This window comes from Lissotriton helveticus, chromosome 7, assembly GCF_964261635.1.
Source record: "Lissotriton helveticus chromosome 7, aLisHel1.1, whole genome shotgun sequence".
In the NCBI taxonomy this organism is placed as follows: Eukaryota; Metazoa; Chordata; class Amphibia; order Caudata; family Salamandridae; genus Lissotriton; species Lissotriton helveticus.
The window spans coordinates 1543740059-1543884237 of record NC_136068.1 but is presented as its reverse complement, the minus strand read 5'-3'; positions in this window follow the sequence as shown (position 1 = coordinate 1543884237).

Below are 144179 nucleotides of genomic sequence, written 5' to 3'. Positions count from 1 at the left end.
TGTGAAAAGTTGGCATCCGGTTCCATTTGTATTTGTGATGATAGTAAATATCATCAAAGAGGGGATTGATGAAGCAAGATTTCGCACATTACGCGACTTGCTGAAATCAAGAACCTCGATTCATGTATAACTCTGTAATCCAATTGTACGTTTTACTAATTTCCTTTATTTTTACTATATACATGTATCCTAGGGATGCTTGCCTATGTGTTTTACTAATACAATTAATTTGTGTCTTTAACATGGCCGCCGTTTTAGAATATTGCTTCTGCGCATGTGTTAGTCACACTCACGAGACGTGACGTAGTTGTGATTTTGGAGGGAAAGGGTGCGCATGCGTAATAGCCACAAGATGGCTGCTTGTGTAATAATATGATGAAGCTTGTGCAGATGCTCTCGTGTTATTGTGTATTGCACTAAAACATAACTGCATAGTATATTTTTATAGTGATAAATCATAAGTACACAATCATGTTATGTAGTTTATTCATTTATTTCTATGTTTTAATTTGTTTCCGCTTACTTTTCATGTACCGTGATAACTGGGGGGTCTGAGTGAGCCGAGAGCCATTTGGAAGGTCCTTCTGCGCATGTCGCGCAGCCAGAGAAAATGTCCTTGAACAGTGGAACTCAGCCAGCTGGCAGAGACGGTCAAGATGCTCCTGAGAAACTGGCCTGCGACCCAGCAGGACGGAGTTGTCTGTGCCCGAATTGAAACATTTGTTAATAATCCATTGTATTCCACTGACTTGTCTCATGAGAACCCCAAATTCACTAGGCGGATCCTTAGAATGCAAATATGAGCTTGAAGTAGTCTGTTCTGATTGCTGTGTTAACCTAGCCTACTTTGGGACCAATCGAAATTGGGAATTCTGACACTTTGCAACATTGGGGGGTGGTACACTGACCCGAAAACAGTATATCTAGCCTAGGTTTAGCTATAGAATTTGTCCGACTTGTCTGAATAGCTGACCTGTCACTGACCCAACGCACTCAATAGGTGACTGAATTTACAGAGCGCTGCGGAGCACTCTGTCCGAAATTGACCATAGACTTTAAAGGTTTTACTAAACCTTAAGTGCTGGCGGAGCACTTTGCTGAGGAGTTCGCTGGCCCAATCGGGGTTCTGACTGATAGCTGCAGAGAGGGTGGAGCGCAGGCGTTGCTTCCAAACTGCGGGTGCTGGTCGTGCCTTGGTGGTCCTGTCCTGATCCTAATCTGGGTTTCCTGTCCTGTCCTGGGGTGTCCACTCTGCACCTGCTGTCCCATTGATGACTGCTATTCCTTGGGGTATTTCCTGTCCTTGACTGATCCGTGGCCAGGGTTGGTTTTCACACCATTCTAGGTAAATATATAGATAGGGCTGAGAACTCTATACTGCACCTTTCTATTTTCTGTCTTTGCTTCAATAAAGACATACCTTTGCAAATGTTATATTTTCCATGCTTTTCCGCAGTCTACCATATGAAAACCTATTGCCTTTTATGTTATGTTATGTTATGTTATGTTATGTGATTTTTATTTGGCGCACAGATGCTCCAGCTAAGGAGCGTCCTGGCGCCCGACAAGGCAGCTACACAACACAACTAAACTATAAGCAACACAAACATACAACTAAGGGAATAAAAACGTTTTCAACGCGCGACGAAAGGAAAGCAAAGCGCTCATAGCGCGAATTGCCGGGGGTAAGGAGTTCCACAGGGTAGCTGCACGCACTCGAAATGAGCGTCCACCGGCCCTACTTCGCTTGAAGCGCGGCACAACGGCCAATTCGAGGTCTGCCGATCTTAGGAGTCGTGCTGGGATGTAATTGGCCAGGAGGGTCGTAAGGATCATTGCCGGGGTCCCCTTCAAGATCTTATAGGCGACGCAGAGGACCTTAAACTGGATCCGCTGGGCCACCGGAAGCCAATGCAGCGCCCGTATGGTGCTGGAGGTAGGACAGAATCTTGGAAGGCCTACCACCGCTCTCGCTGCGGCGTTCTGGATCCTCTGTAAGCGCCCGATCTCTGCCACATTTAAACCGGCCAGCAAGGAACTCGCATAATCCAGCCTGGAGATGACAGTAGCTTGGATCATGAGTTGCCTGGTGGGGGCATCGAAGAACTTTAGCACAGGACGTAGCCCACGCAAGATGCCGAAGCAGCATGCAGCCGTGCGTTTAGTGTGGCATGCAAACGTAAGGGAGGGGTCCAGCCAGACCCCGAGGTTCTTAAGCTCGGCGACTGGGATGGGAGCAGGACCCAGCTCCCCCGGCCACCATCTCTCTCCCCACAGTTCCGGCTGTCTACCAAATACCATGACCTCGGTCTTACTAGCGTTTAGCTGAAGACAATTAGACGTCATCCAGCTCGCGACCGCCCTCAGTCCTTGTTGAAACCTGGAAGCGTCGACTTCGGCATCCCCGCTGATCGTGACCGCTAGCTGGGTGTCATCGGCATATGACACCATGGTCATACCCCATTGTTTGACAACCTCAGCTAGCGGCCTTACGTAAAGATTAAACAGCGTAGGGCTCAGCGAGGAGCCTTGGGGGACGCCCAGGTTCAACGGATGGAATTTGGACTGAAAGGGCGGGACGGGCACGCTAAAGGCCCGGTTGGTTAAGAACGACCGGAACCACTCGAGAGCAGTGCCGGTAACACCAGCCTCCTCTAGGCGCAGCAGAAGGATAGGGTGCGAGACGGTGTCAAAGGCAGCGCTTAGATCTAATAGCACAAGCGCTGCCGTTTGTCCCGCGTCAAGCACGGAGCGAAGGTGCTCCACCATATAAAGCAGAGCCGTCTCCGTGCTATGACCTGCCCTAAACCCATTCTGCGTAGCGTCGAGAATATCTGCTCGACAAAGATGTTCCGAGAGAACAGCATTTACGTGTGCCTCCATCACTTTAGCCGGCCATGGCAAGAGTGAAATAGGCCGATAGCTCTCTGGCTTGCTCCCGTCCAGGCTCGGTTTCTTAAGAATAGGACGAACCATGGCTCGCTTCCACTTCAATGGAACTTCGCCAGATGTTAATGACAAATTGACCAAGGAGCAGAGCGGTGAGATGTCATGTACCGCTAAGTCCTTGAACACTTCAGGGCAAAGTGGATCCTCTGGGGACCCAGACTTCACTCTGCGGGCCAAAGTGCCTAGGCTATCAGGAGTTAGCAAAGGTAGAGAATGTAGTCCCTCAGATGGTGGTGGCTTAAAAGGTGGATTCGCCGAGGGAACGACCGAAGGGAAGGCTCGATAGATGGCATTCACCTTTTCCAAGAAAAACTCTGCCAACTTTTCACAGTGCTCCACAGAGCTCTGATGAGATGTTGTGACTTTTTTGGCAGTGAGGTCTTTCAGTACCTTAAAGATAGCCTTTGCCGGGTTCGAGCTATTCCTGAATTGTGTCGCATAAAAAGCGGCACGCATTCTACATACCGCCCGATGGTACAGCTTCACCGTTGACAGATAAAGGGCTTTCTTTGAGCTGGAGTAGGCTTTACGCCACGCCCGCTCTGCGCGCCTACAAGAAACCTTCAGAGCCCGCAGTGAGTCGTCGTACCAGGGGCTGGCCTTGCCAGTTCTAGTTTTGCAAGTTACCACGGGAATAAGGGTGTCCAGGGCCCTCGATACCCAGTCGCTAAACCTGTCATATACCTGATCCGGCGGGCCCGAGACGTCAAACGGGTCAGCCGATAAGAGATGGAAGAACTCATCCAGCTTGAGTTTGTTCCAGCGTCGTCTTGGAACAGAACACACCACTGGCTTAGGTAGACTGGCCACAATCGGGCAGTGGATCTGTATCAGATAATGATCAGTCCATGCCAGGGGTGTGTAGCTGGTGACGCAGGCTTCCGTAAGATTGGTGAAGAACGGATCAAGGGTGTGACCCCCTGAGTGTGTAGGCTGCGTCACCAACTGATTCAGCTGTAGCGCCTCAAGGTCCGCCAGGAAACTGGATACTGAGGGGCTACTGGAGTTGTCGAAGTGCAGATTTAAGTCTCCAATGATGGTAAAATTGGAGCACCCCGTAGCCAGATTGCTAATAGCGTCAGGTAGCGCTGCTCTAAAGGCCACTTCACTCCCCGGGGGCCGATAGATCACTAGTCCCGACAGGGTGAAGTTAGATGTGATGGCGACCTTAAACAGGGCGCTTTCGCACCCCGGGATTTTTTGCCCATGCCATGTACAGGAATAACAGGATTTGACAGCAAGAGCTATTCCACCGCCTCTTGAGGTCCGATTCAAGGTGAATACCGAGTATTTCGGCGGGAAGGCCAGATTGACAATGGCCGTGTCAGCATCCTGCAGCCAGGTCTCTGTTACACAGAATAGGTCAGGCAGCTCCCCGCCTAGCAGATCGCTAATGTCGAGGTGATGCTTGACAAGCGACCTAGCATTAAGATTCCAAATACAGATACTAGGCAACGGGCTAGGGGGCGGACGTGAGGCGTCCCTGCAGCTCCTGCTTACGGGGGCGGACAGCGAAAAGCATCCGCATCCACACGAAAACGGGCCGCATAAGGGGTCCACCCTAGATGTTGTACAGGTCGTCCAAGACCTCTCAATGGCAACCAGACTGTCTCTGGTGTAGCACCGCATGATGATAAATAGTACGGCCAGGAGGGGGGCCAGAGTCCAGCCACGTCCAGCGCGTCCTGTCGCGGACGGGCGCAGACGGGCAGGACTCTGGCACGACTCCGGCCACGCGAGGACGCGCCCGCTCCGCGATCCCGCTACGGAAGGGAGGAGCATTTAGTAGGCGTCCACTCACCCACACATGCGCAGTAAGCGCTGGCAAAATGAAACTCCTCAGCCCCACACAAATATGGCGCCCACCCCGGGAACCAAGCCCGCCAAGCGGCGGAGGGGGGCACAATTTACGGTGCGTGTAAGAGGGCAAGTTTTAACTACCCCACAGACTGCGCGCACACCAACCAGTTCGCAGCTAGAAGAATGCTCTAAAAACGAGGTAAAAACACGCAGCGCGCCTCTGCAGCACAGCGCTCGCTACCTTGTTCTCATAGTATGTTTCTATGTTACCTTACCTTTTAGAGCACAATTCTTCCCGTACTGTTTATGAATTAGATGTGTTTTATATTTCTCTCCTGAAAACTACAGTTGATGATATAACGTTAGAATTATAGTGGTTTCTACTTTTTACCCTTTCTATAGGTGTATATGTTTCTAAATTCTCTCTCATGAAGTACGTCCCAATAGCATAATTTTAGTACATGCAATAAGCTTGCTCATTTATAGATGTCCATTCTTGAGTTTCTGTTAAAGTCATCTTAGCGTGTTCCCTGTCACTCTAGTTATAAATTTAATGATTGCCCTTACACTTTTCTTGTATGGTTACGTGCTTTTTGTTATCTTGATTATTGATTGCCTTTTAACTGTAAGCCTAATACTCGCAGATGCTGATTTCTAGATAAAACCTTTAAAACTTCTCAGTTGTCCGTGGTCATTTTATGAAAATCAAAGTTTATGAAGTTGGGTTTGTATTTTGATTGCCTTTCTTTTACAGCTAGCTCCCTGATCTATTGTGGTCATAGGTACCCGTAACGGTTGATTGGTAAGTCGGGTACACTAGAATAAAATAGAGGAATTCAGGGTTGCTGATGGTAGAATGGTGAGGTCGCCTGATTAATGTATATGGTGAATTGAAATTTATGGGCCCGAAAACTATATGGTGAAATTATTGGTCAGGTGACCCCCGATCTCTATCACTGGTACATGGAGGTAATTATTGACATACATGGGCACCTAATGCACATTTCAAATTAAATGGGGTCAACTCCTGGGAAGTGTCCATCTTCATTGACTTGGGACACATTTAAAGTACTTCAATACTCAAAAAGTGCAATTTGAGAAGCAGTGTTTTTGAGCAAGGTTATTTGAAAACATTTCTTTAATATACACTATTTGACTCACTTATTGTACACAGACAATGAATCATACAATTGTGTAACTCAATATATAGGAAATGTTAAATAGACCATGAAGGGTTGCAAGGTGTAGAAGTCAAATGTCCTCCATATTGGTTGGCATCATATGTTATGAGTGCTTGATCTGGAAAAACACAGATAAGAATTCAAACATAACGCAATGGTTGGGGTTATCTACACTAAAGAGACTTTATTACTACCCAAAGAAACCTTTTTTTGAGCAATATCAGAATAAAGAAAGATTGATAAAAATGCAATACGTTTCTATACCCATGCTTTGCAATTTGCATGCAATGTTTAAAAGTGACAAAATAATGAAGCAATACTATCACAAACGTCACAGCATCATGCTGCATACTGTGTCTTTTCTTGCCCCAAAATGTAGTAAACCCTGGCACAAAATATGTGCCTCTGCTCCTAAATAATTCCAATGGCCCTGATTAGAACTTATGAGCTGCAAGTAACAGAGAGACCTCTAAGTAGTAACCTACTGACTTTTCTACACAAAATACAAAACTGAGATCTGTAACGTTGTGGTTTGCAGCAGCCACATTAACCTCCTATGCTAACTTATGATCTAAAACTGACTAGACAAACACAGATCTCTCTAGCAAGTATATGCTCTAATAAACTGGCAATTTGCTGGGTAAATTAATTAATTAAAGTAGAACCGGCCAGGCTAACGTGAAAATCTCCACAACACCTGACATGGCCTCCCAGGGAGGAGTTTCAGCTTTTGTGCACTCCCCCACCTCCTTCCACTATGACCTAAACGGTGAAAGCCTGGTGGAGGAGGAGTCAGGTGGAAGGCGACTGACACTGCTTCACTTCTGAGCAGATCTGACCCGAGTGTGACCGGGGTGAGAGCGGATAACTAGGTGAGACTGGCCAAACGGCGACAGCAACACCTGCCTTTTCACACACCTCCCTCCCCCGGACACCATGGCCTCAGCGTGGCTGCTGGCGGAGGAGGCTTGGGAGAAAAGACTGCTTCTGGAGTCAGGTCCAGCCTCATTGGGACCCAGGTAGCCTCCCAACGATGATGCTGCAAGCTCACCGAATCGCTGTCCCCACTTCTAAGCATAGCATTATGGGGCTTATTTACAAGCCCCTCTTGCGGCCAGTACGTCACTTTTTCCCATGTTAAAAGTGATGCAGCAGCAGTGCAAGGTGCTTGTAAATAAGCCCCTATGTGTCTCTAGCCCATGTACCCATGCCAGCCCCATATGACAGTGACCTGGCCATGGGAGCATGGCTCGCCGGGAGGACAATAGGACACATTGTGAGCAGTTGACAGAGGCTTCAAATAAACAGCCTTTAGTTGGCACTTAAGCACCAGCCGATCAGCTGATCAGTCGATCAGCCTATCAGCGACTGCCCACTTTGCCAATCCGACCCAGGATAGGCAAACAGATAGTGGATAACAATGTATGCATCTTGTAACTTCCTACCAGGGGATTTGAGAAGTTTGAGCCCCTTATTCCAAAACTAATGGAACAACAGCAACTCCCTGCATGCCAGGCTCATCATCATCAAACCCACCTGCATCACCTTCATGGTCATCTGAAAGGGCACTCCTACTTGCCTGGCCAAGAATCTTATCACCTCAGATGAACAGCGGTTTATCAGGAGCCAGGACACTACCTAATTGGAGATGGAGAAATGCAAGCCAGAAATGATCAAAAAGACATCAGACCTCTTCCGTCTTTGCACACAGGATCCGGAACAACATCCCCATCAACATCAGAATTCAGAAAGAAACCGAAGGTACTTATTTTCCAGGAGTACTACCACACCACACAAAAGCAGCCTACTTCTTACCTATCTCATTGTAAATGATCTGGAGCCATATCTCTGAGGTTCACTCCCTGTTCAGCCCTCCATTGCTCTCCAGCTAGGACTGTGCTATATAAATGCTACATATATATATATATATATATATATATATATATATACAATTCATGCAAAAGGCAGCTGCCTTCCATGCTTTCTACAGCCATGATACAGCAGTGTCGGCTTTTCCACTAAGGTGAAGGAGCGTCGCCAGAATAAAAGTAAATATAGTAACAAGAAGTTATTATCATTTTATTTTGCTTTGCGGGACTCAAGCCAGGTCAGGCGGGGTGGGGCTGGGCTTGCCGCCGTAAGAGGGAACAGGGGTGGTTTGCACTTTCTTCCTAAGTGCGTATGACGGCTTAGCTGGCTCTCTGGGACCGACCAAACATTCATGCGCACTTGGCATGTTCTCCACTGGGCTGTGTTGCACAGCCCAGTGGAGAACATGCCCAGCCTCCCAGATACTACCTGAGCAGCGAAACAGGTCGCTCATGATTGGCTGAGAGAGTCCGGGAGCCTGGGTGCTTTCAGTGGCAGAGAGCGAGGACAGAGTAGAGACGTGCGGTGGCGGCAAAGAAGGTAGAGAGAGGGTAAGCTGGGGCGAGAGGGAGGGCTTGATGCAGATGGTTAATCTGTGGGTGTTCTTTCTCAGAAGCATCCATTCAATTATTTATTTATTTATTTAATTGCAGAGTTTTATAAAGCGCTGGCTAGACACTGAGGTATCAGAGACCTTTACGTGAAGATCAGCGAGTTACAAGTTACAAAAAAATTTACTTTAGTTACAGGAGCCAAGTATAACATAGGAGAACAAAACAGTGATTAAACAATAACATGAGCTATTAGCGCCAAGCATATTCAAGACACACGACCAATGGGGTAAGGAAGGTAGAGGGGGGAAAGGTAAAAAGGGGTAAGGAATGTATATCAAGTCCGGCAGACCGGCAAGGGAGAAAGTACTTCAGGGGGACAAAACAGTTAAAGTGAAAGAACAAACAGATGGGCTGGGGACAGACAATCCAAAAACATTCACTGTAACAGTGAAAGTATAGGAAGCGAGGGGTGTTGGAGACCTAAAAGGGGGGGTGGGGAGGGTGTTGATTAGAGGAAAAAGGTCAGTTAGAAGAACAAAGGAGCAGACCAGCAGAAATGATGATCTGTTGAAAGCGCCAAGGTCACAGGAGCCGATAGTAATTATCTCGAAATGGCGGGATATACAAAAATCCAATGCAAAAACCATAAGGTAACTGACTCTATGGATCCAAGCACGGCAAGAAGGTGGAGGCAGTCACAGGATCACGGAGGGAGGAGGCGGGGGGAGGGAAGGAAACACAGTGGAAAGATGAGGAAAAACTATGTCCAATGTCCAGCTGGGTAGGTGATAGCCAAGGGGTTGAAACCAGAGCCAATCTCCTCTATAGCTGCCTAAACAGCTCCACCGGGCATCGGCCATGCTAACTCGGGTGTCGCGGTCAGTACAACATTTGTGGTTTCCACCCCGGGGACATCATCACAGTTCCATCGGCTGCATCAGTCCTGGTGTTACTGGGAAGCGCTTCCTGCTTTCACCCCAAGAGAGCCAAGTTTAAGTCTGTCAAGGTGGACATCAAGGAATGTGGACAAAAGGATGCTGCGAGGAAATACTGTGTACAGCTAGAGATGCAATGTAGCACCAATCACCTGTAACCTAAAAAACTGATTAACCCTCCAATACTAATTTAGGCCACAAGGTGGTGCTCAAGGTTTGAGACAGGAGCCCACTAACTCTTCTGCATGAAACAGAGCAGTGGAGGACGAAAGGGAGAGAGAGAGAAGATGTTGGTCAGTTAGGGGGGGGATAGAAATAAATGGATTAGGAAGCAGAAAGGCTGCAGAGTGAAGGATTAAACAGGGAGCAAAGATAGGCGAAGCATTTATAGGCTGGGGAACATGTCCAGGAAGACAGAGCCAGTTAGATAAAAAACATTCTAGTAGCAAGTAATCAACAGAAGCGGCCATTTTGAGTAAGGGCACAAAAGTATGTGATGAAATGGCGGGCGCTGGACCGGTCGTCAGGAAATCCAGAGGAGCAAGAAAAAAACGAATGGGTGCCAATGCAATCAGGCAAAGACAGAGTCCATCCGGCTGTGTGTAGCGAAGAGCCATGGCCTCAGCTCATCGATGATGGGAAACCTCCTTTGATAAGAGCTCTGCTGTTGTGGCCCCTCTTCCCCCACACTCCAGTGAGGCAGCCCCCACGGATCTATGTTGGTCTGACCGGCTGTAGAGTGATTATGCCCCATTGACTTGGAGTTCACACTGCAAGAGCAGGTTTTAAATGAATCTCTAAATTGGAGGGGGAATGTCCAGATTACTTTGTGGCAACCTCCATTATTTAAAGTCTATTTCCAGACCTCAAGAATGAGGTATCATCCTCCCATTGTGAGGCACTGGCAAGCACACAAACAGAATACAATTTTATAAATTAACACTTCACCATTTTTTCCAAGAAAGAGGATGTGGCAAGCTGAACTGGTGTCCAGCAAAATAAATCAAATGGGTGACAGGATGATGGATAGATGTGAGGTGGATGACAAGTACTTAGGGATGCACCCATTCTAACAACCTGGCATCCTCAGAGAGGTGAGTTACAGGGGCTCACATTGAAACCTGAGGCCATTGGCCTATGGCTACCTAAAGCAGCAGTACACATTTAAACCCAGAGGCAAAGGAGAAAAATAAACATTAGATTATAGAAACCAACTCTTTACCCCATACACCTCAAAGTCGACAGGGCCAGAAAAAGAACAAGGAATATAGGCAAAGTGTGTGCCTCATGATATAATTCTTGCCAGAGGCTTGGGGTAAAATAAGCAAGTTCTTTCTCACAAAAATTAGATAAACTACACGGAACACTTTCTAACAGGAGTGGTGGGCGCGAAACATATCACTGTAATAAGGGAGCACTGGTGAAACCAATAGGTCTTGGATCTAAAAGGCCAAGCTAAAGCTGTGCCAATGCATTTTTACTTGTCATTCACCAGCAAATGCCTGGCAAGCAATCTTAAAATAGGTTTTCTTTTAAAGACATTCCTTTCAAAGATGGCCGCTGATGCGTACACATGAACATATGATTAGCTGGCATTTTCCACTTTCTGGGGATTCACGAATATCCTCAGGAGAATGAATGGAAATCTACATATATCATAGTTTTCCACACAAAGTGCCCTGACATTTTGGAGCCTGCGGCCCCTTGAAATTTTGATGTTTTCCCTTCAGGAATAATTTAATCTGTTTCCTATCTGGAAAACACCATGCAAACCGGGATAATTAACAACCTGAAGTGTTTGTGGGTGCTTAACCGCATGCGCGCTAGCGGTTTTCCCGCTGCGTGCTGCGTTTTAAAAAAAACGCGTTACATGACGAGCTCAGCTCGTCATCAGCGTAGGAGCGTCGTCGCTCATGACGAGCTGAGCTCGTCATGAGCGCGGAAGGGGTTAAAAAAGCTTGTGGCCATGGCCATTTCACGTCCTTTCCCACCACTGACCATTATCTTATTATGAAAACGCGTTTGCAGTGTGTCAGATTCACAAAGAAAGTAAGACATTTTTTCTTCTAGAGTTTCTCCTATGCCTGGGGCAAATTTAAATTTTTCGTGAATTCATAAAAAATATAGGGGTACATATGGGAGACTGCAACTTTCACAGCTTTTGAGTACTCTCTTTGGCATCCTTTACACATTTTAAAAATACAGCAAGTGTATATTTAAGACAGCATAAATTTGACGTACCAGTGCCTTTGCATTGTTTAACCTTCATTTTTGTTTCCTCAACAAGAAAATATTTATCCCCATGGAAAAACGCCTACTATACTACATCCCTCCAATTTGTGAGATATTTTCTTCTACTTCATGCCCTGAAAACTGAATTTACTCCTGATTTTTTAATAGGAGTAAATTGGCATCTGTTTTCAGGGAGGAAAACCATCTGCAAAAATGTTTGTGAAGACCTACACACCACCTTCACCACCTGTTGCACGTGTCTTCTTGCTAAATGCTCACAACCTCTCCTTTGAGGACATTTCGGGGCACATTTTGCTATTATTTCATGCAACGCCGCTCAGCAAGGAAACTTGCTGCACTGCGTTTCTTGAATGGGAAAGAGCAAGAATGCTCCCTATTTACTTGCACACTGAGTGCGGCCTAGCGCCTAGCGCCAACGTAGGCACTCTTGCACTATAGTGGCAAGGTATACCTTCCTGCACAAAAACAATCCTAAGAGGAATATTTCTATTTCTAACATTGAAAGAGGAAATAACAGGGAGAAATAAAGATATTTCTCCTTGTTGTGCCTCTGTCGAGTAGGTTCACCATTTTGGTGCAAACCCTGGTTTACAAGACTTGGTAAAACTAAATTTCTTATCAAACTAGATGGATGGATACATGGGAATGCCCATGCTCTACCCACGTAATGTATACCCGACGAACAGTAATGCAAGGTAGTGCTATGAGCTGTGTTGGTTACTTTATATTTACTAAACCATGAAAAACCACACAACGTGGCTTTGCCTGCCTCACTAAATGCCAAAAATGATTGTGCATCAGGGGTGTGCCACAAAAGTGATGCAACCCAGATGAAAAATCATAGCAAATTTGAGCCTTCATCCCCAATACATTTACACTACACTAGTGTAATCAATTTACATGTGCAAGTTCAACAATTGTAAATCATAGACTTACAATTGTATCCTTAAATGACGCTGTTTGTCCATGTAAGGTTCACATGGGCAACTGAAGACCTGCGTGAATAGGGGCTAAATTGTGTTTAGGTGTGCAAAAATAGCTGTGAAATCCGTGCAAAATTGTATGCGATGAAAGAGGAAGCCAAGAACACTAGCCCAGCCTCCCCACTTGAGCGCAACGTGTGATTCTGTCCAAATAACTTCACAAACCTCCCCATGACACATTCTCATTACCTGGCAATGACTATAGCGCTTAGTAAAATAATGGCAGCGCTATCAAGCTCAATGGAAACATATCTGGACATCAAACTTTTCATTACTCTACGATAGTGCCAAAGAACCCTGGTTGCAGACAAGACGGAATTTGTTTTGTAACTAGCAATTGCTTAAATTCCTGGGGCGCTGCCTCATTTTCCACGAAAAAACAATAATGAATTATTTAGAGATTATTAAGATATCTCCGGCAGTCAGTACATCAACAGTTTACATTCTTTTGGCAGTGTAAGAATCCCACATACCTATATAAAGGTCCAAGATGGCTATATTTTCTGCCTGGGATCCAAGCACCTCTGCATGGGACAATGAAAAAGTGAAAGTAACACAAGGTTGAGAGACAGAAATGTAAATACAAGCCACAAATCTTGTATTCATTAGACGAACAATTAAAATATAAGCCTCTCTCTTATTTACTGACAACCTGCGGTGACCTTTTCATGACACCCTAGAGCACTGTAATAACATGAAACTTGTTAACGATTCTGTTATGGTTATAACAAACAGATAAATTAGCAGCTTGGCAGGTATTAAAGTGCAAAGGTGTCATCATTGTGGAAAGTCCCTTTCGTTTATCTATGGACGAATACTGACATCTACTGGCAAAAGAAAATTAACAGCACCCATAAAGGTGCCCCCCTTGTCTTTTTAGCACTACTAGTGCTTGCTTACTGTTTTTTCGGTCTCACCTATGCAGCACGCATGCGTTGCTTAGGAAAAAGACCTTTAGCAATGGATTCAGTTTTGCAGTCAAAAACGTGCTCGCATTGCATTGCTTTGAATGGCAACGTGTGCACGTTTAGCGATTCCCTTGCGGGAGCGAGCTTTCAAACCATCTGTTTGTAATTAACAGATGGTTCCAGCTCCGTCCCGCAAGGGAAACAGGCGCAGGCCCCCTCCTCTCTCCCCTCCCCCTGCTGCCAGCGTGAGGCGCTGGCTTGTTATACTAGTAGCCATGCCTCTAAATATTGGGTACATTCTACCGAATTACAATTCGCAGGTATCTCTTTAAGAATTTGGACGTGCCTCTTGCACGCCGAAAACACCTTACGTTTTTAATTAGACTAGTGCAGTTTTGCGGGAAAAGTTACACAAACAAGGACGCGGACCATGGCGGTCTGAACTTTGATGCGGCGTGGTGAGTAGTAACTCGGGCACTTCTGATCGCTCTGTACGTGGAAGTGGGGTCCGGGGAGACCCGTGTTTTTTACCCTACTGGCCTCAACATTGTGGTTTCACCCAAACTGTGATTGCGTGGATTAGCTCGGGCTCGGGTGATTGTACTTAAAGACTTGGACTTAGAGACACGCACATTGCATCTTAATAGACATTTGTTCCATGGACCCAAACATTGTGGCTCTTTCCAACTTAAACTGTATGACTTGGCTCGGGCCAGTGGTGGTTATACTTAGAGTCACGCATATTGCATATCCATAAATATTTGCTCTATAGGCGCCAACAGTGTGGCTACTCTTAAATTATGATTACGTGGATTGGCTCAGGTTACTGGAGATTATACTTAGAGGTACAAGCACCGTATATTGATAGATATTAGCGAACGCCACTCCGGCTTCCCTTTTATTTGAGAAACGTGCGCAGTTTTTTAAATTAATTTTTTTAAATAAAGCACCTTATTTGGAATGGGCAGAGGTTGCCAAATCTACCAGGCGAGTGCACACACTAGTATACAACACTCTGGGCATTCTTCTAGAGTGTCGTGCAAGTATGTCCGATACTATTTAATACTGTAAGGGACATAACATAAAGAATTTTTAATGCACAAAATTGAGAGATACACCTTTTTTTAAATTTGTACTATTCTAGTTTCATGCTGCCTCGGATTCGATATGTTTTATACTATCAGTTCATCAGTGAAGTTCGAGTGTTAAACAGTATGTGTTGCAACTGCTGTGGAACGCTGTATAATTGCAGTGCATTGTCTTTGGTGACGTGTTGATGGGTCTTATTATTATAGGGTGTGCCTCAGCAAGAGTAGAATACCTGCATATGCCCATCATATAAGACTTCTATTTAGCTCCAGAGTAAAATGGAGATTCGATGTGAAAATAATACGTTCGCGTCTCGTGTGGTTACCCAGACAGGTTCTCCGTAGCTGCTTCTATTTCCGTGACGTGTACTGCTATTACCCAGGTTATCACTGAGTGAGGGGAAAGCTGTAAACTAACTTGATCCAAGGGTGTTGAAGCAGGCTGGACCTCTGCTATGCACAATGTCGTCAGCAAATATTAGCCTTGGCATGCAAATGGGCAAATTACATAGGGCTGAGGTCGATGAACTGTGTACCATTGAGTTGGGTAACAATAAACATCTGTTATTCAGCTGCAAGATGCCCCTGGGTGAACGTGTGCTTTACAAATGCACGATATGTTATGTGTGTGCGCACACACCACACAGGTGTGTAGAATGTATAAAGCTATTTATTGCTATTGCTTAGTGTGGTATTAGCCAGAACTGGTGAGATACGAAGGATCGAGAGGCCCACGAAGTCCCTCTGCACTAAACACTGCTGATCAGTAGTGAGTCACTCCCTACTCATGTGAGGTTCTGTCATAATGTTTGTTCACATGTAGCAGTTCCAAACTAAGGAGCCAGGGCGCAAGGAGTTAAACCCGTCAAGCTATAATCACATCGAAGTTGCCTTATGAAAATGTGCCCAGTTGGTTTGGTCTGCAGTCATTGTAACATGCAGTTTATGAGCGAGGAAGCAATGTTTCCTTACATTAATGTAGCTGCCCTATGGCAATAACATCAGATTTGACTTTTTCATTGCAGTAATAGAAGTATGCATGTGTGTTTGTTTGTACACTTCTTCCAAATAAGATGTTTTCATTGGCTGTCATGTATTCTCCCTATGGTGATATAAAGATATGTGTGTATTGTGTAGCTGCAGTCAGTAACGTGCACTGACATCTGTAAACATCACCTCCTCAAAGCTCACATCACTAGTACTGGGGATTAGGACACCACTTCTGAGGCAACCGATCGCAAGATACTGGTCCTAAGCGATCTATTATATATTGTTTAGCCTGGAGGTGTCATCTTTCATTTCAGAATAAATCAGTCAGTGTCCTGACACTTGATACATTGTACAAGTGCTTGCTATATTTCTCATATTTCTTTTGCGCTCTTGACCTTTTGAATAATTTAGGTTTTTTTTTCATTTTCTTATTCATAGATTTGTATTTCAATACATTACTCTCTGAATTCAACTTAAGGTAAAGGAAATAAGTAGACCTGAAATTAATCTACTTTACCTTCCTCGTGGTCGATTTTACAATTCGATTTGTAGAAATTTCCAGACTCCTGAGAATATTTTGTACATAAAATCCCAAGTGCTTTTTAGGTCTCGCCTACAGGTACCTTATGCGGGATGTTGTTGGAGACCAGTTGTCTCTCATATATTAGGGCTTTGGGTCTGCCCTTGCCCTCGATTCGATGGCTCTCTTGTGTACCTCATGTTCTTGTTCTTATGCAATGGATTGCCTCCCTATTTTGTGTTTGTCCTGCCTCTGGCACATTTCTTGTTTCCTGTGTGCTTATTGAATGATCTGTGTCCTTACACAGCTTGAATAGAGGGAACTACTATTTTCATGTGTATTCTTGTTCACTCCCTTGTGTGCTGCCGCCCTCCTCACAGCCCTTAATCTACGTCCCCCCCAACAGCCATTCCATTACTTCAGGATAAAAAAGAATGCACCCGCTTCTCCATAGCTCCTTGCCCCACCCATCGGCGCTCTCGCCAATGGCAGCATTGATTTCCTCCCCTCCATCCCGATACTTTGTTGTTCCTCTGTATTTCCAAGTTGCATTCTTTTTTACAGTTTTTTTTGAGAGCCTGGACGTTGCAGTTTGCTTCTGGGCCTCTCTTTTCGCAATAGGTGCTTTTCTGCAAATTTTGCTAATTTTATCTCTCAACAGCCTCTTCTGTGCATATTTACCTAATATTTTTCCATCAACTTCTAATGATAAAAAAAACCCAAGTAGTGTCTAGATCATCCCAAAATGTAGCTATTATAATTCCCAAATCTAAAGCAAGTGGGAGACTGTTCGCGCTAAAGCCAGCAGACACCACAGTAGTACAACGTTTCATCTAAGCACCATAATACCTTGTACCGTTGGCATGACTCATTCACGGCACTCTAACACCCAACAGCAGCACACATTAGATGGAATGCGTCAGCTGACTCTAGTTCTGCCTTTAGTCAGTTAGTCAGTAGTCCACCACAGCCAGTGCTTAATTTGTAAAGAAATGAGTGCCAGGGCTTTTGTCAGGAGGCATCTGCAGCTTGCACCACCCATTGCCCCGGTCAGCGCTGCCAGAGATATTACAAACACACCTACGAAGTGTGGCACTTCAGAATAACACATAAGGTCCTAAAAGCGAGACCTATTGGCTTTGCCAATGCATGTTTCTCTTTTTGAGCACCAGTTTTCGAGAGCTTGGTAAAAAGAATCCTATGGAAAGCACCACGTAAACAAGCATTTACAATGCAATAGGTCTCGGGTTAATTAAGTTTGAGCTATTGGCATTGCTAAATATTGCAACACCAACTGCAACAAAAGTCTATAAATTGTAGGCCAAAAAAATGTGTATTTATTTTTGTAGCAATGATGGTATGCTGCGCTTTAGATGAATATGTTTAAAAGTAAAGTGTGCCATACTGCGATTGCTACAATAGGTAATTGTGGATGCGTTAACAAATGATGTGTGCACTGATGGCTGGTGGTGTGTGTGCCTGTAGAAATTGTGCTCTGATGGCTGGTGGTGTGTGTGCCTGTAGAAATTGTGCACTGATGGGTGGTGGTGTGTGTGTCTGTAGAAATTGTGCACTAATGGCTGGTGGTGTGTGTGCCTGGTGGAAGTGTGCACTGCCGGCTGGTGGTGTGTGTGCCTTGTGAAAGCGTGCACTGACGGCTGGTGGGTTGTGTGCCTGGTGAAAGAGTGCACTGATGGGTGGTGGTGTGTGTGTGTGCCTGGCAAAAGCATGCACTGATGGCTGGTGGTGTGTGTGTGCCTGGTGAAAGTGTGCACTGACGTCTGGTGGTGTGTGCCTGGTGGAAGCGTGCACTGACGTCTGGTGGTGTTTGTGCCCGGTGACAGCGTGCACTGATGGCTGGTGGTGTTTGTGCCCGGTGAAAACATGCACTGACAACTGGTGGTGTGTATGTCTGGTGAAAGCGTGCAGTGACGGATAGTGGTGTGTGCCTGGTGAAAGTGTGCACTGATGGCTGGAGGAGTGTGCCTGCTGAAAACGTGCACCGCCTACAGCACCACTCAACCCCCAACGCCTACATCATCACTCAATCCCCAACGTGTACAGCACCGCTCAACTCCCCGCGCCTACAGCACCGCCCAATCCCCACCATGTACAGCACCACTCAACCTGCAACGCCTACATCACCACTCAACCCGCAATGCCTACAGCACCACTCAATCCCCACCACGCCTACATCACCACTCAACCTGCAAAGCCTACATCACCACTCAACCCGCAACACCTACAGCACCTCTCAATCCACACCGTGTACAGCACCACTCAACCCGCAACGCCTACAGCACCACTCAATCCGCAACGCGTACAGCAGCACTCAATCCGCAACGCGTACAGCAGCACTCAACCCGCAACGCCTACATCACCACTCAACCCGCAACGCCTACATCACCACTCAACCCGCAACGCCTACAGCACCACTCAAGCCCCACAGCGTACAGCACCATTCAATATGCAACGCCTACAGCACCACTCAACCTGCAACGCCTACATCACCACTCAACCTGCAACGCCTACATCACCACTATTATTATTATTATTATTCTGAGTTTAGTATAGCGCCTGGTTACCTATAGGCATCCCAGCGCTTACCAGAACATAACACTACTAGAGAATGAAGGGATTAAACAGAAAACAAAAAAGTTTTTAAAAGTTTTCGAAACCGAAGAAGGCTAGCTTCCGAGCGCAGTTGTAGGGGCAACGAGTTCCACAAAGAGGCCACATTTATTGAAAACCTTCTGCCACCCGTTCTTGCCTTTTTCACCCTGCCAACCTGAAGGAGATGTTGATGGTCAGAGCGAAGAGAGCGAGGGGCCTTGTAAGGCTGGACCATCTCCTCCAGAATAGGTGGGCCTACCCCGTGCAGAACTTTGTGAGCGATACAAAGTGACTTGAATTTCACCCTGTCCCTCACAGGGAGCCAGTGCAGTGCCCTCAACGCCGGGCGAGCAGATTGACGCCTGGAGAGACCCGTCAAAAGCCTGGCCGCCGCGTTCTGCACTTGCTGCAGTTTATTCAGGGTAGATTCGGGTGCACCCAGGAATAACGCATTGCTGAAGTCCAGCCGCGAGATGATAAGTCAACCCGCAACGCCTACAGCACCACTTAACCCCCAACGCCTACAGCACCACTCAATCCCCACCTCTTAGAGCACCACTCAACCCGCAACGCCTACAGCACCACTCAACCCGCAACGCCTACAGCACCACTCAACCCGCAACGCCTACAGCACCACTCAACCCGCAATGCCTACAGCACCACTCAACACGCAACGCCTACAGCACCACTCAACCCGCAACGCCTACAGCACCACTCAATCCCCACCACGTACAGCGCCACTCAATCCGCAACGCCTACATCACCACTCAATCCGCAACGCCTACATCACCATTCACCATTCACCTCCTGCACAGGGACATCTTTCGCCCCGGCACCGACTATCCCCACGCTGCTTCTAATGGAAGACAACTGGGGCATTCAGCTCCTGTCAGTGCCACTCATGGTTCATCAGATAACCTCCGGCTGCTCAAGTGCAGGTGTAAAGATCCGCCTTCAAAACGGGCCCCTGGAGGACAAGGGCTCGGAAGTGCTTACAGCTCTGAACATATCGCTGGACAATGACATCACGTGTGCATGCACACGCACTAACACGCACGCACACATAGTGCGCCAGCTGATATAATAAACTTCCGTAAGTGAGCGAGAGGTGGTGTCCTATAGCACTGTCCTCGGGCACGCCGTCTCTTTGACTGATTGTTCCGCGTTGTTTGTAATTCCCTGTGCCTAAAAAATTGAGTTCCATTATCCTGATCTCGGGGAAAGCGCTGTGAAGTTCTAGAGCCATATTCGCGCTGTATAAAACTGCAAAAAAAAGTTTAAATTAGATCTTTATGACAGCCCTCTGATAAGGAAAAAACCCGGATTGTGTTTTTTCTGTAAAACATTATCTTAGTTTGCGCCTTTCACCACTGAATCGTTAAAGTGCATGAGTTGAATATGAACACGCACTGACTTAAGGAGATATGATCAGTTGGAGAACGGCATGAGTGTCAATGAATGATACTCTGTGGCAGTCCGCCAATCGTCTTCTGCAGTTCCCAGCATTTTGAAAGTATGCAGTGCAGTTTTTTATGTTTGGGGATTTAAACAAACATATGTATGGAGGGATGATAGTATTCACGGCCGGGACTACTCATAGTGACTTCCGTTTTCGAGTAGCGCCTCTTGCTGCAGTTTGCGCTTTCAGACTCTACTATACAATCAAAAACGTGTTCAAAAAATGCCCTTTTAAAATGCATGTTTTTTTTAACCAGGAAACGTGAATCCATACTTTGATAGTTTGCAGTCGTAATGTTATATGATTCTGTTGATGAAGAATTTCAAGCACAATTAACTGGACCTTGGGATGTTGCGTGGTGTTCGTTCGTAGTGTGTGTTTTTTAAGAAATCCCCAGTTTGTTTCCTGCCTTGAAATCCTCTCGGTGGACTCTGTGGCCTTATAAAAGTACACCAAAGTTAGAACAAGCTCTTCTAGCTAGAATGTATACTTTCCAATACACAGTGCGAACGGTGCTGGCAAGGATGAAGGTGCGGATTGTTCTGAGACGCTGCGAACCGTGCCGGCAAGGATGAAGGTGCGGATTGTTCCGAGACGCTGCGAACCGTGCCGGCAAGGATGAAGGTGCGGATTGTTCCGAGACGCTGCGAACCGTGCCGGCAAGGATGAAGGTGCGGATTGTTCCGAGACGCTGCGAACCGTGCCGGCAAGGATGAAGGTGCGGATTGTTCCGAGACGCTGCGAACCGTGCCGGCAAGGATGAAGGTGCGGATTGTTCTGTGATAAGATACGCGGAACTAATATTCGTTTGTGACAAAATGTATCATCACAGCGAATCAGTATTCTAACACTTGACACTTATCAACGTTCATTAACTGCGAATACATGTCAGCAAAGACAATCATAACAAAAGAAAGTATGCAATTAGCAACGTCTGAAAGGGAGGCGAATTCGAAAGTTGCAGCAGAAACATGAAAAAACAAGATTTCTCCGAACAGGGGCCCAACATATGTCTGGCCCGGGGTCCCAAAAATTCTCAAGAGAACACTGGCGGGAGTGTCCCTATACTTTGGGTAAATATGGCCATTGTGAGTGTTGGGGACTGAAGTGGCGTTTTCAGCCCACAGGGGCCCTATGCTCACCAAGACTAGCCAAAGTGGCACAGAGGGGCGTGTGTTGCAAACGGGGTGTGGAATTGGTTTTGTGTTTATCGACTTACTGGGGCCTGTGGGGGAGGTAGCTGACGTGAAGCTATCCTCTGAAATGGGCACGAGGCAGGTCAGAGGGATAGAAGGTTTTTTAGGTGGTGCAGGTTTGAGGTTTTTATTTTGTCAGAAGACAGGCCCACTTTGAGGGTCAATGGCTGTTTTGCAACCCGCAGAAAGAAGCAAAGGACCCTAGGGGCGGTGTTTATAGCCAGCTATGCCCGGAGGACCGAGGCTGGATGTCCCATATTTAGAGGTGTGGCGTAGGTTCCTACCTGCCAACAGATTACGAGATTTGTGAGCTAAAAACCGGGTGGCGGCCCGAGATATTCTGCAAACGGCCCACGATCCCTATCCGTTGAATAATGCGGGCTAATCAATAAAGTGTCAGTGAGGGCACATATCATAGGGGTAGCAGGCAAGGCAGCGGGTTTGATTTTGTATTTGTCGGCAGATTTAGGGTCTTTGAGGTTAAACAGGCGTTCTGCAGCCCGCTGATGTTCTGCAGCGCATCCCCTGCCGGTTCTGTAATGCGTATTGCACGTGAAGTATTAGCTGAGGAAATAGATCGGTGGAGAGAATGGGGTTTTATGGAGGTGTGGGGGGATTCTGTGTTTTACGGCAGATTGGGAGACTTTTGGAAAATAGCCAGTTTCCATCCAGCCTCTTGGTACTCAGACGTGAAGGGTGTGAGTACCAGCCGTCGGTTGTTCAGGAGTGGGAAAGCAGATCCTGCGTTTATCTGCAAGTTGATATTACAGCCATTTTGCAGCTGCAGCTTCCTCCGGAGCAATATTCTCTGTGTGTGATATGCGAGCTCCCCCCACGCTCTCTAGAATTCTGGGGTGTCTCGGATGGCTGGGGAGGCGGCGTTAGCCAGGAGGGGGGTTAAGGCGCCAAATGTACAGCACTGTGTGTCAGACGTGGAGCAGAGCCACCACCGCCATCTTGTGCAGTACAGAGAGGGACGGGTGGGTGCGGGGAGAGAGAAGGGCAAGCTGGGTGCAAGGAAAGAGGGGGCGAAACGAAAGGTAACATAAGCCAAACAACGAGGGCAGTTGAGGAGTGTGGGCAACAGAGAGAGATGGGTAGGTGCTCGGGGCACGTGAAAGTAGAGAGGAAACGAGAAATCTGGATGGAGAGAAAAAGGGGGCAGGGCGAAAACAACGGGCGGAGGACTCGGCGACTTCTTGCTGCAGCGGTCGGGGCAAAATGCCAGAACAAAAGCACCGCCATTTTCGCGATTCGGGGGCGTGTTTATAGCAGTTGAGTGACAGATGATGTCACGGCTAAAAAACTGCCAAAAAACGCCCCCGAATCGCAAAAAGACGGGGCTTGAACCGAGTGACGCCCCTCTCCTCCAATGGCTGGCCAGGATTTACGAGGCCATCCAATGGAGAAGAGGGGCGAGTTCAAGCCCCCATACTGCCAAAACATAAAATCTCTGACTCCACCCACTTCGTGGGACGCTAGTCCGAGACCTAAAAAGGGGAAAGAAGCAGCCCAAGAGCAGTTTTCAGCTACTTGACCCTCGCAGAAATAAATAACCAAATGAAAATGTAATAAAAGTGGGAACGAGGGAATACAAAGAAAACGCCCGTGCAGTCTGGTGGGACGTTGATCTCAGAAAACGTATATACTCCCACAGAGTGCTGATAGATACAAAATAAGCATTGGCAAAGCAAATAGGTCTCGCCTTTTGGCTTTGCCAGTGCTAACTTACTGACTATGCCAGTGCTGCTGACAACACTATTCAGCATTGGCAAAAATAATAAAAGACAATTATGTATTTGTATGCCTGTGTCATGAAGCTACGGGGCCCCCAGCATGATGACACATACATGCACATTTGTTGCCATGTGGTGACCATTTATTTTGAGTGAATTATTCGAAGGTATCAAACCCTTTGGTGCTAAAAATAAAAATAATGATAAAAAGGTACTTGAAAGTGTGTTTTCGGAAAGGAATGGCCTGTTAGGAAGTTGTAGCTTTTGGCCCTCCTAAAAACATGTTTTTAAATATGTGAGAGACTGTGGAGCCACTAGAGAGGCATGGAGGAGCTGGAAGTTGGAGCGGAGCAAGTACATGCCAGTGATGTGTGCAGTGTTGAGTTGGGAACCAATAGAGTTTTTTTTTATTTAAAAAAAAAAAAAAAAACAGGAAGGGGTGGAGAGAACCTTGAAAGCACATGGGGATGGGAGGGTTAAGTGGGAAGCAGCATACGGAAGGGAGAAGGCAAGAAAAACATTTGCACTCTCATAGAGTGATCAAAGCAAAAGAAAGTAACATACACTTACAGAGGTGCTTATAGAATGAAGCCTGTCAGAGGAACATCAGCAAATCTTTTTTTTGTGTGCAATTTTGTATAGCTGGAACTTGACCTGAAGTTATTGGAGTACTATAAATAAGCACCAGTTATATTACATAAGGTCACAGCTATGTTCTTTTTAAGGCACAGGAAGATTACATGATGGGTCAAGAATCACAAGATGTTAAGACAACGCTATAACTCGAAACTCGTTCTGTAGTTCCAACGTCCACAGTCTAGCCGTAGTGTCACATCCCATCCCGGTATAGCGTGTGTAAGAGTGCGAGAGTACACGTTTAAACAAGACCAAATGTACACATGCTGAAACTAGTTTAGAAAAATGCTATAAATACCGACAGCAAAGGCTGCCTTTTTTCTGGACTATATCAAAAAGATGCATTTCCCTTGAACAGTCACACACGTCTGAGTTTAGCTGTAGCTGCTTGTCGGGTAATGTTGCCCCCTGACTCATGGTCCAGTAAGAAACTGTTTTTTTTTTTTTATTATATGTGCTACATCCGGTGGGAAGGAAAGGAATCATGGTAGGATTGGATAACGGGAAGATAAAAAAGAACTGTAAAGCGGCCACTGCAGGCTGCTTCATAGGGCTTAACTTTCCCCTCAGGCGAGTGGGAGGGGGAGAAGGAATGGAGCCTGGAAACTGGGAGGGGGAAGAAACAGGTACAGGAGTATCTGAGGGAGGGAGGAATAAACCCGAAAGGGGGTGGTGGAAAAAATGTGGACGGGAGGGCTTATGGGAGGGGAGAAGAAGCATAGGATGAGGAGAAACATGTGGGTACAAGTTAAAAATAAAAAGTCCGGGGCAGATTTACAAGTCCCTTGCAACACTTTTACGTCGCGTCACTTTTATGACGCAGCGGCGTTGTAAATAATGAGCCACGTTGCAACACATTTACAACAAAACGCATCTATGGAGATGTGTCATGCATCTGTCCAACCTTGCACCATGGTGCTCCGCATTGTAAATGCGACGCATCCATGGTGGCATAAGGCTTTTTTACGTGATGCAAGTTAACTGATGCATTTATGCTAATATGCAGAGATGTGTCAGTTCTTGTAATTCTGCCCCTCAGTATGTCTCAGCAATCTATTGGCACTGTTAATGTTGTTGGGACAGTGCGGGCCATTTATATGATGGCTTACATCCCCACATGAAGAACATACATGTGGCAGGATAAACAAGTAATGAATAATAATAATAATGAATAACTGGCCTTCAGAGAAGCAGCGGAGCACGAGATCTGTAGTAAACAAGCACATATGCAGTCCTACCCCGCTCCTTTCCCAGCCGAGGAAAGAATTTTAAGCAACGAGTACAATACGAGGCCTAAGGTTTGCTATGTTTCTTCATTTTGCCTCATAATAATTTAAACACCTTTTCGTGTGGTTACCATATTAGTTTATTTTCAAAAAGTGAATGAGCCGTTACTTAAAATTAGCAGCCCCTGTCAACTGTAGCTTCAGCTGTTTGTTCATTGCTTCAAAAGCTCCTTCCTGCCAAGAACAGGGATGCTGAATGTGCGTCAATAGAAAGGATAGAAGGAACAATATCTGCTGTTTTGAAAAGTGGTTAGCCTTTGAAGTCACTTTACAAGGTCCACTTTTTTCCAGCGCCATTTAACGTGACATGATAGGAACAACGTTGCTTATAATGGCGTTCTCAGAGCAAGTAAGGTGAAAAACCAAGCTTCGACCTCAAGAGACATTACATCCTGGAAGAATTATAAAAGAACAGCTATAAATGAAGACATAAAATCCATATCTTCACCTATTTCCTTAATTGTCATAGGCCTGCAGTCCGCCTTTTATGTAAAGGCAAATAATTCCACTCTGTAGAAGAGGTGTGGCGCCACGGCCAGGGCGACTGACGCTGGAATCTGGGGACTGTAGTGTCCTAGCTGACACTGTTAAGGGTTAACAATGTAAGCCTACACTAACCCACGTACCACTGGTGTCCATGTGTCGCAGTTCTTCTACCATGTGGGCCTAGGGCCCCACACTATTACAATGGCGACGAGGCGGAGCCGGTGCCCATGCGTGCACCAGCATTAACGTTGGGGGGAAAAAGAAGGGGAATGCTGCTCGTGCCATGAGCAAACCCCCCCCCACCAGCAAGTGATCTTCGGCGAGAGGCCCGTGGGGCGTGTGCCGTGCCCAGGGCCGAGCAATCGGAGAAGAAGCGGACCGGGCAGTGCCCACCTACACCGGCCGCAACTGTGCACCAAGCGGACCGTGCGGTGCCCACCCGCAGCGGCCACGAATGCCCCGGTGAAGAGAGCTGACCGGGCGGAGCCCACTCGCCGCGGCCGCAAGAGGAGCATTGGCCCATCGGCCGGAGGTGAGCTGTGAATAGCCCCGGGGGGCCGCGCATGCCAGGAGCGACCCCCCTCATGTAAGCGCACGAAGCGGAGCCCACCCGCAGGACATGGCGCCTTGCCGACAATAAACTTGGTATGACGCAGTGCCATCGGAGCCTACCCGCGGCCTGCCAGAGGCGACCCCCGTGTGGAACATTGACGCGGTGCCCACCCGCTTGGTAAAGCGCCCTGCTGGGCGTATAAGGGGGCCGCAAATAAACTTTAGTTTCAGCAGTGCCAGCGGAGCCCACCCGCGGCCTGCCTGCAGCGTCTGCTGTCCCTCGCCGTGCCGCGTGTGTGAGGAGAGGCGGCCGCGACGAGGGTAAAAGACTGTAAAACAAAGCAGCGCCGGCGGAGCCCACCCGCGGCCTGCCTGGAGCGCTCCCCGCCCGGTGCAGCGTATGAAGCGGGAAAGTGAAAGCAAGCCAGCATCTACAACGTGATGGCGCCCCGCCGAGCGCAATGCAGCCGGAGGGAAGTACGCGAGAGAAGCTGAGCGGAGCCTACCCGCTATAGTGAGACACTCTGCCCTGCCCACCCCACGAGACTGTCACGAGCTGCCGGGCGCCTATACCAGAGAGCGTCAGGCAGGGAGGGAGGACGCAGAAAATGTAAAAAAAAATTAAAAATCACCGCCGGCGATCAGCAAGGTGCCCCATCTCCGGTGTCCCAGGCAGCAGAATGACTGCAAGTTGGCCTGCCATGTGCTATGACGCACCCCTCCCCAAGCAGCGTGTGCCTGAAGTGACTGCTGAGGCCCGGGGGAGGAGAGAAAAGTGCACGGTATGGCCATAGTACAAAATTACCCCGCAGCATAAAGCGACAATGTGCCCCACCTTCTGGATTCCCTGCAAAGATTGCAAACGCCGCCAACACTGGAGGAGGCCTGCAGATCCAGCGGTGCAAGCTGCATACTACCCCAACGTGAAGAAGGAAAAGAAATGGGACTTACCTGTGGCCAGCAATGACTCCAGCCCCCTCCTGTCCTGCAAACCTGGGACTCCAAGCACAAAGGAAGGAAGCACAAACAGGAAAGAAAGCCACTGCTGAAGAAAAGCAGCCTACACTGCCATCTAGTGACAAAATGCAGTAATCACAGCCTTGAAGGGATTCAACCACCAAACAAGCACAAGTAAAGACAAGGGAAAGCCTACAAGGGAAAACAAGCCTGCAGCGACGCGGATCAAGACGGAGACCCAACACCGCGGCAGAAGTGACGCCTGTGGCCACAGGTGCTCACCGCAATCGCAGAAGACAACCTCACGCTGGACGTCGAGGGAGAGTCAGAAACGTCTACCGCAAGCAGCAAGATCCAAAGGCAACCGACTGGAAGAGCGCAAGTGTACCCCGGACGCGGACAGTACAGGACAGCGCCTGAAAGTAAGGAAGCCACACCCAAAGCACCAGAAGACGTGCGAGGCAAGTACCCAAGTGTGAAGAAGAAAAGTGCGACACGCAAGTGGAAAAGCGACAACGCCAAAGAATCAATTGAACGGCAAGGAACAAAGCTACACTGAAGATGTATCACGACGGTACCAAGTGAAGCAAGAACGTGCCACTACACTGCACACTGACGTGCACCGGAAGAGTAACGCAAAGTTACCCCGCAGCCAAAAGGAGGCGAAACAACCAAGCAAGGTGAACGCCCCAAGAAGCTAAAGAGCCTCACCGGAAGCGAGCACGAGAAGTGCATCCACTGGAGAAGGTCCATGGAGAGGTGAAGCTAACCCTCCAGAAAAGCAGAGCACACGAAGAGCGCAGGAGAAACTGCGCCAACGCAAAAGCACTGCAGCAGAACCAATAGCGATCCCAACGGTCGCGGATAGCGAGAAGACTCACGAAGAGGAAGCTGTCCACCCCATCTGGTAGAAAAGATCGCCCAAGAAAAGGATGATCCGACAAGCCAGAGGGGCACCCAAACAAAAGCCGATCACCCAAAATGATCGCTAGAAAAGAAAGAAGAAATTCTGCCAAGTCAGGATGAATATGTCCTGCCAGAAGACGTCCGTGAACTGGGAGATCAGAAGACCCGGAGAGACGGACGCAACACCAAGAGTACCTAGAAGTAATCAGAGAGAAGATCATAATGACCGGTCCAGTCACCGAAGAGTGAAGAGAAGACAGTGTCCTAAAGACAGGACAGGACCCGACGGAAACAAGCGGAGTGCACGCTGCTTGAAGAAGCCTGGTCAGCAAGACAAAGGAAGAAAGGTGACCGCACTGTGTCGTGAAAAGGAGAAGAGTGGCATGATGCCATGAAGAAGAGAACTGAAGAAGTCATGTGGCACGACGCCATCATCAACAACTTCTGGAAAAGGTGAAGAGAGGTGTAACAAGTCCACACACCTACAAGAAGAAGAAGAGGTGACACACTACAACATCGTGTACAGTGACCCGCACGTCCTGGAGAACACTGATAGCACCAAGAACAGAACAGGCACATATTCACAAGACCCCGACGACCCGTGGACGGTAGGAGAGCACAGGCCGGACCATTGGCAACACCCACCTTTGGGATTGAGCGGAAGTCTGGAAGTTGAGGGAGCTCAGATGTCCTGAACAAGGAGAACTGACCAATCCACACCAGCCTGTGGAGATCCAAGGGGCAAAGGCCTCAGGGACACCGGTGGCAGAGGGTCCCAACACGAGAGATGAGTCCATCGCCGTCTAACCTGCACGTCCCAGGAAGATGAGGAACTTGTGCGCAAAGGCAAGAGTCAACAACTACCCTTCAGGTGGAGCTACGGACTTTGCGAGGTAGTACCCCCATCGACTCCTCCATTCACACGCAGACTGTGGAGTTGGAGCAACGCTGTGGAATAATACCCGGCCCAGTGGAAACCTGGCAAAAGGGCCTCCGGTGATATCTCGTGGCAGGAGAACACCCGCGAGAGGGGCGTCCTAGTGAGAAGAATGTCCTTCGAACACTCCACCCTTTGATAAAGTAAAGCCAAGCTGCCTACAGTGAAGAAACCGACGGACCAGCTGAAGACAACCCCATCCAAGTCTAACTTCTGGTCATCCTGTTTGACGTCATCCTCAAAAGTAAGATCTCCGTGGACTGACCACCACACGTCCACGGCGCAAGCAAAGAAGAACACGCCCACCGAGACCCAGGACGTCGCGCCAAGAAGAAATAAAGTCTCAGCAGCAATTTCCATCACCGTCATCAAGCAAGCAGCTGAAGAGACTCACTGTAAATTTGTAATTACTGTATATTTATGTACTTCCTCCCATAGGCTCGGACTTTTGCCTTTCCTTAATTTTTTATTAAAGTTTGGGAGGAATGTAGTGTCCTAGCTGACACTGTTAAGGGTTAACAATGTAAGCCTACACTAACCCACGTACCACTGGTGTCCATGTGTCGCAGTTCTTCTACCATGTGGGCCTAGGGCCCCACACTATTACAGGGACCACGGTTCGATCCCCGGCTCCGGCGGCAGGTTAGCCCAGCACCATGTGACTCTGGGCAATAGCTCGCTTAATCTTCCCGAAGGCCCCCCAGCGCCTAGAGACCCTTACGGGTGATTGTGCGCTTTACAAATGTGGACTTTACTTTACTTTGTAGCCCGCTCAGACCTCCTGGTACAGTGCACTTACATACAGTTTCCCATGATCCCGCATGTTTCATTACAAAAAGGTAAATCACATAAGTGCCCATAACTATATCATTGGCAAACTCAATTAGGCCTATGCATATGATATGTTTCAATTAATGGAAACGATAGCCTAAATATTTCAAGAAAAAAATATGTTTTGGGAGTTTGGCAATATCGGGGTGGGCAGGTGACTTTATCTACTATCACGCAAAATGCGTGTTAACAATTAACTTGGCAATGTTATGTGTTTCTGTTAAATCCAGAATTTTCTTCTCGTTCATAAGGTTGAGCTCCGAACGTCTGTCTTTTATATGCATCACACCAGTTTTGAATCCTCAGCTGCGAGTGACAGTTACTTCATCAAAGCCAATGATGTAGAGTTTCGAGACTTTTTTCTCCAGATCCATAAATATCCCTTCCTTAAAATAAACCTAAAAATAATTCATAACGAATATTCTGTTTCTATGTAAGCTAATAAATGCATCACAATTCAGCCCTTTGTTTCTTTTAGCACCCGTGTATTCCGACTGCTCCCACTAGATGGTGCTGTGTGCAGGTTTCTCTTCAGGAGCCTTCCGTGAACCTGATACAGTACACTCAGTAAGAAAAGTACAACCAACATCAGGAGGCAAATAACATTATCTGAAATCAGGTGCTATAAATCATGAAAATGAATTTCCCAATTGTGCTACAAAGAACATGCAAACATATTTCACAGCGTGGGCACGAGCAGACATGTTCAGGAAGGCAACCGAAATCGGGAGCAGAAAAGATAAATACGGCGAGCCGTATATAAAGAAAGCAGCGCGCACAACAGGAAACTGAAAGTGCGGGGTAAAAAAAAAAGCATTTGACACCCTAATTGAAAAAAACAATGAGGAGGGGCCATCACTCAGTTAGAGTGTGATGGCCAAACAAAAGGTTCTCCGAGTGAAATCACCAGAGACGGAAAGAAGCACTCAAAAAGGAGAGCATTTACACAAATGCACCAATAACAAGGCAGCACAGATAGCATCCAATAGCAAGCGGTGGGTTTGCCAAACCCCACAGAACAGATATAATGGGTCGATCGAACCTCGACCTAAAAAGAGTGCAATCAAGGCTGCAGAGGATTAAGGAAAATATTCTAATCAGAACACTGAAACTGAAATATTCCTGGTGGAACAAACACAAGAATAGGAAAGAAAACCACTGAATCAAGAGCATACACCTGAGATTGACAACAAAGTCAACCGATGATGAGCAAGGGGGTGTCCCAAAGCCCTATTCAGTATATTGTATGTATTGGAAACAATAGGTCTGCCAATAGATAGCTGAAGCTGTCTATAGCCGAGACCAATAAAGGTCTGAGGTTGTCACAAAGGAGTATTTATAGTGCCAGAACAAATATAGTGATGGAGCCTGGGGGACACATTTATGTTTTTTTTGCCGAGGGGAGCGCAACAGGCCTTGCTTCTGCAGTGCCCTACGGCAAAAGAAAAGGGCAGGAATGCGCACAATGGGCTGCCGTGCACCAATTCAGGCCCCTTTGCACCATGGTACAAGGGTGCCTACGTTGTGGGATGATTATTTTTGTGCAGGAGGGGAAACCTTCCTGCACAAAAACAATCACAAAAACCATGGATGTTGCTGGGAACACCCACAGCAACACCCATGCGACACCCCTTTCATGCAGTTTTCTGCGTGAAAGCGGCACATACTTATAAGGCCATGAAAAGTCATGAAACATGGCTGTACGTGGCCATATAACTATGGCAATGGCACATTGTGCTACCAGAACATCAAAAAAGTGACGTTCCAGCGGTGCAAAAGTGCCAGTAGGCCCTCATAAATGAGGCCCTTAGTTGAGTGCATGATGCTCCACAGATCAGTAGAATGGCATAGCTTCCAGGTTTCCCAGGTAGGTGCATTGACTAGCTGCTCCAATACACATTTTTCTCTACATTATGTGAGTTTTAGTCTTGGATTTATAATAGGATATACAAGACTACAAGTCAAAGAATGCAAAGCAAAATCCTGGCCTGTAGCAGCTAATCATACATGGACCAGGGCAGTTTTGCAGAATTGATTGAATGGGTGAGCTACGTAAACTAGGAGTGACTGATCAATGTCTATGTTTATTCATTTGGTTGACTTCAGAAACCTAAGCTCTGGTTTTCCAGGATATGACCTCAGTAACTTGTTTTGCTGTCAGAGAAAATTCTGTATCCTCAGGCCTCGGAAAAGTCTAGATAGACAACTGCAGTGTAGTCTCATTGGAGCAGGAAAGAATTGTCTGTCAGGGGATTCCCTCGATTAACAACAAATGCTATGCTAAGTATACTAAAGGCAAAACCAGAAAACATTAAGATCATGTCTTTCACCACTTTGTGAAAAACACCCATTTCTCTCCATGGCAAGGTCCACATTATGTAAAATTCCTCAATAAAATGAATGCAATACAATTCTGAAATTGCTATCAGGAAGACATTACGTTGTGCAATAAACCAGTTTATTCTGGAGGCAGTGATTAACTCAGTTTGTGGTGAGTGCATTTAGCTAATTTCTGTTGCTCTCTAGCTTGACATAACTCTTTCGCAATGCATTCCTGATCAATAAAATGGCAGCCGCAACTTTCTGTTCAGGTTCTGTCCACCCAATCAGAGCATTGCCGTTGGTGCATTCATTCATGATTAATCGCGAAACTGTTGCAAAATATCCGCAACAAGAAATATCACTATAATTTTTGGCTTCAATTTTTCAAAAATTACTGAACAAATTTACACTAAATAGACAAAATACACTCCTTGAACCAGCATCTACCTCCCTGCCAAATTTGGTGTAAGTCCGTTCTGCTGTTGGGCTGTAGGCGTGGCTTAAAGTTCCTATGGGAATTAACATTACAAAGGCCCCTTATTTCGCACCTCAAATTCCCAGTCCCCACTTCAGGGATCACCCCCAAACTTTCCATGACACCGAGAACCTACATTGACACTTTTTTGGGTAAATTTCACGAAGATTGGTCAAACAACACCACAGTTATAGGCAAGTCAAAAAATGCTTTTCCTATGAAAAGTAGGTCATAACTATAACTACCTACTGGCGACCACCAGTAGGTAATTAATATGTATATATATATATGCCAAACGGAATCCCACAAAGCTTTCACAATGCGAGAAAACAGGCCCTGTGTATATAATATATATATATGGGGCGTTTTAAGTTGAGGAATTAATTCCTCTTCAATCCTGAGGTTCCCTTGGGACCAACTAGCCCACCAGGTACCTCCAGTAAGCACCACGTAGCTGCGTTGCAGAGTGTTGGTAAAAGGGGCGTGGCCTCTGAACACCTCTCTGCCACGCATCTCTCTGAGGCATACTGGAGGTACCTAGTGGGCTAGTTGGTCCCCAGGGACCCTCAGGATTGAGGAGGAATTAATTCTCCAACCTAAAACGTGCCACAGGGCGTGTTTGCAGACATGTCACCTCAGGCCAAGCCCCCTTCCTTCACCATTGTGCAAACGTGCCCCGTGGTGAGCTGTAAGTTGGGGAATTAATTCTCTTTCAATACTTAGGGTCCCTGAGGGCCAACTAGCCCAACAGGTATCTCCAGTATGCGCCAGGGAGCTGTGTTGCAGACAGGTGTTCAGAGGCCACGCCCCTTTTTACACCTCTCGGCAACGCAGCTCTGTGGCGCTTACTGGAGGTACCTAGTGGGCTAGTTTGACCCTAGGGACCCTTAGGATTCAAGGGTACTTAATCTCTCAACTTAGAACGGCCACAGGGCGCGTTTACACAGTGGTGAAGGGAGGGGACGGGGCCTGAGGTGACGTGTGCAAACAGGCCCTGTGGCGCGTTTTAAGTTGGGGAAATAATTCCCCTTCAATCCTGAGAGACCCTGGGGGCTAACTAGCCCACCAGGTGCTTCCAGTAAGCGCCACTGCGCTGCAGAGAGGTGGTGCAGGCCGTGCCTATTTTTACACCTCTCTGCAATGGCGCTTACTGGACGTAACTAGTGGGCTAATTTGCCCCTAGGGACCCTCAGGATTTAGGGGACTTAATCTCCCAACTTTAAACGGCCACAGAGCGTGTTTAGACAGTGGGGAATGGAGGGGACGGGACCTGAGGTGACGTGTGCAAACTCGCCCTATGGCGCATTTTAAGTTGGTGAAATAATTCCCTTTCAATCCTGAGGGCCCCTGGGGACTAACTAGCTCACCAGGTGCTTCCAGTAAGCGCCACTGAGCTGCGTTGCAGAGAGGTGGTCCAGGCCATGCCACTTTTTACACCTCTCTGCAACGCAGCTCTGTGGGGCTCACTGGAGGTACCTAGTGACGAGACGCCTACGGGCAATTGTTCGCGCTTTATCAAATGTTATTAATAAATAAATAAATATTGGGCTAGTTGGACCCTAGGGACGCTCAGGATTCAAATGAACTAAATCTCCCAACTGAAAACGGCCAGAGGACGTGTTTACAGAGTGGTGAAGGGAGGGGACGGGGCCTGAGGTGACGCGTGCAAACATGCCCTGTGGCGCGTTTTAAGTTGGGGAAATAATTCCCATTCAATCCTGAGGGCTCCGGGGGGCCAACTAGCCCACCAGGTGCTTCCAGTAAGCACCACTGCACTGTGTTGCAGAGAGGTGGACGAGGCTGTGCCCATTTTGCACCTCTCTGTTACGCAGCTATGTGGCATTTACTGGAGGTACCTAGTGGGCTAGTTGGACCCTAGGGACCCTCTGGATTCAAGGGGACTTAATCTCCCAACTTAAAATGGCCACAGGGCAGATTTACACAGTGGTGAAGGAGGGGACGGGGCCTGAGAAAATGTGTGCAAACGCGCCCTGTGGTGCGTTTTAAGTTGGGAAAATAATTCCCCTTCAATCCTGAGGGCCCCTGGGGGCCAACTAGCCCACCAGGTGCTTCCAGTAAACGCCACTGCGCTGCATTGCAGTGAGGTGGACTAGGCTGTGCCCTTTATTAAACCTCTCTGCAAAGCATCTCTGTGGCGCTTACTTGAGGTACCTAGTGGGCTAGTTGGACCCTAGGGACCCTCAGGATTCAAGGGGACTTAATCTCCCAATTTAAAACGGCCACAGAGCGTGTTTGCAGAGTGGTGAATGGAGGGGACGGGGCCTGAGGTGACGTGTGTAAACACACCCTGTTGCACGTTTTAAGAGGTAGTTTTAATCCCCCTGCCCTATTATATACTAGGGGCTTACAGAGGAGGTCATGCTAATCACAGGGGGACCCCAATGCATAGTGTTCTCTAAGGTATGTATGTGTTTTCACTGTATTCTAAGTGTCTTTTAACATAGTACTGGCTCTAGGACTGGTTAGTCAGACTCAGTTACCACCAGTATCCGTCTGAAAAAGTTGAGGGTACAGGATGATTTTGCAACAAGGCTTCTTTCTGCTATTCTGTTTGTTCTTTCTGCATGTTTTCCTTCTTCCTGCACTTTTCTTTGTCTTTGAGGACTTCTGTTGCTTCTCTCTGCATTTCTTTTTTTTCTTTCTGTGCGTTTTTTCTTCTTTCTTTACATGTCCTATCTCTGTAGGCATAGTTAGAAATTAGCATTTAAAAAACCTTGGAAATTCACTGAAAAAAACATTGGTTTCAGGGGCGTTATAGTAAGCTGGACATTTCACTCGTACGAAACCATTGAAATTCCCCCGTTATAGTTAGTTCCGTTAATTATAACTTGCGCGCCTGCAATGCACTGCTGATGATGTCACATATTACATCACTCATGACATGGTCAGTGACATCACTCATGACATCTCTGATGACATCTCAAATGACATCACTGATGGCATCATCCTTGTGATAGAGTGGCAGACCTTCTCTCACTCTAATATAACCTTTGATACACACATACAAAAATAGAAACTAAAATTTTCAAAGCAATGAATATACCAATACCAGTTACAACAACCTATTCAGTAATTCTAAGATCTACATACACATCCACTCATTCACCAACAGTCCTATATAGTCACTTATACATGTACTCACTCATCATATGTACTCATACACCCATACATCCTGTTACACACCGCCACTCATCCATAGAGTTACTCACACACATAGTCACTCATGCTAATAAAGACCATCCATTTACTTGCATATACAGTTATGCACACACCACCACACTTACTTCTACAGAAACTTACACATACTTACTCTTTTGAACAAGCACTTTTAGAAACACATACTTATTCATACAGGAACTCTTCCAATCTCTCCTTCTCACATATACTCACTTATATACACCAATACTCACATATACTAGTTTAAAACATATGTAGTTACTTATAAATACACTATTGAGACAGTCATTCACCCACTAACACACCCATACACACGCTAATCCACCCATACAGTCCTGCACACATGCTGTCTTCAACACATACAAATGGTGACTCACTCATTCATGCATGTATGTACTAAGTAAAACCCCCCACTGAACCATACAGACACTCAGACACTCATACTGATACTCAAAAAACCAAGTAATAACCCATATAGACACTCACGTAGCTACTCACCAACCCATGCAGCCTCTTTTACACAAAGTGAGAGACTGATACAGATATTTACATATTTAAACATTACTCACTAACCCATGTATTCACTAAGATACACTTAATAAGTCAGTTATAGAATCAATTTTACAAAACAAAATCATCCATTTAGACACTTATATACCCATTTATTCTTCCATCGACCTTGAGCTATACATATATAAAACATATTTAATTTTCAGAAAAACACACATTCACTGGATGATGTCATCAGTGATGTCATCAGTGATGTTACTGACCATGTCATGAGGGATGTAATATGTGATGTCATCAGCAGTGCATTGCGGGGGCGCGAGTTATAGTTAGCTGAACTAACTATAACGGGGGAACTTCTATGGTTTTGTACCAGTGAAATGTCCAACTAACTATAACACCCCTGAAACTTATGTTTTTTCAGTGAATTTCTAAGGTTTTTTAAATTCTAATTTCTAACTATAACGTGCCTGAAACCTATGGTTTTTTCAGTGAATTTCAAAGGTTTTTTAAATGCTATTTTCTAACTATAACATGCCTGAAACGTACGTTTTTTTCAGTGAATTTCAAAGGTTTTTTAAATGCTAAATTCTAACTATAACGTGCCCCGCCCCCTCTCTTTACCACTTAGCAAACACGCCTGTGGCGCGTTTTAAGTCGGGGCATCAAGTCCCCTTGAATCCTGAGGGTCCCTGAGGTCCAACTAGCCCACCAGGTACCTCCAGTAAGCACCACAGAGCTGAGTTGCAGAGAGGTGTAAAAAGGGGCGTGGCCTGGGCCAACTCTGCAAAGCAGGCATCTGGCGCTACTTGGAGGTACCTGGTGGGCTAGTTGGCTCCCAGGGGCCCTCAGGATTGAAGGGGAATTAATTCCCCAACTTAAAATGTGCCACAGGGTGTGTTTGCACATATGTTACCTCAGGCCCGCCTCCTCCCTTCACCACTGTGCAAATGATCCCTGTGGCAAATTTTAAGTTGGTGGATTAAGTCACCTTGAATCCTGAGGGTCCCTGGGGTCCAACTAGCCCACCAGGTACCTCCAGTAAGTGCCACACAGCTGCATTGCAGAGAGGTGTAAAAAGGGGTGTGCCCTGGACCACCTCTCTGCAATGCAGGTCTGTGGCGCTTAATGGGGGTACCTGGTGGGCTAGTTGGCCCCCAGGGGCCCTCCGAATTGAAGGGGAATTAATTCCCTAACTTAAAACGCGCCACAAGGCATGTTTGCACACATGTCACCTCAGGCCCCGCGCTCCTTCCTTCACCACTGTGCAAACGTGCCCGTGACTGTTTTAAGTTGGGGGATTAAGTCCCTTCAATCCTGAGGGTCCCTGGGGTCCAACTAGCCCACCAGGTAACCCCATTAAGTGCCACAGAGCTGCATTGCAGAGAGGTGTAAAAAGGGGCGTGGCCTGGATCACCTCTCCGCAACGCAGCCCTGTGATGCTTACTGGAGGTACCTGATGGGCTAGTTGGCCCCCAGGGACCTCCAATATTCAAGGGGAATTAATTCCCCATTGTAAAACGCGCCACAGGGTGCATTTGCAGAGTGTTACTGGGAGGGGGTGGGGCCTCGGGCACGATCACAGTGTTTTGTATTATTATGTTTTTTTTAGAAGGGGGTTGAGTGGCCCCCCTTCTTTTTACTTTTTTTTGGGCCTTGTGGACCCCATTTCCCAGGACCTTACCCCCATTTAAAAAATAAAAAAAAACCCATACCCCGGGGCCGGCCTTTATTGTATTTATTTTTTGGGGTGGAGGGGGGGGCCATGGGCCCCCCTCCCGGGCCACTTCTAGCCCGAGCACCCCATCACCCAGGCTAGCCCTCTCCGTTGGGGGCCGTGGGGGAAGCCCCAATGCCCCCACGGTCCAGCTGGCTCCTTTCCACATGGCTCCTTTACACATGGGGAGCTGCTTACATAATCTACAAAATATGATGATGACATGTATGATTTATGACCACATATGGCAGTTCGCAAATGACCAAATGTAACCACATATCATGCTAATGATGACCAGAAAACCAGTTCATGTTTAATCCTAATAAAACTGTGACCAACAACGATGACAACATCTACAATCCTGGTTGGATAATATCTCTCCCACGGAATGGGCGCAGTGCGAGGGTTATTACCGTTCTATAAAGTTAAACCGCACCCCTGTACCAAATACCTCAATGAGAGAGTCTCCTTTCACGTACCCAAAAGGAACCTCCGCTCCGTTGACCTCACCCTGACAGAGACCCCACGCATCCGCAGAACCAAAGCAGGTGGAAGAGCCTTCTCCTACGTCGCAGCAAAGACCCGGAACGAGCTCCCAATCAACATCAGACGCTCCCCCTCTCTGCAAACCTTCAGGAAGAGCCTCAAGACCTGTTTTTTTAAGTGATGTGGAGCTGCACCCCCCCCTCCCAACAGCGCCTTAAGACCCTCACGGGTGAGTAGTGCACTTCATAATACCCTGATTGATTGATTGATTGTGTGCGCTCATTGCCTCTATGCTTTTACATTTTGGGGCATATTTACGATATTATCACACAGTGCAGCGCATCTAGTCACCTTGCTCGTCTACACTGCGTGACAGGAAAAGGACAAGAATGCACCGTAATTAATTCAAAATGGTGCATTCCTGCCTTTACCCTGTGCTGGTACCCTTTTGGCAGCCAAGCGCTAGCTACCATGGTGCAAGGGTGCCTTTGTTGCATGCAGGATTGTTTTTGTATAGGAGGCGTTACCTTCCTGCACAAAAACAATCCCTTGAGGCATATTCCTCTTTAATGTGTGCTGCAAATTGCAGCACACATAGAAAGAGGAAGTAAAGAAGAGAAATAAAGATATTTCTCCTCGTTACCCTCCCCCTGGGAAGGTGCATCTTGTTGGAGCCTCCCCAGGTTAACCAATTCTGGTAAATCTGCGAATGTGTCAAAATCCATGGGAGTTGCGTGGGAACATTCACACAACGCCCATGGAATACCTTCCCAGGGCAGAGAATGGCAACGCAGCGATTTGCCTTACTCCAGATTTATAGAGCCACTCAAGGCCACCAAAGTGGCCTTGGGTGGCTCCATAAATCTCACTTAAGGTTTGCATCACGCATGTATCATGTTGCGTTACAAACGCGATGCAAACCGGGTCATAAATGCGCCCTTTTATGTGTAGTTGCTAGCTGGGATGTTGGTAGATTGCTGCTTTCCTACATCTGCCTAATGACATATTCAACACCTTTAGCAGCTTTTTCACATTGTATCACTTTTAAACTTGTAATGCTTATTCCTTTTGATTACACAAAATACATAAAAACACAGACATTGCCGAAGCTTAATTCCATTGTCAGGAGCTGCAATTTGTGACACTAGAAGATCTGACAAATTCATCTTAGTTCTTTTTGAAAGCCAAGTGCAGACATCAGGGCTGCCCTTAATTGAAAAAAATCAAATGCATAAAACACGAGCTCCTATTTGATTGCAAAATAAACACACACATGAGGTTCAAGGAACCAACACTTTGTAGAGTCAACTACTTCGTTGAACTTCAGTAAAACCTGTTCACTGGGGACGAGGAGCCTGTCCCTACTCCCTCGAGAAAATGTCTCTCTCTATGTTATATGTTTTGTTATTTTGCATTTGTAGAGCGCACTGTCACTCTAGAGTGTCCTGGCGCGAGGGAGAGCAAAGGTAGGAGCAGGAATCAAATTAGCCGAATTAGCCGGGCTAAAATGGAAAACTAATGCTCCCTTCACTATCATGGCGGTGACATTACCGGCACGTGATGCGGACTGGAAACCCCTGCTCCTAGCGTCCTAGGCGACTGCCTGTTGTGATCTCGCCTGAGAACCTACCCAGCTCGCCCCGCTGTCCGTGCGGTGTAGGAATGCTCATGGACAGGTTTTTTTTAGTTCGTACCGAGGACATTCAAAACATGCAAATTATGCCTTTGAATTCGGGGCGGTTAAACGAGAAGTGCACTAAAATAACTTCAACTCACTCAATGTGGCTGTCAAGGTCGTGTATAATATATCGGAGTAAACTATAAACTAAGGGGAACGACAGAGTGCTAAATTATATATATGGTGGAAGGTCGGTGAGATGGTGGGTGTGGTAAATGAGCCAGGCTATCTTTCACGAAAATACTCTTTACTTTGCTTTGTGCATCAAACATTTTGTTCTAGATGCAAGACAGTGCCAGTTTCCGGGTGATCCATGAGATGGACATAATTAGCGATGTCATAAATATGATGCAGTCGGCCAGAACGGCCACAAGGGTTTCTCCTTAGAGATTTTTTAAGAAACGTGCCTCAACTGTTAGAGTCATTTACTTAAGCTGTGCACACCATTTCCATATCAGATGACCTTTGTGGGATCATCATATCAGTCATGTTAAAAACAGGACCCATCTCTCTTATCTATGTTTTAATGTTGACCCCAAAATCCTAGCCAAAGTACTTTCAAACATACTGGCCAAGGCCATTGCTTCTGTGGTCTATCCAGAAAAGAGTGGCTTTATGTCAAAGCGAGGTGTGTGTCATTGTCCTATTAGCAGAAGTTTACAGAATCCAGTTCCCTAATTTTAGTGGACTCAGAAATAGCTTTGGATTCTCTGTGTTGGGAGGAGTGTGGCTCACTGATTAGAGCGGCAGACCCTGATGCAGAGGTCTGGGCCGGGACCAGGGTTCAATTCCCGTCGCGGCAGGGTCTTGAGCTCAAATGTCTGCAGACCTGATAATTCTCGGCACGGTGCCTACTCTAATCATGGGGTCCCACGCTGCAACTCTGGGCAATAGCTTGCTTAGTCTCCACACCGGCCCTATTCGCTAAGGATGCCCAGGAGTTGGGAGCCTCACAGGAACAGGCCAGGACGGGTTCCTCAGCAGTTTATTCAGCGCGGGGACACACTGGTAAGTGTAACCATGCGCTTTATAAGCTTCAGAATTACAATTCCTCTACCAAGTTTTTGAGAAGAATATGAGCTTCGTTCCAGTTCCGTTATATTATAATATGTATATTTGTAAACCGCACTATCATCTGCGCGGGTATCCTGGCACACACACTGAGCAGGTGTGTGATCCTAGCCCTGCCTGTGATAGCTGTTTCATTGAAAAGCCAAGTGTTCGTCTCGCTGAATAATTAAGGAAGAGGCTTTGATGTGGAGTGGGAGGAAATGTCATGCTTTAGGAGTGATGTAAGAGAACACCTGTCCTACAGCTTTGGTTCTGAGTGTGCGTCCTGCGGTTGCAGACTGGGTGGTTCCTAGATTTTTGGGATATATAACAGTACTATGCAATAAGTCCTGGGCTCAAGTTAACATGAACAGTGGCCTTTCTAACCCTTTTTCAGTAGAAAGGAGGACTGTCCCTGTTGCCACAATCTTTTGCTCTAGTGACAGAACCATTAGCAGCTTGGATATGGAGAGATGACATGGTTCAGGATATTCAATGGGAAGGTGACATTGAGGACCAAGTACAGCGCAATGGTGGTGATATGCTCCTATTATTACACTACCCACACTGAACACTAAAAACTTATGAACATTCTAGATCAGTATGGTGAGGCCTCAGGCCCAGTTGTCAACTGGGATACAACAGTCAATATCCTTGTTACAGAGGGAGGACTAGCAAACTACTGACAGACTATATTGTGAATTCAAACCTGAGGTTATAAGTATTTGGTAATGCATGCTACCTTTGCTCTCAAAATGTGATGGGGGCCTCCAATGTTGCTCTATTTCAGGAGATCTTGTGGAGATATGTCCATGGCTAGGACTCTCTACCCTCACTTATCCTTGGCAGGTTGCACAGGTGAAAATGGTTGTTCTTCCAAAACTGTTCTATATCCTTCAGAACTACCCTTACAAGGTCCTCAACCAATTTTGTGATAAGGTTCACATTTTCCTATGAGCAGGTAGGCAGCCCCGACTGGCCTTGGATAAATGTATTCAATTTGTGTATGATGTTGGGTAAGATACATCTTTATTACTGGGCTGCCCAGCTTCCTGTCATCAATGAATGGCGGTTTATGGTTTTAGGTGTGACTCTTCTTTTTGACGAGAACTAGACCGTTTGAAAGTTCTAGCCCTGTGGGTTTTTGACATTAACCCCCAGTCTCAAACTTGTTCCCCCCTGCAACCTACTTATTTGTTGTTGCAAACCTCTTGCATAGAGATACTACCTCATGACAAGACATGTGACTGACACGTTCAGATGACCTACAAGACCTCTGGGTGTGGGGTCTTATTGAGATCTCTAAACTTGAGAATATTGGAATGAAGAACACGTAAGGGCTTTTGGGGATACTTCTAAAGAACTTGAGCTCCAAAAACCACAGTTCTATAGATGTCACAGGCTGGAACAGTACAAACCAGACATACATGGCTAACTGATACCTTAGGTAGGTGAGGTATATTGTGGATATACCACTGACTGGTGGCTAATGCTCCAGACCAGTTCTTGGACCTTAGATCCAGCTCAGAGCTTGACTTAGGAGAGTTAGTTGAGGAGGAAAGAAGGAAGGTGTAAATGGCAACCTGGGAACTTGCTTTTTTTACCCATGTGTATCTTATAATATTAGAGTACCTTCGCAGGGTATATACTGCCCCACATGCTGTGGATGATAGGAGGGATTTGTTTGCTAGCTTGTCAGAGCTGACACTTCGAAAAATACAGATTTCTTTCATGTAGTATGGGGATGTCCAGCAGTTCATGCTTACTGGCAAGAGGTGAGGTCCACCCTCTGTAGAGTTATAGGTCATTCCATTGACCGTAGCCCAAAGACAGGACTCTTCGGTATTATGAAGGGCTGAAAGGATTCACATGCTGCATGAACTTTGCCAGGGTTGGATTTTTTTCCTACTCGAATGAGACATCTCCTGTAATTTCCTGTTCCTTTCCTGGATAAAGGGCATGGATTACTGTTCATGAGTCAAGAAGCGAGCTATCGTGCTAGAAGGTACTCCACTAAACATATATGGGGATATTGACTGACTCAGCTTATGACATGATATGCTCTCTCGAATGTACCTGCTGTAGGTGCACTTGCTATTGTTTTACTGCTATGCTCACTTGTGATCCGCCTCCATGATGTACGTTGTGGGTTACAACCAACCAGTGCACTGCCTGTTATTGGTGTTAAAAAAAGCAAAATAATGGCTATAAAAAGAAAAAAGGAAGAACTACTGACATTATATCAAGGTCAGCATTTTACTTGTGGTGGTCAAGGGTATGTAATGGATAGCCACATTCTGACAATAATTAACAACCTTGTCAATGGCAGTGTTATGTCAGAACCGGTTACTTAAACCAATGTGTGTCTACAGTATAAAGACAACCACCACAATTGTACCATAGCCTGCATTACGCTATGGGTGGTCACCACTGTGCCAAGCATGCCCACATTAAGCATTTGTCAATTCTTATTTGTTGGTATCTAAGGCTTTTTATGATGTAACTGTCTAAGATGTTGGTCTGTTCCATGATGCCAGTCTTTTTCTTTTCCTCTGGTTTTGAAATAAAGAAAAGCGTACAATAGTTACCTCATATGCCTCTCACATGTCACATTCAACTACAAATGTAAGCAAAGAATGGTGTGTGACCCAGCTAAAACACATTCTGAAAGCATACCGTCATAACAATAACGTTCTGTAGCAAACCGCAAACAGATGCTTACTGTTAGAAATTGGGTTTCTGGTTGACAGAGGTATGCTCCCTGCTCAAGAAGGGACCGCAATCGTAGTCAGGATAAGCTAGGTACACACTAAAAGATTACCTGTGCTCCCCCTCTGGTAGCTTGGCACAGAGCAGTCAGGCTTATCTAAAGAGGCAATGTGTAAAGTATTTGTGCAACACGCACACACACAGAAACACAATTAAAACACCACAAAAAGGCTCCACACTGGTTCAGAAAATAGACAAGAATTTTATTAATAAATAAATCAAGATCAAAATTACAAAAATCCAATAAGTAGAACCACAGTTCTAGATTTTAAAAGAATAAAGCTCCAATCAGGGATATCTGGTCATGCTTGACCGGGGTAAATCCAAAAGTTCAGGCCAACCGTGATGGAGTGCAGGTCGGATACAGGGACCAGGCATGGCCTGCTGAAATAGTACCTTTGTATAGGGACTGTGTCGACATCGAGGATGAGATGTGAGAAGCAGGGAGGTGATGAGTCGTCGCCGAGCTGAAGAATTGGTAGGTGATGCATTGTTGTTGAGCCGTGTACTAGGGTAAAGCTTTGTTGTCAAGCAGCACTGAAGATGGGTGATGCATTGTTGTTAAACCGCATACTTGGGGAGCTTTGGCCTCGAGCAGTGCTGAAGATGGGTGCTGCATTGACATCTACTGGAATACACTGGTTCTGATTAGAGTCAAGAGTTGCAGCATAGAAAACCTCACTTCTAATGGCCCAGGGCTGGATTTGCACCCCTTGGCAGGGCAGATCTAACAGGTGGCAGAGTCCAGCTGCTTTTGTGGGGTTGTAGGAATTCTTTGATGTCCCTGAGACTTCAGAACAGGGGATAGGCCAGCATACCCTTGGGGGTCACTCTGGGTTCAAGTGAGGTGGGTCTTTTCCTCAGCAGGCCATAGGGTAGCAGGCAGAAGGGTAGCACAACAAAGCAGAAAAACAGTTGTTCTAGAGCAGCAGTCCCGCAGAGTGGCAGTTCTTGCAGCAGCACAGCAGTCCTTGCTCCTGGGAAAGTTCTTTACTGGTTCCGTATTGTCAGATTTGGTGGGGGTCAGAGACTGGTACGTATACCCAGTTGTGCCTTAGAAGTAGGGCTAACTTCAAAGAGGGGTCTTTGAAGTGCACAGAGCCCTTTCTTCCCAGCCCTGGCTCCAGACTTCCAGTAGGGGGTAATCAGTCCTTTGTGTGGGGATAGGGCACTGCCTATTCAGGTGTAAGTGTCAAACCCTCCCTACCTTCCTGGCCAGGAAAAGCCATCAGAATGCAGATGAGTACACAGACACACCTTAGCTTCCAATGTTTGTGAAAGTCTTGAGGGAATGCACAACGTGTAGCTGCCACCCACCCCACATGTGCATTGGAGACAGACTGCAGGCACACAGACCTTTAAGAGCAGACACAAGTCCACCTTCCACAGGTGGCATTTCTAAAATAGTAATATTAAACCTAACTTAACCATTAAAGATGATTTATGATTACCATTCCAAAAATATAAAACATGACACAGCCACTCCTTTATACTCAGGAAGTACAGCTTAAACGTGTGCTAAGGAATTCCCAATGATAACATGTGAGAGGAGTAGGCTTCACAGTAGTGAATAGTGAATTCAGGAGTTGTGAAATACCAGGACATGTAAACCTTAAAAGTACATGTCCTACCTTTTACCTACACAGCACCCTGCCTTATTCTCAACCTAGGGCCTACCTTTGGGGTGACTGTGTAATAAAAGGGGAGTGTAGCTGGTACAATGAGTGCTGCAGGCCCACTAACAGTATTTAATTTACAGGCCCTGGGCACAGATAGTGCACTCCACTAGGGACTTACAGATACATTAAATATGCCAAACAGGTCTAAACCAAATATACTATGTTCAGTGAAGAGAGCACATGCACTTAAGCACTGGATGGAAGTGGTAATGCGCCTAGAGTCATAAAGCCAACAAAGAGAAGGTCAGAAAAAGAGGAGAAGGAAGGAAAAAGGTTTAGGTTGACCCTTTGGAGAGGGACCTTTTCCAGCAGTTACACATTGCCAAAATGTCTACTGGCTAAACACACATAAAATGCTATAAACTCACGGCATACCCTTCAAACACAGAGAGACTGATGTACTATGCTTTTTTAAAATGGCCACAACATCCCTGCTGAAACTCCAACACAGCACAATAATACAACAGCACAGCAACACAACAGGACAGTAGTGTGATATCATATCAATAACATCATACCACAACAAAACTATAATAATAATACAAAAAACCTACAAGCTAACATAAAATAACATAACACAAACACAAATCAGTTGAATTGTTGTTGTGCTGTTCTATTGTTAACTTCTGTTGTAATGGTGTTGTGTTGTTATTGTTTTGTCTTATTGCTGTTTTTGTGTTATTTTTGTAGTGGTGTATTGTTGAGATGTATTTTGTTGCTATGTTTGTTCTTGGTATTGTGTGTTTTGTTGTTTTATTGTGTCATGCTGTATGTCATTGTGCTGTGTTATTATAATATTGCTGTATCAGTATGGTACTGTTGTGTTTTGCCATTGTTGTACATCAACATCAGTTCATTTTCAGTGTGGGATTGTATAGGATGGGAGATATAGGGACAGGTAGGTGCTATGAATTGGTATTGCAGTGGTAAAGAGTGGTGGCAGAGTTGGTGGGTTCCGTTTGTTGGTGGGAGTGGACAATGCTATGCTGTTAGGTGATATTGACTAAGTGGGGGTGGTAGTGTAGTGGCAGGAGGTGGTAGTATGGTGTCAGGGTTTGGAATTGTGGGGATGGAGGGTGGTACTGCGGTTATCGAAGATGATAATACAGAATTGGGTTAGATTGCAGTTGAGGGAATGTTGTAGTTTGGTGGTTGTGGGTGTACTGTCGCTGTTAGATGTTTTTTTATAGGGGCATTAATTGTGAGCAGTGGTTGGTATTGTGATGTCATGAGTCGGTTACATGGTGCTGTGGGTGGAGTGGAGTGATGTCTGGGAGTATGTATTTGTTGAGAGCATGTATAGCATTGGGGGAGAAAGGGGCATCATGGATTCAATAGCTTGACTGTGTGCAGCGGCAGTATATTGGCATGAGGTCACAGGGTAGTGCTGTTGCCATAGAGGTGGTAGATGTGTGGTGCTGTACTGTGATAGTGCAATTGTTGGGGTGATAGTGGTAGGTGGTAGTGAGGTACTTTCAGGAGATAGTGTAAGCATGGGGAAGTGGAGTAGTGGTACTTTGCAGTGTCAAGGTTATGGGGGGCAGTGTGCTGTGGTGAGGTATTTTTGTAGTGCTGACAGATAGTGTCACAGTAGTGGGGTGGTTGTGTAGTGCTGCGCAGGGCCAGCAGGGCCAGCAGGCTGGTGATAGTAATGAAGTAGTACTGAGTTGATGGTGATGATGGACTGGTGATGTGGTAGAAAGAGGTGGCAGTATGATGGCATTGGGAGTTAGGGTAGTGCTTGTTTGGTAATACCATGGTGTGGCTGCTAACACTTTGGTGTTCACTGATAGTATTGGGGAATAAATATGTTGAAAAGTGGGATGATTCATTGAACTATGAGGTGTAAAATAGTCTCTGCCTGTGCCTTATGCATTAGAATGGTTTTCCTACAGAAGGATTGATACGGCTACCAGGCAATAGCCTGTGGTGAGCGAGAAATGCTCCTCTAAAACTCCCCTTTAGAAAAGTAACAGCAATAGACTTGTGACACAGTTAATGCACTCTGCAGCCAAACCAAACAAGCATTGGCAAAGCCAATAGGTTTCGCCACAGAGAAATCCACTGGTTTGTCAATGTTTTTGTCAATATGTTGCACACCAGCACAAGCTGCTGTGCAACATGGCTTAAAGTTTTTTTTAAAGCGCCATGAGGTGGCCAGCTTTGACAGCATCATAGCGCTTTGTGTCTTTTTAAACATGTACAACAGTTCATGAATGGGTGAGGGGGTGGTTAAGTAGCACAATGGCGGGTGGGTGTAACAAAGCGGACGGGGCTGGAGGGGGAAAATGGACAGGGAGGGTGGGGTGGAAATGGATGGTGGGGGCATGGTGGTGAAAACGAATGGTGGTGGGGTGAAGACCGACAGGTGGGGGGCTGAAAATAGACAGAGGGTAGTGGGGCAAATGATGGCACAGGCTGTGGGGGAACACAGTGGAGAGAAATGGCAGGGGTGGTAAATGGACTGTGGGGAGACCATACAGTGCCATGCACTCTTATAGAGTGATTTGCCAAAACTAAGAAAAAAAGTACCCTCAGGCAAGTGCAGTCCGTAGAAGATCACTGGCTGCAAACAGGAAGCTGTGCTGAGTCCATGCACCACAGCATGGACAGAAGCCCAAAGAAGACTGCAGGAGGAGGTGAGCAGCCAACAGGAAGCAGGAGGGTTGACCAATAAGAAGCTTGGAAACGAGAGTGAAGTGGATGCCAACCAATGGTAAGTATCTGTAAGTAAAGGGCAGGCTGTAAGCCTGTTTTTACTTTTTTTGTAATAACAGCTTTTACTGACAGCGCATGCATGCTGTAGGTGAAACCTAAAAATTACCTCGATGAACGGAGAAAGATCTTCTAACACTACAACTTCATGAGTTTTCATTGAGTCAGACGTGTGCCTACTTGTGTTGATCATTTGCATTGCACTGTTTGGATCCATTCAAAAGGCACAATGTTGATCAGTAGGCTTTAGAAAAACACCTGGCCCAACAAGGTGGTATGTTGTGTGATGTAATCGAAGATAGTATCCTTGGAAGCAGTAATTATCTTTGAATAGTTTAATAGAAGATACAGAGGATAAACTGGTGTTCCCAATCAAGGCTTAGGAGCAACTGGCAAGTAGAGAATGTCTATGTTACAAGGAGTATCATGACATCAGTAAAGATGGAATGTTCTCTGTTAAAGTGACATGCTGACATAAATTAATTAAGAGAATACAACATATGCTAGGTCTTTCTGATCAAAAGTGAACAAAATACATCCATTTAAAAAAAAAACATTAAAAAGATACAACAATAACATATGTATTTGCTTTCTATATACTAATAAATAAATGTGCTAATAATTGAGGGGGTTTCCTAATCACACACAAAATCTTGTAGATAACTAGGTTGTCTTCTAACCCTCTGTGAAGAGACACTGGTATCGTTACTAACGGTAGAGTCTTTTTTTTTGTTGTGATTATTAAAAGGATAAGGACGGAGATCATTATTTGTATCGCTATTCGCTTTCTTGTAGAGGGCAACCCTCCTGAAATTCCAGTGTTCACCATTGAAGAGTGTAACAAATTTGTCATGAACTGACTTTACTTTGAATGGGCCTCTAAACTTTGTTAATCCAGAACAGACATGACCAGGTTTAACTTTTACCCAATCATTCACCGCCAATCGTTCTTTACCTGGGTCATCCTGAATTCCAGCACCATTCTCGCGTAAATTTGATCTAGTTGAATTGCTAATCAAATCTGCTAGTCCTAAACACTCTTTCATCCAAGCTGGTATGAGTTTTGTACTTGCCAAGCGACCTCTCATTAATTCAAACGGAACCTTACCAGTGACACCATTTGTTGTAGTTCTATATGCCCAAACTAGATCGTTGACCATATTCCTTACAGAACTACCAGAAGAGAGTGCCATCTGGATTGCTCCTTTCACCATTCTGTTAGCCTTTTTTTTTTTTATCTTTGAATAGTTTAATAGAAGATACAGAGGATATTTTGGTGTTCCCAATCAAGGCTTAGGAGCAACTGGCAAGTAGAGAATGTCTATGTTACAAAGAGTATCATGACATCAGTAAAGATGGAAAGTTCTCTGTTAAAGTGACATGCTGACATAAATTAATTAAGAGAATACAACATTGTGCTACACAAAATAAATAAATTCAGGGAGGGATTATGGAACGCAAGGCACCTTCCGTGTTTGGTAGCTTTGTCTTGTCATTTCACAGTGGATGGATTTTGTTTACATTTTGTACCTGATTATAATGGGAATGGGGTGGGGTTTGATGGATGCTGTTTTCTAGTGTGGCATACTCGTCACTACAGATCTTTATTTAGTTCTGATGATGACGTGTTCATCTTCTGTCAAAGTTAGAACATATAGCAACAAGATCACACGTCCCCCTCAGGAGGCACTGTTGTGTATTCCAACATGGGTGGTGCCAAGCGTTTCCCATAAGTCGTACAGTTGGCGGGATACCAAGCAGTCTTAAAGGTGGTGCCCCTCAATCTACAGACTTGGTGCTCGGTCTTGGATGCAAAGTTGATCTTCCAACCTCCTTGACTGATGGGCAAGAGTGGATGAACAGTCAAAGCTTGCTGCAAAAAAGGTGGTGTGAGCTTCAGTTTGGGTATAATACAGCAGAGTTATCAAAGTTACACTAAAGATGGTAATATCTAAACAAGCGTGTGAGTGATATGTAGATATGTGTCCAGTAAAAACGAAGGTCAAGCAGTCAGAAGCACCAATCAAAAGTTATACTAAGCCAGTTCAATGCCCTGACAAACTAGGGCATCAGGACGAACACACTCTGTACCATGCAACCACAAGCCTCTTGCTGGAATCTGGTCACTATGCATTGGGTCGAAAACCTTCACCCATCATGATTCTAATGATGCTCGTGATTGGAGACACCAAAACTGGCTAAAACAAACACAGCTGAAAAATGATAAATAGTAAACAAGCAATGGTGTAAGGGAGAAGCAGAATGTCTCGGAGTTCATGGAGCGAAATGAAGTGAATGGGGAGCAGTCGTCAGTCCCTACCAATGTATTCAGTGCAAAGTCGTGGGGATCTTAAAAACTGAAGGTGAGCCCTACACAAAGTGGGCACCAACTTCACTGACAAGAGTAGGGACACGTGTGAAACCCAAAGTAAAGAGGGCATTTACTAGGACCGCCCAAGTCCTTCTTGAGCCAGCATGAGGGCCCACCCGGGGCCTGATTTCCTCAAGCAAAGGACAAGTCCTGAAGCAGCGCAGCAGGATCTACATAGATCTGCTCATTTTTGGTGAGATCTTCCTTGAGCTGGAGTCGAGTTCAATCCTGTAGGTGCAGTTCCTGGCATTTGGGTAACGGGCCCTTGTCAACTGGTGTCAGTGCATCTCGTAAATCCAACCAACCCAGAGATGGGCAGGGGAAGGCGCGATGGCTTGAGTATCCCAATGGGGCGGTATATGCCAGCTTCCCGCATCTCGGAAGCTGACACTTACTGTCTGCAACCTAGGAACACGGACCTATCACAACCCTATATCTGGAATTAGGAACACGCGGCTGCGGCTCCTTCCCCCATTGGAATGCTCAAGCCATCACGGCTTCCCCTTCCAATCACTGGATGGGTCTCACTAATATGGCACCATTACCATTGACACTCTAAGTGGTCCAGTTCCCCTACACCTCTGATTGTATTTTTCTTGGTCTGGCTGTTCACCATTCCGGCCCTAAGTTCTATATTTGTCACTATCCATGCAGGAGTTGCCAACATTTATTACAGGCAATTGCACACAAGCATGCTTATTCTAAATGTCCTAATGATGATTCATTTATTGTATATATGGAGTGAAACGCCGTCGACCCCTGATACACCCTATACACTGCTCTAAATTGTCATTTAATGTGTAAAGTTGTTCTCTTGCAATTTGTTTGTTACCTTGATAATTGTGTGTTTAACAAACCTACAGCTTTGCCTGAGCCTTTTGTGTTCTTCATTGTTTGTAACTCTTGGTTTAGTTGGATGTAGGCTTGTGTCCCAATTACAAATTGTTTTGTCGGTATTGTTCCTATTTGAATTTAAAATATTCACTATCTGATCTCTGTCCAGCTGGACAAGTTATATAAATATAGTACTGACTGGGTCTATATTCATCCCCCCCTTTTTACTGTTTTTTCTCTAGGGACCAATGTCCTTGAAAATAGCAATACTAGACAGGGCGAACCTGCCCAAGACACAGATAGCCAACAGGCGGCCGAACAAGGCACACAGGATGAGGACATACGCTCACTACTAATCAATGCCACGTCCAGTCTCAAAACAAATGATTCCAAGCCAGACCAACTAGCAGCTCGTCTAGACCATGTTAAACAACGCGTAGATGCCCACGATGAACGCCTCAACCGGAACAGAAGACAACCAGAAGCTGCTAAAATTGGACAAAGTGCTGGAGGTTATAAAAGCCAAGAACGAAGACTTGGAATCACACTCCTGCAGAAACAACCTGTGTATTACGGGAATTCCCAAATCCACTAATATCGCTAAAATGGAAGATTACATTGAGCAACTACTGCGTGAGCTATTCAATGCAGTCTTGTTGGCTGTCTTTTTAGTGGAGAGGGCACATCACACCCTTGGGCCACGGCCCCCTCGAGCACCACCCCGGCCTATAATTGCTCAAATATTAATATACAGAGACCGTGACACTATCCGCCACAGACCCAGAGAACGCAGAGAAGTGCGTCACCAGGGAAATGTCCTCTCATTCTATCCTGACTTTACTCAGATGGTCCAGCCCACAAGAAGGGACTTTATGCCTGTCAAGCGAGTGCTCCAACAAATGGGAGTCAGTTATGCCCTAATATACCTGACTAAACTACGAATTTCAACTGATGGCACCACAAAATTCTTCACAGACTCTACCGCTGCGATGAAGTATATGCATCAAAAAAGCAAAACCAAGAGTGCACCACCTAAATCACCACATCTATCCAAAGAATGCTGCACCAGCAAAAATGATTGTCCACACAACACCTGTGCGACAGTGCATCATGAAGAAAACCATGTATGGGAGGAGGCATTGGCCATGGACAGTGCCAGCTGACAGCGATCTAGAATACAGTTGATTGTCCTTTGAAAACTGCCCGACTACCCTGGCCCTAGGGACAGGGCAGTTCTCCAGCAAACTCATGGCCCAGTGAGATAATTCCTGCACTTGTTGTGTTGTAGTTTTTGGAGAGAGGTGTGACAAGGGAGGGGAAAGTATCTCAGCCTGCTTGGGCGGATTGGAGTGGGAAGTTGGGGGAAAGACTACAAGTTTTGCTTACATGTTTTGATATGTGGGGGAGGGCAACTCACCGAATATCACTCAAAGGAACCCACAAATTCTGAGGTCCACCTGGAACCCTTTATTGCTCACCTTAGACAAACTGCCACAGAAAACACACAATCGCCGGATCCCATAGCACCCAACATTCAACCAACCACATGACATGCCTCTTTATGACTTGACAACACCCCATCGACACGCACAGGTACCGGGCACAACAGATAGGAAGTGGGAAGTGAACCTTCTAAATGTAAGGATTTTGCAATCTGCATCTCTGTCTAGAGTTATCCACAGCCTATATCAATGAATGAGGTGCGAAATGCGAAATTGTGAAATGACATAACAAGTGACGGAAGGGGGAGAGGGTTTGTTAATTGAAAACAAATAAAATAAAGTTTATGGTTTTCAGTAACCTGGCAGCTTTGATCAGCTATGCTGGTACATTTATGTATTTTTCATGCTCATAGTGTACTAAGCTGACTACCACACAGGATTATTCATTCAGTGATTTTTGTTTATGTTTATGGTTCTTCAGCAGATGTCCAATCAATCCTGTTTTGCATTTCTTGAATTTCTTAACTACTTAAATTTTATGGGAAACAACCTTTACAACGCAACTTTTACAACGCACTACCATTACAACGAAACTTTTACAACGCAAAAACTTTTACAACGCATACCATTACAACGCATGTTTTTACAACGCAAGTACTTTTACAACGCATGCCATTACAACGTAAGTATTGGTAATTATATAATTATATTTAATATTTTATATGGTTTTTTTTTTTTTACGTTTTCAGTTTTTGGGTAAAGGGGTATTTTTAGGGTTCAGGGTCAGTTTTCAGTTTTTGGGTAAAGGGGTATTTTTAGGGTTTAGGGTCAGTTTTCAGTTTTTGGGTAAAGGGGTATTTTTAGGGTTCAGGGTCAGTTTTCAGTTTTTGGGTAAAGGGGTATTTTTAGGGTTCAGGGTCAGTTTTCAGTTTTTGGGTACAGGGGTATTTTTAGGGTTCAGGGTCAGTTTTCAGTTTTTGGGGTACAGGGGTATTTTTAGGGTTCAGGGACAGTTTTCAGTTTTTGGGGTACAGGGGTATTTTTAGGGTTCAGGGACAGTTTTGGGTTTTTGGGGTACAGGGGTATTTTTAGGGTTCTGGGTTAATTTGGGTTTTTGGGGTACAGGGGTACAGGGTAAAAAAAAATTAAATTAATTAAATTACATTAAATTAAATTATATTAATTACAATTAATTAAAAAAAAATATTATATACTTACCAATACTTACGTTGTAATGGCATGCGTTGTAAAAGTACTTGCGTTGTAAAAACATGCGTTGTAATGGTATGCGTTGTAAAAGTTTTTGCGTTGTAAAAAATTCGTTGTAACGGCATGCGTTGTAAAAGTATGCGTTGTAACGTCATACATCCAAATTTTATAGCTCTGGCACTTTTGCACATAAACACAGACGTCTCTGGTGCAGCAAGTGCTTTAGTTTCACTGTCTCCTCTGTGTACATCATTAGAGTGTGAACAATTTAGGCATACTTTATGGGTTCCCATCAGTTGCACTACATGTCATAGAACCTGCTTTAGAGTTTGGCAGACTGGGTTCTCTGTCAAAAACGTAACTGAGTATCCTGTCTGCCAAACTCTCAGTCTGTTCGCCCTATTAGAGTTAGGTGAACTCTCAGCTTTCCGTCTGTGGTGCCCCCACTGGCAGCTTACTCCAATGGCCTGACGGGGTGCTGCTGTCATGGTAATGATACCAGACCCCCCGCCCTATTCAGAGGGGATGGTTGAAAGCCCTTTTTATTCTGTCCACCCCATCAGGGAAAACTTGGAAGTAACAAACATAATAATTAAAATAATGACTCTGAAAAACATCTTTGGGTGTGGGATTCACTAGTTATTTGTTTTTCAAACACAAACTCCCACTTTAGGAGTTATATTTTCGAAAATCAAAAGGTTTTGCGGACAGCCATCAAAACATAGGACAGCCAACTACCAAACTTTTGGTACCTGCAGAGGAACCATAGTGCTGACAGTTCCTCTGAAGTTGCAGAGATCATCGCTGGACCAGCAAACTCAGAGACTAAGTCAGAGGATAAAATCATTGACCAGGACCACTTTATCCACCCGCTTGGGTTATCTGCCCTGAAATCGTGCCTAGGTCCCGCCAACTGTGAGCTGTGATTTCATATTGGTGCTTCACTCTTTCTTGACACTTTTTGCCTTAAATCTTAAAAATTGTGTATGTCCAGTTTCCATTATTGGATTTTAATCGTGTTGGTGTCAATTTTCTAAAAAAAACACGTTTCTCTTGTTTTAGTAATTTGGGATTTTTACAGTGTTGTGTTGTGACTTTTTAATTGTTTTGATACTGCTAAAAAGTACTTTACACAATTTTCCTTAAGTTAAGCCTGTATGCTCTGTGCCATAACTAAGAGAGGTTCAGCTCAGGTTTATTGAACTTGTGTGTTGGTCATAACAGGATTTTAGACTTATTAATTTGGAAACACTCACCTCCTCCCCTCCTAATTACCTATTTTCATACACTAATATTTTGAGAAAATGTATGTATGAGGTATTTAGATATTGGAAGCGTTGCTAAGAGAATAGAGAGCTATACGGTACTAAAGGCATAGATATAGCCAATTACCAATTGAAAAGGTGTTGGGTTCTAGAAGCAGAAGTGGAGTGCTTCTTCGTCATGTTGCAGTGTTCATTAAAAGTATGTCTTCAGCTTTTTAGATCTGGCCTTCAGTGAAGAGTTGAAAGTATACAAAAATGTTGGATGGAATGCTTGAATTAATCTAAGCCACTGATAATGACTCGGGCAGCATCCCAGTGCATCGTTATTTTGCACACCATGTCACCTAAGTTTAGACTCAACTGTATGCAAATTAGTTTTAACCCTGCTCCCAAGGGGACAGTCTATCCCTAACTGCCAATCCAGGCCCTCCTTAAAATGGGACACAAGTAATCCAGGGCCGGATTTGCTCTTGTTATGGGCTCATCTGACAGATATAGTTTGCTTCCTGTCAAAGTGTGCATGTAACCCACGTCTGGGCATAACCTTCCCACTAAGGGCGACATATGGAAGTATACAAAAGGTGATGGATGGAATGCTTGAATTAATCTCAGCCACTGGTTATCACTTAAGCTGCATCCCTGTCTATCGTTATTTTGCAAACCATGTCACCTCAGTCTGGACCCAGCTATATGCAAATAAGTACTGGCCCTGTTCAAATGGGGACAGTCAAGCCCGAACTGCCAAGCCAGGTCCTCGTGATCTGCAACACAAGCAATCCAGTACCGGTTTCGCCCTTGTTTGGGCTCATCAGCCGGGTATAGCTTGGTTCCAGTGCAATGCAAATCAGTCTTGAGCCTGCTCCAATGCAGACAGTCTAGCCCGCATGTGGGTTCTGGGCACACTGTGCTACTGGTACCAAGCTTTATCTGGTTGAAAGGCACATATCAAGGGCGAAACCTGTCCTGGACTGCTTGTTTCCAGTTCAGGGAGGACCTGGCTTTTCAGTTGGACCTGGACTGTTCCTATTGGAGCAGGGTCAAGACTGATTTGCATATAGCTGGGTCCGGCTGGAGGTGGCATGGCGTACAAAATAACAATCGACTGGCATGTGACCTTGAGTAATTACCGATGACTGAGACTAATTCAAGCATTCCATCCATCACTTTCGTATACTACAAGAAAGATTTAGCTGTTTTGCCCGACTATATATATTTTTTTTTATCGTATAGAATAAACATACACAAAGGAGCTTTTGCTCAGCTGGAATCATATATTGGTCAGCTAAATTGTCATTCACATTTTGCGTCCATCCATCACAGATTACAAAATGGAGTATGGTTCAGCCCCCTTCACCCATTGGCCCACTCTGCTTTGAGTGAAGTCTATTCACACATGTTATACATCCACCTAAGATAGCTGATTTCTTTTCAGTAACAAAAGTGGGCCTAATTGTGCTTTTTAATTTAGTTTTTTTCTGTATTAACGTTAAATATTGGCTCATTTTGCCTGCACTTCGGGTGCCAATTTAGATGGGGATTTATCCTCTGTCTCCTTTGTAAAGTTGTTTAGTGTTTAAGTGTAATTGCAACATTGTAGCTGCATATGACTTTAGTGATTGGTTAGGTGGTGACTTATTCTTGTTTGCTTCAAGAATAATTATTCTAAAATGCATGGCACAAATGAAAGTATTTTGTATACAAAGCATCAATGTGTTAAACAGCCACATCAGTATTTTTTTGTTAATTTAGCATTTTTAATGGAAGCATTTGGTGACCTCCCTTAGGCGGCCACTTATTTTCTCTTTTTCATGCACATTTTTCCAATCAAATGATACAATAAATTAACCTTTGCAACCGTTTGCCAGGGATAGACCGAGTGGTTTTGCCAATTAGTGTTCCTAAATTGGAGCAGGGTTGGGGCAATGCCTAAAACAGAGACATAAGCGAAAGGAAACTCATGCAAATTATATTTGTCAGCAGGGCTTTAGAGGCACAGACTTTGCAATGACAGCTCTCTAATCAGACTCTGTCTCCTGTGCGACCAAACATTGGCGTGTTTCCTCATAGAAGCATGGGAGAAGATGTGCCAAAACACAGGAAGAGACCAGCTACGTGATTTGCTGAGAGCCTGCTGTTGTTTAAAGATGCACCCATGCTCAAGACAAGAATGACAGATGGCTATGTGCTGAAGAAGGACAGCGAGGAATTAACCAGGTAAATGAAGAGTAATTCATTCACCAGGATGACTCCCCCACGTCATTCTGTAGTGTTTGCTTGTGTGGGAGTTCTTCTTTCCTGATACTAAAATGCATTAGAAAATTGGGCTCATGCCAACTTAAACTGTGGTCACACTGTCCTCCGTCTTACATCGATGTCACAATGCATTACATGTCGATTACTCCGGTTGCTTATTGTCCTAAATGAAGAATTGTGATCTTTACACTAATAGATGGTGTTTACAGAGACATTTTCCCACACTGTATCTAACCAAGCCCATCCCAACTCAGCTATTGTCGTACATTGTATCAATTAGTATGCTCGGATTGACTGTGAGAACAATTGAAATCCAATGCAGAAGGAATCACAGATTGCATTCAGCAGCAAAATGTTTCCCCTTGATTGTTCCTTTGCGGCGTGTATCCTGACAACCATACACTCAAATTAATGTCTTCGTCTTTCTGTACCCTGGATACTGCACCATTAGAAGGCAGATCTATGCTGGATTTCATATAGAACTGTACTAAATTCCTGGTACTTATGATTTGTATGCTTTGCTGCTAAACCTACTGATGTATTCAGCCTACAAATTCTTTATATGCATTAGTGATGGGTCCAATTGGGGAGCACCAAAGTTATTTAAAACGATTCAATAACTGCCTATCCATCTCCTAGTAATATGTTAGTACCTAGCCAAAATTTCTGCAATGAGCACGAGCAATTCTTTAAAAAGAAAGTTGAGGATATTTACAGGGACTTCAATCTAATTACAAATACAAGCACCCTATGTGAGGTAAACATGCCAGAGGAATCTAATCATTCCAAGCTCCTCGATTTTCAGTTTCTTTCCACTTAGATAGAATGGGACTTGCTAAGCAAACCAAACCAAGTCCTCCGTCTGATCCCCAACTTTTCCAGGAGATTGCTAGTGTGGTGTGCCCCTCATCTCACTGAACTTTTAAACCTTATCCTAAACCCAAGTCCTTTTCAACTGAGAGGAAGAAAGCCTACATTGGGTCTCTACTTAAGAAACCTACATTGGATCCCCAAGAGGAAAAGAACTATTGTCCCATATCGTCTTCCCTTCCTTACTAACATGTTAGAAAAAAACATCAACTTTATTTTATCTGAATATCTCGACCCGAACGGGTCTTGGACGGAGCTCACGTTGGCTTCAGAAAGGTGCACAGTAGCGAATCGACACTCATAGTGGTCACAGAAGAACTCAGGGACACTATGGACAATGGCTAATGGAGGCAAAGCTGCGGTGGTCCAATAGGACCTATCAGTGGCCTTAGACACTGTGAGACATTCGGTCCTGCTGTAAAGATTATCAGGGAAAGGAATTGCTTGGTAAGGTCTCAATTTGTGCATTCTTTCCTGTCAGATAGAGAGCAAAGAGTCATGTTGAGAGACTTTGTGGGTAAGTACGATGGCAGTGAGACAAGCGTCCGACTACCATCTTATCGGTATTGGGACCACCTGACAAATAGTCGGCAGCCCTACCCTGCAGATTAGGATGCGACTGCCATGAAGAGAGTCAGAAAACATCCTTTTTTCTATTTCGGCGTGTGCTGCCCGAGACTGGGACCAAAAGCGCAGGTGCCCCCTTGCAAAACCAGGTAGTTTTGTGATAGTTAATTTTGATGTCTCCACAACAGATTTTGGGCCGTTCCCTGCCACTCACCCACACAAATGAGGTACCATTTTTCTTGAGAGCCCAGGGGGAATACTGGGTGGTAGGAAATGTGCATCAGACCTGTGATCCTACAACATTTAAACACAGAAACACAGAAATGCAGGAACAATTTGATTTTTTCAGCTAAATTTGAGGTTTGAAGGGGATTCTGGCTAGGAATACTTTGGGGATCCACGCAGGTTACACCAGCCTTGCTGGGTGTGTCGAAGTATGTGGATACACGCAGATTCCAGAACTTTCCATCACAGAAATGAGAGGAAAATGTGTTTTTGTAAAACAAACTTTTAGGTTTGCAAGGGGTTTTGGGTAACAGAACTTGTTGAGAGCCACACAGGTCCCCCATCCTGGATTCCCCTGGATGTCTAGTCTTGAAAAATGTATAGGTTTGCTAGGTTTCATTAGGGTGCTGGCAGAGCTAGGGTCCAAAATCCACAACTAGGCCCATTGAGAATAAATGGTCAGTTTTCACTGGAAAAATGCAATGTGTCCATGTTGTATTTTGGGCTTTTTCCTGCTGCAAGTACTAGGCCTACCCACACAAGTGTGGTACCATTGTTATCAGAAGACTTTGGAGAACAGTGGGTGGCTCGAAGTTTAGGACTATCCGCAGATCCTAGAACTTTCCATCACAGATATTTTTTACAAAGTTTGAGGTTTACAAGGGATTATAGGTAACATAACCTACTGGGAGGCACATATGTCACCCCATACTGAATTTCCTTGGGTGTCTAGTTTAAAAAAATGTATAGGTTTGCTAGGTTTGCTTAGGTGCCAGCAGAGCTATGGTCAAAAATCCAAAGCTAGGCACATTGAGACAAAGGGTCCGTTTTTACCGGAAACATTGGTGTGTCCATGTTGCGTCATGACGCGGATAATGGGCCTACCCACACAAGTGAAGTACCATTTTTATCAGGATACTTTGGTAAATGCTGGGTGGGTGTAAGTGTGTAACAACACAAAGAAACTACCGGTCTGTCAAAAATGAGGCAGAGTTAGACAAAAACACATTGGGAACTGTGTAAAAAAACACAGCCTGTTTATACATTAGGAAGGAATCCCATCAGCCCACCCAAGTGGCGGAACTTCATCATCTGGGATTAGTTGTGGATCGCACAACCAGTACAGCTGACCATATGAAGTGGAAAGCTGTTCTGGGCTGTAACACCAGTGATGGATAAAGCCACAACTTGATAGTAATTGGTGGTGTGAAAAAATTTGCAGTGCTACAAAACATGAAGGTGCAATAATAAAATTGACTACTTATGATACCTCAAAAATGTGATATACGCTATCATAGTGCCAAACCTAAAAACAGTGTGCTGATAGTATGACAAAATAACTATCAAGGTGTTAATTTACGGGTCTACATGTTTCAGCCCCTCGGTTAAATTTAAACCTAAGTCTTTCGTCAGGACCAGGATTTTAAACACTACTGCAAATATAGAAAACTGTGCAAAAATCAAATATTAACAACTCAAAATGGTTGGTGCAATACACCCTACCATACCCTGTGAAATCCAAATGCAGGGCGAGTCTCACAGGAGTCTTGAATTCATTCCTAAAAAAATGATAATACAGAATAGTGAAAAGAGTTGACTCCAGGCCCGCTGGTATCTGCCAAACAATGCCTCAAATGCTTTTAACTCTAACTCTGCCTCATTTTTGACAGACCGGTGGTTTCTTTGTGTTACGTATTGCAGGTTGGGGACAGAATACTACCTGGTCTTTAGATATTCTATCCCGTGGACCCTCTTGTAAATTCTTGGTATTTTGGGTGTAAGTTTGTGCCTGCTTGCAGATTACAGACCTTTCCATCTCAGAAATGTGAGGAAAATATAGTTTTTTGACAATGTTTGAGGATTACAAAGTATTCTGGGTAACAGAACCTGGTGAGAGCCACACAAATCCCCCCATCCTGGATTAGCCCGGGTGTATAGGCTTGATAGGTTTCCCTAGGTGCCGGTTGAGGTAGGGTCCAACTACAGCTCGGCATATTGCAAAAAAAGGGTCAGTTTTCACTGGAAAAATATGATATGTCAACTTTGAGTGTTGGGCCGTTTCATGTCGCAGGCACTAGGCCTACTCACACAAGTGAGGTAGCATTTTTTCGGGAGACTATGGGGAACACAGAATAGTAAAACCAGTGTTATTACCTATAGACTTTCTTTGCATTGCTGCCTTCCAAATGTAAGACAATTTGTAAAAAATAAGTCATTTTGAAAAATGACTTCTAATTTACATGCTTGAAGGGGTACCTACAATTGTATACTATACAACAGATTTAAACAAACAAAAAAAATATATTGCATTTTTTCAAATTACATACCACAGCAAAGTGTGATTTGTCCTCAACATTTCCTGATTCAGTATACATTTCTTTACCTGGAGGACAGCGCTTCCTACATTCCACTGTCTACATGTACGTTTCAATACTGAAACAGAGAATGGGGAATTTAAATGTATTTGTCTTGCTATATGGAACTCCATACAATGCGCTATTTATATTATTCTTGCAAGCTTTGCAATCTTTAGATCTCTAGTCTCCCATCTTTTGAGCCATCCAAGTTTTCTGATGATCTCCCTGTACATGACTTCTAACTGAGCAATTTCATAATGATTTAGACATTTTGAAAGTGATAGCTGGACCAGATTTAATTATTTCGGATATACTGGAAACATTTTGGAAAATAATCTAGTGATTCAAAAACAAATCTCAATTTTTTTAGCCTTTAAAATGAATGTAGTAATTAAACACCTGTTGTTCTTATGTTGAATCACCTATCCTTCCAGTTTCACACCTCTAAGAAGCTCCTCTGTCTCTTCTATTGGCCTCTTCTCTTGGACCATCTACAACAATTATAAGCAGATATTTGGGAAATCACTCTTATTTAACCCAGGACATTTCTGTATCCATGCAATTCAATATGTTTCATTAGTGCAATCTTGTCAAACTCGAGGCCGTTTCCCATAGGGGATACTCAACTTTAAAGCATTGGGATGATGTCTGCTGGTGTGCAATAAACTATTCCCAGCCATTTCTTTACAGAATTGGGATGTCAACAAATTACCCTCTTTCAGCTGAAATTAAATATCTGTGTATGCCACCTTCTCCTAAATGATATGAGTGAATTTCAGATTTAGAGATTTCTGAATGTCTAGGACGAGTTTTATATAGCTGGTAGTTTTGTATTTTCAAGGTGATGATAGGTATGGTCAAAAGGTATTTGGGCACTCTATTCTCAAGAATGCCCAGCTGTCATCTGCATATTGGTGACATGAGGCAGCGTGTTTGAGAAGAGGTCACCAAGTGGCTTAAAGTAAAGGCCAGGCAGGGTAGCACAACCGTAGCCATCTGTCCATAGTGTCAACAAAGCCCAGGCATTATGATAAAACAGTAAGAAGGATGCTATGATCAATCTTATTCAATGCTGCAGATTGCTTAAATAACACCAATATAGATATGTTCTTTTTGTCCAGGACTTAAAGGGAATCATTTAGATCAAGGTGAGGCTTCTATAGGAAACTGACAAGAGTAGGGACACGTGTGAAACCCAAAGTAAAGAGGGCATTTACTAGGACCGCCCAAGTCCTTCTTGAGCCACCATGAGGGCCCACCCGGGGCCTGATTTCCTCAAGCAAAGGACAAGTCCTGAAGCAGCGCAGCAGGATCTACATAGATCTGCTCATTTTTGGTGAGATCTTCCTTGAGCTGGAGTCGAGTTCAATCCTGTAGGTGCAGTTCCTGGCATTTGGGTAACGGGCCCTTGTCAACTGGTGTCAGTGCATCTCGTAAATCCAACCAACCCAGAGATGGGCAGGGGAAGGCGCGATGGCTTGAGTATCCCAATGGGGCGGTATATGCCAGCTTCCCGCATCTCGGAAGCTGACACTTACTGTCTGCAACCCAGGAACACGGACCTATCACAACCCTATATCTGGAATTAGGAACACGCGGCTGCGGCTCCTTCCCCCATTGGAATGCTCAAGCCATCACGGCTTCCCCTTCCAATCACTGGATGGGTCTCACTAATATGGCACCATTACCATTGACACTCTAAGTGGTCCGGTTCCCCTACACCTCTGATTGTATTTTTCTTGGTCTGGCTGTTCACCATTCCGGCCCTAAGTTCTATATTTGTCACTATCCATGCAGGAGTTGCCAACATTTATTACAGGCAATTGCACACAAGCATGCTTATTCTAAATGTCCTAATGATGATTCATTTATTGTATATATGGAGTGAAACGCCGTCGACCTGTGGTAAATACCCTATTTTTGACTAGACTTATAGCATAACAGATAGCTCAATAAATAAGAGTCAAGATTCGAGGTAGTAGGAGTTTCTGCAGGTTTATTACAGCATAAGGACAGGATCAGGACAACCTGCATAGGAACAGAATGACAGGGCCCAGCAGGACAACTGGGGCCCAGCAGGGGAAAAGAGGCCCAGCAGGGGAAAAGAGGCCCAGCAGCTGCTGGGGCTAGGTCTGGGATGAGCGCGCTAACATTTAATAACAAAACATTGACTTATATACATAGCGCAAACACATAGCATTACATTGCAGTAGGCGTAACAGTAGGTGGAGTAGAAGGCGTGACGCGTAGCAGTCGCGAGAGATAACAGTAAAAGTGGGTGTAACTGGGAGTATACATAGATATGTGGTGCAAACGTAACAGAATATGTCATGAATGGGCGGAAACTTTGGAGGGGGCTACCTAAGGAGCCGGGACCTCTAACCTAATGGTGCGCGAAAACTGGCAATGACGTGTTACTAGGAGAAGCTGGGGGCTACGAACTCTGTGCTAGGAGCAGAGACTAAAGTCTGGAGGGTCGGAGCGACATGTACCTAAACCCTATCTAGTATCTAATGTTTAGGGAACATGTTGATATAAACTAGAAGTCATGAGGGGAAAAGCTAACTTGATTCTAAGACTGGACCATGCATTATTCTACATGTAGTGCGTGAAGAATATTAAATGACCATTAAATACAGTATTTCTCTAACGTGGAGACGAGGAGGCTAGACAATGACGGAAACTATTGATGCAGTTCAGTAGCTTTGGAATGCAGAGGAGGAGGACTGAACTGATAGCTGGAACTATAACATACTTTTGGCAGACTCAGAGGCAGAGCCGGGGTGCACCGGGCACTGCAAGGCAGGAAGTAAGTGAAGGGTCGAGGATACAGGTGGGGGCTGTATCGCTCCTCAGCGAGGCTTTCAGGAGACAGGAGCTGAATCTGTGGTCCGGGCCCTTTTGAGGCCTGGAAACGGGGACTTTATAATTGGATAACGTGCACACTGAGAAACGTGGCAACATTACTTACATAGGTCTGATATTCGTAGTATTCACGAGGACTGGAAACTAACATATTAGAGGTGGACACAACTGTAATTGCGTCTTTAATCAGAAATGGGGAATAACATATGCATATTGATCATGCACACATAACACATGATGGATGAGGCGTAGGGACACAGAACATGGCAAAATTTACTTTTCCACATTCCCTCCTTGTCACTACGTTTCCATCAGGAAACATCAATATTCATGATACCGTCTATCATTTCACACAGTACCATTTGCTCGTCTCGAATTGTCTTGGAGCGGGATTTAGAACGGGGCTTGGGACTGGGAATACAAGAGGTAGCACACATGCTGCAAATCGCAGGGCCACATTGTATACAGAGGCAGCAGCTAAATATGATCGCTACTGCAATACCTAAAAAGGACAGGACTTTCCAACCCCATGCGGAAATTATATTCCAGAACCAACCGGACCATGTCCAGGTGCCTAGATCTTGGTGTAACAGATGGGCAATTTTATGGAGTCTGGTTATAGCTGAATAAACAGACGGCGCGTTATTAGGAATGAAAATACAACAACTGGATCCGAGAATTCTACAGGCCCCGCCCCTGTCGGCCAGTATGACGTCAAGGACGAGACGATTCTGTAAAACGACAATTCTCATAAAGGATTGCTCTTCAGTTAAGTTACCTAGAGCGGAGGTAGTCTCATCTACTACTGCTTCAAGGGTTCTTGTTAACCTACGGATAAGCTTACTATTTACAACTGTACCTAAATAAGGGAAAACACCTTTATCTATATCAATGAATTGCTCTGCGGCGGTTTCAGTATAATCGACAATCGGGAGATTTCTCTTGTGTCTAGTGTGTACTAAGAAAGAATTCCTATGATAGTCAGGTGGGGCTAGGAAAACAGGTGGCAGTAGGAAAGCAATGTAACAGGTTCCCTCCCAATCGAGGGGCAGACGGACATATGCAGTTTGACCACAAATAAAATAAGAATGACGTGAAGCTTTGAAAATAGATTTCCCACTGTCACTATACTGGATAACAGTAGTACATTCACTATGACCTATGTGTACAGAACCATAACTACGGACACATAATTCGCCTTTGACTGGTAGTACTGAAATAGCGGGTGAGTCTGGAGTAGTATCAGACTGAACATTCAGAACCATGAAATTCGACGAATAATTTCCTAAATTATATACTTCATTTTCTAAATCTAAACCTGTTCTGTGGGGGAAACCTTGCTTGTCTGGGAAACATGTACTGTTAAGAAAAGACATATCTGTTGAGGATGACGTTAACGTGGACCATGCTCCACACGAACCATTGTGTGAGAATGGATAAGGAAAGAGTGGCAGAACTCCCTTTGGTGTCTGGAAAGGGGGGAGTCGACCACACACCCAACAATTAGTGGCATTGCTGGTCTGGTGTGAATAATGTAACATACGGATAAATGTGTTATTACGCATAGCGAGGCGGTATGCATATTCGTGAGGAGGCAGATCACTAAACGTGTGCTCTACTGTAGCATGAGCAGACATATTCACATGAGGAACTGAAAAACACAGATAGAAAGCATAGCTGGTGCAGGAAATCATTATGCTGATGAATAATACGAAACTCAGAAAAACGATACATTTGATTGAGCTTTGACTGACTCTCTCACTATGGGGGTCTATTTTATACATGTCAGAAACAGTCTAACCGTTTCACCTAGGGGAGGACTTATACAATCAAACTGGCTGACTTATTAGACCTGAGCTTTAACTTATACTCCTGTTGCGGGGTTTTCTCTAACAAGGGAGGGGTTGTTATAAAGTCTGGTGCGGGACAGTCCTTCAAAACAATGTTCTGGCAATCCTTCGAATCCTGGGAAATGTTCTTGGGAATGTTTTTAAAGACTGGTTTCGGTCCTTTGAAAAGTTTTACATGAGAAAGGTGGACCCACCCCTTCCTGCCTTCCAACTTGACGGCAGTTCGGGTGGTCAAGAGGACCTGACGTGGCTCCTTCCAACGTGGTTCCAGCGGACTTGATCTGTCGAAATTTCTGATCATCACTAGGGACCCTGGAACGATCTCGTGCGGTGCCACCTCGGTATTGTCTGGAAATGCGGCGGCAACCTGTGAACGACATGAGTTGAGGGCAGACATCAAGGAAGCTAGGTAATCTGTCAGCATATTACATGAAACATCGGTAATACTTCGGGGTCTAGGAGTACCCCACATATTAGGGGGGCGGCCGAAAACGACCTCATACGGGGACAGACCTGATCTGGAATGTGCGACCATACGCATATAAAACAGAGCGACTGGCAAAGCTACTAACCAGTCCACACCCTTGTCTTTACAAACTTTTGCTATACGGATTTTCAGAGTCTGATTATGTCTTTCGACTAGTCCAGCTGCTTCTGGATGGCGTACACAATGGAACTTCCACTGGTACCCTAACAAAAGGGAAACGTGTTTCATGAGTTCAGATGAGAATGGCTGGCCGTTATCAGAATATACGACTCTAGGGAGTCCATATCTAGGGAAGAATTCACGAACCAACTGCTTGGCAGTGGTCGCGGCTGTGTAATCTGGGACTGGATATGCTTCTGTCCACCTGGACAAAGCGCATACAACTACAAGAACATACTTGAAACCTCGACATCGCTCCATTTGAATATAATCCATCTGGAGGACCTCAAAAGGGTGGTCAGGGGGCTGGAAACCACCTTGTTCCACCGGGACACTTTTACCTGGATTAAACTGGCAACATATCATACAGGTACGGACTTTCTGCTTGGCTGCAGCTCGTAAATGCTTGTTGAACCAAATGGTCTGGATACTGTCTAACATAGCTTTTTCTCCTAAATGTGCTGGACTATGTGCGGTATTGATAATGACTTGAACCATAGAATCGGGGAGAAACCATGTGGCTCTACCCTTCGTTAACCATCCTTGATCTGTCTGGACCCCTCCTTGTACAGACCATTTCTTGATTTCATCGGGAGTAGCATGTGACTGTATATCTATGACATCTTGAGTAGGGTCCTTAACTGTCATGCATGTGGTCAGATCTGGAATATGTGTCTGATTAACTGGAATGTCTGGAGTCTGTGCTGTAAGCTTGGCTGTGCGGTCTGCTAAATCATTACCTTGGGAAATAATGTCAGTAACTTTCGTATGTGCTTTGCACTTCATGATAGCAATAGATGTCGGTAAATGTATGGCATCTAATAGGGCTTGAATAAGGAGACCATGCTGAATCTTGGTTCCATGAGAAGTCATAAAACCTCTCTCCTGCCAGAGCACTCCGAAGTCGTGTACAACTCCGAATGCGTAACGTGAATCTGTGTAAACATTAACTTTCAGGTTTTTGGCATGTATACAGGCTTGTGTCAGAGCGACTAGCTCTGCTGCTTGAGCGGACAGGGTATCAATACGATGTGTTTCAATAACTTCAGTGTCAGTAGTCACTGCATACGCGGCGACTAGTTCTCCTGTACTAGTTCTCATACATGAACCATCCACATAAAGTGTCAGGTCAGGATCTGGTAACGGAATGTCTGTCAGGTCTTGTCTTGGCTTTGTCGTAATGTTAACTACTTCCACACAATCATGTGTGTCTGGATTTGAACTAACTGATGGTAACAGTGTAGCAGGATTCAGGACGTTGCAGCGTCTAATTTCTATGTGTGGCTGGAACAGTGTCAATTCATAACCTGTTAAACGTGCAATTGTCAAGTGCTGAGTTTGTGTTCGGTTTAAAAGAACTTCTACTGAATGTGGGACTTGTACTGTCAGGGAATGTCCTAGAACTATGGAATCACTTTGTCTGATAGCTAGTGCTGTGGCTGCAACTGACTTGAGGCACGCAGGCAACGCCTGGGCGACTGGATCTAATGTGCTCGAAAAATAAGCACAGGGCTTGTATTGACCTGCTTGATCTTGTGTGAGAACAGATAATGCTGTACCTTCGCGTTCTGTAACGAAAAGTGTAAAAGGCTTACTGTAGTTCGGTGTAGCTAGAACTGGAGCTTGACATAGGGCTTTCTTTAACTCGTTGAAACTAAGTGTATGGTCAGATGTCCAAGGGAGGACAGTCGATACGGCTGCCTCCTGTGTCGTTAACTGTATCAGTGGCTTGGCTAGAAATGCATACTGGGGAATCCATTGTCTACAATAAGAAGTAAGGCCGATAAAGGCACGTACCTCCTTCTGGGTTCTGGGCTGGGGAAGACTCGCTATTAACTGGATACGGTCGGGTGTCAACTGCCTACCCCTCTTGGACAGCAAGTGTCCTAAGTATACCACTTGCTGGACACAGAATTGAAGCTTCGAAGGTGACACCTTGTGCCCCATTTCGGCTAGAAAATACAGAACTGTAAGGGATGCTCGCTCGCAAGCACGTTCAGAACGGGCTGTGATCAGTAGATCATCGACATACTGGAGCAGGGCAGTGTCAGTTGGCATGTGAATGTTGTCTAGTTGTCTCTTGAGTGCTTGACTGTAAATACTAGGGCTTTCTGTGAAACCTTGAGGAGCGCGTGTAAACATATAGCTCCTTCCATTTAAACAGAATCCGAAAAGAAACTGGCTATCTGGATGAATTGGAACACTAAAAAATGCATTCTTGAGGTCTATAACAGTGAAAAACATGGCTTCGGAATCAATGGCTGTTAACAGGGAAGAAATATCTGGGACAACTGGGTACTGAGGAATAATACATTTATTAAGCTCTCGTAAATCAATCACTAATCGATATACTGGGGGTGCATTCGGATCAGTACGTTTCATGACTGGAATGATCGGAGAATTGCATACATTGGAGTCAGTTTCTACAACTACTCCTTGAGCCATGAGCTCGTCAATAATTTTGGATAAGGCTGCTACAGCCTCAGGTGGCAATCTGTACTGCCTGATTCGTGGTAACACTACACCTGGTTTGAGAGTCACACGATAGGGTGTGATTTGCATGTAACCTACATCAGTTGGACCTTGCGCCCATAAATGCTGCGGAACATTAGACAATCTTGAATCAAAATCTCGTAATACATAGTGACCCTTAAAGTCACGTAGGAACAGACGTATTCCCTCTGGGGAACAGCAAATAACTGCACCTAACTCTTTCAGTGTCTTAATGCCTAATAGATTTTCTGGACATGACTTAGTAAGTAACAGATCAGTAGTACGGGACAATGGACCTACTTCTAGAGTAACTGGCTTAGATATTTCATTAACTATGGGTTTTCCTGAAAATCCAAGGGAAACATTTCTTGAGCCTGAGAGCGGAGCCCCTGGAACTTCGGCATGACTAATTGTGGTCCTACTTGCCCCTGTATCGATCAAAAACTTTCTGTCTTTCCCTAATACTTGACTGTGAACATAGGGACCTTCTTGGTCTACAGGTATCTCGATGAGAGGCAAGCCTACCTCCCTCTCTAGGCTGTTTCATGAATATGACTGGTACTCTGGATACTCGGACTGTGCATACTGGTACATCTGCGATGTAACGTGCTGTGTTGCAGCAATAGGCTGCGGTACGGTAACTGTCTGTGGTGCATTCTGTGACTGAGGAGTCTGTGAAACTTGTTCTTGTCTCGGCGGACGTGGTCTTTCTTTAGTCTTACCAGTAGCTATGTTGTGTTTCAGAACTGCACACTCGTTTATAAAATGACCTGGCTGTTTACAATAATTGCAGTTCCCTTTAACGGGAGCCGCAGGATGACTGGCTTGATTCGGACCTCTCTTCTGACTGTCTTGAGGAATAGACTGTGCAACTAGCACTTTCATTTTCGTGTCTTTCATACGTTTTCTTTCGTGTTCTTGCTCTTCTCTAATTCTATTCTGGTGATACTGGAGCATCTGGAGCATCTGGGACGGAGTATTTGCTTGCCAGGTGCTTTCGACTTTCAAAACTCGGTTTTTAATTTGTGGACTTGAATTCTCAACTAATTTGGTAACGAAAAGGTGAGGGTATGACTCACTACTTGTCTTGAGACCACTGTTAATACTGAAACATTTCTCAAATCTAGAATAAAAATCACTAATATCCTCATCTTGTTTCTGTTTACAGGCTGAGATTGCATCCCAGTCTTCTTTCCTAGTTGTCAATAATCTGGGTAAAACTTGAATCAATAATTCTGGTAATTCTTTACATTTATCTCCAAGACCGGTACCTGGTACTCGTGCCTTGTCTTCAGCTTCTAGAGCTGTCCAATCGATCTTTTTCTCTCCCACCTCCCATTCTTTTTCTTTTAACTTTTCATACACCCCTGCGGGTAGCAGGACCTTTAACATTTTAATGATATCTGGGTAAGTGTATTCTCCCATACGGAGCATGTCTTTTAATTCTCTATGGAACCCCGCTGGATCTTTGTCATGACAGGGAATTAATTTCTTCATTTCAAGAAGTTCCATCTTTGATATCGGAGTGTATACAAACACTCGTTGCATTACGCCACCCGCCCCTTGGACTGGGTGGACTTCTCGTAGCGGATTCTGTCTGTCTATGTAGAATGGTTTACTTTCTGGGGGTGAGACATGAACAAAATGCGGGTTCAGGAACGTTCTATACTTATGGCGCTGTTCTAGAATGACACTTATTAAATCGGTACCTAGACCTCTCCATCTGTACTGGAGTAACTCGTTCAGGATATCATGTAACGGGCCTGGATCAGAATGTTGACCCTCATACAGGGTAATGAGGTGCTGGATCATATACATACCCACCAGTCGTTGCTCGGCTGGGGGCAGTTTCAGAAACATTTGTGCCACTATTTCGTCTGGAAAAGTGGTAGAATCAGTAATCCATCGGACTGCTGATCGGACTAGTTCTTGTTCATGCATAGTACTTAATTCGCTATAACCGACTCGTGATTTCAGGATGTGATCGGTAGCTTGAAATACTTGTTCTAAAGAGCTTTGTTCTGGTGCTGGATGATGAAAAATAGACTTAGGTTCTGGACGTAAATGGCGATCTGGAAATCTGGATTTTCCTACATACGCTATTCTGGCGGGATTCTCGTCTTCCTCTTCAGGATCAGAGATACTTTCTTTCTCGCTTACTTGTGCTGCTTTACGCTGTTCGTGTAACCTTATTATTTCTTTACGAATTTTCTTGTACATACTTTCCATGGCACTAATGGTCTTGTGCTTACCCTCGGCTATATTATCACTCCACCTTGTTAGGATTCTCATTTCGGCGGGATCTTTAGACGGGTAATCTTGTTCTCTTATTAGACAATTGATCAGGAACTTTAATACCATGAGCTGAATCTCGGCTTTCCTTTGAGACATAATCTCGCCAATACTTTCCGGATCATCCCCTGTACGGATGAAACGATATATTCTGTCTAGATCTTCTTTCATATTTGGTAAGGTGACTAGATACTCGGTCACCCTTCTTACGCGTACGGAATATAAAACCATATTATACTCGCCTGGGACTGTGTCATAGACACATTCAGCAAGGGCTTGTCTGATTTCTGTAACAGACTTATTACTTTTAGGAGTACGCTGTGATGCTTGAGCATGTAATTCGAGTGCTGATAAACGCTTGTGTGGCGGTGGGGTTTGAGGAGGACCTCCTCCTGCGGCCCCTAGACTAGAATCGTCGACTGACATTCTTCGTGCTTGCAGGGTCGGTAATTGTAACGTGGGCTGAACTTGTATGACAGGCTGACCCGGGGGTACCGTAACAGGTACTCCGGTGTCTGGAGGAACGGGAAGTGCCTGATTTACAGGGACAGGCGGAGCGCGAACTGGATTTGCATATTCTGGAACTGTGTCGTCCAAATAGGACGAAATAAAAATATCAGCTGCGGTCGGTTTGTGACGCAGCTTGGTCGGAACTAATGGTGGCGGGAAATTACTGGGTGCCTCTGGGGTCGCTTTTGGCAAGCCTTCGGCAAGGAGAGGATACATACCCTTAATAAGGGCATGCCTCTGTCTGTCTGACTGTTCGACTTTGACTTGTTCACCTATCTCGATTAATTCTCTTTCTTGGGCTCGTTCTTGGGATTCTCTACTTAACTCTGACTTTCTGACTTCCTTTTCCGTTCTTCTATGCGCTTCCTTATGCCATAACTCGATGGCATCTTTCTGTGACTGTCTGGCTTTCTTTTTCCATAATGCTTCTTCTACTCGCATGATACATTCGGCATCCCATGTACCCGATACGGGCCATCTATACTTTTCTTCTAACTGTTTGGTATACTCTACCCATAAATCTAGATACAATATGGCGCTTATGCCATGTTTCTGATACATAAAGTGACCTGGACTGTCCCTAGGCGGAACAGGAACTGCTGCTTCCAGCAGACCCTTTCTAGTTTTTAACTGACGTAACTTGGAAAAGAGCGGCATTCTAAACTTGAATCGGAACACAATACAATACACGAAAAATAATAACAATTGGGAAAACAATTCAGGCATACCACGACATTGGAAATACATTAAACAACATTATAAATAACAGTTCGAACAGAATACTACCTGAAAATACTGAAAACAGAAACAGAACAGAATTCTCGAGAACGGAACAGACTAGAGTTACTGGATGCACTGCTATAACAGTACGGAACATACCGGTCCCATAAAGGAACGCATCAAGACCCGTATCCACCTAGGTGAACACTTCGTTTGTGGGCTTGGGTACCACCAACCCACGGACCAGGAGTCAATTTAGACTGACCCTGTCTAGATACTACCCCAGCAATGGTACTCACCGGGCAGCACGGAACGGAAGGCCTCGGACGGGACTGGACTACGACGACGAACTTCGGACTTCAGACTTCAGTTACGGGTGGGCCTCCGGATACCTCGGACCTTGGACTCTCGGCTTGGGCTCTGGTCGGGACTCGCCGCGTTCCTCCACCGTCTCGTTCGGATGCTGGACCGCCTCCTCCGTCTCCTCCGTGGGCCTGAGGGATACTTGAAGCAGAAATATCTGCACTTGGCCAGTATGGTTCCGTCACGACTGCAGAGGGTCAGGGGGTCGGCGTGGCTTCACCGACGCGTGGGGAAAGGGCAAGTCCCTATTCGGGCGCCATTATGTGGTAAATAAATAAATAATACCCTATTTTTGACTAGGCTTATAGCATAACAGATAGCTCAATAAATAAGAGTCAAGATTCGAGGTAGTAGGAGTTTCTGCAGGTTTATTACAGCATAAGGACAGGATCAGGACAACCTGCATAGGAACAGAATGACAGGGCCCAGCAGGACAACTGGGGCCCAGCAGGGGAAAAGAGGCCCAGCAGGGGAAAAGAGGCCCAGCAGCTGCTGGGGCTAGGTCTGGGATGAGCGCGCTAACATTTAATAACAAAACATTGACTTATATACATAGCGCAAACACATAGCATTACATTGCAGTAGGCGTAACAGTAGGTGGAGTAGAAGGCGTGACGCGTAGCAGTCGCGAGAGATAACAGTAAAAGTGGGTGTAACTGGGAGTATACATAGATATGTGGTGCAAACGTAACAGAATATGTCATGAATGGGCGGAAACTTTGGAGGGGGCTACCTAAGGAGCCGGGACCTCTAACCTAATGGTGCGCGAAAACTGGCAATGACGTGTTACTAGGAGAAGCTGGGGGCTACGAACTCTGTGCTAGGAGCAGAGACTAAAGTCTGGAGGGTCGGAGCGACATGTACCTAAACCCTATCTAGTATCTAATGTTTAGGGAACATGTTGATATAAACTAGAAGTCATGAGGGGAAAAGCTAACTTGATTCTAAGACTGGACCATGCATTATTCTACATGTAGTGCGTGAAGAATATTAAATGACCATTAAATACAGTATTTCTCTAACGTGGAGACGAGGAGGCTAGACAATGACGGAAACTATTGATGCAGTTCAGTAGCTTAGGAATGCAGAGGAGGAGGACTGAACTGATAGCTGGAACTATAACATACTTTTGGCAGACTCAGAGGCAGAGCCGGGGTGCACCGGGCACTGCAAGGCAGGAAGTAAGTGAAGGGTCGAGGATACAGGTGGGGGCTGTATCGCTCCTCAGCGAGGCTTTCAGGAGACAGGAGCTGAATCTGTGGTCCGGGCCCTTTTGAGGCCTGGAAACGGGGACTTTATAATTGGATAACGTGCACACTGAGAAACGTGGCAACATTACTTACATAGGTCTGATATTCGTAGTATTCACGAGGACTGGAAACTAACATATTAGAGGTGGACACAACTGTAATTGCGTCTTTAATCAGAAATGGGGAATAACATATGCATATTGATCATGCACACATAACACATGATGGATGAGGCGTAGGGACACAGAACATGGCAAAATTTACTTTTCCACAGACCCCTGATACACCCTATACACTGCTCTAAATTGTCATTTAATGTGTAAAGTTGTTCTCTTGCAATTTGTTTGTTACCTTGATAATTGTGTGTTTAACAAACCTACAGCTTTGCCTGAGCCTTTTGTGTTCTTCATTGTTTGTAACTCTTGGTTTAGTTGGATGTAGGCTTGTGTCCCAATTACAAATTGTTTTGTCTGTATTGTTCCTATTTGAATTTAAAATATTCACTATCTGATCTCTGTCCAGCTGGACAAGTTATATAAATATAGTACTGACTGGGTCTATATTCATCCCCCCCTTTTTACTGTTTTTTCTCTAGGACCAATGTCCTTGAAAATAGCAATACTAGACAGGGCGAACCTGCCCAAGACACAGATAGCCAACAGGCGGCCGAACAAGGCACACAGGATGAGGACATACGCTCACTACTAATCAATGCCACGTCCAGTCTCAAAACAAATGATTCCAAGCCAGACCAACTAGCAGCTCGTCTAGACCATGTTAAACAACGCGTAGATGCCCACGATGAACGCCTCAACCGGAACAGAAGACAACCAGAAGCTGCTAAAATTGGACAAAGTGCTGGAGGTTATAAAAGCCAAGAACGAAGACTTGGAATCACACTCCTGCAGAAACAACCTGTGTATTACGGGAATTCCCAAATCCACTAATATCGCTAAAATGGAAGATTACATTGAGCAACTACTGCGTGAGCTATTCAATGCAGTCTTGTTGGCTGTCTTTTTAGTGGAGAGGGCACATCACACCCTTGGGCCACGGCCCCCTCGAGCACCACCCCGGCCTATAATTGCTCAAATATTAATATACAGAGACCGTGACACTATCCGCCACAGACCCAGAGAACGCAGAGAAGTGCGTCACCAGGGAAATGTCCTCTCATTCTATCCTGACTTTACTCAGATGGTCCAGCCCACAAGAAGGGACTTTATGCCTGTCAAGCGAGTGCTCCAACAAATGGGAGTCAGTTATGCCCTAATATACCTGACTAAACTACGAATTTCAACTGATGGCACCACAAAATTCTTCACAGACTCTACCGCTGCGATGAAGTATATGCATCAAAAAAGCAAAACCAAGAGTGCACCACCTAAATCACCACATCTATCCGAGGAATGCTGCACCAGCAAAAATGATTGTCCACACAACACCTGTGCGACAGTGCATCATGAAGAAAACCATGTATGGGAGGAGGCATTGGCCATGGACAGTGCCAGCTGACAGCGATCTAGAATACAGTTGATTGTCCTTTGAAAACTGCCCGACTACCCTGGCCCTAGGGACAGGGCAGTTCTCCAGCAAACTCATGGCCCAGTGAGATAATTCCTGCACTTGTTGTGTTGTAGTTTTTGGAGAGAGGTGTGACAAGGGAGGGGAAAGTATCTCAGCCTGCTTGGGCGGATTGGAGTGGGAAGTTGGGGGAAAGACTACAAGTTTTGCTTACATGTTTTGATATGTGGGGGAGGGCAACTCACCGAATATCACTCAAAGGAACCCACAAATTCTGAGGTCCACCTGGAACCCTTTATTGCTCACCTTAGACAAACTGCCACAGAAAACACACAATCGCCGGATCCCATAGCACCCAACATTCAACCAACCACATGACATGCCTCTTTATGACTTGACAACACCCCATCGACACGCACAGGTACCGGGCACAACAGATAGGAAGTGGGAAGTGAACCTTCTAAATGTAAGGATTTTGCAATCTGCATCTCTGTCTAGAGTTATCCACAGCCTATAACAATGAATGAGGTGCGAAATGCGAAATTGTGAAATGACATAACAAGTGACGGAAGGGGGAGAGGGTTTGTTAATTGAAAACAAATAAAATAAAGTTTATGGTTTTCAGTACACTGGCAGCTTTGATCAGCTATGCTGGTACATTTATGTATTTTTCATGCTCATAGTGTACTAAGCTGACTACCACACAGGATTATTCATTCAGTGATTTTTGTTTATGTTTATGGTTCTTCAGCAGATGTCCAATCAATCCTGTTTTGCATTTCTTGAATTTCTTAACTACTTAAATTTTATGGGAAACAACCTTTACAACGCAACTTTTACAACGCACTACCATTACAACGAAACTTTTACAACGCAAAAACTTTTACAACGCATACCATTACAACGCATGTTTTTACAACGCAAGTACTTTTACAACGCATGCCATTACAACGTAAGTATTGGTAAGTATATAATTATATTTAATATTTTATATGTTTTTTTTTTTTAACGTTTTCAGTTTTTGGGTAAAGTGGTATTTTTAGGGTTCAGGGTCAGTTTTCAGTTTTTGGGTAAAGGGGTATTTTTAGGGTTTAGGGTCAGTTTTCAGTTTTTGGGTAAAGGGGTATTTTTAGGGTTCAGGGTAAGTTTTCAGTTTTTGGGTAAAGGGGTATTTTTAGGGTTTAGGGTCAGTTTTCAGTTTTTGGGTAAAGGGGTATTTTTAGGGTTCAGGGTCAGTTTTCAGTTTTTGGGTAAAGGGGTATTTTTAGGGTTCAGGGTCAGTTTTCAGTTTTTGGGTACAGGGGTATTTTTAGGGTTCAGGGTCAGTTTTCAGTTTTTGGGGTACAGGGGTATTTTTAGGGTTCAGGGACAGTTTTCAGTTTTTGGGGTACAGGGGTATTTTTAGGGTTCAGGGACAGTTTTGGGTTTTTGCGGTACAGGGGTATTTTTAGGGTTCTGGGTTAATTTGGGTTTTTGGGGTACAGGTGTACAGGGTAAAAAAAATTTAAATTAATTAAATTAAATTAAATTATATTAATTACAATTAATTAAAAAAAAAATATTATATACTTACCAATACTTACGTTGTAATGGCATGCGTTGTAAAAGTACTTGCGTTGTAAAAACATGCGTTGTAATGGTATGCGTTGTAAAAGTTTTTGCGTTGTAAAAAATTCGTTGTAACGGTATGCGTTGTAAAAGTATGCGTTGTAACGTCATACATCCAAATTTTATAGCTCTGGCACTTTTGCACATAAACACAGACGTCTCTGGTGCAGCAAGTGCTTTAGTTTCACTGTCTCCTCTGTGTACATCATTAGAGTGTGAACAATTTAGGCATACTTTATGGGTTCCCATCAGTTGCACTACATGTCATAGAACCTGCTTTAGAGTTTGGCAGACTGGGTTCTCTGTCAAAAACGTAACTGAGTATCCTGTCTGCCAAACTCTCAGTCTGTTCGCCCTATTAGAGTTAGGTGAACTCTCAGCTTTCCGTCTGTGGTGCCCCCACTGGCAGCTTACTCCAATGGCCTGACGGGGTGCTGCTGTCATGATAATGATACCAGACCCCCCGCCCTATTCAGAGGGGATGGTTGAAAGCCCTTTTTATTCTGTCCACCCCATCAGGGAAAACTTGGAAGTAACAAACATAATAATTAAAATAATGACTCTGAAAAACATCTTTGGGTGTGGGATTCACTAGTTATTTGTTTTTCAAACACAAACTCCCACTTTAGGAGTTATATTTTCGAAAATCAAAAGGTTTTGCGGACAGCCATCAAAACATAGGACAGCCAACTACCAAACTTTTGGTACCTGCAGAGGAACCATAGTGCTGACAGTTCCTCTGAAGTTGCAGAGATCATCGCTGGACCAGCAAACTCAGAGACTAAGTCAGAGGATAAAATCATTGACCAGGACCACTTTATCCACCCGCTTGGGTTATCTGCCCTGAAATCGTGCCTAGGTCCCGCCAACTGTGAGCTGTGATTTCATATTGGTGCTTCACTCTTTCTTGACACTTTTTGCCTTAAATCTTAAAAATTGTGTATGTCCAGTTTCCATTATTGGATTTTAATCGTGTTGGTGTCAATTTTCTAAAAAAAACATGTTTCTCTTGTTTTAGTAATTTGGGATTTTTACAGTGTTGTGTTGTGACTTTTTAATTGTTTTGATACTGCTAAAAAGTACTTTACACAATTTTCCTTAAGTTAAGCCTGTATGCTCTGTGCCATAACTAAGAGAGGTTCAGCTCAGGTTTATTGAACTTGTGTGTTGGTCATAACAGGATTTTAGACTTATTAATTTGGAAACACTCACCTCCTCCCCTCCTAATTACCTATTTTCATACACTAATATTTTGAGAAAATGTATGTATGAGGTATTTAGATATTGGAAGCGTTGCTAAGAGAATAGAGAGCTATACGGTACTAAAGGCATAGATATAGCCAATTACCAATTGAAAAGGTGTTGGGTTCTAGAAGCAGAAGTGGAGTGCTTCTTCGTCATGTTGCAGTGTTCATTAAAAGTATGTCTTCAGCTTTTTAGATCTGGCCTTCAGTGAAGAGTTGAAAGTATACAAAAATGTTGGATGGAATGCTTGAATTAATCTAAGCCACTGATAATGACTCGGGCAGCATCCCAGTGCATCGTTATTTTGCACACCATGTCACCTAAGTTTAGACTCAACTGTATGCAAATTAGTTTTAACCCTGCTCCCAAGGGGACAGTCTATCCCTAACTGCCAATCCAGGCCCTCCTTAAAATGGGACACAAGTAATCCAGGGCCGGATTTGCTCTTGTTATGGGCTCATCTGACAGATATAGTTTGCTTCCTGTCAAAGTGTGCATGTAACCCACGTCTGGGCATAACCTTCCCACTAAGGGCGACATATGGAAGTATACAAAAGGTGATGGATGGAATGCTTGAATTAATCTCAGCCACTGGTTATCACTTAAGCTGCATCCCTGTCTATCGTTATTTTGCAAACCATGTCACCTCAGTCTGGACCCAGCTATATGCAAATAAGTACTGGCCCTGTTCAAATGGGGACAGTCAAGCCCGAACTGCTAAGCCAGGTCCTCGTGATCTGCAACACAAGCAATCCAGTACCGGTTTCGCCCTTGTTTGGGCTCATCAGCCGGGTATAGCTTGGTTCCAGTGCAATGCAAATCAGTCTTGAGCCTGCTCCAATGCAGACAGTCTAGCCCGCATGTGGGTTCTGGGCACACTGTGCTACTGGTACCAAGCTTTATCTGGTTGAAAGGCACATATCAAGGGCGAAACCTGTCCTGGACTGCTTGTTTCCAGTTCAGGGAGGACCTGGCTTTTCAGTTGGACCTGGACTGTTCCTATTGGAGCAGGGTCAAGACTGATTTGCATATAGCTGGGTCCGGCTGGAGGTGGCATGGCGTACAAAATAACAATCGACTGGCATGTGACCTTGAGTAATTACCGATGACTGAGACTAATTCAAGCATTCCATCCATCACTTTCGTATACTACAAGAAAGATTTAGCTGTTTTGCCCGACTATATATATATTTTTTTATCGTATAGAATAAACATACACAAAGGAGCTTTTGCTGAGCTCGAATCATATATTGGTCAGCTAAATTGTCATTCACATTTTGCGTCCATCCATCACAGATTACAAAATGGAGTATGGTTCAGCCCCCTTCACCCATTGGCCCACTCTGCTTTGAGTGAAGTCTATTCACACATGTTATACATCCACCTAAGATAGCTGATTTCTTTTCAGTAACAAAAGTGGGCCTAATTGTGCTTTTTAATTTAGTTTTTTTCTGTATTAACGTTAAATATTGGCTCATTTTGCCTGCACTTCGGGTGCCAATTTAGATGGGGATTTATCCTCTGTCTCCTTTGTAAAGTTGTTTAGTGTTTAAGTGTAATTGCAACATTGTAGCTGCATATGACTTTAGTGATTGGTTAGGTGGTGACTTATTCTTGTTTGCTTCAAGAATAATTATTCTAAAATGCATGGCACAAATGAAAGTATTTTGTATACAAAGCATCAATGTGTTAAACAGCCACATCAGTATTTTTTTGTTAATTTAGCATTTTTAATGGAAGCATTTGGTGACCTCCCTTAGGCGGCCACTTATTTTCTCTTTTTCATGCACATTTTTCCAATCAAATGATACAATAAATTAACCTTTGCAACCGTTTGCCAGGGATAGACCGAGTGGTTTTGCCAATTAGTGTTCCTAAATTGGAGCAGGGTTGGGGCAATGCCTAAAACAGAGACATAAGCGAAAGGAAACTCATGCAAATTATATTTGTCAGCAGGGCTTTAGAGGCACAGACTTTGCAATGACAGCTCTCTAATCAGACTCTGTCTCCTGTGCGACCAAACATTGGCGTGTTTCCTCATAGAAGCATGGGAGAAGATGTGCCAAAACACAGGAAGAGACCAGCTACGTGATTTGCTGAGAGCCTGCTGTTGTTTAAAGATGCACCCATGCTCAAGACAAGAATGACAGATGGCTATGTGCTGAAGAAGGACAGCGAGGAATTAACCAGGTAAATGAAGAGTAATTCATTCACCAGGATGACTCCCCCACGTCATTCTGTAGTGTTTGCTTGTGTGGGAGTTCTTCTTTCCTGATACTAAAATGCATTAGAAAATTGGGCTCATGCCAACTTAAACTGTGGTCACACTGTCCTCCGTCTTACATCGATGTCACAATGCATTACATGTCGATTACTCCGGTTGCTTATTGTCCTAAATGAAGAATTGTGATCTTTACACTAATAGATGGTGTTTACAGAGACATTTTCCCACACTGTATCTAACCAAGCCCATCCCAACTCAGCTATTGTCGTACATTGTATCAATTAGTATGCTCGGATTGACTGTGAGAACAATTGAAATCCAATGCAGAAGGAATCACAGATTGCATTCAGCAGCAAAATGTTTCCCCTTGATTGTTCCTTTGCGGCGTGTATCCTGACAACCATACACTCAAATTAATGTCTTCGTCTTTCTGTACCCTGGATACTGCACCATTAGAAGGCAGATCTATGCTGGATTTCATATAGAACTGTACTAAATTCCTGGTACTTATGATTTGTATGCTTTGCTGCTAAACCTACTGATGTATTCAGCCTACAAATTCTTTATATGCATTAGTGATGGGTCCAATTGGGGAGCACCAAAGTTATTTAAAACGATTCAATAACTGCCTATCCATCTCCTAGTAATATGTTAGTACCTAGCCAAAATTTCTGCAATGAGCACGAGCAATTCTTTAAAAAGAAAGTTGAGGATATTTACAGGGACTTCAATCTAATTACAAATACAAGCACCCTATGTGAGGTAAACATGCCAGAGGAATCTAATCATTCCAAGCTCCTCGATTTTCAGTTTCTTTCCACTTAGATAGAATGGGACTTGCTAAGCAAACCAAACCAAGTCCTCCGTCTGATCCCCAACTTTTCCAGGAGATTGCTAGTGTGGTGTGCCCCTCATCTCACTGAACTTTTAAACCTTATCCTAAACCCAAGTCCTTTTCAACTGAGAGGAAGAAAGCCTACATTGGGTCTCTACTTAAGAAACCTACATTGGATCCCCAAGAGGAAAAGAACTATTGTCCCATATCGTCTTCCCTTCCTTACTAACATGTTAGAAAAAAACATCAACTTTATTTTATCTGAATATCTCGACCCGAACGGGTCTTGGACGGAGCTCACATTGGCTTCAGAAAGGTGCACAGTAGCGAATCGACACTCATAGTGGTCACAGAAGAACTCAGGGACACTATGGACAATGGCTAATGGAGGCAAAGCTGCGGTGGTCCAATAGGACCTATCAGTGGCCTTAGACACTGTGAGACATTCGGTCCTGCTGTAAAGATTATCAGGGAAAGGAATTGCTTGGTAAGGTCTCAATTTGTGCATTCTTTCCTGTCAGATAGAGAGCAAAGAGTCATGTTGAGAGACTTTGTGGGTAAGTACGATGGCAGTGAGACAAGCGTCCGACTACCATCTTATCGGTATTGGGACCACCTGACAAATAGTCGGCAGCCCTACCCTGCAGATTAGGATGCGACTGCCATGAAGAGAGTCAGAAAACATCCTTTTTTCTATTTCGGCGTGTGCTGCCCGAGACTGGGACCAAAAGCGCAGGTGCCCCCTTGCAAAACCAGGTAGTTTTGTGATAGTTAATTTTGATGTCTCCACAATAGATTTTGGGCCGTTCCCTGCCACTCACCCACACAAATGAGGTACCATTTTTCTTGAGAGCCCAGGGGGAATACTGGGTGGTAGGAAATGTGCATCAGACCTGTGATCCTACAACATTTAAACACAGAAACACAGAAATGCAGGAACAATTTGATTTTTTCAGCTAAATTTGAGGTTTGAAGGGGATTCTGGCTAGGAATACTTTGGGGATCCACGCAGGTTACACCAGCCTTGCTGGGTGTGTCGAAGTATGTGGATACACGCAGATTCCAGAACTTTCCATCACAGAAATGAGAGGAAAATGTGTTTTTTTAAAACAAACTTTTAGGTTTGCAAGGGGTTTTGGGTAACAGAACCTGTTGAGAGCCACACAGGTCCCCCATCCTGGATTCCCCTGGATGTCTAGTCTTGAAAAATGTATAGGTTTGCTAGGTTTCATTAGGGTGCTGGCAGAGCTAGGGTCCAAAATCCACAACTAGGCCCATTGAGAATAAATGGTCAGTTTTCACTGGAAAAATGCAATGTGTCCATGTTGTATTTTGGGCTTTTTCCTGCTGCAAGTACTAGGCCTACCCACACAAGTGTGGTACCATTGTTATCAGAAGACTTTGGAGAACAGTGGGTGGCTCGAAGTTTAGGACTATCCGCAGATCCTAGAACTTTCCATCACAGATATTTTTTACAAAGTTTGAGGTTTACAAGGGATTATAGGTAACATAACCTACTGGGAGGCACATATGTCACCCCATACTGAATTTCCTTGGGTGACTAGTTTAAAAAAATGTATAGGTTTGCTAGGTTTGCTTAGGTGCCAGCAGAGCTATGGTCAAAAATCCAAAGCTAGGCACATTGAGACAAAGGGTCCGTTTTTACCGGAAACATTGGTGTGTCCATGTTGCGTCATGACGCGGATAATGGGCCTACCCACACAAGTGAAGTACCATTTTTATCAGGATACTTTGGTAAATGCTGGGTGGGTGTAAGTGTGTAACAACACAAAGAAACTACCGGTCTGTCAAAAATGAGGCAGAGTTAGACAAAAACACATTGGGAACTGTGTAAAAAAACACAGCCTGTTTATACATTAGGAAGGAATCCCATCAGCCCACTCAAGTGGCGGAACTTCATCATCTGGGATTAGTTGTGGATCGCACAACCAGTACAGCTGACCATATGAAGTGGAAAGCTGTTCTGGGCTGTAACACCAGTGATGGATAAAGCCACAACTTGATAGTAATTGGTGGTGTGAAAAAATTTGCAGTGCTACAAAACGTGAAGGTGCAATAATAAAATTGACTACTTATGATACCTCAAAAATGTAATATACGCTATCATAGTGCCAAACCTAAAAACAGTGTGCTGATAGTATGACAAAATAACTATCAATGTGTTAATTTACGGGTCTACATGTTTCAGCCCCTCGGTTAAATTTAAACCTAAGTCTTTCGTCAGGACCAGGATTTTAAACACTACTGCAAATATAGAAAACTGTGCAAAAATCAAATATTAACAACTCAAAATGGTTGGTGCAATACACCCTACCATACCCTGTGAAATCCAAATGCAAGGCGAGTCTCACAGGAGTCTTGAATTCATTCCTAAAAAAATGATAATACAGAATAGTGAAAAGAGTTGACTCCAGGCCCGCTGGTATCTGCCAAACAATGCCTCAAATGCTTTTAACTCTAACTCTGCCTCATTTTTGACAGACCGGTGGTTTCTTTGTGTTACGTATTGCAGGTTGGGGACAGAATACTACCTGGTCTTTAGATATTCTATCCCGTGGACCCTCTTGTAAATTCTTGGTATTTTGGGTGTAAGTTTGTGCCTGCTTGCAGATTACAGACCTTTCCATCTCAGAAATGTGAGGAAAATATAGTTTTTTGACAATGTTTGAGGATTACAAAGTATTCTGGGTAACAGAACCTGGTGAGAGCCACACAAATCCCCCCATCCTGGATTAGCCCGGGTGTATAGGCTTGATAGGTTTCCCTAGGTGCCGGTTGAGGTAGGGTCCAACTACAGCTCGGCATATTGCAAAAAAAGGGTCAGTTTTCACTGGAAAAATATGATATGTCAACTTTGAGTGTTGGGCCGTTTCATGTCGCAGGCACTAGGCCTACTCACACAAGTGAGGTAGCATTTTTTCGGGAGACTATGGGGAACACAGAATAGTAAAACCAGTGTTATTACCTATAGACTTTCTTTGCATTGCTGCCTTCCAAATGTAAGACAATTTGTAAAAAATAAGTCATTTTGAAAAATGACTTCTAATTTACATGCTTGAAGGGGTACCTACAATTGTATACTATACAACAGATTTAAACAAACAAAAAAAATATATTGCATTTTTTCAAATTACATACCACAGCAAAGTGTGATTTGTCCTCAACATTTCCTGATTCAGTATACATTTCTTTACCTGGAGGACAGCGCTTCCTACATACCACTGTCTACATGTACGTTTCAATACTGAAACAGAGAATGGGGAATTTAAATGTATTTGTCTTGCTATATGGAACTCCATACAATGCGCTATTTATATTATTCTTGCAAGCTTTGCAATCTTTAGATCTCTAGTCTCCCATCTTTTGAGCCATCCAAGTTTTCTGATGATCTCCCTGTACATGACTTCTAACTGAGCAATCTCATAATGATTTAGACATTTTGAAAGTGATAGCTGGACCAGATTTAATTATTTCGGATATACTGGAAACATTTTGGAAAATAATCTAGTGATTCAAAAACAAATCTCAATTTTTTTAGCCTTTAAAATGAATGTAGTAATTAAACACCTGTTGTTCTTATGTTGAATCACCTATCCTTCCAGTTTCACACCTCTAAGAAGCTCCTCTGTCTCTTCTATTGGCCTCTTCTCTTGGACCATCTACAACAATTATAAGCAGATATTTGGGAAATCACTCTTATTTAACCCAGGACATTTCTGTATCCATGCAATTCAATATGTTTCATTAGTGCAATCTTGTCAAACTCGAGGCCGTTTCCCATAGGGGATACTCAACTTTAAAGCATTGGGATGATGTCTGCTGGTGTGCAATAAACTATTCCCAGCCATTTCTTTACAGAATTGGGATGTCAACAAATTACCCTCTTTCAGCTGAAATTAAATATCTGTGTATGCCACCTTCTCCTAAATGATATGAGTGAATTTCAGATTTAGAGATTTCTGAATGTCTAGGACGAGTTTTATATAGCTGGTAGTTTTGTATTTTCAAGGTGATGATAGGTATGGTCAAAAGGTATTTGGGCACTCTATTCTCAAGAATGCCCAGCTGTCATCTGCATATTGGTGACATGAGGCAGCGTGTTTGAGAAGAGGTCACCAAGTGGCTTAAAGTAAAGGCCAGGCAGGGTAGCACAACCGTAGCCATCTGTCCATAGTGTCAACAAAGCCCAGGCATTATGATAAAACAGTAAGAAGGATGCTATGATCAATCTTATTCAATGCTGCAGATTGCTTAAATAACACCAATATAGATATGTTCTTTTTGTCCAGGACTTAAAGGGAATCATTTAGATCAAGGTGAGGCTTCTATAGGAAATAGGTTTTAATGACTGGTTCAACAGGCCCTACGAGCTACTACTAGTTGAAGATATCATTAAGTTGAATAGCCACCCATTTTCCAAAGAATTTTGCCAGGTATGGAAAGCTTCTGAGTGGCCTGAATTTCTCTTTGGTTTTCTTCTTCAGCAGAGGTTGAATGCGGCTGATTTGTGGAGGGCCAGGTGCAATAATACTCTGAAATTAAGCATGGAAGCAATTTAGCTAGAGAGATTTTAAAACATTTAGGTATTCCTTGGCCATGGATGGAGGGATAGGATCATAGGTGTATTGAGATAGACTGTCGAGTGATGCAGTGAAAGCTGTGCCATTTGGCTGACATGTATTTGGGAGTGAAAGCGTGTGCAAGCTTTAATTTCTTATGTTGTATCATTCTCTTTCTTGGTTGTTGTGTTTTGTCAGAAAAATAGTAGCAAATCCCTGACGCCTGGGTTGCTCAGACTGCGAAGGTATGGAAGAATGTTTTTTCAAGATGAAGTATTATTCGTTGGGATGGACTTGGTTAAGATTAGCATTGTTTAAAGAAAGTGTCTGCAGCGTTGATAGAACAATGCATTTCCATCCTTTGGTCTTGAGTACTGTAATGATTTGCCTTTGCAAATTACATCGGCAAGAGCGCCAATGGGTATTTTTCTTGGTTTTTTCAATTTGGTGACATGAGGGACAATTATGCCCAATATATAAGAAAGATTAAGTTTGTACTGTTAAATGATTAAGACGAAATCTGTGCTTGGAGCCTATGAAACATTTGATGAATGTCTTTGCAAGCTCTTCACATTTTCTTATTTCTCTAAGGTTTTCCAGGCTTTGTGGGTTAGCAGTTAAGAAACAGAGGAATACATTGGAGAAGAACGTGAACTTGAACAGGGTACACAAGTTCATGTCCTTTAAGGAGATGAACATTGTTGTGCAAGTTTGTATGAGTAGAGTGCAACCATATTGTTGATTTTTTTAATACATTTCAGAAGGCTGTTCTGAGTAGCTAGAGTCTTTGAGGCCAATTCACAAAGGTAAACTGAGACGAAAGTCTTACTTTCCAACTTTCGGTATTCACAGAAGGGCATTTACGAGTAGTAAAGTAAGACTTTTGTCTCAGTTTAACTTAAGTTTTGTTCTCAGTTAGACTTAAGACCAAAACCTAAGTTAAACTGACACAAAAGTCTAACTTTACGACTCATACATGTCCTTTGTGAATCCCGAAAGTCATAAAGTTAGACTTTAGTCTCAGTTTACCTTTGTAAATGGGGCCCTTTGTCTTTCCCCGTAGGCTATATTTGGGTTTTTTTTAATGGGGAAAATGTCAAGGAAAACAGTTGTCCAGCATCCATAACATTTGTGAAGAATAAGGGGTAATCATGTGGCCCCAGATTTCATGTGGCGATGGGTGTCTGCAATGAATGGTTCAGAATGGTTGGTGCTTCAAGCAATTCGAAGTGTTTTTTGGGTCTAAGAAGATTATTTTAGAGGTAATATTTACAGAGTCAGTCAGCTAGGTAGAGCATTGATAAGGCTTGCCTTGGGGGGAACTGGGTGTGAAAATAACTGCCCCTTTTTAGTTGTTGGACCCAGTTTCCCTCACGCTCAATTAGTTAACTAGCACGATGCCATTGGGGGCACCCCAACAGTGTCCCAAAGTATTTTAAATTTGCACCAACATTTGTCTGCCCATAGTGATACTGTGTTCTTTTAGGAGCATTGAGTCCCCATAGTGATATCATGCTTCCCCAAGAGTCTCAAAAACACTTTAATTTGTGTTTAACCAGCACTTTTGTGGGACTCATATGCCTGCTAAATTAAATCTGCTCCTGTCCGTATGATTAATCCTTAAGCATTTCAGCCCCACAACAAAGCACCTTAATAGCACCTTAAGAATCACCTTAATCTGCGGTTAATTTGCATTCTTGCTAGTCAAAGCACAGTGCAGTGCATGAGTAACACGATGGCTCATTAGGATCACACTGCATGTATAGCGCCAAGTAAATATCCCTATTGTCTTTTAGTAATTCAGCTACAGTGCTTAATGGTGCACGACTGGCAACAGTAACGTTTTTAATATAAGAGTAATTTTAGCCAAACTTGTCTTTTTAATGTGAAGTGTTTTGTGATGCATTACTGTAATGATTTTTAATAATTGGATAATTTTCAAAAACATCTATCTATCTATCTATGGCGTGGTTGGCCAAAACCAAGCTGACCATATTCACAAGTAAGGACGCTTCTCCCACCATGTTGCAAATGTTGATTCACAGTGCTCAGTGCCTGGGTGTTTTTTTTTTATTAATTTCTCTCAGGTTTGTTCCGTTAGTGACGGTCAGGTTAAAAAAAGCCTTTAAACCTTCAACCTTAAAAGGGCAAACAGTGTGAACTTCTTCCTCTGACAGCCCCTACTCTATCCGGCTGTAGGAGTAAAGTATTGTGTAGATGGAATGAATAGAGGCTTTGTCATCAGAACCTTCACACTCTGGCCTAACTCTAAACGAGGCGGCCAGATTGTCAGTTTGCGGACAGGTCACTTCATTGCATTTGCGATGGGGGCCTCATCAACCAAACTCTAAATCAGACCCTTAGTTTAAAACACATGTTCCTAAATAAAGTGAGGACAAAACTTAAATAACACATTCCAATATATTTAATATATGATTTATGTACCATTACTTGCTTTTGCATAATGAACCAAGTTCTCCACTTCATGCAGAAATCAAATTAGCATTGGAAGAAATATGCACAACCTTTTGTTCACCAAGGCTTATATTATCTCCCACCCCATAGAGATTATGTTAAGGAATGTTGCCCTGCCAGTCTTGGGTTAAGGTTATATTGATACTCAAAACTTCAACTTTTGAACTCATTGTCCAACGCAAAATTACAAACAGAGATAATGCACTGAGCATTTCAAACCTGCTTCATCCTAAAAAAAGATCAATCTGCTGACACACGCATGTTGCCATAACATTGACAGAAAACACGTATAGCACGCGCTGCAACTTAAAATTATTGTTAGTGTGCAAATTCTGCATAGATGTGGTGGCACAAATTATTTCACTTCCGAGAGGATTATGGGAATAGGCAGAATCAGCCACATGTCTTACATGTGTTTCTGAGAGGCTATCCAGTCTGTATCAGAGAAAACAATTACAGGTCCATTCTCTAAGAGATCCCCAGTGCAAGAGTCCACTCAGGTGATGTGTTAGCCTCTCTGGCCCATGGAAGGCTGCACAACTGGGGTGCAATTGGGCAATTTACTTAAAAAAACACAGTGTGGAGGGTCAAGGGGAAAATATTTAATGACCTGTCTGCTCAAACCCCTATTTACCAGATACTGAACACACAAAAGGAGCAGACCAGGTCTGTGAATGGTGTATGGCTATACCAGTAACTGTGACACATTTGGCTGTCCGTGTAGGCTAATGTTGCTGTAAAATGCGATTCAACACATAATGTTGTTGAACACACACGCTAGAACAATTCTCATCAGCCCACCTTTATGGTGGAGTATTCGTCATGTGAGAATTGTTGATCATTCCATATCGCAACTGACCATATAGTGCCAGTGCGAGAATGGATATCAGATCTAGCCATGATGTTCATCCTAGACTGATGTAATTAATGTGCAGTGCTCAAAATAATAGTGACAATTAAAATCGGCTACCTAGATTCTGAGAAACCGAAGCACGATTAAAGAATGCGCCATTACCTCGCGGTTTCTGCTTACTGCGCATGCGCTAGGGAACAGTGCTTGCCTCGCGTATATGCGCTTTTTCTGCCTCAGTACATCGCACATTATCCAATTACCGGCAACTATAAATGAAAGGAAGGGCGGTATCATAGCCACCTCCACTTCCGCTTGGTTTCAAATCCGGGGTACCGACGGACAGGTGAGCTACTTATGGCTTTCTCTATATGTTTTCTCCATACCAGCCATTGCCTGTTAAGGTAATAGATCAATATTTTCGCTAAGATGAGAGTACTAGTAGGCTCTCAACTCTATATTTTTATTTTCTTGTTGGAACTCCGTTGTTCCAAGTCCCCATGCATTTAAGTAATCTGTTGCCTCTGGGTAAGCTATCTGTGGGCTTTTATCCCTGCCTTTACGTTGGGGCTTTCATTAAAGGTCTCCCCATTAACCATCTAAATGAGAATATGCTTAGAAGGAACATTTAGGTGTTTACACTGCGGCATTTGACAGGAGGCAGGTTGTAGCATGTGGGATTTCAACATGGCTTTTGGTCTAATGGTTGGATGTCTGTCACACTTCAGTTAGGTTACTTGTGTAGAGTAATTGGTTTGGGCACTTTACAGTCATGTACTGACAGTGTCTTTTTTTCTAAATTTTTTCTACACTACAGAGCGGGACCTCATACTCCCGAGCGGTCGCCGGGTGAGGTGAGGTCTTCACCCACACAAAGCTGGGTGAGTATCACCATGAGGAAATGCCTCTAGGTGATGTAGCTAATATGCTTTTCCAAGATGCAGAATGCAAATTATTCCTGCAGGTGTTAATGACTATGCGGTTATTTGTGTATTCATGCGGCTGTGTGCTTGTGATTTGGTGTTGTTGTGAGTAATAAGACCCTTTGTCTTTATATTAGGAAGAAGATATACTTCCCTCCCTCCAGTGGGCATATTAAGCGTTCAAGATCCCTGGTAGATATGTACCTTTTCTTAAGTACATTTACTGATGTTTTCATTCAAACATATCACTTATATCTGCAGTAGCTATTTCATGTCTTAAAGGTCCTGAAGAAAGCTGGGGCACCATCCCATTAGGCTGAAACATGTCGACCGTACTGCACAGCGCCACAGGGTAATCTAATTACTCGGCGTGTTTTTAATCCTTGACACTCAGATTTCTGTTTCAATGCTTCTCAGAATCTAGGTAGCCGATTTTAATTGTCACTATTATTTTGAGCACTGCACATTAATTACATCAGTCTAGGATGAACATCATGGCTAGATCTGATATCCATTCCTGCAATTGGGCAAGCCAAATTATTTCCTGTGGATGACCTTGTGATGGATAAAATAGAAAAAAAGATCATCTCCAGAAATGTACACTATTATGTCCATTTAAGATGCCTTTATCCCTCATTCCTCATACCTCAGTTCACTTTGGGCCAGATGTACAAAAAAGTCAGTTTGTGATTTCCTAATTGCAAAGTTTTGCAATTTGGAAATCGCAAACAGCTTCTGAGACACATTTTCTGATACCCAATGGGTCGCAAATAGACCTACCTCATTAATATTCATGAGGTAGGTCTCACTTTTCGACCCATTGGAAATGGCCTGCACTCATAGGGATGGTGGCCTGCTGGGGACAGCAGACCACCATGTCTGTGATTGCTTTTTAAATAAAGTTTTTTTGTTTGTAATGCAGCCCATTTTCCTTCCAGAAAAACGGAATGCATTTCAAAAATAAAAATGAAAAGCTAAATATTATTTTTTTAAGAGCAGGCATTGTCCCTGGGACCACTGCCTGCTCTTAAAAATGATGGTGCCCACATTCACTAAGGGAAAGGGGTCTCCAAAGGACCCCTTCCTGTTTGCGAATGGGTAATCACCAACTTGAAGTTTGTGGTAACTGTGAATGTTTTGAGAACGCATTCCCAGTTGCAAAACATTCCTACATACCAGTGCGACTCGCTATTAGGAAGGGATACCCTTAACACGCCTTAACACGCCCCTTCCTAATAGCGACTTGCAAACCCTATTTTGTGAGTTGGTAACAGGTTACCGACTCACAAAATAGTGTTGGTACATGCCAAAAAGCATTTTACCGGGCAGTTCGCGAGCAGTAAAATGCTTCGTACATGTGGTCCTTTGTCATCACTCACTCCTCTTTCCTCATACCTCCTCCTCATTCCTCCCTCCACTAGTGATGTATGAAAGCGCTGATGATGTTAGTTTCCAAAAATTAGACAAGCATCCAATGGTGAAATTACATATTTAAACAAGGAACTTCGACCTGCTTTAAGACATGTCTTTGTGTTCAGTGATTTCAACACAAGCATTTACAAAACAGACACAAATTATTTTTCAAATAGCATACATTTATCGGATTAGAGTGCAGCCAACTGTAAAACATATGCGGCAGACTGAGAGGATATGGGCATGGGATATTCCATATATTCACAGTTTGTTTGCAAGCTATATATGGTTGTTACTGCTGTATGAATACTCAATTTCATACAATTGTTTGGTGTGTCACATTGCTCACAGATTATTATTGCTGTCTTAAAATGTTCACCATCGCTGTCATCATTTTGTTAGGTGACAACAAAGGGGAGTTTTACTGATTCAATGAATATATTCAGAAGACAGGAAATATTTCATACATTGGGCAGGAGACAGCTGGGCAATAGACATCTTTTGATTCAACTGAAGCTATTTTTTTCATGATGTTAATTGATGTGCTATTTCAAAACTAATGTATAGATTTTCCTAAATGCAAGATGAGATATGCAACTAAATATAAGTTAAGAAAGGGTCAACATCTGCTGGGGACCTGAACTTCACATGCAATGTAGAGGAGTTGGGTGGGAGCTGTGCAAGAACCGGTAATGGCGAGAGCTGATTTCACAAAACAGGTGGGACTGAAAAGATCTATGAGGAATCACCTGGATGTGTGGAGAGTGGTTCTTGATGACTTCAATGGAAAGTCCATGGTGCTCGACCAGGAGGTGAAACAGTTACAGTGTGGCACTGGTGGCGCCCAGTTCAACAGTCTTTTTTGGCATCCCCCCATGATCTACTTCTACTCCAGGGTTCTACAAAGTCGGTCCTGGAGTGTCGGATCCACGGCAGATTTGTAACATAACTACATTTTTCCAAATGATTATATGCTAAAAATCTTGCACGTATACAGCCCTCCAGGACCGACTTTGGAGAAACATGTTCTACACTAATTCCCTCACTACCACATTTGAGCAGTAACCCTCATCTGGCCATAGTCCCTCTCTGACATACATTCCATTTTTTATAGCACTATTCAAAGTTCCTCGCACTCAGTTCTGTGATCTGCATGGTACACATTCTTTGCAGCAGGCACATTAACCATCTGCACTACTTTATGATGATGTATGTGTTAGATTTTAAATAAAGCCACTTTTTGGGGGGGAAATGCAGCCTGTTTTTCTTAAAGGAAAACGGAATGTGTTTCAAAAAGAAAAAATAGAGGGGCGGATTTACAAGCCCCTTGCCCCACTTTTGCATCACTTTTCCCATGTTAAAAGTGACACAAAAGTGGTGCAAGGGACTTGTAAATAAGCCCCAAAGTGTTTATGTTTCATTTTTAGGTCGAGCCTAGGCAGCACATGTGCTGCTCTGCGAGCCAAGCTGAATTAGAGTATGGAATTGAAGCCCCGGCCACTCTCCGCCCATATTTGTCATTGGCTTTTGTCATTGTCCTTCATAAATGGCTGGCTTCTGATTCGTTAATAGGCTTGTCAGTCCCTCCATTGTACCTAATTGTCTTCATTTTTAACCTCTCATGAGGACTGGTTCGTTTACTTTGGTTGTTACACGGTGCGTCTTATTTTAGTCTGTAAGCACTATTTTCTTTAATGAGTTTCTGCTACTGCAGGCACCACATGCTTTCCTGCAACATTCAGCGCGTCAGTGAGCTCCACATAGATTAAACAAAACTCACAGCGTTGCTGAGTAAAAGAAGGTGCTTTAGCGGGGAACCCGCACAGCACTAAACAAGATGGCCGCCTAGCCCCGGACTCTACATTGCAGCGGGAATGCTGCAGTGATTTCGAGGCTTCATATTCTTTTTTAATTAAAGAAACTAAGTGTTTCCTGAGTCAGAAGTGTTCCTGAGTGGAACTGTTTGCATACTAAGGCTTTTCTTCATTTTTACAGGTGAAAACACCGTGAAACTGCTGCAGCTTCTCTATGGTCGACATTTTGATTATTTTTGAGAAGTTATCTTTTCACTTCTCCTCAGGTGCAATGCTTTTTTCTTAACTTTTGTCAAAATATTCTACAGTACCTGCTATTTTATGCCTGACCAGTCTTTTTCTGGCTTAAAGGAGGACTAATTATTTTTATACATAACCAGACTGCGCAGTTGAATTCTGGAGTTTCTCTTCATATGCTGTGGGGTTTTGCTTACTCCAATGCAATTGCTCCTCCCTTTTGCTTTATGGGTAGGAGTGAGAAGCTAATACTTGCAAATAAGAGATTCACTGCTCATACTCCTGTGTCTGACTCTCCACCTATTGATTCTGCTCTTCAAGAAAATAATGGTATGGCGCAGTCTTGGTCTTCAAGGTTGACGATCCAGCCACCATCCTCAACAAAAACACAGAATCCAGCCTCTGCCAACAAACACCTTAAACAGGACCCTCCCTCTCCACCAATGTCTGTTTATCCGGTATCTCTGGATATTGTCTTAGAGGAAATTTGCGCTTTGCGCCCATTTATTGAAGAAACAAATTCCCGCTTGCAAGCTATATATACAAAATGGTCACCTCTGAAATCTCGCATTACCATAATGGAGCAATAAGTTGATGACCTACAAAATGTATCCACTAAATTGGTTACCTTAGAGAGGGAGGTCCTTCGTTAAGGAAATCAGCGGAGGTCCTTGAAAATCAAAATAGGCGCAATAATCTTCACTTGTACGGTCTTCCTGAAGGTTTGGAGGGTGATGATCCCGTCCACTTTTCAACAAGTTTCTTACAAAGCATCTTGATCTTCCTGCATCTATGAATTTGAATATCCAACGAGCTCACAGGCTGGGTCCTCACTTGTGTTCGACATCTGCTCCTTCCAAGCCACGAGGGGGGATTTTTCAATTTTTGAAATTTACAGACTTGCTACTAGTTTTAAATGCAGTCAAACATAAAAAAACAGCTTGTTTGGTCAGGCTCTAAATTGTTTTTCTCCCAGGATGTTTCTCCATCAACAGCTAAACGACAGAAAAGATTCCTTGACCTCTACGTTCATTTGGAGCAAGATATTGATTATTTCACCCGTGTTTATTCAAGGTTACTTTCCAGAATAATACTTCTACTTTTGCTGACCCGGCAGAACTGAGGAAATTTATTCACTTACACTGATGGAAATCTCTGGTCCTCTTTCTTCTATGTCCTCCATGCCTTGACTTTCTTATCTTTCATTACATGATTTGGTTTGATTTGCCTTACCTAATACTTTCTTTCTTTACAGGTTTTTGTTAATAAGTGTTATCTAACATGCAGTTCTAAATTCTCATTTGTATCTTCTGTCCCTCTATATCTCTGCAGGTTTTTATTTTCTTTGACTCATCTCTTTATCTGTTTCCTATTTGTTATATATGATCCCCGCTGTGTTGCTTCCTACCTGGTTGGCCGAGCCATCTTCTACCTTGTGTCGCCACTCCTCATATTTTTCTCTTGTATTCCCTTAGAAGGTATGTATTTCAGCCATTAATCCTTTTTATTTCCTCATTTGCATTCTTATTTGGTACTATTGGATGTCATGTACCGTCTTCTCTTACTTTCTCTCCTATTACTATCTTCTTTTTCCCTTCTTTTCTTTTTCTCCTCTTCTTCTCCAAAACTCTCTCCTTTTCTCTACTGTTTCATTTACTTATGGCTTTTATGGTTGATTGTGTTATTCAATATACTTATCAATGTAGCATTGTAGTTGGTTCTCTTGTTGTATATATATATATATATATATATATATATATATATATATATATATATATATATATATATATTACGTATTCTCTCACATTTAGAGTTGTTACATTTAGCTTTCTATAATCCTGCTTTAGCTTTATTTCAAGAAACTCATTTGTCGGAGGCTGAGGCTCCTAAACGTAAACGCAATTGGGTTGGTTCAGTTCTTGTTTCTCCTACCACTGCAAAGAAAAATGGATTTTAGTTAAATTACTTAATAATGATAATATTTCTTTAACCGTCTTCAATATTTATGGCCCAACTCAACCAGATTATTCCTTCTATTCCTTCTGACCTACTATTACAAACAAATGTTTGCAGCACAAAGATGATTTTTTATCCTAGGGGGAGATTGCAATCAGATCATAGATCCCTTTATTGACCGTAAGTCTCAGGTATGTTTTGTCCCTCACAAAAATCACAAACAATTTCACAGCACCATTACACAGATACATCTTGTAGATGCTTGGAGATTATGTAACCCTGATCAAACAGAATTTTCTTTTTCTCCCCTCCACATGGCTCCCTAACCCAATTAGATTACCTTTTTCTATCTAAACCTTTGGCTAAAAATCGTTTCTCTTCTTCAATCAAACCTATTTTGATCTCCGACCATGCCCCGGTAATCGCTGATTTTGATCTGCTCCCTTCACAATCCAAGTACTCCAGATGGAGGTTTAATAACTTTCTTTTACAAGATCCAGTCTTTTCTTCCTCCTTCACCTCTTTTGCTGAGGAATTCTTCTCTTTCAATGAAGGTCCAGCCGTTTCTTCTGCCTCAGTATGGGACGCCTTTAAAGCTGCTGCTCGCGGTTTCATCATAGACTTTGTCTCTAGGAAAAAGAAGTATGTTCTTTCTCAACATAAAATCTTACTTGATAATATCAAACACTTGGAGCATCAATTCTATACCTCCTCATCGGATTCCACTTTGCAGGAACTTTTTCGTGCAAAACTGGATTTTAATAAGATTTCTACTGACAATGCTTCTCCTATTCTTCTTCGTAGTAGCGCCCGATACTATAAAGGCCATAATAAGGTGGTTTCTCTTCTAGCTAATTACCTCAAATCTAGAAAAGAAAGAACTCTGATATATTCTATTCAGTGAGAGGATGGGAAACCTCTTTTTAAAAACCATGACATTTTGGATGAATTTGCCTCCTTTTACGAAACCTTATACACTCCGGAATCTCCAGCACCATCCCCTCTTATCGACTCGTAGCTCAACAATGTTCCTCCCTCTTCATCTTCAGGTCTTGACTTCGACTCCTTAGATTCAGATATATCGATCCAAGAGATTACTACTTCCCTAAACTCATTAAAGAAAAACAAATCCCCTGGCCCAGATGGTTTTTCCATCGAATTGTATCTACCTTTATCTAATATCTTACTACCAAAAATCTTTAATCTTTTTCAGTACTTTTACACTACTGGTGCATCAAGTGGTACTTTCCTAGAGGCTTCTATTTGTTTTACTCCTAAAGAGGGTAAAGATCCAAAATTCTGCAAAAACTACCGTCCTATTTCTTTGATAAATATAGATTATAAAATCTTTGCTAAAATTTTAGAATCATGCCTTGAATCACTCCTACCTCATTTAATTGGTAAAGAACAGTGTGGTTTCATCAAGGGTAGACAAACATCTGAAAATTCCAGATTCTTCTTTAATGTTCTAAACAAAGCATATATTCTGACCTATCCCTTAGCTGCAATATCTATTGATGTGGAAAAGGCTTTTGATAGTGGTGATTAGTCTTTTTTATTTAAGTCATTACGTCAGCATGGTTTTGGGCCTAAAATCATTTCCTTAGTTTCATTACTTCATTAATCGTGTGAATGGTCTTATTTCAAAATGCTTTTCCCTTCATCGTGGTGTTCGACAGGGTTGTCCTCTCTCTCCTCTTCTTTTTATCTTATCTCTGGAACCCTTTTTGTCCCATATTCGTCACAACACTTTTATTTCTGGGTTTCTATATGGAAACCATCATTTGAAGCTCTCTGCTTATGCGGACAATATTTATCTTTTTATATCCAATCCGCAATCTTCTCTTTCCCCTTTATTATGAGAAACTTCTAATTTCTCGGTGGTATCAGGTTACAAAATTAACTCTGATAAAACAGAAATTCGTCCTATAACTAAATTTTGCTCTAAACGTCATTTTGACCTAACGGGATTTTGAGGAATGCTTCAAAAATTAAATAACTTGGTGTATGGTTTACTAATTCCATTCCAGACTTGATCACAGTAAATTTGAAAGAAATCCTGGATCGGATTTCTAAACTACTGTCTTTCTGGAACCCTCTTTTTCTTTCCTAGTGGGGGTATCTTGACTCTATTCAGATGATGGTCACCCCTATTGTATTATATGTTCTTTCAATGCTCCCAGTTCATATCCCCTCTTTATTTAAAAAAGCTGGATTCCCTTTTTTCTAAGTTCCAATGGAATAGTAAAAAATCTAGAATTTCTTTATCTCATCTCAGGAAATTGAAATTTACTGGAGGTGTGAATTTTCCACACTTTAGATTATATCATAAGGCCTATTGTCTTAGGCTTCTTATTGGCTTCATACTGATATCTCCTCTCTTTCTCCTTTATGGATCACTATTGAACACTGCCTTCTCTCCCCTTTTTCTTTTTCAGAGATCCTCGCTTTTACTGCCAAAACGAGTCTCACATCTCTCCCGCTGTTTAAACACACTTGCTCATTACTTAGACCCCATTTACGATTAAAGGTAATCTCAAGGAATGCATTCTTACGTTCTCCCCTTTGGCACAATCGCTTTCTTACCATTAACAATAGACCTTTATTTTGGAGTGCTTGGAGATCTAAAGGTATCATTTGGATCCATGATATCTTTGATGGTATTTCTCCTTGTCCTTTTCCCCAGTTTCAAACCACTTTTCAATGTCCTCATTCGTTTCTACATAAATTTCTATTATTAATGGAAATCATCTCAGAAATTTTTTATTCTCTACCCCCTGAAGATTCCCTGCACACGCAAGATCCACTTATAAAAATGTTGTCGTTTCTTCCCAAGGTCTCTCTTATCTATAAATTCTTCAACTCTGCAGATCCAGAACAAGCCAAATCGAAAGTAGAACTTGTGTGGGAGGCGGATCTGCGTTGTGAATGGAGCACTGATTTTTGGAACAGAATCCGGATCAGATCTTTAAAAATCTCCAGATCCGCATCCACTACTCAATCTGCGTTTTTTATGTATCATAGATTGTTTTTTCTCCTATCTCCATTGCTACTTTTACATGCTCTAATAATACAACTTGCTGGTTCTGTGACCATCCATTAGCTGACTTATATCACCTCCCTTTTTCTTGCCCTCACGTAGCCTCATTTTGGTCACAAATTTGGTCTAAGGTCTAGACTTTTTTTAATCTCCATACTCCCATATCAAATATCATTCTCTTTATAGGTAGTTTATCAGAATCACTTGGATTGCTGTCTCATGAGCGGGGATCTTTGACCATATGTTAGCTTTAGCCTTTCAGCAGATTACACTAATTGGGAAATGCTCAAATGAACTGTCAGTTAAATCCTGGTTGAACAACTTATGCCACTACCATAGGTTGGATACTGCCTTCGCATCCTGCCATAATCCACAGGGAAATAGAGATATATTTTGGTTACCACTAACTGTTTACTTAAATCAAATCTCCAATGTTCAGATATCCCGTAATTGTTCTGAAAATTTCAAGCCTCCATGATTTTTCTGCTCTATGTCTATGCCTTTCTTTCTCTTCGCTTTTTCTAAAATGCTTTATTATTGTAATTCTATTTGGACATATCAACCTACATTCCATTTGCTCTGATATATTTATAGTTATTTGATCCTCAGTTGTGGAATATATTTCATCTCTCCCTTCTTTTTCCCTCCCTCACCCTAAATAAATCCTAAAATTTTGTAAAAGGCTTTCTGTAGCAATTCAAGAAAATCACTTTGCCAAATGTTGCTGAAGCAGAAATTAACAGGCAGGCAGTTGTAGATTGAAAATCCTTTATTGACAGAAGATCCCAGCCATACATGTGTTGTATCTAAGCATGATGTCACAAGCCATTACTGGCGCGTGACATCACGAGTCTTCTTGCTCTCCTGCGCGAGAGCACCTTTGTTGTTCCACTCACCCCATTGGTTCCCCCACATTCTACATTCTATTCCCCAGGTTCCCTGGTGACTCCAACGGTTCCAACGATCATTAGAACCGGGAGACTTCACCACACTGATGTACTGGGGCTGTTTTAAGGAAATAAATCTTATTTACCCACTATACCGCGTCATCTTCGTTTCTACAAGTGGCGACGAGCGGTTTCCACGGCAGCCCCACTGTGGTATTATTCTTCATTTCACGGCCGGACCTGTCATTCGGGAAGCAGTTGGCAGCAACCTTCAAACTGTGGCGTTTCTTCTGACACACGGCCGGTCCTGCCATTCGGGAAGCAGTTGGCAGCAACCTTCAATCTGCGGCGTTTCTTCTGACACACGGTGAGATCGGGACTGTCTGCGCGCCGTTTATGAGCTAGTTGTCATTCTGGAGTCCTATGCTGGGCGTCTCTTGGCTCACTTTGTACACCGCCGTGAATCGCTAACGTGCTTAAGGTTGTTTCTGTCCTGCAGCAGCTTCGAGGGTTGAGCATCCCTCATGATGACTGTGACATTTTCGGTGTGTGACATTCTATAACCTGCTGTACAGTTCACGCCACGAGCAGCGCTCGGTTGAGCCTTTCATCCTGTCAGCTGATTTCCCGCCCTCATCGCGTATTGAAGCTTACGCTTGATGTCACTGAAACACATACGCTCGATGTGCAACGTCTGACGGCCATTTTGAAATACCCTCCTTCAGACTGCCAATTCACTCGACTTTTCAGTGCGTTTTCACCTTCAGCGATGCGCACGCTATGAGTACTGTTTTTTTATTGTCTCCTTCCAAGTGTCAATTTCGATCTGGCAGTGAAATCCACAATATCCAACACAGTTACCAAACATCCTGAACTATTCATGAGTTTAGGGCATTTATAGTGTTGGCTTATTGAAACTTTAGGGCTTTGACCCTTAATAAATGTTGGGACATCCTGGATTACACAGTGAATCTATTCAATAGCGTGCAGCTCATCAAGCTCTAATCTTACCTCGAACCACAGTGTAAGAATGTGTGCCCTAAACTCGTTGAATCTTTCTCAGACACAACCATTTCTTCCACTTAAGGGTGAACCTTGCATGCCATGGAAGGAATGGAAGGAATATTTTTGCAATTACATTGAAACTGTGGAAGATGAGGATTTCACAGCAGAAAAGAAGAAGAAAGTGTTATTATATTGCCTTGGTCCTGGTGGTCTAAAGACTTACAACCAGATTGAGAAGAAAGTGAGAGAGGGTGGTGATGTTTTTCAACATGCCTTAGATGACTTAGATGCACATTTCTCACCTATTGTATGTGTTGCTGTTGACCGTTACAAATTTTCAAGAAGAAAACAGGGTAAAAATGAAAGCATTGACAAGTATGTTTCCGCTTTAAATGCTTTAGCCCTAACATGCAGATTTGGGCAATTACAAGAGGAGTTCATTCGTGATCAAATTATAATGCACGCCAGTAATCCAAACATTCAGGATAAGCTTTGGGTTAATGGAGAGTCACCTTTAAAAGAGGTTGTCGCCTTGGTAAAAAAGGCAGAACTTACAGGCAGGTGTGCCAAAGCTGTTAGACTAACCAAATATTGTGAAAGCGGTCAAATCTAGTGCTAGAAAATTAAGATCAAAAGAGAGTGCCCGCTTAAGTTCAACTGATGGTGACAAGAAAAAAGAAGTTAACAAAAATATTCTTAATGATGATAAGGGAGTCAGGGTAATATACAATGATAATAAGGAACGCAAATGTTATCGCTGTGGTTCCCCTTCTCATCTAGCGGATTTCAAAAAGTGCCCAGCTAGGTATCAAAAGTGTACGTCGTGTGGTCTGACAGGGCATATTGCCAAAGCTTGCAACAGGAAACTGGTCAGACAGAGCAAGCCTGTCAGACACATCCAAAGTCAATACGACTCCAGGTCTGAAGAATCTGATGACTCGGATTCTGATGTAGTTAACTACGTATTTACAATTGAATATGACATTTTAGAACTTTCTCCCACCAAGATCAAGAAACCCATCTTTGAAATCATAATGGGTGGTATACCCATAATTGCAGACTCCAGCTCCCCTTTCACAATTGTAAATGAAAATGTATAGAAGCAGCATTTTGTTAGCAAAATTGGTACTTCACTTGATAAGTCAAGAGTCATTGCTAAAAGCTACACGGGGAATGACATAGAATTCTTAGGTACTCGTGATCTATAGTTTGAATTTAAAAATAGGAAAGCTTTCTGTAAGCTTTTCGTGGCTAAAAAAGGACGTTCGATCTTGGGATGGAATGATCAAGCTGATCTTAAGATCATTCTCAATCCCAACAGTGAAGACCCTGTTATGTCTGTTGAGGATGTCAACATGTACAATAAAACCCTTGTCAATGACTACCCTGATGTGTTCACAGGTAAGGTGGGTTTACTAAACAGTTTCGAGCATAAAATTGAGTTAAAAGAAAATGCTTCCCCATGTGTTCACAAGGTCAGACATCTACCCGTTTCAGTCAGAGATGAAGTTCACGCTGAACTCAACAGACTGGTCTCTGATGGTATAATTGAAAAAGTTGAATCCGCAGAGTGGATTTCTCCCTTGGTGGTGGTTAAACGCCCCAACGGAAAAATAAGACTCTGCATTGACCTCAGAGATCTCAATAAAAATATCATTGTGGATCAATACACCTTGCCCCGCATATGTGAAATTTTCAATGCAGCGAAAGATATGAATGTATTCTCAATTTTGGATTTGAAATCTGCATACCATCAGGTACCTTTACATGTGGATAGCAGAAAATATACAACGTTTATAACACCATTTGGTTGTTATCGTTTCACAAGAGTACCGTTTGGGTTGGCCTCCGCTGCAGCACTATTTCAAAGAATTATGACATCCCTCTTTGAAGGCACTGTTGGGGTAAGGTTCTTCCAGGACAATATCCTTGTTATGGGTGGCAATCAAATGGAACATGATGCACGCTTAAGGCAGGTGTTTGAAATTTTGAAAATTCATTGTTTGACTGTGGAATTAGATAAATGTAAATTTTCGCAGAATAAGTTATTTATCTGGGTCACACCATCAGTCACGAAGGCATTAAACCCAAGCAAGGATTGGTTGATGCCATTCTTAAAGCTACCCCCCCTACCAACAAGAATGATGTGAGAGCTTTTCTTGATTTAACCGAGTTTTATTCTAAATTCATTTGCAATTTTTCTGAAAAAACGTACAGTATAAGACAATTGCTAAAATGCAAAGTCAAGTTTGAGTGGTCCACAGTTTGTCAAGAGGCTTTTGAGCGCATCAAAATGGATATTGCTAATGCCCCCTTCCTGAAAGGTTTCGACCAAAATGCTCAGATTTATATCACAACAGACGCCAGCAACAAGGGTCTTGGTGCTGTCCTGTCACAAAAAAATTCTGAGAACCATGAATGGGTTGTGGCCTTTGCTTCGCGTTCACTTACTCCAGCGGAGGAAAGATATTCTGTAATCGAGCGTGAAATGCTTGCTTGTGCGTGGGCTCTAAACTATTACAGAGTGTACATATGGGGGTATAACATTCATTTGCGCACAGACCACAAACCATTAATTAAAATTCTGTCTGCTTCAGGTCTACAAAATGCCTCCCCCAGACTCAGTAAGATGTCAGTCAAGTTACTAGACTACAATTACTCTGTGGAATACTGGCCTGGGGTTAAAAACAAAGTTGCTGATTTTTTAAGCAGGTTTCCCTTACCCAATGAAGGGACAACAGAGGAGCAACTTGATCTTGAGAAAGTTGCTTTACTATTCAACACGGATATGGATGGCATCACAAGTTCTGAATGGAAAGAAAATATGCTAAAAGACTCAAATCTACAAATGATTTGCAGATACATCAAGAAAGGTTGGCCTGAGAAAAGACTTCTGGATGAAGTAATGAGAACTTTCTGGGAGATAAGGAATGAACTGAGTGTAAAACGAAATGTTCTATACAGAATTGGCAAAGCTGTTCCTCCCAACACACTCAGAAGCAAAATTTTAAGTTTATGCCACATTGGTCATCTGGGTATCTCCAAAACCAAGCAGAGAGTCAGAAACAGCTACTGGTGGCCCGGTATTGACAAACAGATTGAGGTCATGATAAGAGACTGCATAAGTTGCAATGATTCAGATAAGAGCCTCAAAACTGCTAAGGTTCCTCTATCCCCACTACCATCTCCAAGCATGCCTTGGGAAAGAATTGGTCTGGACATAACCGGTCCCATTGAAGGTCATGATGGGGAAATCAAGTACATCCTGGTTGTGATTGATCACTTTTCCAAATGGCCTATTATTGAGATTGTTCACAGTGTTGAAAGCTCTATCGTCATTTCATTTCTTGACAAACTCTTCTTATGCGAAGGCCTTCCCAAGCATGTGCTAACCGATAATGGGCCTTAATTCACCTCTGATGCCTTCAAATTGTTCCTGGAAAGAAATTGCATCACCCATCACACCACTTCGCTTTATCACCCAGAGGGTAATGGTTTAGTGGAACGGTTCAACCGTGTTTTAAAAGGAAACATACAATTATCCAGGAACAACAACCTTAAGTGGGAAGAAGAAATTTTCAAACTCGTTTGGGCATACCGAATCACTCCTTGTACCAGTACCTCCAAATCTCCATTTGAACTCATGCGGAGTAGACAACCCTTAAGCAGAGATTTAGGATGGATGTCCGCTTCCAAGCAGGTGGAGTGGTCACCTGAAACCATAAGGAGCAACATCGAGAAGGCAAAGATGTGTTTTAAAGAATGGTATGATACTAAACACGGTGTCAAAGACAATTCATTCAAGATCGGAGATCTTGTCAAAGTTAGGTTAGAAAGGAAAGTGAAGAAGGGAGAAAGCAGATTCACCACTCCCCTTCATATCAGAAAACTGTATAATAACGCTGCCAAACTTAGTGACGGTAAAGTATGGCATATGAACAGGTTGGCCAAATACCACTCAGTGGGAAAGGAGACATATCAATCCAAAAGAGACAGAAATGAATGGTCAGGTCAAGGTCAGACTGATGGTAGTGGGTTGATTATGATGAACCAGAAAAGGGACACAGTTCAAAGTTTTGTGACTATAATGCATGTACTAGAAATGTTGGTGTTCAGAATAGTGGTCTTTCACCCGTGGCCGAGGCCACTGATTGCAGCACACCAGACCAGAGTGACATAGTCAGTTCGCACGCTCTCTCGCATGATCAGAGTGATGTGGGTGACTCTCATTCTGATACTGAAGTTGCGCATGACAATCGGGGTGTAAGTGGTAGGTTTGGTAGAACCATCAGCGATCCACATTCAGATTCTGAAGCTGTGTCAGAAACCCAAAGTCGCATGGGAAGGTTTGGTAGGATCATCCACAAACCCAAACGTTTAGATGATTTTGTATGTGACTAACCGCCTCTTGTTAAACATTTTAGAGAGGAAGATGTGTTGTATCTAAGCATGATGTCACGAGCCTTCACTGGCGCGTGACATCACGAGTCTCCTTGCTCTCCTGCGCGAGAGCACCTTTGTTGTTCCACTCACCCCATTGGTTCCCCCCACGTTCTACATTCTATTCCCCAGGTTCCCTGGTGACTCCAACGGTTCCAATGATCATTAGAACCGGGAGACTTCACCACACTGATGTACTGGGGCTGTTTTAAGGAAATAAATCTTATTTACCCACCATACCGCGTCATCTTCGTTTCCACAACATCAGCAGGGCAGCTCCCAATTGACTACTTTCAGGTAGTAGAACCAGTTCTGTTATGTTGGGCACGTGATATCTATCAACAATAACACACTTGTTGAGGTGTCTTGAGTCCACACACAGGTGTAGACTACCATTGGCTTTCCTGGCAGCGACAACAGCCGCAACCCATTCTGTGCCCGCCACCTCTACTATAATGCCACCATCCTTAAGTTTTTCAATCTCATGACTCATCTCATCACGAACAGCAATGGGCACATGTCAGAACCCGAAGTCTCTGGTTGGCAGAGGTAAGTACCTTAGACCAAGTAGGGACCCTAGCTTCCAGTCAGGGCGACGGAATAACCCTCTGAGATAACCCCTGCTCACCCTCTAGGTAGCATGGCGCGAGCAGTCTAGGCTAAACAGAGGCAATGTGGATAACATTTGCACTGAACACAACAATAATCCCCAATCCACCACAAACTGAGACCACACAGGTAAGTATATATAAAATATAACGTTATCTAGTTTCAGCAAGGTAAATTAAGCAGTTGCACGATAAACACTTCATTAGAAAAATGTTGCACTTAATTCTTAATGGCTGCGCTTAGTAGGAAGTTCTTATAAAAAGCAAATAGTCTCTATAATCAGGGGTCTAAAAATATTGCCCCTGATTTCTATTCAATCCGCTCTCCCAAGAGCAGGGTAAACAATGCCAGCGTCAAAGAAAGATAGGCCCCTACAACGAGCCCCTGGTGTCAGGGACTCTAAGCGCTTCCTGCGCGTCTCACCCGGATGCTGGGGGAAGGGGGGCTCCTTTCCTGGTGTTCGGGGCTGCTACATGCGCCGGATGGTCTCAGGCGCCTCGCGCCCCGTAGAGCACACTCGCTCCTTGCCCCGGCCGGTCCCCTCGTGCTCTCCCGCCCGCTCTCGACAATCCAACGAGCGGCGGGGGATGCAGCACACCTCGGGGGACGACCGGCCTGGGGTGGGGAACACACGCGGACTCACTCCCTCGGCGAGGACAGGTCAGGCCGCTGCTCCGGCGGTCGGCTCCTCGCTGGGGGGGTCACCAGATCACGGCTTCTTCGGCGGCTGGAAGGCTGCTCCACGCTGCGGACCAATCAGGTCGCGGCCCTTCAGACGAGCCCCTGCAGTACCCGGGAGTCAGCCAATGGCAGAGCGGCTCCCGGGACTCGGCTCTGACGATGCGGGCCGTCAACCAATCACGGCCCACCACCACTGATGACGCTGCGCCGCACGGGCCAATCCCGTCGCGGCGTTAGTGAGGGGGCTCGGCTCCCTCCACCAATGGGAGCACGGCGGCTTCGTTCTTCGCCGCGGCAACTCCCAGACCTCGTAGCAGGTTACGGGGGGTTTGCTGGCCCCGGGCCGCGGTGGTGATTTGGCGGCAAAGGGGTTTTCGGGGCCGCTGATCACGGTCAGCCGGATTCTCCACCTGTGGATCAACAGGGGGAGCGTAGGACGCCGAAAACCACTCCGGGTCCTTCCTCACCCCCTGAATCTGTGCCGAAGAGCACAGCGATTAATCCTCACGGCTGGCAAGTAATAATCACACGTTGGAGCGGACCACAGCACGATCTCTCAGCAGTCCTTGGCAAAGTTTTAGGAACCTTTAACCCTGGGTTCCCAGCAGGAGGCCAGCTCTTCTCAGGCCCTTGGAGATTCAGTATTGTAGACACAGCACACAGCAAAGTCTTGGCAGTTGCAAGCAGGCAGGGTCACAGCACACAGCAAAGTCCCTTTCTCCTCCTCAGCTTCCAGGTAGACAGTAGAACAGGTCAGCCCTTGGAGCACACAGCAAGGCAATCTACCTTTGGTTCTCTAGCCGTCCTCCTTCCAGCCGAGGTTCCTTCTTGCTTGTAGAATTTCAGAATCTAAACTTCTGTAGTCAGGGGTCCTTTCCTTATACCCCTCAATGTCTTTGAAGTCCTTTGAAGTCTTTGTGCATGGAGGCCCTGGGTCCAGTCTAAACCAGTTCTGGGGGTTGCGGAGCACTGAGGTGTCTCTGGTTTTCTTCTCCCTGTCAGCTTCAGGGCCAGAGGTGTCAGTTGACCATCAGGAGGGAGCTAGCATGGGGGAGGTGGCCGGCACAGCCCAGTACTTATCAGGCATTCCTTCCTCCCACCTCCCAGGCAGGCAGATGTGCCCTTTCATCCCCGGGCTGGCTCCGACCCTCTCCTCCGGGGGCTCTGCAGCCCCCCTGTCACACCCAAGCATTCCACAAACCCAGGCACACAGAAAGGTTTAGACGAGAGAACAGCCACTTTCTAAAAGTGCTATTCTCCAACACAGGATTTAAAAACACCCTTCACTAAAAGATGTGTCATTAAATTCAGAGTTCAGGGATATCTTTCATTTATGTCCCATCTTGTTCCTCTGGGAAGATAGGCTGGCATCACATGGGGCCAGTCTCCTCCATGTTACTCTATGGAGCAAGAGAGCCTTACAGCAGGGAGGACATAAAATGGCTGCTGCCCACTACCAGAGCATGTGACCTGCACTAGTACATGCTCTACCTTAGCTATACACTGCACCCTGCCCAGGGGGGTACCTTGAGCCTTCCATAGGGGTGACTGATGTGCACAGACAGGGAAGGGTTAGGCCCAGCCAGTGGAGACACTGGCCAGGGGGACAGGGCAGTCCACTGACTGCACACAGGCGTTGCGCTGGCAGGCCTGAGTCACTATTTTAAAGCTACTCATGTGGGTGGCGCAATCTGCGCTGCAGGCCCACTAGTAGCATCTGTCATCACCAGCCCTGGCACACACAGTGCACTTTACTAGGGACTTCGTGGTGATACAAATATGCCAATCAGGTATATTCAATCAATATCACAATTTACAGAGGGAGCACTTACACTCTGGCACTGATCAGCAGTGGCAGAGTGTCCAAAGCATCTAAATCAGCAAAAACGAAATCCAGCACAGCATCAAAACACATGAGTCAGAGGCAAAAAGATGGAGGAAGAACCACGCCAAAAGGTGTCAGGTCTAACACGTGTCCCCTCCAGCTGAAAGTGGGGAGAACTACCCAACCTCTTGGGAGTCCTCATCACTAAGGCGGAAGAATCTGGACAGACCGTCAGCATTGGCGTGTTCTGTACCAGGGCGGTGCTCCACCGTAAAGTCCATCCCCTGTAGGGAAATGGACCACCTCAACAATTTTGGATTCTCACCCCTCATCTGCATAAACCATGGGAGGGGCCTGTGGTCGGTCTGAACACGGAAGTGAGTCCCAAACAGGTAGGGCCTCAGCTTCTTCAGAGCCCAGACCACAGCGAAAGCTTCTCTTTCAATGGCACTCCATTTTTGTTCCCTGGGGATTAGCCTCCGGCTAATGAAAGCCACTGGTTGATCTCCACCCTCCTCATTGATCTGTGAGAGCACTGCTCCCACGCCTTGCTCTGAAGCGTCAGTCTGCACAATGAACTCACTGGAAAAGTCAGGTGCCTTAAGCACCGGTGCTGTGCACATGGCAGTTTTGAGGGTGTCAAAAGCAGTTTGACAGGCCTCGGTCCAATTCACTTTTCTGGGCTGATTCCTAGATGTCAGCTCTGTCAAAGGGGCCACAATGGTGCCATAACCTTTGACAAACCGTCTGTAATACCCGGTGAGACCTAGAAAGGCTCTCACCTCAGTCTGGGTCTTGGGGGGTTCCCAAGCCAGAATGGTATCAATTTTTGCCTGTAGGGGCGCCACCTTGCCGCTCCCCACCTGGTGTCCCAAGTACACCACCGATCCCTGCCCTATCTGGCATTTACTGGCCTTGATAGTGAGGCCTGCCTTCTGCAGAGCCTTCAACACTTCAGTGAGGTGTTGCAGGTGTTCCTCCCAAGTGGAGCTGAACACAGCAATGTCATCCAGGTAGGCTGCGCTGAATTGCTCCAGCCCTGCCAGTACCTGGTTGACCAATCTCTGAAATGTGGCGGGAGCATTTTTCAACCCAAAGGGCATGACACGGAACTGGAAGTGCCCCTCTGGTGTCGAAAATGCTGACCTCTCCTTTGCCCCGTCAGTTAAGGCAATCTGCCAGTACCCTGAAGTCGAATCAAAAGTACTCAGGTACTGGGCAGCTCCTAACCGATCCACCAGCTCATCAGCTCTGGGGATGGGGTGCGCGTCAGTCTTCGTGACCGCATTGAGCCCACGGTAGTCCACGCAGAACTGAAGTTCTGGGGTGCCACCGGGGGTAGCAGCTTTCTTAGGCACTAAGACCACTGGGATAGCCCAGGGGCTGCTGGAGGGTTCAATAACCCCTAGCGTCAACATCTTGGAAACTTCCTCCTTAATGCTGGCTCTGACCTTGTCAGCCACTCTGTAAAACTTCTGTTTCACAGGCAGACTGTCTCCAGTGTCCACGTCGTGGACGCACCATTTGGTGACACCTGGGGTCAGGGAGAACAGGGAGGCGAACTGACCCAAGACTTGGCGACAGTCCTCCTGCTGCTCTGGAGTCAGGGTGGGGGAGAGGACCACACCATCCACTGACCCATCTTGCTCCTTGACTGCCAGGAGGTCAGGGAGAGGATCACTATCCTCCTCCCCTCCAGCATCTGTAGCCATGAGCATAGTCACTTCCGTCCTCTCAAAGTGGGGTTTGAGGCGGTTCACATGCAGCACTCTCAGGGGCTGCCTGGGAGTCTTCAGGTTAACCAAATAGGTAACCTCGCTCTTGCGCTCCACCACCTCATATGGCCCAGACCACTTGTCACGGAGCGCACAAGGCTCCACTGGCGCCATCACCCACACTTTCTGACCAGGTTGGAACTCAACTAGAGAAGTGTTCTGGTCATACCACCTCTTCATTTCCTCCTGGCTAGCCTCCAGGTTCTCTTGAGCGAGCTTCCTGAAGCGCTTGGTCTGGTTGCGAATGGTCAGCACATAGCTGAACACATCCTGAGGGGTTTTCCCACTGGATTTCTCCCACCCCTCTTTCACCAGAGTCAGAGGCCCTCTGACAGGGTGGCCATACAGCAACTCAAAGGGACTGAACCCTAAGGATTTCTGAGGCACCTCCCTGTAGGCAAACAACAGGCATGGCAACAAGACATCCCATTTCCGCCTCATGGGCTCTTCCAGGCCCATAATCATGCCCTTCAATGTGCGGTTGAATCTCTCAACCAAACCATTTCCTTGAGGGTGGTAAGGAGTGGTGAATTTGTATGTCACCCCACACTCACTCCACAGGGACTTCATATACTTAGAAATGAAGTTTGTCCCGCGGTCTGAGACGACCTCCCTGGGAAATCCCACCCGGGAAAAGATCCCCATCAGGGCACGGCCCACCACTGGGGCGGTGACTGTCCTGAGCGGGAGGGCTTCCGGGTACCGAGTGGCATGGTCCACCAAGACCAGGATAAACCTGTTGCCTAGGGCTGTCTTGGGATCCAGGGGCCCCACGATGTCAATGCCCACCCGCTCAAAAGGGGTGCTCACCACGGGAAAGGGTTGGAGGGGGCCACGCGCTTCCCTCCACTCTTGCCACTAGCCTGACAAGTCTGACAAGACTTACAAAAGGCAGAGACGTGTGTCTTCATTTGGGGCCAGTAGAAATGGGTGACAAGCCTGTGATAGGTCTTGTCTTGCCCCAGATGTCCTGCGAGAGGCACGTCATGAGCCAGACCCAGTAGGAAGTTCCTGAAGCGCTCCGGTACCACCAGCACACGGGCTGCACCGGGCTCAGCGAACTTAGGCTCACTATAAAGTAAGTCATCCTCCCAGTAGATCAAATGCTCCTTGGACCCCAGGCCTGCGGCCTGGTCGGCAGCCTGCTGCCGCACACCAATGAGAGAAGGGCACTCCTTCTGAGCCTGGCAGAATTCCTCCCTGGAGGGACCACCCTCTTGCTGCCACTGGGACAGCTCAGGCAATTCCCCTAGTTCGGCCACCTGCTCCCCTGTAGGTTCCAGGGCATCCCCCTCGGGGTCTGCCTCCTCATGGACCGTGGGAACGGTGGGGGCCGGTTTCCCGCGCCCTCTACCCCTTCCTCTCTTGGCAGGTCCCTGGGCCATTGTTCCAGGCTCCAGTTCTGCTAGACCGCCCTCTCTGGCTGTCATTGCACGGGTGGACACACAGATCCACGCAGGCAAACCCAACATCTCCAAGTGAGTCCTGTTCTCCACCTCTTTCCATGGGGAGCTCTCCAGGTCATTACCTAATAGACAATCTACAGGCAAGGCTTCACTTACAACAATCTCCAGAATACCGGAGACTCCTCCCCATTCGAATGGAACTTTCACCAACTTGCAGTAGCGCACTGAACTGTCAGCTGCCACCACAGGCCGGAGTACCTGGGGAACAATTTGCTCTTCAGACACCCACCGACACCTAACAGATGTCACGCTGGCCCCTGTGTCTCTCAGAGCCTCCACCACCTGTCCATTGATGGTCACCTTCTGCCCGTATTTCTTAGTATTTTGGGGCAGCAAGGTTTCCTGGACCATCTCTTGGTCTCCTAGAGAGACAAGGGTCATCAATGCTAACCCCTCCTCCCCACTAGAAATCAAATCCCCTCCCAAAGCTACACTGGCCAACGCCGGAGCTGGAGCTGGAGCACCAGTGGGTGCTGATTTCTTCTTTGGACAGTTTGGAGCAATGTGCCCCACCTCCCTGCATGAATAGCAAGTAAGGGTCTTTTTGTCCTGCGGGCCCTTATGGGGCCAGGACTTCTTAGGCTTGGGGGGTTGAGACACCTTCTCCTGGGAACTACTTTGGGGCCCTTTAGAAGACTCCTTTTGATTACCCGTGTCCCCCCCACTCTTCTGCTGGGGACCCTGTCCACCTTTGGCTGGGGTACTTACCACCCCCCTGTGGACCCTGGTGCTCGTCCACCGGTCCGCCTCTTTAGCAAGCTCACTGGGATCAGTTAACTTGCTATCCAAAAGATGCTGGCGCAGCTCTGGGACACATAAACTACTTAAGTGCTCCCTACTAATCAAGTGACACAACCCCACATAATCAGTAACTTTGCTGCCCTTCATCCAACCTTCCAGTGCACGCGTGTACATACTCACACACTCCACCCAAGTACTTGAATCAAGCTTCTTGAAGTTCCTAAACTTCTGGCGGTACTGTTCAGCAGTGAGCCCATACCTGAGGCACAAAGCCTCCTTCATGGCGGAGTAGGACAAAGCATCCTTTGCTTCTAAGGGTGCCAAAACATCCCTCCCAGAGGCCTCAAAATGCTTCCACAATCCTGCTCCCCAATTCTTCTCAGGCACCTCATTCATCTTTAAGGCAAGTTCATACGCTCTGAACCACGCATAAATATCCTCACCCCTCTGATAATTCTGTACCAGATCCTTTGGTATGTATACCTTACCCGCCTGTACTGGTTGTGCGCTGCCACCATTAGAACTGGACACCCTCTCTTTATATTTGAAGTCCAACTCCTTCATGCTCCTCTCATGAGCCAATTGGAGCTTCTTTTCCTCCAAAGCGAGAGTATGTCTTCTCTCCTGCGCCGCTCTCTCCTGCGCCTCTTTCTCAACTTCCAGGCGCAGTCTCTTCTCGTCGGCTTCCACTCTGAGCTTCAAAAGCTCAATCTCATGGGCCCTAACTCGCTGATTCTCCTCTATTTCCTCTGTAGACATAACCCTACTGGAGTGGTCGCTGCCGGTCCTAGACCTTGGCTTCCTCACTGGCAATTCACTGGGCAAAAACCCATTCTCCTGTGTGTCTCCCTCTCCAGTAGTAACCTCTGGGTCACCATGTTTGGCCTCCCACCAGGCCCTCAGAGCTGTCCGTAGCTCTTCCTTATTTGCGCCGCCCCTTACTGGGCATTCAAGCTGTCTGCAGACTTTTCTCAGTTGCTCCTTGTTATAGGTTAACAACTCCTGGATTTCAAATTCCACTTCCACGTCTCCATTCACGCGTGGCGCTTTCCGAGACATGATGCTTCCTAACCTTTTCAACTAAAAAGGTTAACTAGACTAGTGATGTACAAGAGATCACTGCCGGTCAAGTGCAATTATTAGTTCAAAAATCCCACCGCTGCCACTAATGTTAGAACCCGGGGTCTCTGGTTGGCAGAGGTAAGTACCTTAGACCAAGTAGGGACCCTAGCTTCCAGTCAGGGCGACGGAATAACCCTCTGAGATAACCCCTGCTCACCCTCTAGGTAGCATGGCGCGAGCAGTCTAGGCTAAACAGAGGCAATGTGGATAACATTTGCACTGAACACAACAATAATCCCCAATCCACCACAAACTGAGACCACACAGGTAAGTATATATAAAATATAACTTTATCTAGTTTCAGCAAGGTAAATTAAGCAGTTGCACGATAAACACTTCATTAGAAAAATGTTGCACTTAATTCTTAATGGCTGCGCTTAGTAGGAAGTTCTTATAAAAAGCAAATAGTCTCTAGTCTCTTTAATCAGGGGTCTAAAAATATTGCCCCTGATTTCTATTCAATCCGCTCTCCCAAGAGCAGGGTAAACAATGCCAGCGTCAAAGAAAGATAGGCCCCTACAACGAGCCCCTGGTGTCAGGGACTCTAAGCGCTTCCTGCGCGCCTCACCCGCATGCTGGGGGAAGGGGGGCTCCTTTCCTGGTGTTCGGGGCTGCTACGTGCGCCGGATGGTCTCAGGCGCCTCGCGCCCCGTAGAGCACACTCGCTCCTTGCCCCAGCCGGTCCCCTCGTGCTCTCCCGCCCGCTCTCGACAATCCAACGAGCGGCGGGGGATGCAGCACAACTCGGGGGACGACCGGCCCGGGGTGGGGAACACACGCGGACTCACTCCCTCGGCGAGGACAGGTCAGGCCGCTGCTCCGGCGGTCGGCTCCTCGCTGGGGGGGTCACCAGATCACGGCTTCTTCGGCGGCTTGAAGGCTGCTCCACGCTGCGGACCAATCAGGTCGTGGCCCTTCAGACGAGCCCCTGCAGTACCCGGGAGTCAGCCAATGGCAGAGCGGCTCCCGGGACTCAGCTCTGACGATGCGGGGCCGTCAACCAATCACGGCCCACCACCACTGATGACGCTGCGCCGCACGGGCCAATCCCGTCGCGGCGTTAGTGAGGGGGCTCGGCTCCCTCCACCAATGGGAGCACGGCGGCTTCGTTCTTCGCCGCGGCAACTCCCAGACCTCGAAGCAGGTTACGGGGGGTTTGCTGGCCCCGGGCCGCGTGGTGATTTGGCGGCAAAGGGGTTTTCGGGGCCGCTGATCACGGTCAGCCGGATTCTCCACCTGTGGATCAACAGGGGGAGCGTAGGACGCCGAAAACCACTCCGGGTCCCTCCTCACCCCCTGAATCTGTGCCGAAGAGCACAGCGATTAATCCTCACGGTTGGCAAGTAATAATCACACGTTGGAGCGGACCACAGCACGATCTCTCAGCAGTCCTTGGCAAAGTTTTAGGAACCTTTAACCCTGGGTTCCCAGCAGGAGGCCAGCTCTTCTCAGGCCCTTGGAGATTCAGTATTGTAGACACAGCACACAGCAAAGTCTTGGCAGTTGCAAGCAGGCAGGGTCACAGCACACAGCAAAGTCCCTTTCTCCTCCTCAGCTTCCAGGTAGACAGTAGAACAGGTCAGCCCTTGGAGCACACAGCAAGGCAATCTTCCTTTGGTTCTCTAGCCGTCCTCCTTCCAGCCGAGGTTCCTTCTTGCTTGTAGAATTTCAGAATCTAAACTTCTGTAGTCAGGGGTCCTTTCCTTATACCCCTCAATGTCTTTGAAGTCCTTTGAAGTCTTTGTGCATGGAGGCCCTGGGTCCAGTCTAAACCAGTTCTGGGGGTTGCGGAGCACTGAGGTGTCTCTGGTTTTCTTCTCCCTGTCAGCTTCAGGGCCAGAGGTGTCAGTTGACCATCAGGAGGGAGCTAGCATGGGGGAGGTGGCCGGCACAGCCCAGTACTTATCAGGCATTCCTTCCTCCCACCTCCCAGGCAGGCAGATGTGCCCTTTCATCCCCGGGCTGGCTCCGACCCTCTCCTCCGGGGGCTCTGCAGCCCCCCTGTCACACCCAAGCATTCCACAAACCCAGTCACACAGAAAGGTTTAGACAAGAGAACAGCCACTTTCTAAAAGTGCTATTCTCCAACACAGGATTTAAAAACACCCTTCACTAAAAGATGTGTCATTAAATTCTGAGTTCAGGGATATCTTTCATTTATGTCCCATCTTGTTCCTCTGGGAAGATAGGCTGGCATCACATGGGGCCAGTCTCCTCCATGTTACTCTATGGAGCAAGAGAGCCTTACAGCAGGGAGCACATAAAATGGCTGCTGCCCACTACCAGAGCATGTGACCTGCACTAGTACATGCTCTACCTTAGCTATACACTGCACCCTGCCCAGGGGGGTACCTTGAGCCTTCCATAGGGGTGACTGATGTGCACAGACAGGGAAGGGTTAGGCCCAGCCAGTGGAGACACTGGCCAGGGGGACAGGGCAGTCCACTGACTGCACACAGGCCCTGCGCTGGCAGGCCTGAGTCACTATTTTAAAGCTACTCATGTGGGTGGCGCAATCTGCGCTGCAGGCCCACTAGTAGCATCTGTCATCACCAGCCCTGGCACACACAGTGCACTTTACTAGGGACTTCGTGGTGATACAAATATGCCAATCAGGTATATTCAATCAATATCACAATTTACAGAGGGAGCACTTACACTCTGGCACTGATCAGCAGTGGCAGAGTGTCCAAAGCATCTAAATCAGCAAAAACGAAATCCAGCACAGCATCAAAACACATGAGTCAGAGGCAAAAAGATGGGGGAAGAACCACGCCAAAAGGTGTCAGGTCTAACAGCACATTTCTCACCTTACAATGTACAGGTTGAGCATGAGCGACCAACCGTATTTCGTGTTCGTAGTCCACCAAGCATCCCAATTCCTCCCTAAAAAACATGTGGAAACTCTTTTCTCATCTGCACCACCAAATCTGAATCATCCAACACACCAACAGGACATACCGTGTCGTGTCTTTGTCCTTTAAACGAATGGGAACCGGACCACTGGGATCCAAAATGACTCCTAAGTCACCTTGCGCACTCCTTGCTCCTATGCTCCAACACAGTTAGACAAGCTTGTTTAGGATGAGTGTTTGACGTCAGGTGTTTCAACCTCAACACAGCTTTCTCCCCTCAGCAGAGCAACTGCTGCACTCAGTCTGGATGAGAGTATGACGTAGGAATGAGAGGCAGGAAAGAAAAAATGAAACAGTCTGACCCAAAAAGTATTCCAAGTGTTGGGATCTTCTGAGGCTGCCTACTATGCCAGTGTAGCAATTCAAGAAAATCACTTTGCCAAGTGTTGTTGAAGCAGAAGGTAACAGGCAGGCAGTTATAGATTGAAGATCCTTTATTAACAGAAGATCCCAGCCATCCATCAGCAAGGCAGCTCCCAACCGTCCAGTACAATCAAGTAATGACATTCCATTCCCTTGGTAGCCTACAGCACATTACATCATAGTGGCAATCACATTTAGTGCCAAAACAAGGCCCAGCTGTGATTGCCCATAAACACACGGTAAGGAATACCACACTTTCTACTTTGTTTCATGGCATATTTTATTTCGTATGATCTAATTGTTCTTGAATATTGTTCTGATTTTTGGCCAATGTTGTATGATATCTTTTATCTCAATAAAGCTTATTAAACATAAAAAAAGAAGGCGCTTTCACGCATGCCTGTTTCCAAGGGTACAATATCCTTTAGCAAACACTTTCTTCTTTAAATAAACACATTCTAAAGGTGTGTTGTTACAGCTGCTTCTTTTCAAGCCCCTTTCTTTGCTACCCCTCCTCCACACACAAGCCATCAAGGGCTAGAAATAACACGTCTGACGTTTAATTTCAGTGTGTGAATGCACGCAGCTTCCTCGGCAGCCAGCATGTCCGGCGCTTTACCGCACCCTGTGCACACACATCAACAAGGGTGGGTGCAAAGAGCATAGTGCTGGATAGTGGGGCTGGGGGCCTCAGTGGGGTACAGGGTGACACCAAATGGCACGGCCGGTGTACTGTTCTAGGGCCGATAGCTCAGTGGGTCTAGATACTTCTGCGGCTGGCTTAGTGCACTGTGCAGGTGAAGGGCTCAGTGCCAGAGTAGCCCGCTCAGTCCTCTAACCTTCCAAGGTCGATAACTTTAGTAAAGATGGCAAACAGTGTAGCAATTCGACAGGTTTCCACTGTTATAGTAATGGAAAGGTTTTCTAGGGAAAGGACTGTGGGCGTTGCTGAGTAAAAGAAGACGCTTTCACGCATGCCTGTTTCAAGGGTACAATATCCTTTAGCAAACACTTACATCTTTTAATAAACACATTCAAAAGTTGTGTTGTTACAGCTGTCTTTTCAAGCCCCTTTCTCTGCCACCCCTCCCCTTCCACACACAAACTATCAAGGACTAGAAATAACACATCTGAAGTTTACTTTCAGTGTGTGAATGCAGACAGCTTCCTCGAGCAGCCAGCATGCACGGAGCTTTACTGTACCCTGTGCACACACATCAAGGGTGGCTGGAGGGAACGGATACAGCACTGAAGAAGCCGGGATTCACAAACACAGAGATCCCAACGCACGTCGGGCAGGGGGCTTGGTGGGGCGCAAGGTGCACCGATTGGCATGGCTGGTGGACTGTTTTGGTCCGATAGTTCGGTGGGTCGAAATAGTTTTGCGGCTGGCTGAGTGCACTGCACAGGTGAAGGGCTCATGTGCCAGAGTGGCCCGCTCAGCCCTCCTTCCTTCCAAGGTCGATAACTCAAGTAAAGTTGGCAAATAGTATAGTAATTCGACAGGTTTCCACAGTTATAATAATGGAAAGGTTTTCCAGGGAAAGGCCAGTTGCTGTGAGGGTAGGGGGTAGGGATTGGGGCGGGTTCTGGGTGAGGTTACCTCAGATGCATTAAATTCTACAGTTTTAGAAAACAGGACATTGGCTACCTGCACATTCTTTGCGCTAAACACTTGGACAACCCTCCCTCTCTCCTCTTTGCCCTACCCCTGGACCCCACTGCCTGTCACCGGTGGTGTGGGAGCTAGGGTGACGTTTTACCAGTGTTTGAAAAGAGCGTGACCCGCTTTACCAGATACAGTGGGATTTGCCAAGATCAGGTGAAACAAACTAACGCTCATTTACTCCCACTGAGCGCTCGCTTCATCCTGTCTAACCTGATACATTACATTTACCCCAGCTCCGTCAACTAATTTCCCAGAAATAATTTCATTTCCCGGAAATAATTTAGTTGATTGATAAATCCAATCTCTCTGAACAGGTTTCCTGAATTCAATACGTATTTGGTCAAACCTACTGGCCCAGTATGTTTTAAAATTCACCATTTGGCACAATATTCCCCATTCTATAATTCGCTCACCTTGCAGAGAAATTCGTAACTCGGATCCAGTGGTGACCAGGGGCGTAGGTAGATTCCATTGGTGCGGAGGCACAGTGGCACCGGGGCGCAGAAGCCTGAGGAGACACTCAACCCAGAATATTGCAGTATTTCAAAGTTCAAGCAGCGGCCAGGGGCCCATGTCCTTCCTTCCACTAGGTTCCATATCCCTCCTTGCACTGGGGCCCATACTCTTCTTTGCACTGGGATTTATACCCTTCCTTGCACTTGGGCCAATGTCTCTCTTTGCACTGGGGCCCATGCCCCTTCTTGCAAGGGGAGCCATGTTCCTCCTTGCAAGGAGGCCCATGCCCCTCCTTCCTCTGGGGCCAATGTCCCTCCCGGCACTGGGGTCCATGCCCCTCCTTGCACTGGGCCCATGTCCCTCCTTGCACTGGGGCACATGTCCCTCCTTGCACTGGGGCACATGTCCCTCCTTGCACTGGAGCCCATGTCCATTTTTGCACTGGGGCCCATGTCCCTTTTTGCACTGGGGCCCATGTCCCTCTTTGCACTGGGGACATGCCGAGGTCAACCCCATCCTCAAGAAGCCCTTGGCGGACCCCACCGACCTACAAAACTACAGACCCATCTCCCTGCTCCCATCCAACTCGCCACCTTCATCAAAGAGCACAACATCCTCGACCCGTCGCAATCCGGCTTCAGAAAAAAACCACAAAGCAAAAGACTCACAATTGATGGACGGAATGCAGAACAAATCAAAACATTCACCCACAGTCAAAAGATCTGGGTTAAATCCATCATTCTTTTGCTCACCATGCCACCCCAGTTTAGACCTCACCATTTGCACATCAGTCTTGACCCTGGGCCTCATGGGAACAGTCTAGACCGAACGGCCAAGCTAGGTCCTCCCTGGACCAGAAACAAGCATCCTAGGACCAGTTTCGGGGTTCACCCCTCTTCAGCCAGGATAGCTTGATTCCAGTGGCACAGTGAGCCCAGGACCCACTTTTGGGCATACCTGGAGTTCCTTGGTTTGCCCTAAGTTAGCAGGGTATGCCCAGACGTGGGTCCCTTGTTCACTCTGCCACTGGATTCAAGATAGCCTGGCTGATAAGGGTTATGAACTCGAAACCGGTTCCAGGATGCTTGTTTCCGGTCCAGGGATGACATGGCTTGGCAGTTCAGGCTGGACTGTTCCCATGAGGCACAGGGTCAGACTGATTTGCATATGGCCATGTCTGAACTGGGGTGGTGGAGTGAGCTAAAGAATGATGATGGATTAAACCTAGATCAGTTGACTGGGGGTGAGTATTGATTTTCTCAAACGCTGCGTCCATTATCCACATTTGGTATCGCTTTGTTCGCCCTAAGTTGGCAGAGTATGCCCAGATGTGGGTCCCTTGCTCACTCTGCCACTGGATTCAAGATAGCCTGGCTGATGAGGGTTATGAACCCGAAACCGGTTCCAGGATGCTTGTTTCTGGTCCTGGGAAGACATGGCTTGGCAGTTCGGGCTGGACTGTTCCCATGAGGCTCAGGGTCAGACTGATTTGCATATGGCCATGTCTGAACTGGGGTGGTGGAGTGAGCTAAAGAATGATGTTGGATTAAACCCAGATCAGTTGTCTGGGGGTGAGTGTTTGATTTGCTCAAATGCTCTGTCCATCACCCCTTTGGTATCGCTCAGAAAAAAACACAGCACTGAAACCCCTCTCCTCGCCGCAATGGACGACATTCACTCCCTACTTGACAAAGGAGAAACAGTAGCCCTCATCCTGCTCGACCTCTCAGCAGCCTTCGACATGGTATCCCACTGCACCCTAATACGCAGACTCGAAAACCCAGGGACCTGGGACAAGGCCCTCAACTGGTTCTACTCTTTCCTCTCTGGCAGAAGGCTGCGGGTCAGACTTCCCCCTTTCCTCTACATCAACCACCTGCAGAGTCTCCCAGGGGTCCTCCCTAAACCAAACGCTCTTCAATGTCTATATGATTCCGCTCACCCGCATCGTCAGAACCCACAGACTCAACATTGTTTTATACGCAGACAACACCCAACTCATCCTCTCCCTATCCAACAAAACCAACGCAGCCAAAAACAACTTCCAAGAAGGCATGGAAGATGTCGCCAAATGGATAAAAAGCAGCTGCCAACAACTCAACACCGACAAAACACAGGTATTCATCATGGCCCTACACCCCAACGCCTGGAACAACACCTGGTGGCCCCCCCACCCATGGAAGATCACCCACCCACCCCCTTGGACCATGCACACAACCTTGGAATTATCCTAGACTCCGAGTTCAAAATCGAATGCCAGATCAACTCCGCCGCATCCTCCTGCTTCCACACCATCCGCCTCCTACGTAAGACCTTCAAATGGATCCCCCTTGAGCACATGAATACCATCACCAGCAGACTCGACTATGGCAATGCACTCTACAATGGAATACACAAAAACCTCACCGCAAGCTGCAAAACATCTAGAACGCCACTGCAAGAGTGGTCCTCGACCTACCAAGCACCTGCGCACACTCCACTGGCTCCCCATCGAGGCTAGAATCACCTTCAAGATCCTCACCCACACACTCAAAGCCCTCCACAACACCAGAGCAGCGTACCTCAACAGCTGACTCAACATCCATGCACCCCAAAGAACCCTATGATCAGCCCAGCTCTCCTACCCCGTGGTTCCCTGCGCCAGAAAAAACGGATTGGGAGCCGCTCCTTCCCCTTCCCCTTCCTTGCAGTCAGAGCCTGGAACGCCCTACCGCTCCACCTCAGACGTACCACATTCCTCCCCATCTTCACGAGAAACCTCAAAACTTGGCTCTTCGACAGACCCCCTCCTTGATGGACTTGAACCTGCACCTCCCCTCCTCCCCAGCTCCTTGAGACCCTTAACGGAGAGTAGTCGAGCTCTACAAACACATGATTGACTGCCTGCTCTTAAAAAAAAAATGTGCATGCATTTTCAAAGGGAAAGGGGTCCCCTGGAGTCTCCTTCATGTTAACTTGAAGTAGGTGGTAAAATGTGAATGTTTTGAGACCGCATTTCAGTTGCCAAACATTTGTACAGAACTCTGCGAGTCGCTATTTAAAGGGACTCCCTCAACACGCCCCATCCAAATGACGAATCAGTAACCCATTTTGAGATTTGGTAATAGGTTACCAAAACTCAAAATGGGTTTGAACATGGGAAAATGCATTTTTCTGGTCGCAGACGGCCTGATTCTGAGAATCTGGAAAAAAAGACATACTTGTGGCCCTAAATGTTAAATAAAGCGGAAAGTTTATGTGCAAGCTTAACACAGGTTGAATTTCAGAATACCGAGCACAAGAATATTCTGCTGATAAATTTCACAAACCTAAGTGTATATCTGTAACTATAAAATTACTATTTTTAGCTCTGTGTACCTTAACAATATACCTTTCGTCAAAGTACAGATATGTGGAGTTAAATATAGTACACCTCTACTTACTTAGATAGCTTAACTTCAATGTATTTTTGTAGTCAATATTCTTGTTACTTATTTAAAACAAGATAATAGCCAGAAAAGCTCCTCCCAAGCCTCAGTCCGATACCCACCCAGAATTACAGGGCCGATACATACCCCGAAGAGCTTGTAACTTGTACCTCAGACGTATGACCCCCACTCCTGTCCCGCGCCCTCAAGTCCACCCAAATTGTTCTCACCAGACTGAACAAAACCCGAACATTCATCCTGTGATACCACATGTTTACAAAACAAAGAGAAGCCTCTTAAGCGTGCTGAGTTGGTTTTGCCTCCCTCTCGGCAGAGCCGGACTTTGCTCACATAGCACCCTGGGCTGAGAGAACTTTGGCGCCCTTGCTGATGGTAGTGAATTAAATAAGACAGCAGCGGGCCCTTTTGTGTTCTCTGGTCATTTTCTGGACAAGCAGGGACTGGCCTCTGAACACAAACATCCCCAGACTTCCCCCAGCTCACCTATATCACCTGGATAGCTTACCTGCCTCACACATATGACAGTTTTGTTGGTGTGCTTCAGCAGGGTTTGAGAGTGAAGGGAGGGCAAGGAAGAAGGCTAAAGGGGTGTTAAAAACATCGCTCAGGGTATACTAATGAAGGACTGAAATCACTTTCAGCTGGCTAAGCACACAGACGAACAGGCAGGGGCAAGGACAAGGCTGGAGCAAGATAAGAAGGCCGCTGCTATTGGCATTAGGGTGACCAACCGTCGTCCGTAAATTGGATCTCAGGTCCGTTGTCCGTGATGATCCCTTTTATGGATGCCTTTTGTCCATAATATTAGGCCTTCCCAGCAAGAAGCCTCAGCTCCCAGATGGGGCCGCCTAGCACGCTTCCCCAGAACACAAGAGCAGTCCACCCGCCCATTGTCATTCTGTATGGGGCTGATGATTGCCACATACAGAATGACAATGGGAAGTTTGGGCTATTACAGCATGGGGTGGCCTTCTCCTGCCTTGGTATAGGGTAGGGCATTCTGTCAGATGAAAGAAATGTGCAAACACGCCAATGCTGCTACAAAATCCAGTTCATGAAAAGAAGTTTTGAAAGATGTTAAAAAGAAGGTGCTAGAGTTCTTTCACAGTCTCATCATTTTAGAACTGATGCATTTTCAATATTATATTCAACAAAGCCATGGTTGCTGCTTTTTATTTTATGCAACTAACAACCATTGACAATGCCAATAGTTCTCGCTTGTTGTAGGCGTAATGATACTTGTGGTGTTATATATCTGGATAAAATGACAGAAGACGCAAAATAACAGTCAGACGGCACACTATACAAAACACAGATTTTTAGCTTAGGTTTTAAGCCACGCCCTTAATTACATCGAATACCACCTTTGGAGATACTCCCCAGTTTTTTCATCCCACTTAAAGCCCTGGAAACAACACCTCAAGGCCTGGCACTGTGCATTATGCATGACTTCGACTTTTTCAGATTGTCTATGTGCAGGGGCATAGTGAGCCCTCCCTCCATCCCTTGCTTTAGGAACTACTGCAGGGGTGAAATTCTTGATAGTCCTCTACTGTCTGCAACTCTGCAGACAAAGGCTCAGCTCATAATTAATATGAAAAGGTGGGCGAGTGAGTAAGTGAAGGGATGGGTGGATGGCTGGATGGATTAGTGAAAGGGTGAATGGATGAATGAAAGGGTGAATGGATGGATAATGAGAGAAAGGATGGATGGATGAGTGAGTGGAAGAATGGATGAGAGAAAAGGTAAATAGATGGGTGGATGGGTCGATGGATGAGTGAAAGACTAGATGGATGAGTGAAAGGGTGGATGATGGGTGAGTGAATGGGTGGATGGATGAGTGAAATGATGGATGGATTGATGAATTTATAAGTGAAATGGATAATGGATGGACGGATGAGTGAAAGGGTGGATGGAAGGATGGGTGAAAGGGAGGGTAGATGGACAAAAGGATGGCTAGATGAGTGAAGCAGTGAAAGGATGGATGAGAGAAAGGATGGATGGATGAGAGAAAAGATGTATGGATGAGTGAAAGGATGGATAAGTGATAGGGTCAATGGATGGATGATTTCATGAATGGATGAGTAGATGGATGGGTGGGTGGGTAGGTGGATGGATGGATGGCTAAGTGAAAGGGTCGATGGAGAGAGAAAGGGAGATGGATGGATGACCGAAAGGGTGAATGGGTGGAAGGATGAGTGACTAGGTGGATCGATGAGTAAGTGAAAGTATAGTTGTTTGGGTGGAAGGGTAATTGGGTGGATGGATGAATGAATGGATGAATGGGTAGAAGAGTGTATGGATGAGTGTATGGATGGATAGGGTGAAAGGGCGGATGGATGGATAATGGATGGGTGAGATAAAGGTTAAATGAAGGGATGGATGAGTGAAATGATGGATGGAAGGATACATGATGGATTGGTTGGCAAATGGTTGGATATGGATTAGCTTATTTATGTACTATTGTGTGATCTCCTCTGATGTGTCTGTAAAACTTACCTTTTGTCCCGCAGTTTCGTCCTAAATTTTGACCTCCTGTCCTGAATTTTGACCCTTTGTCCTGAATTGTTACACTCACCATCCTGAATTTGCACCCATGACAGTTGATCACTCTAATTGGCATAACCAGGGCTTTAAGTGGGCCGGGTCTCACCGGTGCTGAGCACCAGCAGGTTTTAAAAGGGGCCTCGAAACGGGTCTCAATCGGGCTCTGTTTTGTGACCTGTTTTTTTTCCCGGACTGCAGTGGCAGCAGGCACATAGATTTGCGCTGCTCTCACTGCTCACTTCTTACTAGTGGAGAAGTTACCGCATTACGTCATGCCAGATGAGCGTTAGGGGAAGGGAAATCCGTTAAAGAGATCCTTTAAAGAGAGTCATTTTCTCTCTGGATTTCCCTTCTCCTTTTAAAACTCAGGAGCAGCAACATAGTCGTGGTGTCACCAGGGCTTTAAGAGGAAGCTTTTTCAATATTATATACAAGCCATCATTGCTGCTTATCTTATGCAACTAACAACTATTGACAAAGCGAATAGTCCTGACTTGTAGTTTAGACGTTACTTGTTGTGTCATATATCTGGACGCAATGCCAGAAACAACAAAATACGAGTCGTGCAGCACACTATGTTAACCCCTTCCATGCTCATGACGGAACGGTTCCGTCATCAGCGTCGGTGCTCCGGTGCTAATGACGGAACATTTCCGTCATGAGTCAATGTGATTTATGACCCTTCAGCACTGCAGCGAAATTCGCGCAGCACTGAAGAGGTTAAGCACAGATTTTTTGCTTATGTGTTTTTAAGCCACACTCTTAATTACATTGGCCACGCCCCTTTGAGAGACCCCCCCCAGTTTTTTCATCCCACATAACCTTAATGTACACAGCTCCGTGCGCCCCACAGAATATTGGCACCCTGGCCCAGCTCGCCCATGCTACAGGCCGGCCCTGAGGTCGCCTTGTGAAGGTGAAGAGTTGCATTGGTTCAGAAGGAAGCAAAACCCTGCGCGTGCTTTGACTTTGATCGACCGCTCATTCAGCCATCCTTCCGGCTCACTCTGCCCGAACCTGTCTGTGGTGTTTTCCAAAGGCAGCGTGTCTTGACAGTACCCACGTGACCTCCGTCCTCCCTACAATAGGGGAGTTCCAAGTTACTGCATGGCATGGCCTCTTGCAGCTACTATACTGGCCGTATCAGAAGACTGATGTTGAACATTCCCCCCCCCCCCGCACCAGCCCCACCTCTCCAGTCTCATACACATTCGAAAGCGGAGAGAAGGAAGAGGCAGGGCGTCCACCTGGTGTCACCATAACAACGGATGTAGCAGAGAGACGAGTTTGCAGCTGTCGACGAGACTTTGGACGATAACCCATATGCAGGCGCATGCCCCTTTATCCCTGTCTCTGGATCAACGAGTTGGATGCCCTTCGACCTTTCTTTTCTACTTCACCCTCTGTTTAGAGTCCTACTCTTAGAACGTCTTAGCCTTCACCCTGGCGTTTGGGTTGAGGTCTTTAAAGCAACTCCTAAAAGTATTTAGTCCTGAACCACAGAAAGAGTCTGTAAACTAGCAAGTTGGTTTATTAATGCCTTTTCATATGTCAAAGAACTACCATTACATGCATACACTAGAGGATTAAATTTAAGAGAGAGACTGAAATACAGGCAACAACCAGCACCAACAACAACATACAAAGGCACTAACAGATGTCTTAATTGCACAAACTGCAACAATGTAATAACAGGCAATAAATGCACTCACCCAAGTACAGGAAAACAACTACAGTTAAAACACAGCAGTGATTGCAACACGCAAAATGTGGTCTATGCTATCAAATGTCCTTGCGGAAAAATGTATATAGGTAAAACTGAACGCAAGATAAAAACGCGAATAACAGAACATAAAAGTCGTATTCGCAACGAAAACATGACCTCACCGTTGGTGCAACATTGGAAACAAGAAAAACATAGCATTGCCCAGCTGAGATTTTTTGTCATAGAACAGGTACAGATTAAACCAGGTATTGATAACCATCAGAGGTTACTGCAGCGAGAACTGTTTTGGATTAAGAATTTCAATACAATGGTACCAATAGGTCTCAATGACAAATATGACCTTGCATGTTATTTATGAACTGAACAAGTGTACAATGGACAGGTGTTGACCATGATTATTTAATTTGACTGTCAAGTAATGAAGTGTCATAGTAGAAAGTAGTAATGTATAGAAACAATATGTATCGGATCAATGTAGGGCGAACCCAACCAGAAGGTTTGCTATTAGACATCTAACATGTACTGCATAGAATGTTGAATTATTGTGGACAACAACTGAATGTGACATGATACCTATGTGTTACGCATCAACAGACAACTCAACAAAACGCAAAGACACCACATAGAAACAACACCGGATAGTGACCAATGAAGAGGCATACACTGAATCATAGTAAATAAGATAGGAAGCACGCAGGCAGGACTAGATAAATAGAATTTTTTTTCTTGAAAAGTGAGGCAAAGGTATTATTAAGAGGAGCAAGCGAGACAACCGGGTTATTGCGAACAGTAACTTAGAGGGGCAGTAAATAACAATAACAACCAGCTACGTACTGCGGAAAGTAAATATCACCCGGACATAAGAATATTTGAAACGTAAAACATTTCAAGTTAATAAACGCCACGAGCAAACTAACGATATCTACCACACTAAGATGGCGCTCAGCCAACCTAGTTTGTAACCACAGTTTTTTGGGATAGTCCGTCTTTAGTTTTTTACTATCTCGTGAGTGAACGGAGTATGCGGAGTTTTAACATTTCTTCATGGTCGAACGGCGGTAAACAGAAGCGTCCACAGGATTGCGGAGTATTGTTAGAGGGAAAGAGCAAGGAACATCAGGTACGGGCAGTAAATCTAAAAGCCTAAGAAAATGTGAATCAGGAGAGACAAGTTAGTAATGAAGTGGCACTGTCTCTGATTTTTACAGAAACGCGAATCACAGCGAAGATAAGGTACGTTGTGAACTCACCAGCAAACAACGTAATTAATAACGGTGATAGAAGTAGAGCATTAAGTATATTACTGTTTGTTATTACAGAAACCTCATTGATGATCAGCAAGAGGTACGTGATTATATTGGGACTCGAATACCAGTCTTATATTAAGAAACACACAATCTATTACAGTTGGGTTTTCACTTTATTTCATCTAAACAGAATATTGGCTGTTGAGGAAGATATATACACAGAAACATCATTCCATGACAGGAGAGATAAGGTACGCATAAAATAGATTACACTTCACTAGAACCCCCATGCACAAGAAAAATACACTTACACTCTGTATTTTTTATTTTTTCACAGAATTGCCCCTGAGGAAGGCACCACTAGGTGCCGAAATGCATTGGGCTCCTCAAGAAACAACTAATTCAAAATGCTGTGTACAATGTTGAAATGCTCTGAAAATTAACATGATAAAAGTATAATGTAATGTATGAGTGTAAATTGTTATGAATATGAATAACAAGAAAAAGTATATGAGAATAATAATGATTAAAAATTAAACTGACAATTAAGGTATATCATTTGGTAGATAGAGGTTTAAACTATTAAGAAAATAAGGTGCGGAGCACCAGGTGAACAGTGCACGATTAGGTGGGCACCACAACCCACCATAATTCACTGACAATATAGGGATTGACAACCCTTGTTAATCGTAGTACCGGTGGATAAGAGTCTAAGAAAAAGTTCCACAACGGAGTGCTCCTTACAACCCCAACTAATTCATTTTCATATGTCACAACATAGCATGCTGAATAGAATGTTATCACATGTACGATGTGCACCTCTTGGCCCATCCTTCTCAAAACACATGGCATGGCTAGAAGCAGCCAAGTGTTGTGTGGCATCTTCTGCTGGTCCTGCCGTTTTAGCGCACAACTTTGAATGCTGACGATTTCAAATGCTGAGACAAAACTACATATCCCAGAATGCAACCCGTTACAATAAAAAAGGCAGGACTTGCTGAAGGGGGCTTTTTCACAGCTATGCTTAAGCAGCATCCGGGAATAACCAGCCCCATCCAATGCAATGCAATCGGTCTCGAATTTGTCAGAGTTTAAGCTATTGGCATTCGAAATGAAAATGCCTTTTATTTATATGTTTTTTGATAATTAATACATAAATAAAAGGCATTGTCATGTAAAATGCCAATAACTCAAACTCTTGTAAATGCGAGACCTATTCAAAGAAGCGGTCGCCATTGTCCCGGGTTGCTTAGAAAAAGCGCATGGCACCTTAAATGTTGCAGGAAATCATGTCATGCCTGCAGTAACAGAAACTATTTTAAGAAAAAAGTGCTTACAGACTAAAAAAGACTCACTGTGCAACAACCGACGTAAAATGGCCAGTCCTCATGGAAGGTTACGAATGAAAACAAGGCGGTACTGAGGAGGGACTTACAAGCCTATTAATTAATCAAAAGCCAGCATTTATGGAGGACAATGACACAAGCCAATGACAAATATGCGCAGAGAGTGGGCAGTGCTTCTATTCCATACTCCAATACAGCATGGCTCGCAGAGCGGCAGATACGCTGCCCAGGCTCCACCTAAAACATAGATTCCTTTGTCAGGAGAAGGCCGGAAGAACTCAATTGTTTGCTCTTCTGCCTTCGACCTGTGAAAAAAATTATTTATTTTCTTAGACAGACAGACCTGCGCTGTTCATTCCTGCAGGCCCCAGAGTACTGTCTCTTCGAAGTGACAGTTTGTTTTGCAAGCTGCTAGTGGCACACAGACAGTGTTGTACTCAAGAACACCAACCTCTTTCAAGCTTTGTGAAGAATTCTGTGAGCACTGTGACATTACAAGTAGGTTACAATATCTTATTAAACGCGTCTGGTGCATCACTATAGACAACCTCTGGCGTCAGAATGCATCTGTAATAAGAAAATAAAGTGCAACAGATTATACGGTGATTCCAATCTCCCACATATTATATTGTAATTATTCACTAAAATGTACTTGCAATAGTGCAGTGAATTTGCAACAGAACAGTTCAGTGATACGACGCTCCTCTGATATCCTTCACAAGTGCTTTAGAAGAAGTTGTCAAGATGATGTACAATACCTAACAGTGCAACAGTCACAGACCACTTTTCTCACACTCCCTGTCCCAAGAACCACCGGCTCCAATCACATCTCCAATGCAGCAAAAACCCCTCAAGTAAAAAAGAAGTGGTGAACGACTAAGGGTCCCTCACTGTGGTTTACCTACCTGGGTAAGACTCAGTGGATCTTGACGCCTCAGCATGGTAAGGATTAGGGAATCTTGCTGACTAAAAACAATTGGATCTTGCAGAGTGAATACTGTTGGGTTCAGTGTGTCTTGCACACTGCCTCAGTTGGAATCAGGGGATCTTGCTCACACAAATGACTCAAAGAGTCTTCCTGACTTCCCTGCTCAGGGCACCTCACTGACTCAGGAGTGTAGAGCTCGGGGGATCTGAGTGTGACAGAAGTTACTTGGATTAGGAAAATATTGAGCTAGTGGAATTTCAGTTACCCTGGAGAAAACGGAGTAATTTGGATAAATCTGTGTTTTTCTTTGATGTGGCATTACCAATAATCACTCTATTACTCTCTCTCACTTCATTAAGAATCTTTTAGGTGGAAAATCGAAACCTAGCACAAGAGCACATTTAGGGAGTAGGAGTGCCTGTGTGCGTGCGCCACTCGTGTTCTGCTGTATTTAGCACTTTCTTAGTGTAAAATGCATCCTAGTGTCTATTTTGGATGAGATGGTGCATTTTGCGCTAAGAAAGTAGAGCTAAATGCCGGTAGTAAGTAGGGGAAACATCCTACTCCAAGCACATATTTAGCAAGCATGCTACATGTGCTTGCTATTTATGTTCTGTTACATTTATTACATTTTCTTAGTGCAAAATGCATTCTTGCATCCATTTTGGCTGCGAGGGGCATGCTTGCGCTAAGAAATAACACTTACACAGAATTACTCTTCCTTGCATAATTCAAGCATAATCTTGCTGAATTTTTAGGTAATTTCACGTAATTACGCTACAAAGAATCATGCAAGTTACGTCCACCCCTACAGTATCTAATTATTTCTCATCTTGGTTTGACTGAGTCTGATTGGGTGAATCACTGACATCTGATTTTCATTCCAAGATTCATTTTATGAGTGTGTCCATATTTGAACATTACAATTCATTCTGTGCCTGCCTGGAGATGGTGGATCTAATTTTCAATAAGTTACTTTTAAAAATCTCACTGTAGTTATTAGAGATTGAGCCCTTCGTAAAGCTACTTAGCTCCAGATCCACCCTGGCTCCCTTCATGTTTAAGGCCCGAATTTTACTTTAGTAAATGGGATACTCTGTCACAAATATCACAGATATCTCATCTGTCGTATTACAATTACATCATATCCTATGCATTTGTAATATGGGGGATGGGATATCCGTTACATTTGAGACAAGTATCCAATCTGCCAAAGTATAAATCAGTGTATCTGCAATTGCTGGGTCCAAACTGGAATGGCATGGTGAGCAAAAAAACAACAGATTTAGGCCCAGATCTCTGTACTGGGGTGAATACTTGACATGGTTCTGCATTCTGTCTGTCAATTATTCTTTTTGCATTAGTCACCCAGAGAGGGACCGGTATGCCCAGACGTGGGTCCCGTGCTCTCCATGCCACTGGAGTCAAGCTGTCCTGGCTGATGAGGGCTGAAAGCCCGAAACCGGCCCTAGGATGCTTGTTTCCAGTCCAGGGAGGACCTGGCCTGGCAGTTCCGGCTTGACTGTTCCCATTGGGCACAGGGTCAAGACTGATTTGCATATGGCTGGGCCCAAACTGGAATGGCATGATAAGCAAAAAACGATGGATTTAGTCCCAGATCTCTTTACTGGGGTGAACGCATGAAATTGTTCTGCATCCTGTCCGTCAATTGTTCTTTTTACAAACGTACAAATCAGGTCATTAGTCTTAAAATGGCTGTCCCAGGCAACTGAAGCAAACTTAGTGTAGACATAGAAACCTTTTTAGGGGTTCACTGATACACCTGGTCCTTTAAACCAACAAGAAGAGATTGGCACGGAAGCTGTAACATAAAAACAATGCATTTATTAACCTAACATGAGGGAGACTGCGTCACACAGTACCCTCAGGCCACTGTATGAGACAGTCTAAGGAGTACAGAGAACAGGGGCCTTACATATGCATTTGTAACTTAGTCAGCATAAAATCAAGGGGAGGTCCTGGCACATACAAGCATGGTTATTGACAAATAAGGGTATACAAAATTTGCTTGCTCAACAAAGTGGGAGGGGAGACTGAACTCAATAAGAATAGCCTGACAGTTCTACACTAAGAGCAGGTGCATTCTGACAGCTACACGTCTTGCTGACCATATGCAAGGCTCTGGAAGAGGGAAAAAGCACATTCCGAGCACATGGCTAACTAAAATGGCAGCCACAGAACAACATGGCTTTAGCTCATGCTAACAGCAATTCCTGCAAACTTTAACAGATGGTCCTTTTAGCATGAGCTAAAGACGTCCCTATGATCCAGAAGGAACATAGAAAATATTTTGCACATTTATTCTTATAAATTCATCAATATTCTGATCCATTGCTAGGTGGGCATTTTCCATTCTAAATATTGTTAAGCGGCCATATATAAGGTATAAACAGAAGCACAAAGGGAACAGAGCATTGGGTCATACAGACTATTATTACAAATAGAATTATCAATATTTTTCAACCCTAAGCAGAAAGCAAATCCCAAAACCAATTAGTCCAATTCTAAGTTTCAGGGTTCTGATGTATTTCAGTGAATATCTATTTCAATTTCAGAATAGCCAACAGCACATCCATACTAATATTATAAAGAGAGAGCCCAAATCTTTGAGGCGGGTAATCTCAGTTACCACAGCACCAATCACAACACCCAATACAGCGTTGGAAAGGGCAGTTGCAGCAGAAGGACATAGGCTATGCAGACGGCCACCATATACATTTTTTTTATTGTTTTTATTAACTTTTCAAGAAACAGTGGTGTTCATCACAATCACACAGTGCAAGACATACAATTGTACCGTAGAACACCATATACATTTAAAAGGTAGAAGAACCGTGCCAGCAAAGTAGTCCCTTGTGGGCGTGTCTGCGTTGTGCTGTGGGCGTGGGCTGGGGGCGTGACTAACCTTGGGGGCATGCGGTACGACCATCACATCGTGGGCTGTGGGCGTGTGCTGGGGGCGTGACAAATGCTGGGGGCGTGACAAACGCTGGGGGCGTGTGTCTGCCCTTCATTCCATGTGAGTCGTACATACAAGCGCCAACTACGTTGCTGCGCAGCATCAAGGGGCACGCTGGGGGCGTGACACACTGGGGGCATGAGAAACGCTGGGGGCGTGTGTCCGGCCTTCATGCCATGTGAACGCAATTGAGCTGCATCAAGGGGCACGCTTGGGGCGTGAGAAACGCTGGGTGCGTGTGCTACGTTCCGCCCTTCATGCCATGTGGGTCGTACATTAATCAGAAGATCGTCTGCTGTACTGTGTGCTGGGGGCATGACAAACGCGTTCAGCTGGAGGCCTGGTAAGTAACATTACTGCAGCCTCTCCTGCGCGCTGTTACTGAACTCTCTCATTCAACGAAATTAGACGCGCCTGCTACCATCAACCAGGGCTCTAGCCGGGCTCAGGCGGCAGATCAGTACACTAATTACACACGCCTGATAACATCAACCAGGGCTGCAGCTGGGCCTCAAGCGGGGGAACACGCGCCGGCTAACATCAAACAGGCCTGCATCTGGGCCTCAAGCGGGGGAACACGCAAATGAGCGAGTCTGCGGGGACAATTACTGCAGCCTCTCCTACTCGCTGTCACTGAACTCTCTCATTAAACGGATTTACCCGGGGCTGATAACTCTCTCATTCAACGACATTACACGCGCCTGCTAACATCAACCAGGGCTGTAGCCGGGCTCAGGCGGCGGATCACTACACCAATTATACGTGCCTGCTAACATCAACCATGGCTGCAGCTGGCCCTTCTCCGTCCCTATTCTAATGAAACAAAAAATGTTGTCTACCGCGAGATTTTAAAATAAATTGCCCTTGCCAAATACACACATTACACACATTCTATTTCATACCCGGACAACGTCGGGACGGGCTGCTAGTATCTAATAAAATTATTTTAAATAGACTTTTCCAGTGTTCTTTTCATGAGGGCTAGAGTGTCAATCAATATACTCAAGGAAAGGGCAAAGTAACATTTGGCAACTGCTCAGAATAACGTTTCCCTTGCAGAATTAACATTACTCCTAAAGCAAATATTAAAGCAGTCAGACATATTATTACAAAAACAATCCTGGCTGCAATGGGACCATGGGAATTAGGGCGAGGAGCTGCAAAGGCCTGCTCCTCCTCAAAAATGGGACGATCAAAGGGGTACATTACGAACAAAAAGAAGTCCTTGGGAAATTGAAGCCACTGTACAACCAGCCAGAGGGGAGTCTTCTCCCTGTGTCTGTTTGAGCCTCACAGGCAGGCTCTTGTTGATCCCACGATGGAGCTGCACAACTCGCAACTCAGAAAAACAATCACGGCCCAGTTTAAGAAGAAAAAGTCTTTCTTTCAGGATAGGGCAATCACCTTCTGGGGCAAATACCCTCAACTATCATATCCAGTATCTCAGGCAGTGCACCAGTTTTCTTCACTTTAATCTAACAGGCACCAAGGGGCACAGCACCTGTGCCCTAAACTCAAGTCCTTCCCTACCTCCTGTATTGCTCCGCTGGCGCACTTCTCTTTTGTTGGGACCAAAGATTGGACCCAGTGTGCCCAGGTATCTCTTGATCAACAAACAAAGGTGAAGACTTGCATTCACTTTGGGACCAGGATTCAGGGGTGTGATGCTGAAGTACCTGAAGCAACCCTTATTTCAAAGGGGGTCACCTCAAGCAAAAACCTCCTTGCCATTCTGGTCGGTCTGTGACTCTCAGCTGGGCATCAAAAACTTGATCCACGACTTCTCCTTTCTGATTTGTTATCCCGTCTTTTACCCAAGACAGTGGCAGGGGTATACACGTCCCAGTGCTTCCAGCCTTCTAACTTGACTGAGGTTCTAGTTGCCAGTAACACCTATGCTGGTTCCCTTCACCTTGGCTTCAAGCTGGACTGGTGCTGACTCCCCAGGCTGGATCTGATGTCCGGGCCCCTCTGGCAATGGTTGTAGAGCAGCAAATATCTATTGGTGGACAGACCAAAAGGTCTTTAGACAAGGTATACAAATAATCTATCAACAGAGAGGATAGTCTCAGAATACTTCCTTAGTCTTGGAGCGCCCCATACATTAGCAAGGCACCCAAAAACTACTTTCATCTATCTGGGAGTAAAAACCCTGGACCTATTACACAATTTGAAGCAGCTAAGGAAGTCTATGTTGATTTACTAAATTTTGAGGAAAAGAGAGAAACAATACACATACTCTAAATCCTTACATTTGTGTATTCCTATACTATTCATCTGAAAACCCTCAAGAAAAAAAGGAAATGTTCTACACTTTTACTCATAAACCTTGCATTACTTGTACAGGACTGAAGACACTGCTAATAATAAAAGCACCTACATTTTACACTTATGCTTTTATGTTATAGCTGCAGCTGGAAAATCGAAAACTGCTAAATTAACAGGGATTCTTATTACATAAAGAACTTTAAAAAAAACTTCAACATAGTGGGTACATACATTTCTCCAGCAGAACATGTTGTGACAAACAAACTCCTATAAAACAATATTTTCTTTTCAAAAATGTTTGCTGAGGATCACATGGGTGTCTTTCGTGACATTATGAACCTTGTGCATTCTATTTTTCACGACCTGGACTATGCAACATCATCTTTAAAGAAAGAAAACCCTATTCACCAGCTCTAATAAGGGCTGTTAGCTTATTTACACGGACTAGATAATAAAAGACTAGCAATGCCCATGCAAATCTGTATGTAGTATGAGAATAACATATAGTTCCCCTTAAAGGTCACATAAGGGAATAGCAATCTAGACTACTCATCCTTTCACAATTCCATCCGACAGGATGGGCATTAACATGGCATATTTATTTATTCATTTTTTTAATGCTAACAACTTTTTTTGAAAACAGTATTACTGAATAGCCAAAAAATTTGTCTCATGGCCGTTTCCTAGACAGCTTAGACAGGCTCAAAAGAGAGTGAGAAAAAGAGAGAGAAAACATAAATTTGCTTACCCTTAATTTGCCCAGGAGCTAACCTCCTTCCCCCATTTCGACAATAGGAAACCTGAAACAGGTTTACCTTCTGTCGACACTATCTACCCCTATTTGTGGCAGCTGGGCACAAACACTCTTGTAGGAGGTAAATAGCACATTGAGCAAGCTAGAAAACATTAATAACCAACTACCAATTCCTTTAGCAATTTTACTAGTGTAACATGAGGGCGCATGAATGCAAACTACATGCCATTGCCTCCTTATTGTAGCCCTTACACAGTGACCTTTAAACTAAAAACATTAGTGTTATATGCATGGCAGAGCTATTCTCTGCATAAGACCTCCAAATGCTGCTATCCCTTGATAATGTTATTCAATAGGATAAACCCCACCAGCATATCTCCTACACTTGTATTACGTCTCAAGAAAACAGCAATATCCCCATGAGCTCCCAACAGATTATAAAATATTTTCTTTAGCTAATGTTACCTAAAACATTACTTATAGTGCTTTACCCTACAGTGTGAGAATCAGGATATTTAATTCATACAAAGAAATCAGTTAATTAAACTACTCTTCAATATTACAAGCTTCCATAATGTAATGTAGAAATCACATACTGTCACAGTGGCTCCCTACATGGGAATTGCACCTTCAGTAGGGTTGGTCAGTTCTAAAAACAGACCTTGGCCTTTGACCCTTAAACCTGTTGTCCCATGTCTGAGAAAAGGCTATACCATGCGGTCTTTCCAATTCAAAGCAACTCTGAAGACTCAGAAGAAAGGCGGTCCTGTTTCGTTGTTTGCCCATAACTTAAAGGTAGGATAATAACTTCTGCTGGTTTCTTTATACTTATTTTCATTTGTGTGCAGTGTGTGGTGTGCTGTCTAGCAGTATAGAGGTCAGCTGTTTGTTCTATACTTGCATGTGAGCATTACTGAAGCCTGAGATCAGTTTGAAAACTGCCCTGAGTGGCAGAACTGCTTTTAAAAAGTAAATTGTGCCCAAATTTGACTTTGGTGGTAGGGGCACGTAAAAATGGATAACCTACAATGTTTTGGCATATTAGGGACCCCCAGGGTCTCCCCTAGATATCCCAGGGATGGGGATCAGAAATGTATGTGGTACATTTTATAAAATGAGGTTTTGTATGCCTGGGTAAAGTGAAATTTCTCATTTTTTCCTCACATTGTAGTAAAATGCTGCTACAATTTCAAATTTGATGCTAGGAGTCATATATTATTAAAAGTAGGAATATTAGATATTATAAGGCTCAAAAACGAATTTAGTGCAATTCTTTTCATCAAAAAAATTCCCTCATATAGTCAATTTTTTTAAATAATAATCACCAACCCTTTTGATGGTTCCACATATGAAAAGCAAGCCTCATTCCGTTCCTGTCACCTTTAAATGCATTTATTTATAACACTAAGCACAAAAGTCTTACTGAAACACAAAAAGTCTGCGTCTCTTTTTAAAGGACAGTAATTATTTAACATCAGAACCACAGATGTGCTTATGTAAAAAGGCAACAAGAAAGAAAAACTTCACTTTTAATCTTTTTCTCTGTTATCCAAAATAATGAAACTGTCTTTTCTAACTTTTAAAATCAGCAGTCTTTAATGCACGCCTTTATACTAGGTTTGCATTAACTTAAGATCTAGTTGACCCAGCATTTTTCTTGTGTGGCTTGGGACCGAAATAGCCATGTGTTATTGACTCAGCTGTGCTCTGACCGGCAGGAGTCAATTTCCACACCTCTCTCAGGAGAAAAACCCTTTGCTGCATTGTAATGTCCTGAAAAAGTTTAATTTCCGTTTGTTGTGTCAGACAGCTTCTTCTCAGTGAGACAGCTTAAACACAGCTTTTTGAAGGCTCTTTTTCTAGTGCTGAAAGGTAAGCACTGTCATAGTCTATTTAAAAGTCAGGCATTTCAAGCCAGTCAAAGTCTATCGTTTTGTAATGTGGTGTTTATTTCGGCAACAACCAATTCACTCAGATGATGTGAATGCCTTTTATTATCTAATATAATGTATCTAAGGAGAATGCTGTAACCTTTTGTATTTTAGTCCTAGTTATTGCAATCACACAATTTCGTTTTTTCTTCCTTTCTATGAGGCCTATTTTATTCCTATTGCAATTTGCACACATGTATAGTTTCTTACTCTTTCAATTTTAATGATAGTGTGCAGCTATTTAGCATATGTTACATAATTCATTTCTGGAATTTTTTAAATGTACTTCTTTCAATGACATTTGTATAACACAATGATGACAAAAAACAAATTGAGCTCATTCCAGACATTTTCATAAGGGGGTCATACACTCAGAACACACAACACAGCCTTCTTAAGGCTAGCCATTCTTACACAAAGAGTGCAATCGCTACTCACTCACACAGGTACCACTGGTGTCAAACCACAAATCACATAGACATTCAAACACACAATCAACCCACAAATCAACATTTAGGACAAAAACAAAAGACAGCCCACATACTCTACTCAAACCATTTGTAAATACTAATTGTAAGTCATATTTACAAGAAAAGCTCTCAAAAGTAGTTTAAAAGACTGCAGCAAAACAGCCCAAAGACTGTTTCATGTTCAAGAAGCCAAAATACACCAAATTTGCCAGTTTGGCTGGCAGAACACTCAAAAAGCGCTCTGCATATCGCCATTTATGAATGTTACTAAGTTCCGCAGATTAGGATCCTTTTTATGTATATATTTAGTTCTGTGGTGTACTTAGGCACCATGGAAGAAATACCTTTTGTAATATACCTAAATCTATTTAGGTATCCCCTCTAGGGGAATCAGCTGAGTACTTTCTAAATCCATATTGGTACCTCCAAGATAGCAACACTTTCTACGAAGTGTGCTAAAAACAGGCATGCCAAAAATATTGTAAGATATACAATATTATACAAAAAGTAGCACTTAACTCAAAGTGTGCCATTCAAGTTCTCACAATTTAGAGAAAAATCTCCTCATTACCTGCCTATATAAATTGAAATTCATATATTTCCAAATTCCAAAGTCTTTGGCCAAACAAAAAAATCAAACGTTGAATACCTTACCAAGCACAAATCTCCAGCCTACCACTGCCAAGTTCTGAATGACCCAATACTCACACCAAAGAAGATCTCAGTCGGGAGCGGCTACCTCCTGGAGGGCCAGATGAGGGAAACCAGAAACATATGGGTCTGCAAAGGTAAAGAATCTCCGTGCGCAGGGCACCTCGTCAGTAAATTCCTATCCTGTCCTTCTCAGTAGATTCCTGTCTCCCATCAAGACCACCCCCTTGGGTAGCCACTTCTCCAATGAGCCCCATGCCTGGGCGCCATTTTTTAGAAAAAGAAACCTTTTTAAGGGTTCACTGATACACCTGGTCCTTTTAACCAACAAAGAAGAGATTTGCACGAAAGCTGTAATATAAAAAAAATGCATTTATTAACCTCACATGAGGGAGACTGCATCACACAGTACCCTCAGGCCACTGTATGAGATAGTCTAAGGAGTACAGAGAACAGGGGCCTTATATATGCATTTGTTACATAGTCAGCATACAACCAAGGGGAGGTCCTGGCACATACAAACATGGTTATTGACAAATATGGGTATTCAAAATTTGCTTGCTCAACAAAATGGGAGGGGAGACTAACCGGCTTACATCCGTAAGAATAACCTGACAGTTCTACACTAGGAGCAGGTGCATTCTGGCAGCTACAGGTCTTTCTGAGCATGTGCAAGTCTCTGGAAGAGGGAGAAAGCACATGGCGAGCACATGGCTAACTAAAATGGCTTTCACAGAACAGCAATTCCTGCAAACTTTAACATTTAACATTAGGAATAGTCTCAAACCTTTTAAAATTTGAAATGGCTATTCCTTTACTAAAGAGGGACTTCGTAGACTATACAGACGCTAAAAATTGTAGACCAGTTGCAGACATTGTCAGATTTGTTGCAAAACGTGACTTTGACTCAACTTCAAGGGTTTATTGAGTCCAATGGTGGGGCGTTACAGAATGGCGCAGAATTTGTGACAGTAGCTCCCATGGATGATCTATGATTACAGGCATGGCCACACTGGCCAGTTTGGCAAGCAGGCAATCCCCCAGGAGGCTGGAGTTCTGGGCCAGTTTTAACCCTTGGAATGGGTTTGGTCTTCCAACAGTTGCTGCCGCCACAATAAAGAGGTGGTGGGGTGGGTGGGAACGCAGGAGTGAAACACGCGTGGGGGAGGATTGTAATTTTAAAAAAAATGTACCTGGAGCTGCCTCCCGCATCGCACTCAGCACAGTCCTTCCTGGTCCCAGCAAGCACTGGGACCATATCATGGATTCCCTGTAATCCCCACACTGCTCTCTAATTAGAGCAACCAGGGAATGGTGTGAGCAGGCAGGAAAGACGCCCTGCTCAGACCAGTCTGTGGGGTTTTCCCAGCTCGGCTGCTGAATGCAGGTGGGCTGGAGAAAAGTGTGTATGTGTGTTTCGGTTAGCCTGAGACGGCCGGTCAAAACACATGCGTACTTAGGGAGTTAGGTACACATTGCACTCCTCCTCTTAATGCTCCACCCCTCCATTCGCATGCTGGCTCTGAGCCGTAAAATGAAAAATAGAACAATGACATTGTTTTTTTTCCATTCACTGGCTCTGAGCCTGGCAGTGGGGCAATGCTCCTCCGCCATTGCGGAGGAGCCACCACTGTCGACCAGGAGGCTGTTTTTGGTACCCAGAAGTAGTGGTTTGAATTCAGCAGTCCCACTGCAACTTGCAACTGCTGTCCATTTGATTTTTTGAAGATGCTTTAGGGCACAGATCATAGGCATGTCTCAGGGCGCAGAGCATAGGCATGTCTGCACATGCACACCAATAACAGCTACCTTGGCTCCTGCCCGCATTTACTGAGCATCACTGAGCGAGCATCGGAAACAGGAAAAATGAGTACAAAAAGCATATGGCATATGGCAGGAAAAACAGCCTGATTCCTGCACCCCCGCAGCCTGCTCTTAATATCTTTGTGATTAAGGTAGGCCTATGACTGCAGCATATAGGCAAGCACTGGCGCTAGGCAGATTCCTGGTGGGTTGCGTCTCAGGGCTTGTGTAATGTTGAGGACAACCCAGCCTCGACACAGGCTTGGGTGATGTCATCATGCACCATTTGAGCCGGACGTGGCCAAGGGTGTTAATAAAGGGGAGTTAAGTTGCATGGAACTCACTCCGACATCCCCTATGAGTTGTCATGTGCAGTTATTTACCGGGCCAGATATCCGCCCGCATGTTAAGTATCTGAGCAGCGTTATCGGTTGGACTCAGTCCATGCAGTGAAGAGGTGCCATTGTCAATGTGAACAGAGGCCAGTTCACAGCATTTTGTCATCGAGGCAGAGCCCACCCGCTTAGTCGCACAGCACATGGGGGCTTTCACTTAATATGACTGTGGCTGCAAAGTCTGTGGCTCTGGAGCTCTCCTTCTCCACCGGTAGGCAAGCCCAGAGAGAGCCAAATGCTCATCCACTAACCGCAGAGTGGTTTTTCGCCCTCGCAGTGCCTCCGCGATGGACCGCTGATGCCTGCAGGCCCTTGCTGCACCACCTGCGTTTCTACTGCTCCCCTTCAGCCACATGCATACGTGCATGCAGCAGTCACAGACCACACCAGATGCTATCTTGGCCCTCCACCAGCAGGGAATGGTCCTGCCACACCTTCCAGCATCTACTGTGAGCACCGAAAAACAAACTTTATAAAAGTGACTAACAGACAACCCATCGGCATAAGATCGCTTTATTCTGCCTATGTGAGGGTGGAGCCCAAGTGCCTTGATCTCACCCTACAGGTTGGCCAGAGACACTTTCCTGGGCATGTGAGCTATGTCCAAGTCTATATCTGACTCTCTGGATTTTCAGCTGCAGCTCCAGGCGCTTGGCCGTCAACTTCCCTACATCTTCTGAGAACACACCTTGCTGTTCAGTGTAAGTGTGCCACTGCTACAAGTGTTCCAAAATGGACGGATGTATGACGTTACAACGCTTGCTTTTACCACGCATGCTGTTACAATGCAGTTTTTACAACGCATACCATTACAACGCATATCGCTTTGGTGTGCTGGATAGTGAATAGTTTAATTTACTTTTCCAACTCCAGTCCCCGTGGACACTAGGGAAGGTGTTGGATAGTAAATTAAGTCTATTCCCTATCCTAGAGCGCCCCCAGCGCAATGCGTTGTAATGGTTTTTGTTGTAAAACCTGCGTTGTAATAGCACTGCGTGGTAAAAGTTGCGTGGTAAAGGATGTTTCCCAAAATGGACAACGACCCTTAACAGCAACCACAATCCCATAAGTCGGTAGCCACTTTGGCTTTATTCAAAGAGCTCATTGACCCAGCCCAAATGGCCAACAACCTTCAGCAGCAACTGCCCTCACCCCCAGCTGAAGAACCACATGACCTGCTGGAAGACATGGGTAGGCAGATTGAACAATTACTTCAGAGCCACACATGAAACAGATGGCGTGGTGAAAAGTTCCCTACTGCTACACTTTGGAGGAGATGAAATATACAAGTTGTCCCAAACCCTACACAACACAGGAGATCACAAAGACTACGAGGCAGTGGTTGCCCCCCTCAAAGCCCACTACGCTTCACTGTTCAAACTGGACTTTGAGCATTTCACATTGCACCAGGCGTGCCAAAGGGAAGACAAAACAATGGATGGGTTTCACGTCCGCTTCAGGGCACCCACCAACACCTGCACAGGTCACGACCAGCCAAAGATAGTCAGAACCCAGTTTATCCAGGAGTGCCTGTCCTCTGTCGTGAGGAGACTGATCCTAAGTCAACCCACCATTAAGCTAGAAGGCATTGTAATTCTCGCCAGATCACACAAACTATCCAACAGTCGAGCAGAAGTCAAGGGCCTACTTCTATCCCAATGTGCACCTTAACCATTGCAGGGAGCAAAGTCAAAGTACTCATTGACACTGTAAATGTAATGGACATCCAACAGTACCGGACATTGGTGTCTCCTCCTCCACTAGTGGCCAGAAGCACAAAAATCCATGGTTATGGGGGGGGGGAAGGGGGGAGCGACAAACAGGGCCAAACTGGCTACCCGGCTTTTTGGTGTGCTGCCAAGCTGGGGGCTGATTTTGTTGATGGGGACCTGCATGTGCTTAAAACCATTAGTTTTGCTTTGTTTATTTCGAAGCACATGCAGGTCCCCATCAACGAAATCAGCCCCCACTGCAGTGAAATCAGCCCCCAGCTTGGCAGCACACCAAAACGCCCGGTAGCGAGTCCGGCCCTGGCGACAAAGATTGCAGATAGCGGGGATAAGCAATGTAGAAGTCGCCACAGTATAGTCATAAGCCATGCGCTTTTCATATCGCAACTGATGAAGATTTGCACTGGTATTTTTTGCTTGAGTAATCCACACTGACCAGGCCAAGGAGATCCAAAAAGACTTCCCCCAGCTCTTTCAAGGACTTGGCTGCCTAAAGGGAACCAAAATCAAATTGTGCATAGACCCAGTCGTGAAACCCACCACACTCCGCTATTGCGTGGTACCTTTCCAACTCCGAACGGCCATTGAAGAAAAACTCCACAAACTTAATCAGCTTGGAGGCAGCGAAAAGGTATCCGAGCCCATCCATGGATGTCCCCGCTTGTCATCGTTCCCAAAGCTGAAACAACCCGGG